This window comes from Pleurodeles waltl, chromosome 4_1, assembly GCF_031143425.1.
Source record: "Pleurodeles waltl isolate 20211129_DDA chromosome 4_1, aPleWal1.hap1.20221129, whole genome shotgun sequence".
NCBI classification, from domain to species: Eukaryota; Metazoa; Chordata; class Amphibia; order Caudata; family Salamandridae; genus Pleurodeles; species Pleurodeles waltl.
The window spans coordinates 1,312,466-1,456,644 of record NC_090442.1 but is presented as its reverse complement, the minus strand read 5'-3'; the positions used below and the strand labels follow the sequence as shown (position 1 = coordinate 1,456,644).

The window sequence follows — 144,179 nt, the reverse complement described above, 5'->3', positions numbered from 1 at the left end:
ATTCTCACAGTGTACTCACCTGTTTGTCTGGAGGACCTTACATTTGTGTGTACTGTGTACTAGGGAAGGACCCCATCCACTAGTTTCTCCAACTCCTCCCAAGTGAAGGCAGGGGCCCTTTCCCCAGACACATGAGCCATCGTCGCTTCCAGACTGAGGTCACAGCAGCACTTGTAGTGCAGGTCCTCTCCTATTGAAGGCCAGGTATCAAGTGAGTGAACAGACAGAAAATGGCAGTCACGTCCGTGGCGGTGCATACCGTCACCGTCGGCGTACATCGTCATTGGCTCCTCGGACCCATAGGGTCCAATGTTAACCAAAGCAGGATTGCGCCGCGGTCTTCGACCGCCTGCTGCAATGGTGTAGAACGCCAGTGTAGTTACCTCATATCCCCTTGTCCCACATTACAGGTCAGGCAGCTGCCATTTCTGGGGCCACATGGTATTAATTTAAACTGCATCACACCAATGTAGGCCTTACGTACACACAGTAACAGGCCCATTGCGGAATAATAAATGTGTGCAAATTAAATTTTGTGATACCTCAGTATTGGCTGACTCTCTGCTCGCTGTTCTCGTCCATAGGGCACGTCCGCTGGGGTAAGTGATGAGATGGCGTCATCCTCCGGTGTACAGACCGCTGATAGACCTGTCCACAATGAAAGAGAGACACGTAATAGTCACCTACAGATTGGATTGTGCAACAATCCATGAACTGCGTGTCCAGTTGGAGCCAGACCTGATGTCAGCTATCCACCATCCCACAGGAATCCCCCCTCTAGTGCAGGTCCTGTCAGTACTCCATTTCCTGGCAAGTGGTTCCTTTCAAACAACAGTGGCCATTGCATAGGCATCTCCCAGCCAATGTTCTCTAATGTGTTGTCCAGAGTGTTGTCTGCCCTGCTGCAACACATGCTCAGCTACATTGTGTTCCCTCAGGTGGAGGATTTGCCCACAGTGAAAGGTGACTTCTATGCCCTAGGACATATCCCCAACAGCATAGGTGCCATTGATGGGACACATGTGGCCTTGGTACCCCCCGCAGGAGTGAACAGGTGTACAGAAACCGGAAGAGCTACCATTCAATGAATGTGCAGATGGATTGCTTGGCCGACCAGTACATCTCCCATGTGAATGCCAAGTTTCCAGGCTAAGTGCATGACGCTTACATTTTGAGGAATAGCAGCATCCCTTATGTGATGGGGCAACCCCAGAGGCACCGTGTGTGGCTAATAGGTGACGACTCGGACCCTATACAGTGTGAATAGTTGTCTGGGTATGAGGTTGTCCCTATGGGTTAGTGTGTGTCTAACAGTTGTCCCTCCATATTTGCAGGTGACTCTGGTTACCCCAACCTGTCATGGCTACTGACCCCAGTGAGAAATCCCGGGACAAGGTCTTGTGGCAGCTGTGGAGCCTGCGGACAGTAAAGAAGAGGAGACAGAAGAAGAGGATATCGACAACAGAAACAACTTTATCCAGCAATACTTCCAGTGAGACACAGGTAAGAATATGTCACTGCCTCCCACATCTCATACTATTGTTTGGGCTAGCAAAAGTCTGGCATTTTCACTCAGTGTATGGACCCTGACTTGTCACTTTGACTTTCCATTTCACAGATGTGGGTCCCACTTTGTGCCCTCTGCTATATTTCCTCCAGGCCTACAGTTGTGTTACATCAGTATGTGAACAATTAAATTGACATTGCTATATTCCATGATTATTGCAATTACACATTTGTGAAACCACAGACTGATTCCAGATTGTTTTGTGATTGAAGTGTGTTTATTTCTGTGCAAATAAGTGGAGGGGGTTGTAAAATGGGCTGGGGGGATGGTGGAAGAATGTCCATGGCAGAGTCCATTCGTTTCACAGGTGCATTGTCCAAAGGAGCATAGGAAGTGGAGCAATGGCAGTTGAAGGATGAACAGGGTGACAAAGTGGGACAGAAGGGTGACCTTCAGGGGGGTCTCATTTCCTGGCGGGGGTCTTGGCAATGTTCTCTGTCTTGTTACTGGATCTCAGGGACCGTTTGTGGGGTGGTTCTCCATCTGCAGGGGGTGGGGTGCTGGTGTCTTCTTCCTGTGGCGGTGTCTCCTATCCACTAGAGCCGGCGGAGGTGGAGGGCTGTTCATCGTCCAGGCTAGTGTCAGGGGCCCCTTGTTGTGCCACAGTTTCCATCCTGGTGTTGACAAGGTCTTGCAGCACCCCTGCAATGGTGACCAGGGTGTTGTTAATGGACTTCAGATCCTCCCTGATCCCCAGATAGTGTTCCTCCTGCAGCTGCGGGTCTCCTGAAACTTGGCCAGTACCGTTGCTATCGTCTTCTGGGAATGATGGTAAGCTCACATGAAGTTGGAGAGGGTTCGTGGAGAGTGGGTTCCCTGGGCCTGTCCTCCCCCTGTCGCACAGCAGTCCTCCCAGTTTCCCTGTTTTCCTGAGCCTTTGCCCCCTGAACTGTGTGCCCACTGCCACAGCCCCCAGGTCCCTGATTTTCTTGGGTTGGTGGGTTTGCCTGGGTTCCCTGTAGTGGTGGACACACTGCTGATTGGCGTGTCCTGGGGACAGAGGGTTGGGTCTACTGGGTGTGTGCTGTGGTGGTGTTTACTGAGGGGGGAGGCTCTGTGGTGGCTTGTGACTGTCACGGGAACCGACTGTCTCGAGGTCCCCGATGGTCCGGGCTGGTCATCTTGATCCAGTTGTGCAGAGCTGCTGTCATCACTGTGGGTCTCTTCTGTGGGGGGACTGGATATGTCTGGTACCTCCTGTCTGGTGACGTTGGGTTGGGGTCCTGCAGGGATGTAAAGGCATGATTACTGCATCTGTGTGTGCCACTGTGTGCAATGGGTGAGTGACCCTGTACTCCAGTGCTTGCATTCTTGTCTAGGTCCTGGTGTGATATTTGGTTTGGAGTCTGAGTGGGCATCTGTAGTAGACATGCTTTAGTGATAGGTGTCCATGCTTTGGTGTTGCATGCAGGGCTTGGTGTTGGGATGGGTGGTTTGTGATAGTGGAGCATATGTGAGGTGTTAGAGTGATGGGGGTGAGGGTGAGGGTAGGAGTATTGATGGCATGCAGGTAGGGTGGGGGATATAGTAGTAAAGCTTTGATTTACCATAGTCCAGTCCGTCTGCTACTCCTGCAAGGCCGTCAGGATGCAGTATTGCCAAGACATGCTCCTCCCATGTTGTTAGTTGTGGGGGAGGAGGTGGGGGTCCACTCCCAGTCCTCTGTACAGCAATCTGGTGTCTGGAGACCACGGAATGTACCTTCCCCCGTAGGTCATTCCACCTCTTCCTGATGTCATCCCTTGTTCTTGGATGCTGTCCCACTGCGTTGACCCTGTTGACGATTCTGTGCCATAGCTCCATCTTCTTTCCAATGGAGGTGTACTGCACCTGTGATCCGAATAGCTGTGGCTCTACCCAGACGATTTCCTCCACCATAACCCTGAGCTCCTCCTCAGAGAACCTGGGGTGTCGTTGAGGTGCCATGATGTGGTGTGAGTGATGTGTGAGGTGGTGTGTGTTGTGATGTGTGAGGGGATGTGTTGATGTGTGTTATTTGGGGTGTGTGGATGTTGTGTAAATAATGATGTTGTGTGTCTGTGGATGCTGGTGTTGTTTATGGTGGTGTCTCTCTCTGGCATGGTATCAGAATTTTGGTATTAAGGGTTTGTGGGTGATGTGGGTGTGTGCTTTATATTGGATTGGGTGTGTGGGTGTGGTGGGTGTATGTGTATCAGGTGTGTGTATTTTGAATTGTCCAATGTGGTTGTGTTTTGTATATGTGTGTGTATTTTGAGCGCTGCGGTGTGTACCGCCAATAGAATACGCGGTTGAAAGACCGCCGCGTGGATTTGTGGGTCGTGATAGCGAGGGCGTATTCCTGTTGGCGTGACGGTAGAGGTTGGTTATCGCCAGTTTATCACTGACCTTTGGGTGTCTGGATTATGGCGGATTCCGATCTGTGGGTCGTAATAGCTGTAGGGGACTTCCGCGGCAGCAGTGGTATGTCGGCGGTCTTCTGCACAGCGGTATGAGGATTTACCACTAGGGTTCTAATGAGGGCCATACTCCCTTAGGAGGTAAGTAATATACACCAAATATATACACACACAAACCAAACTCAGGTAAGTAACAGTTAGAAAAGTAGTGCAAACAATGTAGAATCACAATAGAATGCAATAGGGAGAAATAGACCTAGGGGCAACACAAACCATATACTCTAAAAGTGGAATGCGAACCACGAATGGACCCCCGGCCTAGGGTAGTGTGTAGAGGGTCATTGGGAGTGTAAGAAAACACTAAGGGTGCCCAAGATACCCCACCCCAAGACCCTGAAAATTAGGAGTAAAGTTACCCTACTACCCCAGAAAGACAATAAAGTCGAGATAGGGGATTCTGCTAGGACAACAACTGACTGCAAAACACTGAAGACGGATTCCTGGACCTGAGGATGTGTAAAGGAAGGGGACCAAGTCCAAGAGTCACGCAAGTGTCTGGGGGGCAGGAGCCCACTAAACCCCGGATGAAGGTGCAAAAGGGCTGCCTCCTGGTGGAAGAAGCTGAAAATTCTGCAACAACAGAAGGTGCCAGGAACTTCTCCTTTGGTCAGAAGATGCCCCACAGTGTGCTGGAAGATGGAGAGTTGTTTCCATGAAGAAAGACTGCAAACAAGCCTTGCTAGCTGCAAGAGTCGTGGTTGAGGATTTTGGGTGCTGCTAGGGCCCAGGAAAGCCCCTTGGAGGAGGAGACAGAGGGAGCGCTCAGAAACACAGAGAGTCCCCGTAGAAGCAGGCAGGACCCACAGAAGCACCTGAACAGGCACTCAGAAGATCTGAGGACAATGGTTAACTCAGAGTCACAAAAGCGGGTCAAACGACATCGGAGTCCAACTCAGCGAGTTGGGCAATGCAGGACAGAGTGCTGGGGACCTGGGCTAGGCTGTGCACTAAGGAAGTCTTGCAAAAGTGCACAGAAGCACTAGTAGCTTCAGTTCACGCAGTGCACAGGATTACTGTCTGGGGTGGGGAGGCAAGGATTACCTCAACCAAATTTGGACAGAAGGGCCACTGGACTGTCGAAGACACTTGGGCCCAGCTCCTGTGTTCCAGGGACTACGCTCGTCAGGATGAGAGGGGACCCAGAGGACCGGTTATGCAGACGTTTGGTGCCTGCGTTAGCAGGGGGAAGATTCCGTCAACCCACGGCAGAATTCTTCTTGGCTTCCAGTTCAGGGTTCAAGGCAGACAGCCATCAGAGCATGCACCACCAGAAAACAGTTGAGAAAGCCGGCAGGATGAGGCGCTACAATGTTGTTGGTAGTCTTCCTGCTACTTTGTTGCGTTTATGCAGGCGTCCTGGAGCAGTCAGCGGTCGATCCTTGGCAGAAGTCGAAGAGGAAAGTGCAGAGGAACTCTGGTAAGCTCTTGCATTCGTTATCTGGTGAGATGCCCACAGGAGAGACCCTAAATAGCCCTCAGAGGAGGATTGGCTACAGAGAAAGGTAAGCACCTACCAGGAGGGGTCTCTGATGTCACCTGCTGGCACTGGCCACTCAGAGCTGTCCATTGTGCCATCACACTTCTGCATCCAAGATGGCAGAGGTCTGGGACACACTGGAGGAGCTCTGGAAACCTCCCCTGGGAGGTGCTGGTCAGGGGAGTGGTAACTCCCCTTTCCTTTGTCCAATTTCGCACCAGAGCAGGGCTCGGGGGATCCCTGAACCGGTATAGACTGGTTTATGCAAGGAGGGCACCATCTGTGCCCTTCAAAGCATTTCCAGAGGCCAGGAGAGGCTACTCCTCCCAGGCCCTTCACACCTATTTCCACACCTCTCTCTGAGGAAATCCTTTGTTCGGCCTTCCTGGGACCAGGCTGCCCAGGACCCAGGGGGGCAGAAACCTGTCTGAGGGGTTGGCAGCAGAGATAGCTGCAGTGGAGACCCAGGAAAGTTAGTTTGGCAGTACCCGGGGTCTATGCTGGAGACCCAGGGATGCATGGAATTGTCCCCCCAATACCAGAATGATATTGGGGGGACAATTCCATGATCCTAGACATGTTACATGGCCATGTTTAGAGTTACCATTGTGACGCTACATATAGGTATTGACCTATATGTAGTGAACATGTGTAATGGTGACCCCGCACTCACAAAGTCCGGGGAATTTGCCCTGAACAATGTGGAGGCACCTTGGCTAGTGCCAGGGTGCCCACACACTAAGTAACTTTGCACCTAACCTTCACCAAGTGAGGGTTAGACATATAGGTGACTTATGAGTTACTTAAGTGCAGTGTTAAATGGCTGTGAATTAACGTGGACGTTATTTCACTCAGGTTGCAGTAGCAGGCCTGTGTTAGGGTTTCTCTGAGCTCCTTATGGGTGGCAAAAGAAATGCTGCAGCCCATAGGGATCTCCTGGAACCCCAATACCCTGGGTACCCAGGTACCATATACTAGGGAATTATAAGGGTGTTCCAGTGTGCCAATGAGAATTGGTCAAATTAGTCACTAGCCTGTAGAGACAATTTTAAAAGCAGAGAGAGCATAAACACTGAGGTTCTGGTTAGCAAAGCCTCAGTGATACAATTAGGCACCACACAGGGAACACATACAGGGCATACTTTATGAGCACTGGGGTCCTGCCTGACAGGACCCCAGTGACACATAGGCAAAAACAAACATACATACAGTAAAAATGGGGATAACATGCCAGGTATAATGGTACTTTCCTACACACATGCTTTCATGTGCCCTGTGGGGTTTGCTATGCACTCTCTCCAGTGCCTGCAGATGTTCTCATGCACTGGCTTTCAGGTGCCCTGTGGGGTTTGTTATGCACACTTTCCATTGCCTGCGGATGTTCTCAAGCACAGGCTTTCAGGTGCCCTGTTGGGTTTGTTATGCACACTTTCCAGTGCCTGCAGATGTTCTCACGCACAGGCTTTCAGGTGCCCTGTGGGGTTTGCTATGCATACTCTCCACTGCCTGCAGATGTTCTCACGCACAGGCTTTCAGGTGCCCTGTGGGGTTTGCTATGCACACTCTCCAGTGCCTTCTGATGTTCTCATGCACAGGCTTTCAGGTGCCCTGTGGGGTTTGCTATGCACACTCTCGAGTTCCTGCATATTTTCTCATGCACAGGCTTTCAGGTGCCCTGTGGGGTTTGCTATAAACCAGTGTTTCTCAACCTTTTGACTCCTGAGGACCCCCAATGAATCATTACTGGAAGCCGGGGACCCCCAGCAATTTGTACAATTTAATTTTCAAACATTAAAACAGTAATTCGCAAAAAATATAACAAGTACACATCAAACAAGTACTCAAATTACTAAAGATACAATTCTTTTATATTGAAAAAATATGCAAAAATCTAACATTTTACTAGAAAGGTTGACGCTGCATCTCGGCAACTACCTTTTCAAAGTTTGGTTTTTATTTAGGAAAGGTGAATCCTCAGGTCAGATTCTACATTTCCGGAGCGATTTGTTTTTATTTTTTAGGTATGCAAGATCTGAGTAAGCTTTTTCACATAAACTAGTGAAGGGGAAAGGAAGTAAACCATAAGGGCCTCTCATCTCTCCCTAGCCTCTCTGTCACATGTATTTCATTTGTTTTATAGCACCTCTCATACCACTGTAGGGTGTCGGGGCACTGTACAGGGGACTTACAAGGTGTAGGATTCACATGTCATCCACACTGGTAGGCATTTTCTAAGAGTGCTTGGTCCCGAGAAGTACAAATTTAGGATTCAGAACACAGCACAGTGATTATCAATGACGTTGGCAAGAAGAACGTATTTCTACACAAGCAAACCTTTTTTAGCAGCATAAGGAAAATGAAAGACTAGGAAAAAAAAAATATTCTAATTTGTGTCATGCTGTTTGTCTTTAATGGCAGTTCGCAGCTCATTGTGCTAGATTAAGATTATGAACTGCACCATAACAAAAGAATCTCTGTGACAAAAGCAGTAACCCACTGTGCCATGCACATAAAATACTGTTTTTTCCAATATACACGTTCTTTGCAGCAGGCATATTAACCACCTGTGCTATCTTTGAGTCACAACTGCAACTAGACAGAGCTCCCATCTCTCTTCAGCAGATACATTAATCACTTGAGTTAGCTTGACATTTTAATTGTTGCTGTACAAGGAGCTTTGCAGTGGGTTTAAAACTGCTCAACAAATGAAGTAATAAAAATGAAAACACGCACGCAGAGAAGTGCCTTTCTGCTAGCCCAGGCCTGCGGACCCCCTGGGAATGTGTCACGGACCCCTTGGGGTCCGCAGACCACAGGTTGGGAACCACTGCTATAAACACTCTCCAGTGCCTGCAGATGTTCTCCTGCACAAGCTTTCAGGTGCCCTTTTGGGTTTGCTATGCAAACTTTCCAGTGCCTGCAGAGGTCCCCTAGCACAGACTTTCAGATACCCTGTGGTGTTTGTTATGCACACTCTCCAGTGCTTGCAAATGTTCTGCTGAACAGGCTTTCAGGTGCCCTGTGTGTTTTGCTATGCACAGCATTCAGTGCCTCCGGATGTTCTCGTGCAGAGGCTTCCAATTGCCCTGTGGAGTTTCTAATGCACACTTTCCAGTGCTTGCAGATTTTTTGATGCACAGGCTTTCAGGTGCCCTGTGGGGTTGTTATGCACACTCTCCAGTGCCTGCAAATGATTTCCTGAACAGGCTTTCAGGTGTCCTGTGAGGTTTGCTATGCACACTCGCCAGTGCCTCCAGGTGTTCTCATGCACAGGCTTCCAGGTGCCCTGTGGAGTTTGTTATGCACACTTTCCAGCGCTGCAGATTTTCTCATGCACAGGCTTTCAGGTGCCCTCTGGGGTTTATTATGCACACTATCCAGTCCCTGCAGATGTTCTCATGCACAGGCTTTTAGACTCCCTGTCGGCTTTGCTATGCACAAGCTTCAGTGCCTGCAGATTTTCTCAAGCACAGTCTTTCAGGTGTCCTGTGCCTGCATATGTTCTCATGCACAGGCGTTCAGGTGCCCTTTTGGGTTTGCTATGCAAACTCAACAGTGCCTGCTGATTTCCTCATGCACAGACTTTCAGATAACCTGTGGTGTTTGTAATGCACAATCCTGAGTGCCTGCATATTTTCTCATGCAAAGGCTTTCAGGTGCCCTGTGGGGTTTGCTATAAACACTCTCCAGTGCCTGCAGACGTTCTCCTGCACAAGCTTTCAGGTGCCCTTTTGGGTTTGCTATGCAAATTCTCCAGTGCCTGCAGTGGTCCCCTAGCACAGACTTTCAGATACCCTGTGGTGTTTGTTATGCACACTCTCCAGTGCCTGCAAATGTTCTGCGGGACAGGCTTTCAGGTGCCCTGTGTGTTTTGCTATGCACAGCATCCAGTGCCTCCAGAAGTTCTCATGCAGAGGCTTCCAATTGCCCTGTGGGGTTACTAATGCACACTTTCCAGTGCTTGCAGATGTTTTCATGCACAGGCTTTCAGGTGCACTGTGGGGTTGTTATGCACACACTCCAGTGCCTGCAAATGCTTTCCTGGACAGGCTTTCAGGTGTCCTGTGAGGTTTGCTATGCACACTCGCCAGTGCCTCCAGGTGTTCTCATGCACAGGCTTTCAGACTCCCTGTCGGCTTTGCTCTGCACAAGCTTCAGCGCCTGCAGATTTTCTCAAGCACAGTCTTTCAGGTGCCCTGTGCCGCTGATTTACTCATGCACAGACTTTCAGATAACCTGTGGTGTTTGTTATGCTCACTTTCCAATGCCTGCAAATGATCCGCTGAAAAGGCTTTCAGGTGCCCTGTGAGATTTGCTATGCACACCATCCAGTGCCTTCAGATGTTCCCATGCACAGGCTTCCGGGTGTCCTGTGGAGTTTGTTATGCACACTCTCCAGTGTCTGCAGATTTTCTCATGCACAGGCTTTCAGGTGCCCTGTGATGTTTGTTATGCACACTCCCCGGTGCTTGCAGATGTTCTCATGCACAGGCTTTCAGGTGCCCTGTGGGGTTAAATATGCACACTCTCCAGTGCCTACAGATGTTCTCATGTACAGGCTTTCAGGTGCCCTGTGGGGTTTGCTCTACAGTCTCCAGTGCCTGCATATTTTGTCAATCACAGGCTTTCAGGTGCTCTGTGGAGTTTGCTTTGCACACTCTCCAGTGACTGATGATTTTCTCATGCACAGGTTTTCAGGTGTCCTGTGGTGATTGCTCTGCACACTCCCAAGTGCCTGCTGATTTACTCATACACATGCTTTCAGGTGTCCTGTGGGGTTTGCTATGCACACTCTCCAGTGCCTGCGGAGGTTCCCAATCATAGGTTTTCAGGTGCCTTGTGGTGATTGCTCTGCACATTCTCCAGTGCCTGCAGATTTTCTAATGCACATGCTTTGAGGTGCCCTGCATACTCTCCAGTGCCTGCAGATGTTCTCCTCCTCACGCTTTCAGGTGCCCTGTGGGGTTTGTTATGCACACTCTCCAGTGTCTGCAGATTTTCTCATGCACAGGCTTTCAGGTGCCCTGTGGTGTTTGTTATGCACACTCCCCGGAGCATGCAGATGTTCTCATGCACAGGCTTTCAGGTGCCCTGTGGGGTTAACTATGCACACTCTCCAGTGCCTACAGATGTTCTCATGTACAGGCTTTCAGGTGCCCTGTGGGGTTTGCTCTACACTCTCCAGTGCCTGCATATTTTCTCATGCACAGGCTTTCAGGTGCCCTGTGGGCTTAGTTGTGCACACTCTCCAGTGCCTACAGATGTTCTCATGCACAGGCTTTCAGGTGCTCTGTGGAGTCTGCTTTGCACACTCTCCCGTGCATACAGATTTTCTCATGCACAGGTTTTCAGGTGCTGTGTGGGGGTATTTCTATACACACTCTCTAGTGCCTGAAGATTTTCTCATGCACAGGCTTTCAGGTATCCTGTGAGGTTTACTATGCACACTCGCCAGTGCCTCCAGGTGTTCTCATGCACAGGCTTCCAGGTGCCCTGTGGAGTTTGTTATGCACACTTTCCAGCGCTGCAGATTTTCTCATGCAAAGCCTTTCAGGTGCCCTCTGGGGTTTGTTATGCACACTATCCAGTGCCTGCAGATGCTCTCATGCACAGGCTTTCAGACTCCTTGTTGGCTTTGCTCTGCACAAGCTTCAGTGCCTGCAGATTGTCCCAAGCACAGGTTTTCAGGTGCTGTGTGGGGGGATTGCTATGCACACTCTCCAGTGCCTGCAGAGGTCCCCTAGCACAGACTTTCAGATACCCTGTGGTGTTTGTTAAATACACTCTCCAGTGCATGCAGATTTTCTCATACACAGGCTTTCAGGTGCCCTGTGCAGTTTGTTATGCACACTCTCCACTGCCTGCAGATGTTCTCCTCCTCACGCTTCCAGGTGCCCTGTGGGGTTCGCTATGCACACTCTTCAGTGCCTACAGATGTTCTCATGCACAGGCTTTCAGGTGCCCTGTGGTGTTTCTTATGCACACTCTTGAATGCCTGCAGATTTTCTCATGCACAGGCTTTCAGGTGCCCTGTGGGGTTTGTTATGCACATTCTCCGGTGCCTGCATATGTGCTCATGCACAGGCTTTCAGGTGCCATGTGGGGTTGTTATGCACACTCTCCTGTGCCTGCAAATGTTCTCATGCATAGGCTTGTAGGTGCCCTGTGGGGTTGTTATGCACACTCTCCCGTGCCTGCAGATTTTCTCATGAACAGGCTTCCAGGTGCCCTGTGGATTTTGTTATGCACACTGTCCAGTGCCTGTAGATTTCCTCATGCACAGGCTTTCAGGTGTCCTTTGGGGTTTTCTATGCACTCTCTCCAGTGACTGTAGATGTTCTCATGCACAGGCTTTCAGGTACCCTTTGGTGTTTGGTATGTGCACTCTCCAGTGCCTGATGATGTTCTCATGCACAGGCTTTCAGTGCCTGCAGAGTTTCTCATGCAGAGGCTTTCAGGTGCCCTGTGGGTTTGTTATGCACACTCTCCAGTGCCTGCAGAATTTCTCATGCATAGGCTTTCAGGTGCCCTGTGGAGTTTGCTATGCACACTCTTCAGTGCCTGGATATTTTCTCCTGCACTAGCTTTCAGGTGCCCTGTGGGGTTTGCTCTGCACATTCTCCAGTGCACTGAAGATTTTTCTCATACACAGGCTTTCAGGTGCCCTGTGCCTGCTGATTTACTCATGCACAGACTTTCAGATAACCTGTGGTGTTTGTTATGCTCACTTTCCAATGCCTGCAAATGATCCGCTGAAAAGGCTTTCAGGTGCCCTGTGAGATTTGCTATGCACACCATCCAGTGCCTTCAGATGTTCCCATGCACAGGCTTCCGGGTGTCCTGTGGAGTTTGTTATGCACACTCTCCAGTGTCTGCAGATTTTCCCATGCACAGGCTTTCAGGTGCCCTGTGATGTTTGTTATGCACACTCCCCGGTGCTTGCAGATGTTCTCATGCACAGGCTTTCAGGTGCCCTGTGGGGTTAAATATGCACACTCTCCAGTGCCTACAGATGTTCTCATGTACAGGCTTTCAGGTGCCCTGTGGGGTTTGCTCTACAGTCTCCAGTGCCTGCATATTTTGTCAATCACAGGCTTTCAGGTGCTCTGTGGAGTTTGCTTTGCACACTCTCCAGTGACTGATGATTTTCTCATGCACAGGTTTTCAGGTGCCCTGTGGTGTTTTCTCTGCACACTCCCAAGTGCCTGCTGATTTACTCATACACATGCTTTCAGGTGTCCTGTGGGGTTTGCTATGCACACTCTCCAGTGCCTGCGGAGGTTCCCAATCATAGGTTTTCAGGTGCCTTGTGGTGATTGCTCTGCACATTCTCCAGTGCCTGCAGATTTTCTAATGCACATGCTTTGAGGTGCCCTGCATACTCTCCAGTGCCTGCAGATGTTCTCCTCCTCACGCTTTCAGGTGCCCTGTGGGGTTTGTTATGCACACTCTCCAGTGTCTGCAGATTTTCTCATGCACAGGCTTTCAGGTGCCCTGTGGTGTTTGTTATGCACACTCCCCGGAGCATGCAGATGTTCTCATGCACAGGCTTTCAGGTGCCCTGTGGGGTTAACTATGCACACTCTCCAGTGCCTACAGATGTTCTCATGTACAGGCTTTCAGGTGCCCTGTGGGGTTTGCTCTACACTCTCCAGTGCCTGCATATTTTCTCATGCACAGGCTTTCAGGTGCCCTGTGGGCTTAGTTGTGCACACTCTCCAGTGCCTACAGATGTTCTCATGTACAGGCTTTCAGGTGCCCTGTGGGGTTTGCTCTACACTCTCCAGTGCCTGCATATTTTCTCATGCACAGGCTTTCAGGTGCCCTGTGGGCTTAGTTGTGCACACTCTCCAGTGCCTACAGATGTTCTCATGCACAGGCTTTCAGGTGCTCTGTGGAGTCTGCTTTGCACACTCTCCCGTGCATACAGATTTTCTCATGCACAGGTTTTCAGGTGCTGTGTGGGGGTATTGCTATACACACTCTCTAGTGCCTGAAGATTTTCTCATGCACAGGCTTTCAGGTATCCTGTGAGGTTTACTATGCACACTCGCCAGTGCCTCCAGGTGTTCTCATGCACAGGCTTCCAGGTGCCCTGTGGAGTTTGTTATGCACACTTTCCAGCGCTGCAGATTTTCTCATGCAAAGCCTTTCAGGTGCCCTCTGGGGTTTGTTATGCACACTATCCAGTGCCTGCAGATGCTCTCATGCACAGGCTTTCAGACTCCTTGTTGGCTTTGCTCTGCACAAGCGTCAGTGCCTGCAGATTGTCCCAAGCACAGGTTTTCAGGTGCTGTGTGGGGGGATTGCTATGCACACTCTCCAGTGCCTGCAGAGGTCCCCTAGCACAGACTTTCAGATACCCTGTGGTGTTTGTTAAATACACTCTCCAGTGCCTGCAGATTTTCTCATACACAGGCTTTCAGGTGCCCTGTGCAGTTTGTTATGCACACTCTCCACTGCCTGTAGATGTTCTCCTCCTCACGCTTCCAGGTGCCCTGTGGGGTTCGCTATGCACACTCTTCAGTGCCTACAGATGTTCTCATGCACAGGCTTTCAGGTGCCCTGTGGTGTTTCTTATGCACACTCTTGAATGCCTGCAGATTTTCTCATGCACAGGCTTTCAGGTGCCCTGTGGGGTTTGTTATGCACATTCTCCGGTGCCTGCATATGTGCTCATGTACAGGCTTTCAGGTGCCATGTGGGGTTGTTATGCACACTCTCCTGTGCCTGCAAATGTTCTCATGCATAGGCTTGTAGGTGCCCTGTGGGGTTGTTATGCACACTCTCCCGTGCCTGCAGATTTTCTCATGAACAGGCTTCCAGGTGCCCTGTGGATTTTGTTATGCACACTGTCCAGTGCCTGTAGATTTCCTCATGCACAGGCTTTCAGGTGTCCTTTGGGGTTTTCTATGCACTCTCTCCAGTGACTGTAGATGTTCTCATGCACAGGCTTTCAGGTACCCTTTGGTGTTTGGTATGCGCACTCTCCAGTGCCTGATGATGTTCTCATGCACAGGCTTTCAGTGCCTGCAGAGTTTCTCATGCAGAGGCTTTCAGGTGCCCTGTGGGTTTGTTATGCACACTCTCCAGTGCCTGCAGAATTTCTCATGCATAGGCTTTCAGGTGCCCTGTGGAGTTTGCTATGCACACTCTTCAGTGCCTGGATATTTTCTCCTGCACTAGCTTTCAGGTGCCCTGTGGGGTTTGCTCTGCACATTCTCCAGTGCACTGAAGATTTTTCTCATACACAGGTTTTCAGGTGCCCTGTGGGGTTTGTTGTGCACACTTTGTCGTGTTATTTGTGGGTGCTCTGTAGATTTTGTAATGACCAGTTCATATGTGTACTGTTGTTTTGTCTTACACATGCTTTGATGTGCATTTCCTGTGCACCTCTCAGGCTTGCAGGTTCCCTGATGGTTTTGTCACAAACACTCTCAGGTGCTCTGTGGGTTTTATCTTGAACATTCTCTCGGGTGCATTGTGAGTTTTGTCATACACATACTGCCACCTGAACTGTGAAGTTTTTCATACACATACTCTAAGGTGCGCTGTGGAGTTTGTCATACACATACTGCCACCTGCACTGTGGAGTTTGTCATGCACTCTCTCCGGTGCACTCTGGAGTTTGCCATGCACCCACTCCTAGGTACACTGTGGAGTTTGTCTTGTGCACACCCTCAGGTGCACTGTGGAGTTTGTCATGCACATATTCTCAAGTGCACTGTGGAGTTTGTGATGCACTCACACAGATGCATTGTGGAGTTTGTCATACACACACTACCACCTGCACTGTGGAGTTTGTCATGTGCACACTTTCATGTGCACTGTGGAGTTTGTCATACACACACTGCCACCTGCACTGTGGAGTTTGTCATGTGCACACTTTCATGTGCACTGTGGAGTTTGTCATACACACACTGCCACCTGCACTGTGGAGTTTGTTTAGTGCACACCCTCAAGTGCAGTATTGAGTTGGTCATGCACTCACTCCCAGGTGCACTGTGGAATTTGTCATACACATATTCTCTTGAGCACTGTGGAGTTTGTCATGCACACACCTAGGTGCACTGTGGGTTTTGTCATGCACATATTCTCAGGTGCACTGTGGAGTTTGTCATGCACAAACTCAGGTGCACTTTGGAGTTTGTCATGCACACGCTCTCAGCTGCTCTGTGCAGTTTGGCATGCCCACGATCTCAGGTGTATTGTAGAGTTTGTTATTCACACACTCCCAGGTGCACTGCGGAGTTTGTCATCCACACGGTCTCAGCTGCTCTGTGCAGTTTATCATGCATACACACTCAGGTGCACTACTGTGAAGTTTGTCATGCACATGCTTTCAGGTGAACTGTGGAGTTTGCAATGCACATGCTCCAAGGTGAACTGTGGAATTTGTGATGCACACACTCTCATGTGCAGTGTGGCGTTTGTCTTTCACATTCTCTCAGGTGCAGTCTGGGCTTCTCTTTGTAGTCAAGTTTTTGTCAGAAATAAAGAAGTGACACAATTCTAATAATAATTGAGTATATTTATAAGTAAAATAAAATATGGCTGGGCGTACAGCACAGTTCTGTAACTGAAGCCACACTCAACTCATCTCTTATAAACAGTGATTTTTATAGTCTTGGTGGATAACTAAGTTCCACCTCTTTTATAACATTTACAAATAACAAAGACCGGAATTCTTTAAGAGCTACGTGACAGCATGTTACATAAATACATATATGACAGATAAAAAAGACACATCTAACATACACAGGGCCTGATTCTAACTTTGGAGGACGGTGTTAAACCGTCCCAAAAGTGGCGGATATACCACCTACCGTATTACGAGTTCCATAGGATATAATGGACTCGTAATACGGTAGGTGGTATATCCGCCACTTTTGGGACGGTTTAACACCGTCCTCCAAAGTTAGAATCAGGCCCACAATGTCCTTCGATCCTACCCTTTGAACTCTATCAATATGTCCTCCCTCCACATCTACCAACTTTTAAGTTTTACGGTCTGCCTCCCACTCCCTGCCAGCCTTGAAACACAAACATCTAGTGCCGTCTCTCCGTTTCAGCCTGTCATGATTTACCCCTTCCCCTAACCCTGGTATCAGAAAGTGGCTCAGACTCTCCTCTGTGTATGCGTCTTTCTAAATTATCTGTGGTATGTGAGGTCGGGCTGTGACTGCTTTTACCCTGCACCTGGCCTCTCTCCTCATTCTCCTTTCTGTCCCTGCGTTCCCACTTGACCTTTGTATCCAAACCGGGGCCTGTACTTTTTTCGTATAATATACACATCTGCACATTTGTTTTCCTGTAGTTTTCTTGAAGCCTATTACATTCCCCCCTCTAGTTGAATTTTCAACTACCTTCTCACATTTCCTACCCTCTGTACCTATCTCAGTGTATGCGTCTGCTTCTCCTTCCACACTTTACTAACTAATCTTTTAGTAAACAACCCTTCCAGCTTCTGACCACCGAATTTGCAACACCCTACAATAACCTGAACAAGACAATACATCAACAGGATCATCACATGAATTGGAAGAAGTCCTTTCAACAATTCGGGTAACCAGGACGGCATCCACGAAAACAACCCTGGAAACCACTTGATGGACATACCCCTCTCTTCTACCATCTTCTTCTGTAGATTGTGCAAAGCCTGTATAGCCTCTGTTATTGTCCCATCGTCCGCATCGTTAGCCGGCATGTATGTACAGCACACCGTACTGATCTTGGCACAGACCCCACCCTCCATTGCCGTAATCAAGTCTAACACATATCTATGTTGCATAAGCATCACTTGCACTGCCCGTAGCTCTTCTTTGATTGCATTGAAACCATCTTCCATTGCATTGATGGCTTTCATCAGTTCCCAACATGTTATTTGCAACCACCGAGCAGTGGCTTTAGCCTGAATGAATGGGAAGATGCTTCTGAAAAACGACTGGCCATCATTGAACAATCGATAATCTTGTGGAACATCTGCTCGTGTTGCAGTGTCAATTATTCAGCAGCTTTTCTCCTTCGATAATGGTGTAACAAAGTCATTGGAAGGCTCATAGGATGCTCGTGTAACTTTGAAAAACATCCCCTCCTGGAATCACTAAGGAGGGGGTATGCACAGTGACTAAGAAACAGAGACCATTCTATTCTGCAGTAAGTCGCGTATGTAGCCATTCTCCACACTGCCAATAATAGTCCATTAAACTGCTGGCGCCCCATTGCATTTCACCATTATATCTTGTGGTGATACAATTGACCTGTGTCCCTACTGAATCTGTTCCATTTCCCTAAAAACATAAGGAGAAAACAGTAGGTGTTCGACCCACTCGAAGAGTTGAAGGTGTTTCTACCCAGGTTAAACTTTGTATATTCTCATCCCATATAGCCTGACAGTCCTGTTGTATGTTTGTGTTGTTTCCTCTCCCCCATAAGGAGAGAGGTCTACATCCAAATACGGCTCCATTGTGCCATTGACCATGGACATATACTGAACCATTTACCCTGAGATAAGGTCTCTCCTGACAGTCATAGGGCTTAGGGGTTGCTGTGTAAACCTTACATAGAAGAGTAGATTGTGATACCCCTAGGAATCCCTGTCCTAGTATTCTAGCCTTCCACCTATCCTACGTTAGAGCTCCTGTCCTCGTCATTGCTTCTATTTTTGTTTCTATATCCTTACGGTCAGCCAGAATATTCGTTATGTCAGCTATCCCTTTCTCGTATTATTATATGATGTTCACTAAAAATGTTCCCTGCTGTACTTGTGAAGGATGTATCCGTGCCCTCATTCCACATAGGAAAAGAATGAGAAGACGCTGTGTAACATTAAGAGATACTTCTTTAGATGAATGTAATCTATCTGAATCACTAACATGTGGAATTAGAGAACATACTAAACAGGATTCATTAGTACTTTGCATACCTACGTCTGTCATATGCTGATACCACATGTTTTCTGACAGTCTGTGATGTATCACATGAGATATATTCTTATATTCACATGTCTCTCTTTTCAAACGTACAATATTTAAACATGATACTATACATGAGTTAGAATACCATTTCAAACCCACAGTAAATGTGAAAAAACATAAACAAACAAATAATAAAACGATCCAAAAAAGTCTATTGGCTGAGCTAATATTGTGCTCCGCTCGCTCTTTAAAAAAGAACAATGTTATTTCTCCTTTGGTTCACTCTCCTCCAAAAGTTCCTGTACTAATGACAATGTTTGACACAAGGCAGGGGCCGGTCGAATGTCTGACAAATATATCCATGGTTTCCTGCAGTGGGGGTGCTCTGGGTGACCGGATAGGGCCCCTCGAACTTGCTGTCTTTCCATTGCCTCACAAAGTTCGTACATACACTTGTTGACCCACAGGAATTAGACTGATCTGCTGGGCTGCGGCGGTGCTCTTCTGCTGCTGCGTCACCTGTTTAGAGAAGACTTCAGCAAATGAGATAAATACCCACTCATTTCCTCCCCCAAAAATTCAGCAGTTTTATGAGCATCTGTCTTTTACCCTGCTATCGTTAAGGGGGTCGGCATAGGGCGTCCTGTCACTATCTGGTGCGGGTCAGGTGATGACCACTTCCTGGTTGATTTCTGAGGGCATACAAGGCTTACGGGAGGCAGTGGAGCCAGTTCTTATGCAATGCAGCACAGTCTACTTATTTTGTTTTTTAAAAGGCCGTTAAGGCGTTCCACTATACCATTACTTTGGGGATGATGGACAGATGACAATTTATGCTTTATCCCCAGAGAAGTGCAAATGTGTTGAAAAAGGGCGTTAACAAAATGTCTGCCATTTTCTGAATGGATTTTTCTGCAATTCCCCATCTCGGTATTACTTCTCGTATCAAAATATTAGCTGCTGCTTTAGCATCATTATGTACACATGGTCCTGCCTCGATCCACCTTGAAAAAGGACAGACCACCACTATTAGATACCTGTAATTGTTACATCTATCAATCATTTCAACAAAATCTAAATGTAGATTTTTAAATGGACCTGTTGGCCATGGAATTTTTGATGTAGTAACTTTTAATGTAGGTCTTGGGCTGTATTGTTAGCATGCTGCACATTCAGCAATATACATTGTAATCATTTCAGAGAATTGTGGGATAAGCTATTCTGCCTGCAGAGTAGCTAGAAGATATTCTTTAGCTGTATGCGCAGGGAGATGCAGTTGCTCCAGCGCTATGCACAACAAAACTTGTGGTATTACAGGTTTCCCAACACTTTCCTTTCTATAGATGAAATATGTTGGTGATTGTATATATCCTCGTTGTTCCCACAGTTCCCTTTCACATAGTAGTGCCTGTTCCTGCAACTCACATAAATGTAATTGTGCTGTCTCGGTGTACGGGGGTGATAATTCAATATAATTCTGTTGTCTGCTTATCATTTTCAATGTGTTCTCTTCTGAATCAATATAATTTAGAGATGTCTTAGCTGCCTCCTTGGCTGCCCAGTCTGCCAGATCATTACCCCTGGAGACAAGGTCTTTCTTATGTGTATGGGCTGCACATTTTATTACTGCCTCATTAGATGGTAATGTTAAAGCATGTATCAGTTTTGCTGTTGGAAAATGGGTTATTGGTAAGGGTGGGTAGGTACCTACACTTAGCAATAGGCCACTAACCTCCACTAAGGTCCAGTTAGGTCTCAGTAAATTAAACCCAGCTCAACCCTTGGTAGCTTGGCAACGAGCGTCAAGGCTTAATTAGGAAACAGAGTATAAAGCATTCAAATATCACAAAACAGTAATCAAATGAAACACAGGAAACAGTTGAAAAATCCAAAACCAATTTATAAAAATAGATTATATTTTTATTTTTAAAATGACACAAAAACGAATAAAATCGGATAAGGGGAACCAGAGATATGAATTTTTTAAGAATTATTGTTTTTTAGTGCCTAGAAACAAAAAGCGCCAATCGGGTCATCTGGTTGCACCTCGACCGGGGCAATGTCAACGTTTAAGGCCGACCACGAAGGAGCCCTGCTTGGCCACGGGCCGCGAGAGGCCTCGGTTAAAAGTTTACCTTCACACTTAGGGGGTCATTACAACCCTGGTAGATGGTGTAAAGCTGCGGTAATACCGCAAACAGGCCGGCGGAAAAAAAAGGGAATTATGACCGTGGCCGAAACCACCAACATAGACAGCCACTTTAACACTCCGACCGCCACGGCGGTACAGACAAGCATCGCAGCGGTCACCGCCAACAGACATGCTGAAGACAATGTACCGCCCACAGTATCAGAACCCGCCAATCCGCCACCTTTTACGGGGCGGATTCACCGTGGATAAAAACATGACGGAAACAGCTTTTGCAATGGGAAAACGCTCACCTTAACACACTCCACGAGGAAGGAGGCCACCATGGAGCCCGAACTACAAATATTCCCTGCGCTTGTCTTTCTGCTCCTCTACGATCACCATCTACCTATGACATAGGGGAGGGGGGAGGCAAAAGTCAGGGACACACACACGCAAAAACCCCAACCCCAACACGACCCTCACCCACTACAACACACACACCAATGCATGCCCAAAATGCATAGGCAAGGCCCACACTAGATACCTGTCCACAAACGGAGAGAACACTGCAGGGGCATCAGATAGAAATACAACAGGCACCTCAGGGGGAAGGGAAGGGGGGGGCACCTCAGCCGGATTACAGCACCACGCCAGATCCACGACGGGGCTCCATGCCCATTGATGTATCCTGGGGAGTTCAAAGCCACAGTCTCTCAAGTCTCTATAGTGGGTGTATTGCCCACTGTACCATCCTGGGGAGTTCAAAGCCACAGTCTCTCAAGTCTCCACAGTGGGTGGGTTGCCCACTGTACCATCCTGGGGAGTGCAAAGCCACAGTCTCTCAAGTCTCTACAGAGGGTGGGTTGCCCACTGTACCATCCTGGGGAGTGCAAAGCCACAGTCTCTCAAGTCTCTACAGTGGGTGGGTTGCCCACTGTACCATCCTGGGGAGTGCAAAGCCACAGTCTCTCAAGTCTCTACAGTGGGTGGGTTGCCCACTGCACCATCCTGGGGAGTGCAAAGCCACAGTCTCTCAAGTCGATAACAGTCTCCACTGGTTCTGGAGGGGGACTGGTGCCCAGACTGCATCAGGCTCCCCGTGACTGTTCCTGTTCCGTCACTGTCCCAGCTGCACATGGGCTAACAATGCTTGATTTGGCGGTCTTTTCCCTGTCGAGCGGTGCTTTGCCATGTTGGTCTTTGCCCTGTTCAGCTGTGTTTTACCCTGTTCAACGATCTTCACCATTGCGGTCTTTTCCCTGTTCAGCAGTGCTTTGCCATGGCGGTCTGTGCCCTGTTCAGCGGTTCTTGACTTTGCAGTTTCTGACCTGTTGACCTGTTCAGCGGTCTTCACCATGGAGGTCTTTTCCCTGTTCAGCGGTGCATTGCCTTGGCGGTCTGTGCCCTGTTCAGCGGTGCTTTACTTTGCAGTTTCTGACCTGTTCAGCGGTGCTTTGCCCTGTTCAGCGGTCTTCACCATGGCGGTCTTTTCCCTGTTCAGCGGTGCATTGCCATGGCGGTCTGTGCCCTGTTCAGCAGTGCTTAACTTTGCAGTTTCTGACCTGTTCAGCGCTGCTTGACTTTGTTGTCTGACCTGTGCATTGGTGTGTGGCATGACGGTCCCTCATTGCCCTGGCGGTGGTCTCCGGACCAGTGACGATTGTGCTGCCCTCCTGGGCAATTACTCTGGCTGTGGTCTCCGGACCTGTGACGATAGTGCTAGAGGTGGCGTCCCGGCCACCGGGGAGGATGGCGCCCTTCTCCGCCGTGCTGCTCTTCCCAGACTTTGCAGACTTCTTCTGGCCCTTCACCACCTTTGGAGGAGTCACAGCTGACTCAGCACTCCCCCTGGGACCCTTGTGAGCAGTTTTGCCGCCAGGAGTCTTCACCCTGTCCCGTCGGCCACTTTCCAACTTAAGGTGCTTTACAGGGGGTGGACTGGCAGTGCTTTGGCTCCGTGTCACACTGGCTGCCCTGGAGGCCGGTGCACTCCACACACCTTTAACACGCACCACTGGTACTGGACTTTTTTTGGCTGAGGTGCTACTACGGGACCTATGAATCGGAGGGGTGCGGGTGGTGGCAAAGAGGTCAAGGTTGCTGAGGAAGAGTTGCTGACGAAGACTGGGATGGGTAGCTGGAGGGGGTCTGGGAGTGGAGGAGGTGGTTGTAGGAGGTGTAACTTTAGGTTATTTGGGTGCAGGTACTGGAGGCTGTCGTGAGGTGGATGGATGTTGGGTGTGTGGGTGCCCGCGTTTGTGTACTTTGGGAGGGGGCATCACAGACACACTGGGAGTGGACACAGGGGACGTGTAAATGGTAGTGGGGGTGGTGAGTGCAGGTGAGCGGGGTGTGGTGCTGGGTGTTCTGGTGCGAGTCCTGGTGCATGTAGATGTAGTGCATGCAGGTGAGAGTGTAGCCGACACTAGGAGGGAGGAGGGAGACGACGAGAAGGGGGACACAGTGGCGGCAGAGGATGTTGTTGTGTCTGTATGTGGGTGATGCTTGTTTGAGTGCCTGTGGGTTGTGTGGTGCTTATGTTTGACTGAGCTAATTTTTTGTGTTGAGGTGTATGCATGCTTGTCTGATGGTGTGCTTGGGAAAGGCTGGGGTACAGGGGACTGGGTCTGGGTGGAGGAAGTTGGAGGGGGGAGGCTAGACACAGGGACAATGGTTGCCATCAGTGCTGGGGCCAGAGATTGCAGGGTTCGATGAAGAGCAGCCTGACCAGAATGAATGCCCTCCAGGAATGCATTACTGTGTTGCAACTCCCTTTCTACACCCTGGATGGGCAGGGGCTGAGGTGCCTGGGGCGAAGGTGATGCCCACCCTCCTGGGTGAGCGGACATGGGGCGAAGGCTGAGGGGCTGCTGGGAGCATGGTGCTGGTAGGGGAGGTGGCGGCTGTACCTGTAGAAGTGGGGGACACAGATGGTGCCGCCACCACAAGGGAGCTCCCATCGGTGGACGATTCCGTGTCGCTGTTTGGTGATCCTGTGACCGGCGTGAAGCTCCCCTCCGTCCCACTGGTGTATTCAGAGTCTGTGGTGTGGACCTCCATGGCCATGTGGGATGCAGCTCCCTCGTGCCACTGTACCTCCGCCTGATGATGCTGATGCACACAAGAACAGGGAGAGCACAAAAAGGGGGGGATGACAGAAGAAAGACAGGTTAAGTGCATGGCTTACCGCTACCGTTGGCGGACAATACAGACACAGCAGCCCTCTGCACTATACAGTGCTCTTGGCCTCTACAGATGCAATCCTTGGGATCTGCCCTACATGGCTATGGTGGTCATCTGCACACATAGATGACACAGGGGCATGTATACCTGTACTTGGCACTCTACAGAGGTGGGGTGGAGTGGCACATGGCCTGCATTACAGAGGGGCCTAGCCTACGGAACTCGCCCTGACCTAGGGAAACCCACAGCCCTCCTCCCCTATCCAGACCCCTCCACTGCGCGCAAAGTCCGCAGAATGAGAGTGTACTCACCCCCTTGTGTCTGCTGTGATGCCCTCAAGCGCGCATCCAACTCAGGGTAGGTCACCGCCAGGATTCGGAACATCAGGGGGGTCATGGTTCGACGGGCACCCCTCCCATGTTGGGAGGCCATGCCCAGCTGAGCCTCCGCCGTCTTCTTGCTCCAGCGGCGAATGTTCTCCCATCTTTTCCAGCAGTGGGTGCCCCGTCTCTGGTGGACCCCCAGGGTCCGGACGTCCTTGGCGATGGCACACCAAATGTCCTTCTTCTGGTGGGCGCTGACCTACATGACATGTACAGGGGAAGAAGAGAAGTCATTAACAACAGCACCGTCGAAGTGGGTGGCCCCCATCCCTACCCTTGCCATGTGGCACAAGCATTCACAGTCCTTCATGTTCCCTGAACTCTGCCCCCTTCCTACTGACATCCAGCCCTCTCCACCCAATCATAGCCCATACAACATGCTCCCTGTGTACTTACCTGTTGGTCTGGAGGACCGTAGAGTAGCATGTACTGGGGGAGGACCCCGTCCACGAGCTTCTCCAACTCCTGAGCAGTGAAGGCAGGGGCCCTTTCTCCAGACGCAGCAGCCATTGTCTCTCCCAGACCGAGGTCACAGCAGCACTTGCAGTATAGGTCCTCTTCTGTCAAAGATCAGGTATCGAGTGATTGAACAGATAGAAAATGGCGTTCACGTCCGCGGCGGTGCGTATCATCACCGCCGGCGCACTTCATCATTGGCTCCTGGGACCCATAGTGTCCAATGTTAACCAATGCAGCATTGCGCCGCGGTCTACGACCGCCTACCGCGACGGTGTACAACGCCAGCGCAGATACCGCAGATCCCATTGTCCCACTTTAGAAGTCAGGCAGCCGCCATTTCAGGGGCCCACATGGCTTCATTTACTACTGCTTCACACATACCTAGGCCTACACTCAACACACATACAGGAAGAGTTTTGTATTTGGTGTCGTGTTCTGTTTAGCTGTGGGTACATACCTGGGAATTTGTTGACTCTGTGGTCGCTGTTGTCCTTCCTAGGCACCGTCAGCTGGGACATGTGAGGAGATGGTGGAATCCTCCAGTGTACCGACTGCTGGTGGACCTGTTGACAATGGAGGAGCGACATTTAATCATCACCTACAGGTTTGACCGTGCCACAATCTAGGAACTGTGTACCCAGTTGGAGCCAGACCTGATCTCACCAATCCACCATCCCACAGGAATCCCCCCTGACGTGCAGGTGCTATCAGTGCTCCATTTCCTTGCAAGTGGGTCTTTTCAGACAACAGTGGCCATGGCATCAGGGATGTCCCAGCCTATGTTTTCCAACTTGTTGTCCAGAGTGTTGGCTGCCCTGCTGAAACACGTAAGGAGCTACATCGTTTTCCCTCAGGTGGAGGATTTGGCTACAGTGAAAGGTGACTTCTATGCCCTTGAACATATCCCCAACATCATAGGTGCTATTGTTGTGACCCATGTAGCTCTGGTCCCCCCCCCCACAGGAGTGAACAGGTGTACAGGAACCGGAAGAGTTATCATTCCATGAATTTACAGATTATATGTTTGGCAGACCAGTACATCTCCCAGGTAAATGCTATGTTCCCTGGATCTGTGCATGACGCCTACATCCTGCGGAATAGCAGTATCCCGTATGTGATGGGTCAACTCCAGAGGCACCGTGTGTGGCTATTAGGGGACTCTGGTTACCCCAACCTGTCATGGCTATTGACCCCAGTGAGGAATCCCAGGACCAGGGCAGAGGAATGCTACAATGAGGCCCATGGGCGGACTAGGAGGGTGATCAAACGCACCTTCGGCCTCCTGAAGGCCAGGTTCAGGTACCTCCATATGACAGGTGGTTCCCTATTCTACTCACCAAAGAAGGTGTGCCAGATCATCATCGCCTGCTCGATGCTTCACAATCTTCCTTTGCGACGCAAGGTGCCTTTTCTGCAGGAGGATGGTCCAGATGGCGGTGTTGTGGCAGCTGTGGAGCCTGTGGACAGTGATGAGGAGGAAGCTGAGGAAGAAGACATAGACAACAGGGAGTCAGTCATACAGCAATATTTCCAGTGACACACAGGTGAGAACATTTTTTTTTACTATTACATTCACTTTCACACTTCTACCTCTATCCTGTCTGTCATTTAGTAACAGTATTTGGTAACTGAGTTGTACCTTTCCATTACGGTTTCACAGGTGTGGTTAGCAACGTGTGTCATCTGCTTGGATCCTTCATGGACTTGTGATGTTTGACATAGGTATGTTGGCTTTACAATTGAAAACACATTTTGACACTGTCATTGATAATACAAATTTACCAAATCACAGACTGACTCCAGATTGTTTTGTACTTCAAGGGTGTTTATTTAAGTGCTCAAAAATGGAGTGGGGTTGTAAAATGGTGATGGGTGATGGTGGAGGAATGTTCATGGCAGAGTCCAGTCCATTGGTCACACAGGTGCATTGCCCATATGGGCATAGGAAGTGGAGCTGGGGCAGTTCCAATCTGGACAGGGTAACAAAGTGGGACAGTGGGAGGACAATCAGGGTGGTCTCATTTCCTGACGGGGGTCTTGCCATCTTGCTCTGTCCTGTTCCTGGATCTCAGGGACTGCTTGCGGGGTGGTTCTCCGTCTGCAGGGGGTGGGGTGCTGGTGTGGTGGTCCTGTGGCGGGGCGTCCTGTCCACTAGCGCCGGCAGAGGTAGTGGGCAGTTCATCGTCCAGGCTAGTGTCAGGGGCCCCTTGGAGTGCCACGGTTTCCATCATGGTCTTTTGTATGTCCTTCAGCACCCCTACGATGGTGCCCAGGGCGGAGCTGATGGTTCTGAGCTCCTCCCTGAACCCCAAATACTGCTCCTCCTGCAGGCGCTGGGTCTCCTGAAGCTTGGGCACGACCGTCGCCATTGTCTCCTGGGAGTGGTGGTATGCTCCCATGATGGAGGAGAGGGCCTCGTGGAGAGTGGGTTCCCTTGGCCTGTCCGTCCCCTGTCGCACAGCAGCCCTCCCAGTTCCCCTGTGTTCCTGTGCCTCCGTCCCCTGGACCGTGTGCCCACTACCACTGCCCCCAGGTCCCTGTTGTTGTTGGGGTGGTGGGTTATCCTGGGTTCCCTGTAGTGGTGGACACACCGCTGATTGACGTGTCCTGGGTACGGGGGTATGGGCCCGCTGGGTGGGTGCTGTGCTGGTGTTACCAGAGGGTGGAAGGTCAGTGTTGGGCTGTGCCTGTGCGAGGGGAACTGACTGTCCCGAGGCCCACGATGGTCCGGGCTAATCATCTGGATCCAGTTGGCCAGAGCTGCTGTCATCACTGTGGGCCTCTTCTGTGGGTGGAGTGGAGATATCTGAACCCTCCTGTGTGGTGACGTTCCGTAGTGGTCCTGCAGGGGTATAAGAGCATGATTATTGCATGTGTGTGTGTCATGGTGTGCAATGGGTGGGTGTGCGTGTACCCCAGTGCAAGCATTCCTGTGTGGGGGTTTGTGTGATGATGGTTAGGGGGTTGTTATGGGTATGTACAGTGGGCATGCTTTAGTAAGGGGTGACCATGCTTAGTTGTGTCATGCAGGGCTTGGTGTTAGGATGGGTGGTTTGTGTTATTAGTACATTACTGAGGAGTTGGAGTGATAGGGGAGGGGGTGAGGGTGGGGATGTGTGATAGCATATAGGTAGGGTGGGGGATATGATAGTTAAGATTTGACTTACCAGTGTCCATTCCTCTACTGACTCCTCCGAGGCCCTCTGGATGCATGATGGTCAAGACTTGCTCCTCCCATGTTGTTAGTTGTGGGGCAGGAGGTGGGGGTCTGCCGCCAGTCCGCTGTACCGCGATGTTGTGCCTGGAGACCACAGAACGCACCTTCCCCCGTAGGTCGTTCCACCTCTTCTTGATGTCCTCCCGATTTCTTGGATGCTGTCCCACAGCGTTGACCCTGTCGACGATTCTTCGCCATAGCTCCATCTTCCTGGCTATGGAGGTGTGCTGCACCTGTGAGCCAAATAGCTGTGGCTCTACCCGGAGGATTTCCTCCACCATGACCCTGAGCTCCTCCTCGGAAAACCTGGGGTGTCTTTGGCGTGACATGGGGTGGTGTGGGTGATGTGTGGGGTGGTGTATGTGTTGATGTGTGTGATGATGTGTAGTGGTGTGTGGTGTTTTGTGCGTGGAATGTTGTATGGGTGATGGTGTTGTGTGCCTCTGTGTGATGGGGTTCTCAATTGCTGTGCTCTCTGTCTCTCGGCTTCCTCAAGATTTCTGTTCGTAGGGGTTTGTGGGTGATGTGGGTGTGTGTTTTATATTGTGTTGGGTGTGTGGGAGTGGTGTTTGTATGTGTATCAGGTGTGAGTATTTCGAATTGTCCAATGTGGCAGTAATTTGGAGATGTGTGTGTATTTTGAGCGTGGCAGTGTGTATCACCAATGGAATACCCCGGTTGAAAGACCGCCGCGTGGATTCGTGGGTCGTGATAGCATGGGCGTGTTTCTGTTGGCGTGACGGTGGAGGAATTGTTTTCGCCAGTTTAACACTGACCTTTGGTGTGGCGGACTTGTGTGGGTGTCTGAATTTCGGCAGATTCCGAGATGTGTGTCATAATAGCTGTGGCGGAATTCCGCGGCCGCTGCGGTGTATTGGCGGTCTTCTGCACGGCGGTAAGCGGCTTTTACCGCCAATGTTGTAATGACCCCCTTAGTCTCTTTTTTGAAGATTTTCTTCAGCGGGATGAACCTGCCAGTCCAATCCGACCTCCTGGAGCCCTTCTCCGTATACGCGATGCGGGAATCCTCGGTAAAGATTTTTACCTTCGGACTTAGTCTCTTTTTTGGAGATTTTCTCTACTGGGTCGAACCAGCAAATCAGGCCCAGAAGTTCTGAGATGGTCCTTGGGGGGGTGCAGACTACAACTCCCAGAATGCACCTGGCACAAACTCCTTTTTGGCCACTGGACAGTGGTCAGCTGGTCGCTTTCTTCAGGAGTTGGTGCAGGGGACTCTGGTTAGCAATTTTTCACCTGTAGCAAACAGGGGGTCTCTCCTTGAACCAGTTGCAGCCAGGCAAAGTCCTTCTTGTGGTGAAGCCCAGGTGTGCAGCTGGTGCAGTCCTTCTCAGTGCAGGTTCCAGGTGCAAGCCAGGGGTCCAGCAGGGCAGTTCTTCTTCTTCTGTAGTTCTTCCTTGTTGGATGTGGTAGGGAACTGAGGTGTGGGTGCAGGTCTGCCAGTTTTATCCTTGCTCCTGGGTGAAAAGCAGGGGGGTCCTGGTTCTCCAATCAGGTGCAGGGTCCTTCCCCCTGTGATGACCACTTCCTGGGAAGTGTGGCAAAAATCAATCCCAGGAGGCAACATTCTCCAAAACTCCATCATGGTTGAAACTGATTTTTGGAGGTCACATCTGGCTGAGCCCACCCACTGGTGTGGCTAAAAATCAAAAACACACCCCTCTCCTGGCCTCTCCTAATCTAATCAAGGGGGCACCTAGTTGTCTGGGGTTGCAGGATGTGGGGGTGTTGCTGGTTGCTCCAAATGTCCTTCTCTGCCTTTGAAGACCAGTTTGGCAGCCCTCTCCCTTCCTGCCTCACCATCTGCTGAGGGGAGATTCCCTCCCACAGGCACATTCCTTTGTGTGAAGCCAGGCCACTTCACACCTCATCAAGGCAGCCTGGCCAGGCTGCTAGAGGCTGGCCAATCAGAGCACCGCAGCAAAAACAATGCAGGGCTGAAATTGGCAACTTTTCAGGTAAAGTTTAAAACTCTTTAGCTGAACAAGTTATATTAAATCCCACAACTGGAAGTTGTGGGATTTATTACAAAATGTATTTGATACCAAACTCTTGGTATCCATCATTTAAGGAGATTTAAAAAATTTAAATAAAGTCTCCCCATTCGAGCTTATGAAGGCCATTTACTACAATGAGGGAAAAACAAATTTGGCTGTTTTTACCTCACCAGGGCTTATACATCTATTTTTATAAGGTCCCTGCTTATAGTTACATGGCACCCAGCCCTAGGGGCACATAGGGCACACCTTAGGGGTGACATATATGTAACAATAAGGTAGTTTAAGACTTTGGAACTACTTTTAATTCCAAAGTCGAATTTGCATATAACTTTAATTTAAAAGCAGCCAGCAAGCAGGCCTGCCTTTAAAATGACACTTGGCACCTCAGCAATGCACCTATGGGTGCACTACCTATGCTGTGGTCCCTAAACCTACATGCCCTACCATATACTGGGGACTTATAGGTAGGTTAACATAGCCAATTATAATTAGCCTAATTTGCATATCCATTTTACACAGAGCACAGGCCCTGGGACTGGTTAGCAGTACCCAGGGCACCATCAGAATCAGAAAAACACTAGCAAAAAGTGGGAAATGGGGGCAAAAAGTGAGGGGGCCTCTGCAATCAGCACTGATTTCTCACATTTGCCACTAAATCTTTGTGCATCACTGGAGACCCTTCAGATTTAAAAAATCCTCTCCTTTCCCACCTATGGATGCTCGAATGCACAGTAGTAGTAACTTATGCTGAATCTGAATATATTGTAACTTCTAACCCACTAGCATGCCGCAACACTTCAATAACAGCCACTAATTCCGCAGCTTGCGCTGAAAAATGAGAGGGTAGTGGTACTTGACTCACTACCTGCAATGTGTGAGATGACCCCTGCTGTTCGGCTCTTACAACTGCTGCTCCTGAATGTCTAATCCCTGTTTCCTGGTCTATGAAAGACAATCCATCCACAAAGAGCAACATGCTCCCCGGGATGGGATCTTCCCCCACCTTACTCTCTTCTTCTGGTGCATAATTAGCACAGTTATGTACTTGTTCATCGTCAGTAACTGGGTGTGCAAAGAATGTTGCTGGATTAACTGTATGACATCTAACCACCTGCAAGGATGGTAATAAAAGCATTACTTCGTACCCAGATACTCTCTGAGTCATGAGAGTGTTTTTACCTCTTTGCAAAATAGTGAATACTGCATGGTCTGCATACAGTGTTAAGGGTAATCCCATCACGATCGTAGTGCTCTTCAGAACTGCAAATGCTGCTGTAGCCAGGGCTTTCTCACATGGATAGTGACCTTTCATGATAGGATCTAGCAGCCCACTGCAGTAGGCAATTGGCTTATGTCCCATAGATGTTTTCTAAGTCAGTACTGCAGTCATAGTCATTCCATTACAATGACAAAAGAGGTAGAATTGTTTCTTATAGTCGGGTGTACCTAACACTGGAACATTCATGATCGCTTTCTTTAGCTCCAGGAATGCTGTCTCTCCATCATCTGTCCAACGTATTTTGTTTGCAGTCGCATGGGACTCCTTTAATGCAGTGAGAAGCAGTGCTGTCAATGTAGTATAATAAAATACCCACTGCCTCACATAATTACAGAGTACTAAACACTGCTGCATCTGTTTGGCAGTGGTGGGCTTGGGCATATTCTTTATCCTTTCTATTCTGTCAGGTGTGACCTTTCTCTCATTTTTAGATATCAATTGTCCCAAATAGTGAACCTCTTTCTGCACGTACTGCAACTTATTTTTATCCACCATTGTATCCTTTGTCTGCAAGTGTGCAGAGGAGGCCAATGGTATTGTTGTTTCTACATGTTTCTTTAGTGGCACTACAAACCAAAACATCACCCACATATTGTAAAAGCGTACTTTCACATTGAATGTTCGCTAAATCCTTTTTAACTGTCCAATTAAAAATACTTGGGGACTCGCAAAAACCTTGAGGAAGCCTACTATGGCAATATTGTGTATCTCTAAATATAAATCCAGTCAAATATTGGCTATTGATCTGCAATGGAATACTGAAAAATGCATTTTTCAAATCAATTACAGAAAAAAAGAGGCATCTTTAGAAATATTTGTCAATATAACCGAAGGATCGGGCACTACAGGGAACTCCGGAATGACAATATCGTTCAGAGAGCGTAAATCCTAAATGATTCTCAAAGTTCCCCCTTTGGCCTTTCTTATCAGGAAAATCGGCGTATTACATGGTGTCGATCTTTCAGATATCACTCCTTGCTCAAGTAGCGCCTGAATTGTAGGTAGAATACCTTCCTCTGCTTCTTTGGACAGAGGGTACTGACGTATCCTGGCCAATAGAGCTCCAGGTTTCAATGTAATCTGAACAGGCTCAGCTCCTTTAATCAATTCAAAATTATGGGGTCCTTGTGTCAATAACACTTCCGGCACCCTATCCAAGTCTCTTTCTTTTATTGTTGCCTCTGGTACATGTTTTGACTCTGTTCTATACTACAGCTGCATTATGAGAGAAATGTCCACTTCAAACACAATTGTTCCAATTAAGGATTGTTCACTGAACAATTCCTCATCAAAAATATCTCTTAATTTGACCCCAGTATCTCTGACCACTATTGATGCCCACATTCCCTGTCCTTTGTCAAATGCGATGAGCACTGCCTATGTTGGCCTTAATTCACAAACTGATATGTCCAGTACCATTTCTCGTTCTGTCATTGGGTCTATGGGTTCACATGGTCGAAACGCTAAGGGCCATATTTATACTTTTTGACGCAAAACTGCACTGACGCAGTTTTGCGTAAAAAATTTGAACGCCATTTCTTAGCGCCACCCGGGTGTCAAATTTATAATTTGACGCACAGCAGCGCACACCACTGGTTAGAGTCATTCTTTTTTTTACTCACACCAATGCGCCACGTTGTAAAGAAAAACAACATTAACGTGGCGAAAATGACTTTAATCCGGTATACGACGTCGCAAACCGGGTGCATGACGTTTTTTGACGCAATAGCGCAATAGCGTCAAAAAGCGGCGCAAACACAACAAAATGTGGAAAGGAGCCCCAAAATGGATCCCAGAAGCTATGTGAGACCCCAGGAAGATGACAACTACCCAGGAACCAGCCAGGAGGACCCACACAAGACCCAGGAGAGGGAGAAGAAGAAAAGAAAGTGTTTGTTCAGTGCAGAGGAGCATGAAATACTGGTGAAAGAGGTGACGGAACAACAGCACCAACTTTTTGTCACCTCTAAATTGCCAATTTGTAGGAGAGAGGCAATTTGGCAACAAATTGTCGATAAGTTCAACAGTGTGGCTGAAGTACGGAGAACAGTCACAGCGTGCAAGAAACGCTGGCATGACTGCAAGCGCAGGACCAAGGAAAAGATGGCAAGGAACAGGAAGGCAGCACTGCAGACTGGAGGTGGGAGTCCAGCACCACAGGAGGCCCTGGACCACATGGAGGAGATGGTTGCAGCCATCATCCCTGAGGAGATCGTCACAGGGATGCAAGGATAGGACAGCACAGACTACAAGGAGACAACACTGATGCAAGGTAAGTGGCATGGGGAACTAAAATGCCTAATTGTTAACTGCAATCAAGGGGGGGGACATAGCTGTAGGAGGCTGGACTGGCTTGTAGTGAGTACCAAGGGGTACTTGCACCTTGCACCAGGCCCAGTTATCCCTTATTAGTGTATAGGGTGTCTAGCAGCTTAGGCTGATAGATAATGGTAGCTTAGCAGAGCAGCTTAGGCTGAACTAGGAGACGTGTGAAGCTACTACAGTACCACTTAGTGTCATATGCACAATATCATAAGAAAACACAATACACAGTTATACTAAAAATAAAGGTACTTTATTTTTATGACAATATGCCAAAGTATCTTAGAGTGTACCCTCAGTGAGAGGATAGGAAATATACACAAGATATATATACACAATAGCAAAAATATGCAGTATAGTCTTAGAAAACAGTGCAAACAATGTATAGTTACAATAGGATGCAATGGGGAAACATAGGGATAGGGGCAACACAACCCATATACTCCAAAAGTGGAATGCGAACCACGAATGGACCCCAAACCTATGTGACCTTGTAGAGGGTCGCTGGGACTATTAGAAAATAGTGAGAGTTAGAAAAATAACCCTCCCCAAGACCCTGAAAAGTGAGTGCAAAGTGCACTAAAGTTCCCCTAAGGACAAAGAAGACGTGTTAGAGGAATAATGCAGGAAAGACACAAACCAGCAATGCAACAACTGTGGATTTCCAATCTAGGGTACCTGTGGAACAAGGGGACCAAGTCCAAAAGTCACAAGCAAGTCGGAGATGGGCAAATGCCCAGGAAATGCCAGCTGCGGGTGCAAAGAAGCTTCTACTGGACAGAAGAAGCTGAGGTTTCTGCAAGAACAAAAAGGGCTAGAGACTTCCCCTTTGGTGGAATGATTCCACTCTCCGTAGAGAGTTGTGCAGAAGTATTTTCCCACCGAAAGAACGCCAACAAGTCTTGCTAGCTGCAAATCGTGCCTTTGGCGTTTTTGGAAGCTGCTGGGGCCCAGGAGGGACCAGGAGGTCGCAAATTGGACCTGAAGAGAGAGGGGACGTCGAGCAAGACAAAGAGCCCTCACAGAAGCAGGTAGCACCCAGAGAAGTGCCAGAAACAGGCACTACAAGGATGCGTGAAATGGTGCTCGCCGAAGTTGCACAAAGGAGTCCCACGTCGCCGGAGACCAACTTAGAAAGTCGTGCAATGCAGGTTAGAGTGCCGTGGACGCAGGCTTGGCAGTGCACAAAGGATTTCCGCCGGAAGTGCACAGGGGCCGGAGTAGCTGCAAAGTCGCGGTTCCCAACAATGCAGCCCAGCGAAGTGAGGCAAGGACTTACCTCCACCAAACTTGGACTGAAGAGTCACTGGACTGTGGGGGTCACTTGGACAGAGTCGCTGGATTCGAGGGACCTCGCTCGTCATGCTGAGAGGAGACCCAAGGGACCGGTAATGCAGCTTTTTGGTGCCTGCGGTTGCAGGGGGAAGATTCCGTCGACCCACTGGAGATTTCTTCGGAGCATCTGGTGCAGAGAGGAGGCAGACTACCCCCACAGCATGCACAAGCAGGAAAACAGTCGAGAAGGCGGCAGGATCAGCGTTACAGAGTTGCAGTAGTCGTCTTTGCTACTATGTTGCAGGTTTGCAGGCTTCCAGCGCGGTCAGCAGTCGATTCCTTATCAGAAGGTGAAGAGAGAGATGCAGAGGAACTCGGCTGAGCTCATGCATTCGTTATCTAAAGTTTCCCCAGAGACAGAGACCCTAAATAGCCAGAAAAGAGGGTTTGGCTACTTAGGAGAGAGGATAGGCTACTAACACCTGAAGGAGCCTATCAGCAGGAGTCTCTGACGTCACCTGGTGGCACTGGCCACTCAGAGCAGTCCAGTGTGCCAGCAGCACCTCTGTTTCCAAGATGGCATAGGTCTGGAGCACACTGGAGGAGCTCTGGACACCTCCCAGGGGAGGTGCAGGTCAGGGGAGTGGTCACTCCTCTTTCCTTTGTCCAGTTTCACGCCAGAGCAGGGGCTAAGGGGTCCCTGAACCGGTGTAGACTGGCTTATGCAGAATTGGGCACATCTGTGCCCAACAAAGCATTTCCAGAGGCTGGGGGAGGCTACTCCTCCCCTGCCTTCACACCATTTTCCAAAGGGAGAGGGTGTCACACCCTCTCTCAGAGGAAGTTCTTTGTTCTGCCATCCTGGGCCAGGCCTGGCTGGACCCCAGGAGGGCAGATGCCTGTCTGAGGGGTTGGCAGCAGCAGCAGCTGCAGTGAAACCCCAGGAAGGGCAGTTTGGCAGTACCAGGGTCTGTGCTACAGACCACTGGGATCATGGGATTGTGCCAACTATGCCAGGATGGCATAGAGGGGGCAATTCCATGATCATAGACATGTTACATGGCCATATTCGGAGATACCATTGTGAAGCTACATATAGGTAGTGACCTATATGTAGTGCACGCGTGTAATGGTGTCCCCGCACTCACAAAGTTCAGGGAATTGGCTCTGAACAATGTGGGGGCACCTTGGCTAGTGCCAGGGTGCCCTCACACTAAGTAACTTTGCACCTAACCTTTACCAGGTAAAGGTTAGACATATAGGTGACTTATAAGTTACTTAAGTGCAGTGTAAAATGGCTGTGAAATAACGTGGACGTTATTTCACTCAGGCTGCAGTGGCAGGCCTGTGTAAGAATTGTCAGAGCTCCCTATGGGTGGCAAAAGAAATGCTGCAGCCCATAGGGATCTCCTGGAACCCCAATACCCTGGGTACCTCAGTACCATATACTAGGGAATTATAAGGGTGTTCCAGTAAGCCAATGTAAATTGGTAAAAATGGTCACTAGCCTGTTAGTGACAATTTGGAAAGAAATGAGAGAGCATAACCACTGAGGTTCTGATTAGCAGAGCCTCAGTGAGACAGTTAGTCACTACACAGGTAACACATTCAGGCACACTTATGAGCACTGGGGCCCTGGGTTACCAGGGTCCCAGTGACACATACAACTAAAACAACATATATACCGTGAAAAATGGGGGTAACATGCCAGGCATGATGGTACTTTCCTACACCACCCCCCCCCAAACGAAGGACAATAAGACTAGCCATGACCTGATGAGTCTTCATTGTCTAAGTGGAAATATCTGGAGAGTCCATCTGCATTGGAGTGGCTACTCCCAGGTCTATGTTCCACTGTATAGTCCATTCCCTGTGGGGATATGGACCACCTCAACAATTTAGGATTTTCACCTTTCATTTGTTTTAGCCAAAGTAGAGGTTTGTGGTCTGTCTGAACAATGAAGTGAGTGCCAAACAGGTATGGCCTCAACTTCTTCAGAGCCCAGACCACAGCAAAGGCCTCCCTCTCAATGGCAGACCAACGCTTTTCTCTAGGGGTCAACCTCCTACTAATAAAAGCAACAGGTTGATCCTGGCCCTCAGAATTAAGTTGTGATAGGACTGCCCCTACTCCTAATTCAGATGCATCAGTTTGGACATAGAATTTTTTAGAGTAACAAGGGCTTTTCAGGACAGGTGCAGAGCACATGGCCTGCCTCAGCTCCTCAAAAGCTTTCTGACAGTTTGCTGTCCATAATACCTTTTTAGGCATTTTCTTGGATGTGAGGTCATTAAGAGGGGCTGCAATGGAGCCATAGTTCTTAATGAACCTCCTGTAATACCCAGTGAGGCCTAGGAAGGCTCTCACCTGAGTTTGAGTGGTAGGGGGAACCCAATCAATAATTGTTTGGATTTTCCCCTGAAGTGAAGGTGTCCCAGATAAACCACCTTACCCTGCCCTATCTGGCACTTTGAAGCCTTGATAGTGAGGCCTGCCTTTTGCAGGGCCTCCAAAACTTTCCATAGGTGGACCAGGTGATCATCCCAGCTGGAGCTAAAGACAGCTATATCGTCCAAATATGCTGCACTGAAAGCTTCCAGCCCTTGCAGGACTGTGTTCACCAACCTCTGAAAAGTGGCAGGTGCATTTTTCAAACCAAAAGGCATTACAGTAAACTGGTAATGTCCTCCAATGGTAGAAAATGCAGTCTTAGGTTTAGCATCTTCTGATAATTTGATCTGCCAATACACTGCAGTCAAAGCAAAAGTGCTTAGATACTTGGCAGATGCCAGTGTATCTATAAGCTCATCTGCCCTGGGTATAGGGTGAGCATCAGTTTTGGTTACCAAGTTGAGACCTCTATAGTCTACACAAAACCGCATTTCCTTCTTTCCATCTTTAGAATTGGGTTTTGGTACCAGTACCACAGGAGAAGCCCATGGACTGTCAGAGTGCTCAACCACTCCTAGTTCCAACATTTTCTGAACTTCTTGCTTTATGCAGTCCCTGACATGGTCAGGCTGCCTATAGATCTTACTTTTGACAGGTAAACTGTCTCCAGTATCTATAGTGTGCTCACACCAAGAAGTGGTGCCTGGCACAGTAGAGAAGAGTTCTGAAAATTGTCCTAGGAGATTTATGCAATGGTCTTTCTGCTCAGCAGTAAGACAATCTGCCAAAACTACACCTTCCACAAGAGCATCTTGTTCTGTGGAAGAGAAGAGATCAGGTAGAGGATCACTGTCTTCCTCCTGTCCCTCATCAGTTGCCATGAGCAGGGTGAGATCAGCCCTGTCATAGTAGGGTTTCAGGCGGTTGACATGGAGCACCCTAAGGGGACTCCTGGCAGTGCCTAAGTCAACCAAGTAGGTGACTTCACCCTTCTTTTCAACAATTGTGTGGGGTCCACTCCATTTATCTTGGAGTGCTCTTGGGGCCACAGGCTCCAAGACCCACACTTTCTGCCCTGGTTGGTACTGAACCAAAACAGCCTTCTGATCATGCCATTGCTTCTGGAGCTCTTGGCTGGCCTGAAGGTTTTTACTGGCCTTTTTCATGTACTCAGCCATCCTTGATCTGAGGCCAAGTACATAGTCCACAATATCCTGCTTAGGAGCTTTTAAAGGTTGTTCCCAACCCTCCTTTACAAGTGTGAGTGGACCCCTAACAGGGTGTCCAAAAAGAAGTTCAAAGGGGCTGAAGCCCACTCCTTTCTGGGGTACCTCCCTGTAGGCAAAAAGGAGGCATGGTAGAAGGATATCCCATCTCCTGCTGAGTTTTTCAGGGAGACCCATAATCATGCCTTTGAGAGTTTTATTAAATCTCTCCACCAGTCCATTTGTTTGTGGATGATAGGGTGTTGTGAACTTGTACGTTACACCACACTCCTTCCACATGGCCTTTAAGTATGCAGACATGAAATTGCTTCCCCTGTCTGATACTACTTCCTTTGGGAAGCCCACCCTGGAAAATATTCCCAGGAGGGCCTTTGCCACTGCAGGAGCTGTAGTGGTCCTTAAAGGAATAGCTTCAGGATATCTTGTGGCATGGTCCACTACCACCAAGATAAACCTATTGCCTGAAGCAGTAGGAGGGTCAAGGGGGCCAACTATGTCAACCCCTACCCTTTCAAAGGGAACCCCAACCACAGGCAGTGGAATAAGGGGTGCCTTTGGGGTGCCACCTGTCTTGCCACTGGCTTGACAGGTTTCACAGGACTTACAAAATTCCTTTGTGTCCTCAGACATCCTAGGCCAATGAAACAATGGAACCAGTCTGTCCCAAGTTTTCATTTGACCCAGGTGCCCAGCTAGGGGAATGTCATGTGCCAGTGTTAGGAGGAACTTTCTGTACTCCTGGGGAATCACTAATCTCCTGGCAGCTCCAGGTTTAGGATCCCTATGCTCAGTGTACAAGAGGTTGTCCTCCCAGTAAACTCTGTGAGAGTCACTGACATCCCCATTAGCCTGTTTGACAGCTTGCTGTCTGAGACCCTCTAATGTGGGACAGGTTTGCTGTGCCACACTCAGCTCCTCTTTGGCAGGCCCCCCTTCACCCAAAAGCTCAGCAGTGTCTGCTTCCAGCTCCTCTGGTGTAGGTTCTGCACAGGGAGGGAATTCTTCTTCCTCAGAAGTAGAATCCACTGTAGAGGGAGGGATAGTAGGAAGTGGTTTGCTTCTACTAGCCCTAGCTTTAGGGAGCACTTGGTCCATTGTTCCAGGATCCAAGCTTCCCTGTCCTTTTTGCTTTTTGGCCTGATCCCTTGTCAAAGCAAAAATATGCCCTGGGATGCCCAGCATTGCTGCATGGGCCTCCAACTCCACATCTGACCAAGCTGATGTCTCCAAATCATTCCATAATAGACAGTCTACAGGTAAATCTGAAGCTACCACAACTTTCTTTGGACCAGTTACCCCCCCCCCAGTTGAGATTTACAACAGCCATGGGGTGGCTTTGTGTTATGTTGTGAGCATCGGTTACTTGGTACTGGTGTCCAAGTATGTGTTGTTCAGGGTGCACCAGTTTCTCAATCACCATTGTGACACTGGCACCTGTGTCCCTGTAGGCCTGGACCTCAACACCATTTATTAGGGTTAGTTGCTTGTACTTCTCCAAGTTATGGGGGCAAGCAACCAAAGTGGCTAAATCAATAGCCCCTTCAGAGACTAAAGTAGCCTCTGTGGTCTCCCTAATCAGACCAACCCCAACTAAGTTACCAATAGTGAGCCCAGCTACTCCCTTGGATTGGCTATTAGTAGGTTTGCTCCCACCACCACTGCTATTAGTAGGGACACTAGGTGTAGCAGTAGGGGTTGTAGTGGTAGGAGCAGTGGTGCCTTTCTTTGGACAACTGGGATCTGTTGTCCAATGGCCTTTTATTTTACATAAATAGCACCATGGTTTCTTTTCCTTGTTCTGATTAAAGGAGGATTTGGACCCACCACCCCCACCAGAGTGTTTTTGTGGGCCTGATGAAGACTCATTTTTAGATTTGTCCCCACCCTTGTCTGAAGACTTACCATCCTTCTTTTTGTTGCCATCTTTGTCACCCCCTGTATGAACTTTTCTGTTCACTCTTGTTCTGACCCATTTGTCTGCCTTCTTTCCCAATTCTTGGGGAGAGGTCAGATCAGAGTCCACCAAGTACTGGTGCAACAAATCAGACAAACAATTATTAAGAATATGCTCTCTCAGGATTAAGTTATACAGGCTGTCATAATCAGTAACTTTACTGCCATGTAACCACTCCTCCAAGGCCTTCACTGAATGGTCAATGAAATCAACCCAGTCTTGTGAAGACTCCTTTTTGGTCTCTCTGAACTTTATCCTGTACTGTTCAGTGGTTAAGCCATAACCATCCAGGAGTGCATTCTTAAGAACTTGGAAATTATTAGCATCATTTTCTTTCACAGTAAGGAGCCTATCCCTACCTTTTCCACTAAATGATAGCCATAGGATAGCAGCCCACTGCCTTTGAGGGACATCCTGTACAACACAGGCCCTCTCAAGTGCAGCAAACCACTTGTTAATGTCATCCCCCTCCTTGTAAGGGGGAACTATCTTGTGCAGATTCCTGGAATCATGCTCTTTTGCAGGATGACTATGGGGAATACTGCTGCTGCCACCATGGGTATCTAAACCCAACTTCTGTCTTTCCTTCTCTAATTCAAAAGACTGTCTATCCAAATCCAGCTGTTGCTTTTTAAGCTTCAGTCTGGTTTGTTCCACCCTCAACTTATTGAGTTCCCTCTCTAACATTCTGTCATCAGGGTTGGTGGGAGGGACATTCCTAGAAACAGAGCTATGATGGGAATGAACAGAAGGAGACCTGTCCCTTACAGAAGCCACCCTAACAGCTTGGTTAACAGAAACATTACTACCAGTATGGTGAGAATAAATGCTTTTGTTCTGATGTGAGACAACACTATTTTTATGGTGTGGCTCATCATCATTCCCAACTATGCTAGACTGTCTAGTAATGGGCAGGCTAGGAAGTTTCTTTCCTGAATCTTTTCCTGGGGGAGTCCCTGAATCAGATTGAGAACTATTAGGTACTTTTTCAACAGATGAGGCACCTATGGCCTTATCCTGTTCTCTAAGCATGTTAAGTAACAGTTCCAAGGAAGGATTCTTCCCTACACTCAAACCTCTCTCTATACAGAGACTCCTTGCTCTTTTCCAGCTAAGGTTGTCATATGCAAGTTTGGACAGATCAACATTTTGGCCTGTGCCAGACAATTTTAGAGAGAGTTAAAGTGATAGAAAAAGAGAAAAAGTTTTCAGAACTTTTTGGAAAGACAGAAAAAAAAAACTTTTTAAACTTTTAAGAACTTTTTGAAAGTTTAGAAGTACTTTTCAGCACTTAGAAAAGAGTGAAAAGAGGAAATGCAAAACTTTTTGGCTATGTGTATATACACTGACCTTGTTTTGTATATTTTTCTCTTATGAAAAGTACAATGACAAGAGTGGTAAGTAGTCTCAAGCACTTATCCCACCACTGCACAACCAATGTAGGAGGCTGGACTGGCTTGTAGTGAGTACCAAGGGGTACTTGCACCTTGCACCAGGCCCAGTTATCCCTTATTAGTATATAGGGTGTCTAGCAGCTTAGGCTGATAGATAATGGTAGCTTAGCAGAGTAGCTTAGGCTGAACTAGGAGACGTGTGAAGCTACTACAGTACCACTTAGTGTCATATGCACAATATCATAAGAAAACACAATACACAGTTATACTAAAAATAAAGGTACTTTATTTTTATGACAATATGTCAAAGTATCTTAGAGTGTACCCTCAGTGAGAGGATAGGAAATATACACAAGATATATATACACAATAGCAAAAATATGCAGTATAGTCTTAGAAAACAGTGCAAACAATGTATAGTTACAATAGGATGCAATGGGGAAATATAGGGATAGGGGCAACACAAACCATATACTCCAAAAGTGGAATGCGAACCACGAATGGACCCCAAACCTATGTGACCTTGTAGAGGGTCACTGGGACTATTAGAAAATAGTGAGAGTTAGAACAATAACCCTCCCCAAGACCCTGAAAAGTGAGTGCAAAGTGCACTAAAGTTCCCCTAAGGACAAAGAAGTCGTGTTAGAGGAATAATGCAGGAAAGACACAAACCAGCAATGCAACAACTGTGGATTTCCAATCTAGGGTACCTGTGGAACAAGGGGACCAAGTCCAAAAGTCACAAGCAAGTCGGAGATGGGCAGATGCCCAGGAAATGCCAGCTGTGGGTGCAAAGAAGCTTCTACTGGACAGAAGAAGCTGAGGTTTCTGCAGGAACGAAAAGGGCTAAAGACTTCCCCTTTGGTGGGCGGATCCCACTTGCCGTGTAGAGTTGTACAGAAGTGTTTTCCCGCCGAAAGGACGCCAACAAGCCTTGCTAGTCGCAAATCGTGTGTTTGGAGTTTTTGGACGCTGCTGGGGCCCAGGAGGGACCAGGATATCGCAAATTGGACCTGAAGAGAGAGGGGACGTCGAGCAAGACAAACAGCCCTCACTGAAGCAGGTAGCACCCAAAGAAGTGCCAGAAAAAGGCACTACGAGGATGCGTGAAACGGTGCTCACCGAAGTTGCACAAAGGAGTCCCACGTCGCCGGAGACCAACTTAGAAAGTCGTGCAATGCAGGTTAGAGTGCCGTGGACCCAGGCTTGGCTGTGCACAAAGGATTTCCGCCGGAAGTGCACAGGGGCCGGAGTAGCTGCAAAGTCACGGTTCCCAGCAATGCAGCCCAGCGAGGTGAGGCAAGGACTTACCTCCACCAAACTTGGGCTGAAGAGTCACTGGACTGTGGGGGTCACTTGGACAGAGTCGCTGGATTCGAGGGACCTCGCTCGTCGTGCTGAGAGGAGACCCAAGGGACCGGTAATGCAGCTTTTTGGTGCCTGCGGTTGCAGGGGGAAGATTCCGTCGACCCACTGGAGATTTCTTCGGAGCTTCTGGTGCAGAGAGGAGGCAGGCTACCCCCACAGCATGCACAAGCAGGAAAACAGTCGAGAAGGCGGCAGGATCAGCGTTACAGAGTTGCAGTAGTCGTCTTTGCTACTATGTTGCAGGTTTGCAGGCTTCCAGCGCGGTCAGCAGTCGATTCCTTATCAGAAGGTGAAGAGAGAGATGCAGAGGAACTCGGATGAGCTCTTGCATTCGTTATCTAAAGTTTCCCCAGAGACAGAGACCCTAAATAGCCAGAAAAGAGGGTTTGGCTACTTAGGAGAGAGGATAGGCTACTAACACCTGAAGGAGCCTATCAGCAGGAGTCTCTGACGTCACCTGGTGGCACTGGCCACTCAGAGCAGTCCAGTGTGCCAGCAGCACCTCTGGTTCCAAGATGGCAGAGGTCTGGAGCACACTGGAGGAGCTCTGGACACCTCCCAGGGGAGGTGCAGGTCAGGGGAGTGGTCACTCCCCTTTCCTTTGTCCAGTTTCACGCCAGAGCAGGGGCTAAGGGGTCCCTGAACCAGTGTAGACTGGCTTATGCAGAATTGGGCACATCTGTGCCCAAGAAAGCATTTCCAGAGGCTGGGGGAGGCTACTCCTCCCCTGCATTCACACCATTTTCCAAAGGGAGAGGGTGTCACACCCTCTCTCAGAGGAAGTTCTTTGTTCTGCCATCCTGGGCCAGGCCTGGCTGGACCCCAGGAGGGCAGATGCCTGTCTGAGCGGTTGGCAGCAGCAGCAGCTGCAGTGAAACCCCAGGAAGGGCAGTTTGGCAGTACCAGGGTCTGTGCTACAGACCACTGGGATCATGGGATTGTGCCAACTATGCCAGGATGGCATAGAGGGGGCAATTCCATGATCATAGACATGTTACATGGCCATATTCGGAGTTACCATTGTGAAGCTACATATAGGTAGTGACCTATATGTAGTGCACGCGTGTAATGGTGTCCCCGCACTCACAAAGTTCAGGGAATTGGCTCTGAACACTGTGGGGGCACCTTGGCTAGTGCCAGGGTGCCCTCACACTAAGTAACTTTGCACCTAACCTTTACCAGGTAAAGGTTAGACATATAGGTGACTTATAAGTTACTTAAGTGCAGTGTAAAATGGCTGTGAAATAACGTGGACGTTATTTCACTCAGGCTGCAGTGGCAGGCCTGTGTAAGGATTGTCAGAGCTCCCTATGGGTGGCAAAAGAAATGCTGCAGCCCATAGGGATCTCCTGGAACCCCAATACCCTGGGTACCTCAGTACCATATACTAGGGAATTATAAGGGTGTTCCAGTAAGCCAATGTAAATTGGTAAAAATGGTCACTAGCCTGTTAGTGACAATTTGGAAAGAAATGAGAGAGCATAACCACTGAGGTTCTGATTAGCAGAGCCTCAGTGAGACAGTTAGTCACTACACAGGTAACACATTCAGGCACACTTATGAGCACTGGGGCCCTGGGTTACCAGGGTCCCAGTGACACATACAACTAAAACAACATATATACAGTGAAAAATGGGGGTAACATGCCAGGCAAGATGCTACTTTCCTACAGATGTCTTGTGAGCAATGCTAGTCATACCTGGGGCTCTCGTGCTATTCATTTTCAGCTTAGATGGACTTCTTGTCACTCATGCTCCTAGCAAAGATAGCTGATGTCACACTTACTGCTGTCAAGGGTGTGGTCGTACATTCCTGTTACCAATCCAATAGCACATCCACTGCCTCATGTATGAAACACCATTTAAACTTATGATTGATGGTGTCTTAGTTGTGTGTCATGTGCTGCAATGGCCCATGTTGGCAACATGGATGTGTGTCATAGCTGTTACATTACATTACATGTCATGCACATACTCCCTGATGCACCATGGAATTTGTCATGTACATACTCCCATGTGCACTGTGGTCTTCTCTTGCACATGCTCTAAGGTGAGCTGTGGTATTTGTCATGCACACATTCTAAAATGCACTCTCAAATGCAATGTGGAGTTTGTCATGCACACACTGCCAGGTGCACTGTGTCATACACACACTCTCAGGTGCATTGTGGAGTTTGTCATGCAAACACTCTCCGATGCACTGTGGACTTTGCCATACACACACTCTTAGCAGCATTGTGGAGTTTGTCATACACACACTCTCAGCTGCTCTGTGGTCCTCACAGGCACATGCTCTCAGGTGCACTGTGGTGTTTGCCACGCACACACTCTCAGCTGCTCTGTGTTCTTCACAGGCACATGCTCTCAGGTGCACTGTGGTGTTTGCCACGCACACACTCTCAGCTGCTCTGTGGTCTTCACAGGCACATGCTCTCAGGTGCACTGTGGTGTTTGCCACGCACACACTCTAAGCTGCTCTGTGGTCTTCACAGGCACATGCTCTCAGGTGCACTGTGGTGTTTGCCACGCACACACTCTCAGCTGCTCTGTGGTCTTCACAGGCACATGCTCTCAGGTGCACTGTGGTGTTTGCCACGCACACACTCTAAGCTGCTCTGTGGTCTTCACAGGCACATGCTCTCAGGTGCACTGTGGTGTTTGTCACGCAAACACTCTCAGCTGCTCTGTGGTCTTCACAGGCACATGCTCTCAGGTGCACTGTGGTGTTTGCCACGCACACACTCTCAGCTGCTCTGTGGTCTTCACAGGCACATGCTCTCAGGTGCACTGTGGTGTTTGCCACGCATACACTCTCAGCTGCTCTGTGGTCTTCACAGGCACATGCTCTCAGGTGCACTGTGGTGTTTGCCACACACACACTCTCAGCTGCTCTGTGGAGTTTCTCATGCACACTCTCAGATGCACAGTGGAGATTGTCATGCACACTCTCAGATGCACAGTGGAGATTGTCATGCACACACTTCCAGGTATATTATGGAGTTTGTCATGCACACACTCCCAGGTGCATTGTGGAGTTTGTCATACACACTTTCAGACACACTGTGAATTTTGCCATGCGCACTCTCAGATCCACTGTGGAGTTTGTCATGCATACACTGACAGGTGCACTCTGGGCTGCTCTTGCACATGTTCTCAGCTGCACACTAATGGTTGGTTGGCCAGCATTGACCATGAAGGTGGTCATTTACACACTCAGATGTACTTTGGAGTTTTTCATGCACACGCTCTCAGGTACACTGTGGAGTGTGTCATGCACATTCTCTCAGATGTGCTGTGGTCTTCTCTTGCACATGCTCTCAGGTGTACTGTACATTTTGCCATGTACATTCCCAGATGCAATGTACAGTTTGTCATGCACGCTCACAGATGCATTGTGGAGTTTGTCATACACCCACTCTCAGGTGCACTGTGGAGGTTGTGATGCACACGATCAGATGCACTGTGTTGTGGGGTGTGTCATACACATTTTCTCAGATGCGCTGTGGTCTTCTCTTGCACATGCTCTCAGGTGTACTGTGGATTTTATCAGGTACGTTCTCAGATGCACTGAGGAGTTTGTCATACACACTCTCAGATGCACTGTGGAGTTTGTCATGCACACTCTCAGACACATTGGGAGTTTGTCATACACACAATCTCAGATGCACTGTAACTTTTGTTGTACACACTCTCTCATGTGCACTGTGGAGTTTGTCATGCATACACTCTCAGGAGCACTGTGGAGTTTGTCATGCACACACTCTCAGATGCACTGTGGACTTTGTCATGCGCACACTCTCAGATGCACTGTGGACTTTGCCCTGCACTCACTCTCATGTGAACCCTTCAGATGTACTATGGAGTTTGTCATGCACACACTCAGGTGCAATGTGGACTTTGTCAGGCACACACTCAGGTGCACTGTGGAATTTGTCATGCACACACTCAGGTGCACTGTGGAGTTTGTCATGCACATGCTCCCAGCTGATGCAGTGAAGTTTTTCATTTTTTTCAAGATGAGCCCCAAAAGTAGGTCACACATGAAAACTGTACAAATGTCAACAAATACATGTTGGTTGCATCTCTTTCATCTTTTGTCGTGCCAGATGTTACAGTCCTCTCAAAGGTACAAGTGTGATGCGGTGTGCCCTCTTGTAGGCACATGAGTAATTGTGATAGAGGTAACCACTGTGTGAACACTGGGAGCAGGCAGATTCTCTTTGGTGGAGGTACCATGCTGAGAGTGCTGCCAGGTAGTGACCCGGCTTAGTCTGCTCGTCATTCAGTGGTAGCCCCAACGGGGGAGTTATGGGTATATTTACAAGCCCTGTGATGCATCGCAGACCAGCAAGTGACCCCTCTGCGCTGCCTGTGCCGCAAGGGCAGAAATGCACTGTATCTACAAGATATGGTGAATTTCTGTCATTTCACTCTGCGCTTACATTGCTGCCTAGGGCAACGCAGACACCCTTGCACCATGAACCTCTTTATCTCTCTCTCTGATATTCCCTGTCTCTCTCTGACTCTCTCTCTTTGATTCTACCTGTCTAACTTTCTGCCTCTGTCTCTCTCTTTCTCTAGCCTGTCTCTGTCTCTCTCTGACACACTCTCTCTGACTCCCTCTCTCTCTGATTCTCTGTGTCTCGCTCTCTCTGACTCTTGACTCTATCTGATACTCTATCTGTCTCTCTCTGTCTCTGTCTCTCTGACTCTCCCTGTCTTTCTCTGTCTCTCTGAATCTCCTTGGCACTCTCTGTCTGACTGCCTTTCTGATGGTCTGTGTTTCTGTCTCTCTCTGTATCTTTCTCTGACACTCTCTCTTTGACTCTGTGTGTCACTGACTTTCTCTGTCTTTCCCTGTCCTCCTCTCTCACACTCTCTCTGGCTCTCTCGGCATAACTCTCTCTCTCTCTATCTCTCTCTCTCTGTCTATCTTTCTCTGATTCTTCCTGTCTCTCTCACCAGCCCTCCCTCGCTCTCTCTTTCTAGCTCTCTCTGTCTCTCTCTCTCTCTCTGTGACTCTCCCTGTATCCCTGATTCTCCCTCTCTCTCTCTTGCTCTCTCTCTCTCTCTCATCGCGACACTCTCTGTATCTCTGCCTCTCCCTGTATATCACTTTGACTCTCTCTGACATTCTCTCTCTGACTCTCTCTGTCTCCCTTTCTCCCTTTCTGCACCTCGCTCTCCCTCTGTCCCTCGCTCTCCTCTCTCTGTCTCTCTCTCTCTCTGTCATTCACCTGATATCTCTCTCTGACTCTATCTCTCTGATTCTCTCTGTCTCGCTGCCTCTCCCTGTTTCTCTCACAGTCTCTCTGCCTCTCCCTATATCTCTCTGACTCTGTCTCTCTCCCTGTCACTCTATCTCCCCTCTCTCACCCTCTCTCTGTCTCCCCTCTCTTTCTTCCTCTCTTCCTCTGCCTCCCTCTCTATTTCCTCTCCCCTCTCTCTCTCTTCCCTCCTCTGTCTATCTCTCTCTCTGTCTCACTCCACACTCTCTCACTTATTTCCCTGTCTCCCCCTCTCTCTGTCTCTCTCCCTGTCTCTCTCTTCTCTCCCTGTCTCCTTTCTCTGTCTCTCGCTGTCTCTCTCCCTCTCTCTTCTCTCCCTCTCTCTCTATCTTTCGCACACTCACTCTTCTCTGCCTGTCTCTCTCTTTGTGATTCTCCTTGTCTCTCTCACCCTCTCACTCTTATCAGACACTCTTGAGGCTCCTTTCTCAGCAGACACACAGTAAGGAGGCCCCTTCTTGTAAAGATCGCTCACACTGTGTCAATACGGAGCCAACAAGATGATTTTTGGGGCAGGATCGGCGCTCACCGTCCGCCCAGGTAAGTGGATCACCCTGGATCTCAGTGGGTTTAAAGCCTCTGCTGTCTCTGGTGTGGGAAACTGGCACCCTGTTACAGTACCCCCAGTTTTTTGCTGGTTTCTGGATGCAACTTGGACTGGAGTGCACCGGGATCCTGCTAACCCGGTTCCCAGTGCCAGTGTTCTTTCCCTAAAATTGCAAATGTATTGATACAATTGGCAATGCCTTTAGCTGCCACTGTAAGCCCCTAGTAAATGGTACTTTTGTACCAAGGGCATGGGGTACTAAGGGTAGGCATCTTAGGATACCAGCACATATTGTGCCAACCTCAAGGGCCAATGCATCTAGATGCACTCACCACTGCCATTGCAGGGTAAGTGTCCTGGTGTAATCCCAAAATGCAGACTCAACATGGCACACAGCCTGTGTGCTCTGTCCACTGTACACTGCATCCAATATAGGTATGTCACCCATCTGGCAGGCTTTCTAGCCCTAAGTCAGGGTGCACTATACTGTATGTGAGATTATAGCTGCATGAGCAATATGCCCCCACTGTGTCCTTCCCAAACCTGGGACATAGTAAGTGAACAGAGCAGCCATTTTAAATGCATGTGCTGGACACTGATCAGTGCGAGTTACCCAGCTACATGATGGCCCCTCTGAACCCTGGGTTGTTTGTTATCAAACAACTCAGAATGATAAATCCAAACAGTATTGGATTCATTACAAAAGGTGCTCAGGGGCCACCTACAAAGCTTGCAAACCCAGACATTGTTGCTGGGCGGTCACAACCAGCTTGCCACCACCAGACAAGATTCTGGAACCCTGGGGTGAGAGCTCTTGCTCTTTTCGTCCCAGAACAAAGCCCTTCCTGGGTGGAGATGTAAACACCCCCTCCTCAGGAATGTGCACTGCCCTGCTAGCAAGCTTCAAAGGGCGTATGACCCTTGAAACATGAACCCAGGTCTCTCACCTCTTGCGCCCTCAACACTCCAAGGGGACCCACCAGACTTACCTTTAGGTCCACATGTAAAGCGCTTTTCCAAGCTGTTCCCTGCAGTGGCCTTGCACCAGCTCCAGAACCCTTTTCCTACAGCTCACATTGGAACTGGGAGCAGCTCAAACGTCTCCAGCTGGTCCATAGGTCCCATCGATGACCTCGACCTACCTGCAAAAAGAGACATTGGTAAACACATTGCCTGAATCTATATGCATTTTTAAAGTATTTTCTCCATTTACTCCTATGCTGCGTATTTACGCACACATTACAACATTTTCCAAACTTAAAAAATTCATAACTTAAAAAGTTACCCTATTTTATGATCTTGGTATGAAAATGTTTATAAAAATCTGAAGTATTTTTGTAAATTAGTCACAAGTTATTCTTTTGAGGGTGTGTCTTGCTTTATTGATACTGTACGTACAACAAATGCTTTGTACTTTTCAAAGATTAGCCTAACTGTTCAACTAAGCTACCATATATCAGATCATTAGGTGGTGTAGTTTTTACCCCTATAAATCAATGTGTGGTTGCCCGGAATCTCTACACAGTGTGCCTAGCTTTGCACACTACATAGAGGGCCATCCTCCTACATCTGGCTGTAGATTTTTCGATCCTTTTAAAAGACTTGCTGTCCCAGGAGGTGTTTGAGTCAGATTTGAAGAGCTGTTCACTGGACCCCGCTCTGCTCACTGGTCTGCATGCAGTGTTTTTGTAAAGCCTTCTTTTGGAGTGTACTTATAACAGCTACAAACTTATCTTCGGACGTGGGACGGAGCTCATAGTCACTCCCAGTGAGTGTTTTTTATTGTACAAAGTGAGTGACCTCCCCGAGGGCTGCATGTGAGAAACAACTTGGGGGCTGCATGTGAGAGACCAATCTGGGGGGGCGTCATGTGTGAGACCCTCCGGGGGCTGCATGAGAGAGACCCCTCTGGAGGGGGGCTGCATGTGAGAGACCCCTCTGGAGGCTGCATGTGAGTGACCCTCCCTGGGGGCTGCATGTGAGAGACCCCTCTGGGGGCTGCATGTGAGAGACCCCTCTGGGGTAGCTGCATGTGAGAGACCCCTCTGGGGAGGGCTGCATATGAGAGACCCCTCTGGGGGGGCATCATGTGTGAGACCCCCCTGGGGCTGCATGTGAGAGACCCTTCTGGAGGGCTGCATGTGAGAGACCCTCCCTGGGAACTGCATGTGAGAGACCCCTCTGGGGGGGGGCGTCATGTGTGAGACCCCCCTGGGGCTGCATGTGAAAGACCCCTCTGGAGGGCTGCATGTGAGAGACCCTCCCTGGGAACTGCATGTGAGAGACCCCTCTGGGGCCCTGGGGGGCTGCATATGAGAGACCCCGCGGAGGCTGCATGTGGGAGACCCCCCTGGGGTGGGCTGCATGTGTGCGCAGTGTTTACTGCAGTGAGTTCAGGAACACACATCACTGCTACTTCAAGTTATCAATGGGCATTGACATGCCGGATGTAATTTTACATGTTTGTAAGGTAGTGGTGCTTCCTCTAAGTTGAATAGTTCAACCTCATGAGATGTAAAATGTCATCCTTTTCTTCAGAAATACAGCTATGTCACGGCGCCGCCTCTTCACGGCGCTATGCCACAGAGGTGTTTGTGAGATAAACCAATATTTTATGCTGTGTCATCGGATAACAGCTGTGTACGTTCATCAGCTGTGATAATCCGACCCTCTGGACCTGGTGATGCTTTACTAGATGAGAATCAGCACCCTCCCTGTCTGGTGACACCAGCTGACCCTGTGCTAGGTCTGTGTGCCCCTGTCTGCCGACATCAGCTTAACATGTGCTGCCCCTGTCTACTGACACCAGCTCACCCTGTGCTGACCCTTTGTGGCTACAACTGCCCTCTCTGTGCTAGGGTCTGTCTCCCCTTGTCTACTGACACCAGCTCACTCTGTGCTGGTGAATGTCCGCTCCCCTGTCTACTGACACCAGCAGACCCTGTGCTGAGGTCTGTCTGACACCTGCTGGCCTGTGCTAGGGTCTGTCTGCCCCTGTCTGCAGAAACCAACTGACCCTGTGCTGGTGTCTGTCTTCCCTTGTCTGCTGACACCATCTGGCCTTGTGCTGGGGTCTGACTGTCCTCTGTTTACTGACACCAGCTCACCCTGTGCTGACCCTTTGTGTCTACAACTGCCCTCTCTGTGCTAGGGTACGTCTGACCTTGTCTGCTGACACCAGCTGACCCTGTAATGGGTCTGTCTGACACCTGCTGACCCTGTGCTGGGGACCGTCTGACCCTGTCTGCTGACACCAGCTGATCCTGCACTGGGGTCTGAAGCCCCTATCTACTGACACCATCTCACCCTGTGCTGACCCTTTGTGCTAGGGTCTCGAGACCCCTATGTGCCAGGAGCTGTCCTTCCTGTGGTGGAGTCACCAGGCCCTGTGTGCTTGCACCTGCCTTCCTTGTGTATTGGATTCCAGACCCCTGTGGGCCAGTACTGGGGGTCTCTAGGCCCTTGTGTGCCAGCACCTGGGGTCTTAGGATTTCTGTGTCAGGACAGGGGGTCTCCAGACCCCTGTGTGCCAGGCCCTGCACTCCCTGTGTGTGGTCTCCAGACCCCTGTGTGCCAGGCCCTGCGCTTCCTGTGTGTGGCCGTCAGACCCCTGTGTGCCATGCCCCTCGCTCCCTGTGTGGTCTCAACACCCCTGTGTCCCAGGACCAGGGGTCTCCAGACCCATGGACCTGCAGCAGTAGACACCTCTTTTTGTAAGGCCACGTGAGGCTGTGTGAATACTGGGGGCTTCCAGAAGCTTGTGTTCGGAGCAGGCACTAGGCTCTCAGTTCAACCAGGTAAGTTGGAAACAACCCAAAGGGAGATAAATAAATAGTTTTATAAGGAGAAAACAAATGTTTTTGCCATCTGATCTGTAAGTGAATGTGAAACCTTGTGAAAATAGTAATGAGCATTGGCAAAGACAATAGGCCTCACCTATACAAGAGCTGTTGGCTTTGCTAATATGTTTTAGCCATGTTGTACACCAGCATGGCTGCTGTTCAGCATGGCTAAACATTAGTGGGGGTAAAGGAAAGTGGCGTGGAGTATTGTAAAGTGGAGTAGAGTGGAGTGTTGTGGATTATTGTAAAGTGTAGGAGAGTGGAGTGTTATGGAGTATTGTAAAGAGAGGTAGAGTGGAGTGTTATGGAGTATTGTAAAGTGAAGTAGAGTGGAGTGTTACGGAGTGTTGTAAAGTGGAGTAGAGTGCAGTGTTATGGAGTGGTGTGAAGTGGAGTACAGTGGAGTGTTATGGAGTATTGTAAAGTGCAGTAGAGTGGAGTGTTAAGGAGTATTGTAAAGAGAGGTAGAGTGGAGTGTTATGGAGCATTGTAAAGAGAGTTAGAGTGGAGTGTTATGGAGCATTGTAAAGTGTAGGAGAGTGGAGTGTTATCGAGTATTGTAAAGAGAGGTAGAGTGGAGTGTTATGGAGTGTTGTAAAGTGGAGTAGAGTGGAGTGTTACGGAGTGGTGTAAAGTGGAGTAGAGTGCAGTGTTATGGAGTGGTGTGAAGTGGAGTACAGTGGAGTGTTATGGAGTATTGTAAAGTGGAGTAGAGTGGAGTGTTAAGGAGTATTGTAAAGAGAGGTAGAGTGGAGTGTTATGGAGCATTGTAAAGAGAGGTAGAGTGGAGTGTTATGGAGTGGTCTAAAGTAGAGTGGAGTGTTATGGAGTGGTGTGAAGCGGAGTAGAGTGGAGTGTTAAGGAGTATTGTGGAGTGGAGTGGTGTAGTATGTTGTAGAATACAGTGGAGTAGAGCGTCATGAGGTGGCATAGAGGGAGTTGCATAGATCGTCGTAGAGTTTAGTAGTGTTATACTGTGGCATAGAGTGGAGTAGAGTTTAATGGAGTGGAGCATCATAACATGGAGTGTAGTAGAGTGTAGTGTCATAGAGTGAAGTGGAGTGGCCTAAACTGAAGTGGTGTAAAGTGGAGCAGAGTAGAAGAGAGTTCCACAGATTGCTGGGCCTTAGATCACAATGGTGTAGAGTTGCGTAGCTTACAGTTGTGTAGAGTGCAGTCTTACAGAGTAGAGTGTCATAGAGTGCAGTGATGTAGAGTGGTACAGAGTAGAGTGGCTCAGAGTAGAGTAGCTCAGAGTAGAGTGGTGCAGAGAGCAGTGGTGTAGAGTAAAGTGGTGCAGAGTAGACTAGAGTTCCATAGATTGGAGGGATGTAGAGCACAATGGTGTACAGTGGTGTAGTGTGCGATGGCATAGAGTGCAGTCTTAAAGGGAAGAGTGTCACAGAGTGCAGTGGGGTAGAGTGGAGTGGCTTAGAGTAGAGTGATGCAGAGTAGGGTGGTGCAGAGAGCAGTGCCATAGAGTACAGTGGTGGAAGGTAGAATATAGTGGCGTAGAGTGCAGTGACATTGACAGCAATGGTGTAGAGTTGTGTAGCATGCAGCAGCTCAGAATGCAGTGGTGCAGATTGGAGGGGCATTGAGTTCAGTGGTGGAGAGTGCAGTTTGCAGAGTAGGGTGTCATAGCATGCAGTGGGGTAGAATAGAGTGGCTCAGAGCAGAGTGATACAGAGTAGAATGGTGCAGAGCGCAGTGCCGTAGAGTACAGTGGTAGAGGGTAGAATAGAGTGGCATAGAGAGCAGTGACTTTGACCACAATGGTGTCCAGTTGTGTAGCATGCATTGGTGTAGCATGCAGCAACTTAGAATGCAGTGGTGCAGAGTAGAGGGGTATTGAGTTCAGTGGTGGAGAGTGCAGTTTGCAGAGTAGAGTGTCATAGAGTGCAGTGGCACAGAGTCCGGTGCCATAGAGTAGAGTGGTGAAGAATAGAATGGTGCAGAGTAGAGTGGTGCAGAGTAGAACAAAGTGGCATAGCGTGCAGTAGCACAGCATGCAGTGGTGTAGAGCCCAGTGGCATAGTGGGTTTCAGAGTAGAATAAAGTGGCATAGAGTGCAGTAGTGCAGAGTTGTCGTAGAGTGCAGTGCATAGAGTGCATTGTTTTTTAGTAAAATGGTGTTTAATGCATTGGTGTAGAGTTTAGGGGAGAGTTGCGTAGAATGGTGCAGGGTAGAGTAGAGCGGTGTATTGTCGTGCAATGTAGAGTACAGTGCCATAGAGTTCAGTGTTGTAGAGTAGACTGTCATAGTGTGCAGTGGTGCTTAGTAGAGTGGCTCAGAAAGCATTGATGTGGAATGCAGTGGCATAGAGTGGTGCAGAGTATAGTGGCGTAGAGAGCAGTGGTGTAAGGTACAGTGGTACAGAGTAGAATAGAGTGGTGTATAGTGCAATGACAAAGAGACAATGGCGTGAAGTGCAGTGGTGCATAGTACTTTAGCGTAGAGTTCAGTGGCATAGAGTGCATTGGTTTTGAGTAAAGTAATATAGAGTGCATTTGTGTACAGTGCAGTGATGCAGAGAAGAGTGGTGCTGAGTGCTATGGTGCCAAGGGCAGTGGCACTGAATGCAGTGGCATAGAGTAAATTATTTCAAGTAGAGTGAAGTGGTGCACGGTAGAGTACAGTGGCATGCAGTAGAGTGGAATAGTGTGGAGTGCAGTGGTGAAGAGTGCAGTGGTGCATAGTAGAACAGTGTGAGGTGTAGTGCTTTGACATTGAATAGAGTGGTGTAGAGTAGAGAGGTGTAAAGTGAAGTGGTGTAGAGTGGAGTAGAGCAGAGTAGAATAGAGTGACAAAGTGTGGAGTGGCATGGAGTGGAGTGGCGGGGAGTAAAGTGCAGTGGAGCAGAGTAGAGTGGCGTAGTGTGCAGTGGTGTGGAGTAGATTGGTGTTCTGTTCAGTGGTAAAGTCTAGAAGGCAGTGGCATAGAGTACAGTGATGCAGAGTAGAGTAGAGTGGTGTAGAGTGGTTCATTGTAGAGTGCAGGATCATAGAGTTCAGTGGCCGAGAGTGAAGTGTTGCAGAGTTGTCTGTCATAGAGTGCAGTGGTGGTTAATAGAGTGGCATACAGTGCGTTGGCATAGAGTGGTGTGGAGTGGAGTGCCATAGTGTGGAGTGATGCAGAGTAGAGTGCAGTGGAGTGGAATGGGGCAGAGTAGAGTGGAATGACGTAGAGTGGAATATGAACACTGCCCTTACAGACAACACATCTTCAATTGAAATGATCATTACATTTACATAAAGAGTTTTACTAATAAAAGTATTCAGCGCACAAACGCTAATGTGAGGAAATGTCTTCTCCTAGTGTATTGGTGATCGTCTTAAAACATTTGTTTCCACCACACTTCAGAATTTCCAAAATGTGCTTCATTTGTACTTTTCTAATTCTGACATATTCTGAAATATCTGTGCAGTTCATTTACAGACATTTGGATTTTGTTGAGTGCACACCCAGTAGCCAGCATGATTGTCATATACATTCTCTCACTTTGAACTCAGGGAAAGGAAAGAAAATTAAACATTAGGTTCCCTCAGAAGCCAGAGCTTGACATTTGACCTCTATCGTTGAAAGCACAGCAAATGTGACAGGATAAGAACAAGAGTTAAATACCCGTTTACAGAAGTCCAGTACTGGTGGAAGACTACAGTAAATAGAGTTTAGACAAGAGAAGGGATGAACACAAGCTGGGCAGCCTTAAACATATAGAGCCAGCAAACAGAAAGCAAGCAAATGTGACAGGATAAGAGCAAGAGTTAAATACCCGTTTACAGAAATCCAGTACTGGTGGAAGACTACAGTAATAGAGTTTAGACAAGAGAAGGGATGAACTCAAGCTGGGCAGCCTTAAACATATAGAGCCAGCAAACAGAAAGCAAGCAAATGTGACAGGATAAGAACAAGAGTTAAATACCCGTTTACAGAAATCCAGTACTGGTGGAAGACTACAGTAAATAGAGTTTAGACAAGAGAAGGGATGAACTCAAGCTGGGCAGCGTTAAACATATAGAGCCAGCAAACAGAAAGCAAGCAAATGTGACTTACAAACCACAAAGCCAATGGTAAGCAATGGGTGAAATATATTCCAGGGAAGCTTCCTGAATGTCCCCAAAATATAGTTAGCAAACCGGATAGCTGCTCTGTCTGTTAGAGTTCGACCTAAGATGTACTTTCAAATTAGAGCTTCCAGCAGAGAGGTCATCCGCAGGCAGCAAGGACTGCGCCAAAATGAGTGACAGGCCTGGTGGGGGCTGGAGCAGAGTCGGTCACTTGTCTGGTGGGGCTGGAGCAGAGTCAGTCGCATGTCTGGTGGGGACAGAACCAGTGACATGTCTGGTGGGGGCGGGGACAGAGTCCGTCACATGTCTGGTGGGGTTGGGGACAGAACCAGTGACATGTCTGGTGGGGCGGGGACAGAGTCATTTACTCACCTGGCAGCAGGGGCTGGGACAGTCAGTCACAGGTGTGTCTGCGGATAGAACATTGTAGAATGACCAGTTTACTTTCACTTTAATCAAGAAGAAATTGTGTGACATGTTTTTCATAGCCCCCGCCCCCATTGAACCCTGACCCTAGTTAGAGGTGACCAGGTCTCCAGGTGGTGTAAATGGGGGTCTTGCCACAGCTCCCCAACCTTCCTGGCCCCTCACCTCCTCCTCCGGCTCAGCCCTCCTGGCCTCAGTGAGGGGTCAGCAGGGCTCTGGATGGTAAAGGTGGGGTTCTGACCTCACCCCCCAGCTCTCCTGGCAACAGTGAGGGATGACAGGTCTCCAGATGGTTTAAACAGGGTTTAGACCACTGCATCCCCAGCCCTCCTTGCCCCGGTGTCAGTAAGGGTATTTGTCTCACCCTGCATCAATGTGTGACTACCACAGGCTACGGTAGACAGATGTTTGGAGCTGGGATGGCCCTCTCTGTGCAGCCCGGTAAGTCAGGTGCTGTGAGTGTCTTACTGCATTTGCCCCTTCTCCTCCTGCCCCGATGTTACTCCAATGACAAACCCCAGTGACTCAGAGGGTGAGTTGTGTGACCTGTAATGAGCTTCACTTTCTAGGTCATGTTTGGGTCCAGGACCAAACTCAGTGTCCGTTCAGGAAGTGGTCAGAAAGGTGTGGAAACATCTTTGTGTCCCCCACCACCAGACTCCTCCTATTCATCACACATGTGACCCTCCACCGGTCTCCAGCTCTCCTACCCCCATGAGTGAGACTCAGAGGACACGTGGCCTCCCTTGAAAGGAGTTGCCTCTGGTCTCCAGCTCTCCTACCCTCATGAGTGAGGGTCAGAGGGCATATGTCCTCACTTCCAAGGAGCCTCCACTGGCCTCCAGCTCTCCTACCCTCATGAGTGAGGCTCAGAGGACACGTGACCTCACTTGGAAGGAGTTGCCTCTGGTCTCCAGCTCTCCTACCCTCATGAGTGAGGCTCAGAGGTGTCTCAGGGTGTTCTTGTAAAGCCTTCCCCCACAGTGGAATAATAACTTCAAGTTCATGTTTGGGAGTGGAACGAGGCTCGAGGTGCAGCCCAGTAAGTGTGTTATAACAAAAAGTGTTGAAACGGTTGCTGCATGTGGAATATTTAGTTGTCTAGAGAATATTTTGGTACTTACAGTTTAATGGGCCATGGAATATCAGGACAATGACCCGGGTGCATTACGTATCACACTCACTTTCAGGATAACTTGTGTTCTATATCCTCCTCAGACCCACAAGGCGTAAAAAAACACAGAGTGTTAGACTTGGTTTCCTTGGTTTGCTTACGTCTGGCACTTTGAAAAGCCATGATACTCATCACCATCACCTAGAGTTACTGTAAGTTACTGTGCGTTACTCTGTGTTACTGTGAGGTAGCATGTGTTACCATGAGTTACTATTACTTACAGTGAGTTACTATTAGCTACTGTGAGTTAGCATGAGTTTCTATGAGTTACTGTGTGTTACTTTGCGGTAACATGAGTTACCAGGAGTTACTGTGCCTTACTGTGTGTTAATATGAGGTAACATGAGTGACCATGAGTTACTATGAGTTGTTGTGCGTTACTTTATGTGACTATGAGGTAGCATGAGTTACTATGAGTTGCTGTGCGTTACTGTGAGTTACTATGAGTTACTGTGAGTTAGCATGAGTTACTATGAGTTACTGTGTGTTACTATGAGGTAACATGAGTTACCATGAGTTATTATGAGTTACTGTGCATTACTGTGAGTTACTATGAGTTATTGTGAGTTAGTAAGAGTTACTGTGAGTTGCTATGAGATTCTGCATGTGACTGTGTTACTATGACTTAGCACCAGTTACGCTTGGAGTACCATTCAATGCAGGCCAGGATTTGTATTGGATTGTAACCCAAAGTAACACAAAGTAACACTATGCGTGGCTTTGCGTTACTTTACGTCAAGGGGGTGTTCGAAGGTCAGTTCATGGGCGTTCCCAGGCAACCACCATTAGGTGTTGATGCAGATCCCTTTCTGCAAACATTCGTGGACAGTGAATTATGGCAAAAATGTATACCTCCTCGAGACAGGAGTAATGGGGAGAAATGTAATTCCTTTTTTTTCCTACTTTGAATGGATGCGTCATTGTACAGCCGACATAGGGGCTTATTTACAAGAAAGTGGTGCGGTGCTGCGCTACAATTGGCAGCACTGCGCTACGTCACTTCAAAAACGCAGATATGGCGCACCCCTGTGTTTCCCTTAGTGCTGGTACTAAATCTAGCTGCCAGCGCTAACGCCGGCATCCTTTCACCATATTGTACCATAGTGCAAGAGTGCCTGCGATGCAGAGAAGGATTGTTTATGTGCAGGAAGGTGTCCCTTCCTGCGCATAAACAATCTTCAAGGGTGATTTGTTACAAATCGTCATTCATTAATGATTGTTTATGTGCAGGAAGGTGTTTATGTGAAGGAAGGTGTTCCTTCCTGCACATAAACAATCTACAAGGGATATTTGTTACAAATTGTCATTCATTGATGATTGTTGATGTGCAGGAAGGTGTCCCTTCCTGCACATAAACACTCTACAAGGGTGAGTTGTTACAAGTCGTCATTAATTAATGATTGTTTATGTGCAGGAAGTGACAGCTTCCTGCATATAATCAATCATTCATGGCCTTTTGCTCTTTGTATGTGTGCATGGAAAAAGCATAAACGTATTCCTCCTCGTTGTGCCATGCCAACGCCACCTCCGTGGTGGCCTTAGTCTTTGGCGCTGCCACAGATTTACAATTTCTTGTAAATCTGGGGCAGCGTCAAAAGCAATGGGTAGTTGCAGTGGAACGCCCACTGCAACATCCATTCATGCCTCTCTGACGCAGAAAACTTCATCGGGGGCCCATATTTACAAGGGGGCGTTAAGCCGCCATCTTTAATTATGGCGCAAGGGGCTTGTAAATATGCCCCATAGAGTGCAGAAAAGTGTTAACGGATAGTTTTGTCCTGAAAAGAATCTGTTCTGGTGCAAAAAGGAGTCCTTGTGAAATACACACCCTTGCACTATGGCACAATGTTGTGTGCGTTGGCGCATGGCAGTTTACTGTGCACCCACGCAGGGAGTGTGGAAAGCAGCACCGCATCTCAGTAGTTATGGGGCTGTTCTGCTCTCTGTCTTCCACACAGAGCAGCGCTCTGTGTGGAGTTTGCGTTAATCTGGACCTTGTTTTTGTTGAAACAGTGAACATATAGCTCCCACTTTAGCTAAATAAGTTCAGATGAGAAGAGGTTTACTTCAAAGACTGAAGCAATCTCAGTAAGAAATGATGGCAAAGCCAATAGGTCTGGCTCTGAGCTGCTACCAAATGCAACACAGAAGGGCACAAATACCCACAGACTATGTGTGCCATGTCACGCTGCCTGACAGCTGTGGCCCAGACACCAAGAGATGATGGGTGTGAATAGTAAAACCATGCCTGCCTTGTACTCTGTACCTAACCCCCAGTAATCTGAATTTACCTTGCATCGGGAAGGCAATCCATGGGTGGAGTATGGACGTTCCCACGCAGCCACGCATGGATTTTGTAAACCTGGAATTGTATAGAAAAAGCTACGCATCCCTTAAGCAGGCAAAATGAGGACAGATATCTTTATTTCTCCTCATTACTTCCTCGTTATGTGTGATGCTCTCTGAAGAACACATAGAAAGAATAAATTACCTTTCAGTGTTGTTTTGTGCAAGAAGGAGTCCCTTCTGGCACAGAAACACTCCTGCCTGTAACACAGGCACCCTTGCACTAACATGCAAAAATGCCCGCGTTGCAGCTGGGCAGCCACAAATGTGTCTGGGCAGGGTGAGAGCTGAAGAGCGTCATACCTTGGTAATTATGGCACTTTTTGGCAGTCTCCCTGTCATGAAACACAGCGCAGGAACTTGTCTTCCTGCACTGAATTGCGTGAACTCAAAGCAAATCTGCCCTGCGGCGTTTAGAGTTAAATACACCAGGCTTGCTTATCACAAGTCTGTGGAAGGCCCAGTAAATGCAAGGACACTACAGATGATACCCCAGCTCCTGCAGTGAGCAGGGCAGTGTAATTTCAGATAGTAAGTAATGGAGTAAATCCACACCCATAAAAATATGTCCATGTCTTAAAAATGTTGAAAAGAGTTCACAAGATTTGCTTGGTTCTCCGGAATGAGCCAATGCAAAAATTATTTGTTTTTTTCATCTGGGGCATATTAAGAAAGAGTTGTGTGGGTCTTGCACTACACACCAGTGGTACACTCTCATATCTACCATTAGTGGTAGACCTGTAAATGCCCAAGGGGAAGCGTAACAAGCATAAATATCTTTGCTTCTCCTCCTTTAACCTCTTTCCCTGTGTGCATCATTCTGCAGCACACATAGAAAGAGGAAAAGGCAACAGAGGATTGTTTTTGTGCAGGAAGGTCTCCTTTGCACAATGGCGCCAGCGCAGGGGACAAGGGAGAAATGCACCGCATTACGTTAAATACTGCGCATTCCTGCCCTTTCCCTGTCACGCAGCACAGCACAGCAAGGTGATAAGGATACCTCTTGATGTGGAAGAATATTTTGTGTTACAGATTAGATGCGCCTAGAGGTTGCGGCAGGCGCTGTCACATAGTGAGCAGAGAGAGCTTCTTGTAAAGGGCGCTCACAGTGTGTGAACACGGCAGGCAACAGGCTGATCTTTGGGACAGGGACTAGACTCACTGTCCGTCCCCGTAAGTAGTGGAATCGCTGTGACTCAAGTGGGGCAGCGCTATGCAGCCAGTGCTTTATATTGTATGCATTGCAACATTTACATAGTGCTTCCTACCCCATGTGGGGCACTAGCCTATGTGGGCAGCAGGAACACTGTGTGGAGTGTGTGCTTGGAAGGAGTTTGTTTTTGTTTTGTTCCCATGTGAGAAGCTCTACCATGTTGTGCAGGTATCTTGTTATGGGATGCAGCGCTTAGAAGTCCGATGGATTGAGAGGTGTGAGAAAGACTCTTGGCTTCTCCTACAGCCTTCTTGCAAACTGGTTTTAAAAGTTGGTTTCCATTGTGGGCAGACTTTTGTGCGTCTCTTGAGGGGAAATTTGAATACACATGAAAGATTTGTCGCCTCCTTTTCTAAGGTGGTCTTAGACATCTCCACACCTCCTTGGGATACCTCCTGCCACTGGTGTGAGGGAGCTCCAGGCTGTTTGTTGTGGGATGGAATTCATTCACTCATTCAGGGCAGTTTATATGAGGTGCTCAATTGATTCAGACATTCAGGGCTGTCAAAAAGTTGGCATGGAATTAATTCACTCATTCAGGCATGTTTATAGGCGGGATATGAATTACCCCATTCAAGTATATTTCTAGGCAGGATTGAATTAATTCACTCATTCAGGGATGCTTATAAGCGGCACGGAATTCATTCACACATTCAGGGATGCTTGTAGGCCTTTTGATGGATATAAAACCCTGTATCTGAAGCGACCCCTAAAGCTCCTCCTGTGCTGCGGTCCCTCCCTCTCAGCCACACAGATGCCCCTGTCACTATGAGCGTACATGTGTTTGTGTGTGTGCGCATCTGTGCATGTGTGTGTGTGTGTGTAGTATGTGTGTGTGTGTCTGTTTCTGTGTGCATGCATGTGTTTGTCTGTGTGGGTGTGTGTAGTGTGGGTGTGCGTGTGTTTGTGTGTGTGCATGTGTCTTTTATGGTATGTGCATGTGTGTGCAGGTGTGTGTAGTGTCTGTGGTCATACGCGTGGGTACGTGTGTGAACAGTGTGTGTTTCTTTGTGTGTGTGTATCTATGTGGGTTGCTGTGTCTGTGCATGTGTTTAGTGTGCGTGTCCATCTGTATGGGTGCATGTGTGTAGTGTGTGTGTCTGTATGTTTGCGGGTGTGTGTCTGTGTGTGTACATGTGTGCAGTGTGTGTTGTGTCTGTTATTGTGTGTGTGTGTAGTGTGTGTTTGGAGGGAGGGGTTACCCTTGACTTTCCTCTTGCAGTGTTCAGGAGGCTCAGAGAGCTCAGGGGAGCAGAGGTGTAACGCAGGCCCCTACAGTGGCCCACCCGAGTTCCACACCCTCCTCAGCTCCCCTATGATCCCCGCCGCAATTCAAGTCCAAAGTCTCTGAATGTCTGCGAGTTATCAGAGTCCCGGGACCCCCCACAGCATCTCCAGGGGTGTGTGATGCTGTGGTACACACTGCACAGAGTGTTTTTGTAAAGCCTTTTCCTAGAGTGAAAGTATACGACAAACTCACCTTTGGACGTGGGACAAGCCTCGCAGTCCAGCTCAGTAAGTAGCTCCCAGAGGCACGTGCTAGACTCCAGATAGCGCCTCATGGTGTCACTTCAGTGATGGTCAGGCACACTTTTAATATTTGTCTACAAAAGCTGTGCAGGAGGCTCCTGGGGGTCCCCTTTATCCCACAGGCACAGGGTCGGTGGCACATTAACCCACTGCAGGCAGCTGCCTTGAGCCTCTGCCACGGGCGGCCACAAGAGGGGGTCAGATGCCACAAATTACACCAAAAACAGAGCTGTCGATAGATTAGAGGGAGCGCCCAGTTACAAAATGGTAATTTCCGTCTGGGCTCTGATCATCCTTTGCCATAAGATGGGCGGGAGCCTTGTCTGATAGCAAAGGTGAAAGTCTTGGCTCCTGGACACAGAGCTCATTGTGTGATCTTGCATAAACTCTTCTGTTTCTGTCTGAGGCGCAGAAAAAAGCAGAGTGCACTTAATGCAGTATTTAAAAATTGGATTTTACATCTTGTTGGTGCCGGCTCTGGCTCGGCAGCTTAGCTTCAGCTTCAGATACGATTATTGATGATACCTGAACAATGTCCTTGTTGGGGGCCCAGCCTTAGCTGGTGCCTCCTGGTTAAAACTAAACACTATGATGCCACCTACACCAAGATCAGCTCTTGTTAGATGTCCTGAGTGGGCCCCAGGGCCCTCAACAGTCTCCAGGACACTCATTTCAAACTTCTAACAGGGAAAAACCTCTGGTTCTTGCAGCACTTGAAGCGTGCAACACCACTGTATAGTTACAGTGTGTGTGATGTGTCCTTTCATACTTACAGTGTGTGCCTGTAAACAGTGTGTGTGTTGTGTCGTTTTATACTCAGGGTGTGCCTGTAACCCCATTCTGTACCTAAAGTGTGTGTGCCACGCCATGTTCTACCTAAAGGGTGTATGGTGTGTCAACTTCATTCTGTACTCTGTGTTTGTGCCACATCATGTTGTACCTAGAGTGTGTGTGATGTGTCTTTTTATATGCACAATGTGTGTGTCACACCATCTTGTACCTAAAGTGTGTGTGTTTTTGTTTAATATGTAAAGTGTGTGTGTGCGTCATACTATGCTATAGCTAGAGTGTGTGCGTTGTGTGGTTTTATACCCAGGGTGTGCGTGCAACAGCATTCCATACCCAAAGTGTGTGTGCCACACAATGTTGTACCTAGAGAGTGTGCCCTATGTCCTTTTATACCCATGATATGCATGCAATACCACATGTACCCAAAGTGTGTGTGCCACACCATGTTGTATATTGAGTATGTCTGTGCTATTGTTTAATAACGATAGTGTGTGTGTCATGCCATGTTGTACCTAGAGTGTGTGTGGTATTGTTTATTATGTATAGTGTGTGTGCCACACCATGTTGTACCTAGAGTGTGTGTGGTATTTTTTATTATGTATAGTGTGTGTGCTACGCCATGTTGTACCTATAGTGTGTGCGCTGTGTCCTTTCATAAGTACAGTGTGTGTGTCATGGCATGCTGTACATAGAGTGCGTGTGTTGTGTCGTTTTATACCCATGATATGCGTGCAATACCATTATGCACCCAAAGTGTGTATGCCACACCACATTGTATATCGAGTATGTGTATGCTATTGTTTAGTAACAATAGTGTGTGTATCATGCCATGTTGTAGCTAGAGTGTGTGTGGTATTGTTTATTATGTATAGTGTGTGTGCCACACCATGTTGTAGCTAGAGTGTGTGCGCTGTGTCCTTTCATAAGTACAGTGTGTGTGTCATGGTATGCTGTACATAGAGTGCGTGTGTTGTGTTGTTTTATACCCAGGATATGCGTGCAATACCATTATGCCACACCATGTTGTATATCGAGTATGTGTGTGCTATTGTTTAGTAACGATAGTGTGTGTGTGTCATGCCATGATTTACTTAGATTGTGTGTGCTGTGTTGTTTTTTCACCTCAGCACCATACACTGTGCACGGGTGGCAGGCCCCTCACTCGGTCCAGGGGAGGGGGCCACCTACATGTACTTTGCAGGGGCCCCCTTAAGTTGTGTTATGAGACTGTGGGTGTGCAGTGCCATTTTATATCCAGAATATGTAGTAAATGGTGGGAAGTGGGAGTCTGCTTGTGAGTTGTACACCCTGCAGGGTTGTGTGTCTGTCCCCCACGTCCAAGGGAGGGGACCTTTGCTTGAGGAAGTGATGCTTTTTGTAAGTCTGTTGGTCACTGTGTGAATCATGGATCCGGCTCGAAGATGCTTTTTGGAGGCGGAAGTCGATTAACAGTAAAGCCAAGTATGATCTAAAGCTTTTTACAGGTTTAAAATTCTGTTTTGATGTTAATTAATGGCAGACATGCAGACTGATCTTTAGAGAAAGACATCGGATTTTTGTCTTAGAAAGTCTGTTTTCAATGGAAAAAGTCCAGTGACAGGATATGGAGTGTATTTCAGCAAGAACTGGTAGACAATTTATACAATAAAGTATTCTAAGAGAACCACATTTTACAGAAAGACACAGGTGGCACCACAGAGAGTGCGGGGGCGACTTCTGATATTTAGGGCCTGACTTAGAGTTTGGCGGAGGAGTTACCCTGTCAAAAAGCGACGGATATCCCACCCTTCATATCACAATGTCCATAAGATGTATTAGGATTGTAATACTGTGGACGGGGAATCCCTCATGTTTGTGACGGATTACCCTGTCCACCAAACTCTAAATTAGGCTCTAATCCTAAAGCTGATATTTTCTGATCAACCTATTACAAAGATGAAATTAAATCTGTTTTAAGTTGTGTTTACCTGCAAGATGGTGAGACTTGAACAGAAAAAGCGATGGAGCAGGGCCTGAGTGAGTGTCTTATACCAGAGATGGTCAGACGGTGTGAGACCCTCACTTAAAACTGACCATGTCAGAGACGACCCCTGTACGGGAACTTTATCAGACTGAGGTGGAGGCCGAGCACTGTGGCATCTTCAGGGACAAAATTATAAGTAGAAGTACATTGATCGCAATCTCCACTCTGTTGATTTATCAATCAGAAAAACAAAAGAATCATGGCCTGATCTCTGGTGTTAGAAGATGCTACGTGTTATTCTCACTGCCTCCTCCGATCTTAAGGTAGGGGTGTTAGGAGGCTGCGTGTTATTCCACAGTCTCCTCTGATCTTAAGGTAGAGGTGTTACAAGGCTGCGTGTTATTCTCACTGCCTCCTCTGATCTCAAGGTAGAGGAGTTTGGAGGGTGCATGTTATTCTCACTGCCTCCTCTGATCTCAAGGTAGAGGTGTAGGCAGCTGTGTGTTATTCCTCAGTCTCCTCTGATCTTAAGGCAGTGGTATGAGGCTGTGTGTTATTCTGACTACTTCTCCGATCTTAAGGTAGGGGTGTTAGGAGGCTGCGTGTTATTCTCACTGCCTCCTCTGATCTCAAGGTAGAGGTGTAGGCAGCTGTGTGTTATTCCTCAGTCTCCTCTGATCTTAAGGCAGTGGTATGAGGCTGTGTGTTATTCTGACTACTTCTCCGATCTTAAGGTAGAGGTGTTACAAGGCTGCTTGTTATTTTCACTGCCTCCTCTGATCTTAAGGTAGAGGAGGTAGGAGGGTGCATTCTATTCCACAGTCTCCTCTGATATTAAGGTAGAGGTGTTAGGAGGCTGCGTGTTAATCTCCCTGCCTCCTCTGATATTACGGTAGAGGTGTTAGGAGGCTGTGTGTTATTTCTCAGTCTCCTCTGATCTTAAGGTAGAGGTGTAGGCGGCTGTATGTTATTCCTCAGTCTCCTCTGATTTTAAGGCAGTGGCAGGAGGCTGTGTGTTATTCTCACTACTTCTCAGATCTTAAGGTAGAGGTGTTACAAGGCTGCGTGTTATTTTCACTGTCTTCTCTGATCTTAAGGTAGTGGTAGGAGGCTGTATGTTAATCTCACTGCCTCCTCTGATCTTAAGGTAGAGGAGTTAGGAGGGTGCATTCTATTCCACAGTCTCCTCTGATATTAAGGTAGAGGTGTTAGGAGGGTGCATGCTATTCCACAGCCTCCTCTGATCTCAAGGTAGTGGTAGGAGGCTGTGTGTTATTCTCACTGCTCCTCTGATCTTAAGGTAGAGGTGTTAGGAGTCTGCGGGTTACTCCACAGTCTCCTCTGATCTTAATGTAGAGGTGATAATTAAGAGAGACTGAATGTCACTGCTTCTCTCTCTCTTCTCAGCCCAGGGTTAGGATAGTGAAGAGAGGCTGCTTTCCTGACATTGACCCCTCTGATTTCAGGGCAAAGGTCTTATGGAACAAAGGCAGAGTACCAGCACTGTTACTAGAGGTTCCATACCTTTAAAGGCAGAGTACCAGCACTGTTACTAGAGGTTCCATACCTTTCATGGTGGAATACCAGCACTGTTACTAGAGGTTCCATACCTTTCATGGTGGAGTACCAGCGCAGTTACTAGAGGTTCCATACCTTTCATGGCGGAGTACCAGCACTGTTACTAGAGGTTCCATACCTTTCATGGCGGAGTACCAGCACTGTTACTAGAGGTTCCATACCTTTAAAGGCAGAGTACCAGCACTGTTACTAGAGGTTCCATACCTTTAAAGGCAGAGTACCAGCACTGTTACTAGAGGTTCCATACCATTCATGGTGGAGTACCAGCGCAGTTACTAGAGGTTCCATTCCTTTCATGGCGGAGTACCAGCACTGTTACTAGAGGTTCCATACCTTTCATGGCAGAGTACCAGCACTGTTACTAGAGGTTCCATACCTTTAAAGGCAGAGTACCAGCACTGTTACTAGAGGTTCCATACCTTTCATGGTGGAGTATCAGCACTGTTACTAGAGGTTCCTTTCATGGTGGAGTACCAGTGCTGTTACTAGAGGTTCCATACCTTTAATGACAGAGTACCAGCACGGATACAAGAGGTACCTTACCTTTCATGGCGGAGTGCCAGCGTTGTTACTAGAAATCCCTTACCTTAAATGGCACAGTACCTGCACTCATCAGAAGAGATGCAGTTCTTTTAAAGGCACAGTACCAGAACCTATCCAGCACCTTTAGTGCATTTAATGTCAGAGTGCCAGCACATCTTAGAAGATGTTAAGTATGTTTAATGTCAGAGTACCAGCACATCTCAGTAACTAATAGGTACCTTATGCTAGTGCCAGCACATCTCAGTAACTAATAGGTACACTATGTTAGTACCAGCACATCTCAGTAACTAATAGGTACTTTATGCTAGTGCCAGCACATCTCAGTAACTAATAGGTACTTTATGCTAGTGCCAGCACGTCTCAGTAACTAATAGGTACCTTATGCTAGTGCCAGCACATCTCAGTAACTAATAGGTACACTATGTTAGTACCAGCACATCTCAGTAACTAATAGGTACTTTATGCTAGTGCCAGCACATCTCAGTAACTAATAGGTACTTTATGCTAGTGCCAGCACGTCTCAGTAACTAATAGGTACCTTATGCTTGTACCAGGACATCTCAGTAACTCACAGGTACTTTATGCTAGTACCAGCACATCTCAGTAACTAATAGGTACCTTATGCTAGTACCGGCACATCTCAGTAACTAATAGGTACTTTATGCTTGTACCAGGACATCTCAATAACTCAAAGGGACTTTATGCTAGTACCAGCACATCTCAGTAACTAATAGGTACACGATGCCTGTGCCAGCACATCTCAGTAACTAATAGGTACCTTATGCTAGTGAGTTCCTACACTCCTGTCCTTCCTCTATAAACACTGGTGATGAGTGTACACAGGATACTTCTGGGTGAGAGGGTTTTTGATGCACACAGTGTCACTGTGTGCAAGGTATAGGGAGCTGGAAACTTATATTCGGAGCAGGAACAAAGCTCTCAGTGGAACCTGGTGAGTACTGAGCGCTGGAGCATTTCCCAACCAGACCCGGGGGGACACTGCTGTGAGGGTGGGTTGGAGGTGGTCGGGTCATTAAAGGCTCAGGCTAGGTGCCTGGTGTTGGATTTACCTAATGGTTTGTTGCACAATTCACATGTCAAACGTTTTCAAGGCTCGGCACGTGCACGGTCTCTTAGAGTCAGAACTGACCCTCGGCTCCGGCTCGGCTCTCCCTGCTAATCGGTGGGCTCGCACACTCACGGGTGGGCAGCCCTGGACCCGAGCTTAGGGGTCAGGTACTCGAGTGACACCTGTAAGTCTGTGTCCACCCCAGTGCCTCACCTGCACCAAGCAGGGCCAGGAGGAGCAGTGACCCCCTGGAGAGATAGAAGTATTCATTCTACTCTTCAGGCAAAGAGCTGCTTTCAAATAGCCAAAGCCCCCCAAGAGGAATCATGCTTATTCTGTTAGCTCACAAACCGCTTGAAAGACTCTTAGGAGGAGACTTACTAAAGCTTTGCATCAGGGTTACGTTACTTTTATGGCACAGACTGGACGCCAAATTCTTTTTAGTTTTTGGTAAGCAACAAAAATCAAAAAATGTTGACTTCCTAAAATGGGACTCCAATGCCTTTCATACATAGTGAAAGTCTATTTTACATTTGCAAACGGTGGAATTTACCGATTCGCACCGTTTATGAATGCAAAGTCCTTTGATACATGTGGCCGTAAATGTTTTGCAGTAACTGTGTAGCACTTTCTATCCATACGTGAGATGCTGAGGCCCTTGCCCACATCAGCAGCATGTTCGACAGTGTACGGTGTGTGGTTGGAAGGATGATGTCTTTGTTTTGATCCTGTGTCAGAAGTGATTCCGTATTGTATTTGGTGACCACCGCGATGTGGTTATGGTGTTATGGGACACAGGGTTAGCAGTGTGGTGGGTGAAGAAGTGTGTGAGAGAGGACTGTAGTTTATGGTGTTCGGCAGTGTATGGTGTGTGGTTGGAAGGATGATGTCTTTGTTTTGATCCTGTGTCAGAAGTGATTCCGTATTGTGTTTGGTGACCACCACGATGTGGTTATGGTGTTATGGGACACAGGGTTAGCAGTGTGGTGGGTGAAGAAGTGTGTGAGAGAGGACTGTAGTTTATGGTGTTCGGCAGTGTATGGTGTGTGGTTGGAAGGATGATGTCTTTGTTTTGATCCTGTGTCAGAAGTGATTCCGTATTGTGCGTGGTGACCACCGCGATGTGGTTATGGTGTTATGGGACACAGGGTTAGCAGTGTGGTGGGTGAAGAAGTGTGAGAGAGAGGACTGTAGTTTATGGTGTTCTGCAGGCCGGTGGCATTGAGCAGCTCTGCAGGTACCTGTAAGGAATTTCTTAAGATTGTAGTCCACGTAGCTGGTTACTGCACTGGGATGTCCATTCTGGGAATATTTGTTTAAGGTTTATGGTCCTGAGCAGGCATGGGTTGGAGGGGGACATGCTGGGGTGACCTGCTGGGATGGACTTTGGTAGTATCATCCCACATCTGATTGTCATTGTGAGATGTCAGAGAGTGATCGAAGAATGTATCTTGTGGGGACCTGCAGTGGTGGCCTGAGTTCATGCCCTCCATTGGCCAGCAGCAAGGGCAGATCTCTTCAGTTATTCCATGACTCTTCGGTGGACGATGGGTGGTTTATTGCTGTGGACTGGGGCAGCACAGGGTGATGCACACGGCCTGTACCAGTTTTGTTTTATGTCAGTGTAAGAGTGCCAAGCAGTATAAGGGGAGGTAACTCCTCTGTGTTTTTTCTTTACGCCCATCTGCATGTGGCCTGAGCCCATACCTATTATACTGTATTTCTGAATACAGACACCACAGAGTGTACTATGTGCCATGTGAATAACATTGTTACAATCTAAATAAGCACTTTGATTGACATTAGCACCTCTGGTTCTGTATTTTCTGCATTGACAGCTTCATGGTGACAACATCACAACATATTTACTGTTTTTTAGTTATGAAATGTACTTGTTGAAGAAAAGCAGTGTAGATTTGGTCTTTGTAAGTGTCGTGCATGGTCCATATTACCAGAAATTCAGCTTTGTTCCTCCTCTCGAAGCGGGGCCAACATTATCACCTCCACTTTTAGGACAATGAACATTTGGAGGCAGAGGGTGCTGTCCTTAAAGGTCGCCTAAAAATGTTCTTGCCAAGTGTAATGTCTAGTGGTATCTAGTGGCTGTCTAGCAGTATCTAGCAGCATCTAGCGGTATCTAGTGATGTCTAGTGTTATCTTTTGGTAGCTAGTGGGTTCTAGTGGTATTTTGCAGCTGTCTAGACATATCTAGTGAGTTCTAGTGGTATCTAGTGGTATCTAGCATTATCTACAAGTATTTAGCAGTATCTAGTGGTATCTAGTGACTATCTAGAGGTCTAGCAGTATCTAGCAGCATCTAGTGGAATCTAGCAGTATCTATGTGTATTTAGTGGTATCTAGCGGTATCTCGTGCTAGAGGCATCTTGTGGCTATCTAGCAGTATCAACATGTATCTAGCAGTATCTAGTGGTATCTAGCGAGTTCTAGCGGTATCTAGCTGTATCTTGGGACTGTCTAGAGGCATCTAGTGGCTATCTAGCAGTATCGAGCTACTGTTTAGCGGTATCTAGTGGCTGCCTGGAGGTATATAGAGGTTGTCTAGCAGCATCTAGTGGTATCTAGTGGTATCTAGCAGGTTCTAGCAGTATCTAGCAGTATCTAGTTGTATCTCGCAACTGTCTAGCGGTATCTAGTGGCTATATAGCAGTATCTACATGTATCTAGCAGTATTTAGAGGTACCTAGTGGTATGTTGCAGCTGTCTGGCAGTATCTAGTGACTGTCTAGCGGTATCTAGTGGTTGTCTAGAGGCTGTCTAGCTGTATCTAGAAAATGTCTACAGGTATCTACCAGTATCTAGAGACCATCTAGCGGCATCTAGTGGTATCTAGTGCTATCTAGAGGCTGTCTACTGGTGTCTAGTGGTATCCAGCAGTATTTAGTGTTATCCAGTGCTATCTAGTGGTATCAAGCGGGTTCTAGCGGTATCTATCTGTATTTCGCGCCTGTGCAGAGGAATCTAGTGGCTATCTAGCAGTATCTACATGTATCTAGCAGTATCTAGCGGTATCTGGTGGTATCTTGCGGTTGTCTAGCAGTATCTAGTGACTGTCTAGCGGTATCTATTGGTTGTCTAGTGGTATCTAGAGGCTATCTATCTGTATCTAGAGATTGTCTACAGGTATCTAGAGACCATCTAGAGCTCATCTAGCGGCACCTAGTGGTATCTAGTGCAATCTAGAGCCTGTCTACTGGTATCTAGTGGGTTCTAGTGGAATCTATCTGTATCTTGCCCCAGTGTTGAGGTATCTAGTGGCTATCTAGCAGTATCTACATGAATCTAGCAGTATATAGCGGTATCTAGTGGTATCAAGCGGCTGTCTAGCAGTATCTAGTGACTTTCTAGCGGTATCTAGTGGTTGTCTAGAGGTATCTAGAGACTAGCTAGCTGTATCTAGAAGTATCTAGAGACTGTCTACAGGTATCTATCAGTATCTAGAGAATATCTTGCGGCAACTAGTGGCATCTAGTGCTATCTAGAGGCTGTCTACTGGTATCTAGTGGTAGCTAGTGGTTTCTAGTGGTATCTAGAGGTATCTAGTGCTATCTAGTGGTATCTAGTGGTATTTAGAGGTATCTAGTGGTATCTAGTGGGCTCTAGCAGTATCTAGTTGTATCTTGCAACTGTCTAGAGGAATCTAGTGGCTATGTAGCAGCGTCTAGCAGCATCTAGTTGTATCTAGAGGTATCTAGCAGGTTCTAGCAGTATCTAGCGATATCTAGCTGTATGTTGCGACTGTCTAGAGGTATCTAGTGGCTACCTAGCAGTAACTATGTGTATCTAGCAGTATCTAGTGATATCTAGTGGTATCTAGCAATATCTAGTAGTATCTAGTGTTATCTAGTGGGTTCTAGCGGTATCTAGCTGTATCTCACGACTGTCTAGAGGTATCTAGTGGCTATCTAGCAGTACCTAAATAAATCTAGCAGCATCTAGCGGTATTTAGTGGTAACTTGCGGCTGTCTAGCAGTATCTAGTGACCATCTAACGGTATCTAGTGGTTGTCTAGAGTTATCTAGAGACTGCCTAGCTGTATCTAGCAGTATCTAGAGAATATCTTGCGGCATCTAGTGGCATCTAGTGCTATCTAGAGGCTGTCTACCGGTATCTAGTGGTAGCTAGAGGTATCTAGCAGTATCTAGTGGTATCTAGTGGGAACTAGAGGTATCTAGTTGTATCTCGCGACTGTCTAGAGGTATGTAGTGACTATGTAGCAGGTGTGTCTAGCAGTATCTAACGGTATCTAATGGCTGTCTATCTGTATCTAGTGACTGTCTAGTGGTATCTAGCGGTTGTCTAGAGGTATTTAGAGGCTGTCTAGCTGTAGCTAGCGGTATCTAGCAACTGTCTACAGGTATCTAGCAGTATCTAGCGACTATGTAGCGGTATCAAGTGTTATATAGTGCTATCTAGCAGCTGTCTACCGGTATTTAGTGGCTGTCTACCGGTATCTAGTGGCTGTCTAGCAGTATGTAGGTGTATGTAGTGGTATTTAACTGCTGTCTAACAGTATCTAGTGGCTGTCTAGTGGTATCTAGAGCTGTCTCACAGTATTTAGGTGGATATAGCAGTATCTAGCTTCTGTCTAGTGGTGAATAGCAGTATCTAGTGTTATCTAGCAGTTGTCCAGTGGTATCTAGTGCTATGTACCGGTATTTAGTGGCTGTCTACCGGTATCTAGTGGCTTCCTAGCAGTATGTAGGTGTATGTAGTGGTATTTAGCTGCTGTCTAACAGTTTTGAGTGGCTGTCTAGTGGTATCTTGAGCTGTCTCACAGTATTTAGGTGTATACAGCAGTATCTAGCTGCTGTCTAGTGGTATATAGCAGTATCGAGTGGTATCTAGCAGCTGTCCAGTGGTATCTAGTGCTATGTAGCGGTATCTAGTGGCTGTACAGCGGTACCTAGCAGCTATCTAGCGCTATCAAGCGGCTGCCTAGTGCTATCTAGTGGCATCTAGTGCTATCTAGAAGTAGCTAGCTGCTGTCTAGCAATATCAAGCGGCTGTCAAGCGGTATCAAGCGGCTGCCTAGTGCTATTTAGCATTATCTAGTGTTACCTAGCATCAGTCTAGTGGTATGTAGGGGTATCTTGTGGTATCTACCAGCTGTCTAGTGGTATCTAGCTGCTGTCTAGCAGTATCTAGTTGCTGTCTAGCCATATCTAGCGGCTGTCTAGCGGTATCTAGCCGCTGCCTACCGGTATTTAGCCACTGTCTAGTGATATCTACAGTACCTAACGGCTGTCTAGGGGTATCTAGCGGCTGACTAGCAGTATCTAGCAGTATACAGCAGCGATATAGCAGTATCTGACGGTATCTAACTGTATCTACCGGTGTCTAGTGGTATCTAGAGGTATGTAGCGGTACCTAGCTGCTGTCTAGTGGTACCTTACTCCATGAGTGTGTCACGTTATCACGAGCAGGGATTTCTGTGTACCAGAGGATAAATTAAGAACGGATGGAGGGAGCATTGAGGTTTTTGTTAAGGCCTAGACCACTGTGCCAATGCGGGCCAGAAAATCCTCTTTGGTGCTGGGACCCGGCTGACAGTGTTACCGGGTGAGTGCAATGACTCAGAAATGCACAGCCGGCATGAGGGCCAGGAGGTTCTCTGTTACTGAGAGTTCACGTTCACAATGGTATTTGTTGAGTAATTCTGTTACATCTAATGTCCCAGGACCTCTCAGCTGCACCTCTGTCTGCACGGAGTGTGTAACCTATGTATGAGTCAATGAATACCATGGACTTACACATGTGTTGTTGGATCTGTTTATAGGGGGCATTGATTGAATTCAGGGGTCTTGCTCTTCTCCTGAGTAACACTCACCTAGAGAGTTTGCAGAGCTTTCAGCAATAACCCTACACCTCTCTCCTACAGCAGAGTGTGTAATTTATATATGGCCGATGGACACAATAGACTTACAGGTGATTTATTGGGTCTCCTTGTAGAGGACACTGATTGAATTCAGGAGAGTGGTTGTTGTCACTTGATTGATTTCAGGAGAGTGGTTATAGTCACTTGATTGAGTTCAGGAGAGTGGCTGTTGTCACTTGATTGAATTCAGGAGAACGGTTGTTGTCACTTGATTGAGTTCAGGAGAGTGGTTGTTGTCACTCTATTGAATTCGGAATAGCGGTTGGTGTCACTTGATTAAATTCAGGAGAGTGGTTGTTGTCACTTGATTGAATTGAGGAGAGTGGTTGTTGTCACTTGATTGAATTGAGGAGAGTGGTTGTTGTCACTTGATTGAATTGAGGAGAGTGGTTGTTGTCACTTGATTGAGTTCAGGAGAGTGGTTGTTGTCACTTGATTGAATTAAGGTAAGTGGTTGTTGTCACTTGATTGAATTGAGGAGAGTGGTTGTTGTCACTTGATTGAATTGAGGAGAGTGGTTGTTGTCACTTGATTGAATTCAGGAGAGCGGTTGTTGTCACTTGATTGAATTAAGGTAAGTGGTTGTTGTTACCTGATGGAATTCAGGAGGGTGGTTGTTGTTCCGAGTTGAATGCCCCGGAGTGTATGCAGACCTTTAAACCTTCACCACCTCTGCAACTCTGATCTATAGCGAAGGGTTTAACCCATATATGGTCGATAATCATGACAGACTTACAAATCTATTGGAGGGTCTTGCACAGTTTCATAGTTGTTGAGTATTTTTACCTAGGATCAAAATCTGGTTGTATAACAGAACACTGATTGTTGTGTAAAAATACTGTCACCAGATGATTGACTACTATAATAATGAGAAGGTAAGTATATGTAGGTCTGTATACATATGCTACTCTTACCTCACTTCCACATACCTTGACTATATATATCATCAAGGTACATATATGTGGGACTGACTACCCTAGACCTAAATCAAATTACATATACTTTCATTCAACATTTCATGGTAAAATGATTTATATGATTGATATTCTGGTAGTAAAACGCATAATCCAGGACGCAAACCTGCATTGCTTACTTTGCATATATGGCAAGGCTGCACAACTATAAAACCTGATGCAGCAAGCTTGCGCAGCATTCAAATCAAATGCAGCAAGCTAACACAGCTTTAAAGCCTGATGCAGCAAGCTAACACAGCTTTAAAGCCTGATGCAGCAAGCTAATGCAGCTTTAATGCCAGATGCAGCAAGATAACACAGCTTTAAAGCCCGATGCAGCAAGATAACACAGCTTTAAAGACAGATGCAGCAAGCTAACACAGCTTTAAAGGCAGATGCAGCAAGACAACACAGCTTTAAAGTTAGATGTAACAATCTAACACAGCTTTAAAGAGAGATGCAACAAGCTAACACAGCTTTAAAGCCAGATGCAGCAAGCTAACACAGCTTTAATGCCAGATGCAGCAAGCTAACACAGCTTTAAAGACTGATGCAGCAAGCTAATGCAGCTTTAAAGCCAGATGCAGCAAGATAACACAGCTTTAAAGCCCGATGCAGCAAGATAACACAGCTTTAAAGACAGATGCAGCAAGCTAACACAGCTTTAAAGCCAGATGTAACAAGCCTACACAGTTTTAAAGTTAGAAGTAACAAGCTAACACAGCTTTAAAGAGAGATGCAGCAAGCTAACACAGCTTTAAAGCCAGATGCAGCAAGCTAACACAGCTTTAAAGCCTGATGTAGCAAGCTAACACAGCTTTAAAGCCTGATGCAGCAAGCTAACACAGCTTTAAAGACAGATGCAGCAAGCTAACACAGCTTTAAAGCCTGGTGCAGCAAGATAACACAGCTTTAAAGACAGATGCAACAAGCTAGCACAGCTTCAAAGCCCGATGTAGCAAGATAACACAGCTTCAAAGAGAGATGCAACAAGCTAACACAGCTTTAAAGCCAGATGCAGCAAGCTAACACAGCTTTAATGCCAGATGCAGCAAGCTAACACAGCTTTAAAGACTGATGCAGCAAGCTAATGCAGCTTTAAAGCCAGATGCAGCAAGATAACACAGCTTTAAAGCCCGATGCAGCAAGATAACACAGCTTTAAAGACAGATGCAGCAAGCTAACATAGCTTTAAAGCCAGATGTAACAAGCTAACACAGCTTTAAAGTTAGATGTAACAAGCTAACACAGCTTTAAAGAGAGATGCAGCAAGCTAACACAGCTTTAAAGCCAGATGCAGCAAGCTAACACAGCTTTAAAGCCTGATGTAGCAAGCTAACACAGCTTTAAAGCCTGATGCAGCAAGCTAACACAGCTTTAAAGACAGATGCAGCAAGCTAACACAGCTTTAAAGCCTGGTGCAGCAAGATAACACAGCTTTAAAGACAGATGCAACAAGCTAGCACAGCTTCAAAGCCCGATGTAGCAAGATAACACAGCTTCAAAGCCTGATGCAGCAACATAACACAACTCTAAAGCCCGATGCAGCAAGCTAACACAGCTTTAAAGCCAGATGCAGCAAGCTAACACATCTTTAAAGCTTGATGCAGCAAGATAACACAGCTTTCAAGACGGATGCAGCAAGCTAACACAGCTTTAAAGCCTGATGCAGCAAGACAACACAGCGTTGAAACCAGATGTAGCAAGTTTACACAGATTTTAAAGCCAGACGCAGTCCCCTAACACACTTTGAAATCAGACGCAGCAAGCTTCCACAGCCTTAGAATCAGATGCAGCAAGCTTACACAGCCTTAGGATCAGAAGCAGCAAGCTTACAGAGCCTTAGAATCAGATACAGCAATCTTACAGAGCCTTAGAATCAGATACAGCAAGCTTATACTGCTTTAGAGTCAGATGCAGCAAGTTTACACAACCTTAGAATCAGATGCAGCAAGGTTACACAGCCTTAGGAACAGACGCAGCAAGCTTACACAGCCTTAGGATCAGACGCAGTAGGCTTACACAGCCTTAGAATCAGATACAGCAAGCTTGCACTGCTTTAGAGTCAGATGCAGCAAGCTTACACAACCTTAGAATCAGATGCAGCAAGCTTACACTGCTTTAGAGTCAGATGCAGCAAGCTTGCACAGCCTTAGAATCAGATGCAGCAAGCTTGCACAGCCTTAGATTCAGATGCAACAACCTAACACACTTCGGAATCAGACACAGCAAGCTTCCACAGCCTTAGAATCAGATGCAACAACCTAACACACTTCGGAATCAGACACAGCAAGCTTCCACAGCCTTAGAATCAGATGTAGCAAGCTTACACACTTCGGAATCAGACTCAGCAAGCTTACACAGCCTTAGAATCAGATGCAGCAAGCTTACACACTTTGGAATCAGATGCAGCAAGCTTGCTCAGCCTTAGATTCAGATGCAACAACCTAACACACTTTGGAATCAGATGAAGCAAGCTAACACTGCTTTAGAGTCAGATGCAGCAAGCTTACACAGCCTTAGGATTAGGCGCAGCAAGTTTATATAACCTTAGAATAAGACGCAGCAAGCTAACACAGCCTTAGAATCAGATGCAGCAAGCTTGTATAACCTTAGAATAAGATGAAGCAAGCTTACACTGATTTAGAGTCAGATGCAGGAAGCTTACACAGCCTTAGAATCAGATGCAGCAAGCTTACACAGCCTTAGAATCAGATGCAGCAAGCTTACACACAGCCTTAGAATCAGATGCAGCAAGTTTACACAGCCTTAGAATCAGATGCAGCAAGCTTGCACAGCCTTAGAATCAGATGCAACACGCTTACACAGCCTTAGAATCAGATGCAGCAAACTTGCACAGCCTTAGAATCAGATGCAGCAAGCTTACACAGCTTTAGAATCAGATACAGCAAGCTTGCACAGCCTTAGAATCAGATGCAGCAAGTTTACACAGCTTTAGAATCAGATGCAGCAAGCTTACACATCCTTAGAATCAGATGCAACAAGCTTACACAGCCTTAGAATCAGATGCAACAAGCTTGCACAGCCTTAGAATCAGATGCAGCAAGTTGGCACAGCCTTAGAATCAGATGCAGAAAGCTTACACAGCCTTAGAATCAGATGCAGCAAGCTTGCACAGCCTTAGAATCAGATGCAGCACGCTTACACAGCCTTAGGATCAGACGCAGCAAGCTTTCACAGCCTTAGGATCAGATGCAGCATGCTTACACAGCCTTAGGATCAAACGCAGCAAGCTTTCACAGCCTTAGGATCAGATGCAGCAAGCTTACACATACTTAGAATCAGATGCAGCAAGCTTACACATCCTTAGGATCAGACGCAGCAAGCTTACACAGCCTTAGGATCGGACGCAGCAAGCTTACACAGCCTTAGAATCAGATGCAGCAAGCTTCCACAGCCTTAGGATCGGACGCAGCAAGCTTAATCTGCTTTAGGTTTAGATGCAGCAAGTTTACACAGTTTTAAAACCAGATTATAAAAGCTTTCTCAGTTGTTTGTCCGGCTACTGGAAGTTTGCACAGCTTTATAGTTAGCTGCACCAAAGGTTCTGCAAATGAAGATATTTTGCAATAACTGTACTTGTCTAACAGAGCTTGATGGCATTCTGATATATGAGAGCCGGGAAGAGGTCATGCCCATCCTAAGACCACAGGTCTTTGGTAGTTCATCAGGTTCTGGGAAGTTTGCCAGCTCAGTTCCGTGGAGTGAAAACCCCAGAGGGTCCCTGCTGCCTCCTCTGGCCTCCATAGTCATCACAGATGTCCTTTGACACTTCAGCTGGACCTGTGACCACCTGTTCAACATGAGACATGTGTGCACAGAAAGACAGTGCGCACAGCTTCTGCCTGGGTATACACCGAGCCGTAAGCAGTGGTGTGACGAGAGAGGCTCCTGAGAAGACGTTCACTATGATTGATACCATAAGTGCACAGGATGCAGGAGAAAAGAGGGCTCCGGGCAAGAGAGAGGTTTTTGATGAAGACCCTGTTACTGTGTGAATACTGGGGGGAGCTGGAAGCTGGTGTTTGGGGAAGGAACAAAGCTCTCTGTGAAGCCAGGTAAGTCCAGAGCTCAAGATGATTGCATAACTCACCCTCAGGTACCACCTAATACCCTCAGGTACCATCTTTAACCATCAGAAACCACTGTTCACCCTCAGGTACCAATGTTAATCCTCAGGCACTGCTGCTCACCCTCAGGTGCCCCCTCTTACACTCAGGAGCTACAGCTCACCGTTAGGTACTGCAGCTCACCCTTCAAGTACCACCTATTACCCTCAAGTACCACCTTTCACCCTCAGGTAACACTGCCCACCCTCAGCTACCACGGTCACCCTCAACTACCACCTTACACCCTCAGGTAACACTGCTCACCCTCAGGTACCACTGCTCACCCTCAGGTACTGCTGCTCACCCTCAACTACCACCTCTCACCCTAAGGTGCCACCTTCAACCCTCAGGTACCACTGTTCATCTGTAGGTACCACTGCTCACCCTCAGGCACTGCTGCTCACCCTCAGGTACCCCTTCTTACCCTCAGGTGCTACAGCTCACCCTAAGGTACTGCAGCTCACCCTTAGGTACCACCATTGCTCTCAGGTACCACCTTTCATCCTCAGGTAACACCTCTCACCCTCAGCTATTACTGGTCACCCTTAACTACCACATCTCACCCTCAGGTACCACTGCTCACCCTCAGGTATCACTGTTCCCCAGCAGGCACTGCTGCTCACCCTCAACTACCACCTCTTATCCTCAGGTGCCACCTTCAACCCTCAGGTATCATTGTTCACTAGCAGGTACTACTTCTCACCCGCAGGCAGTGCTGCTCACCCTCATGTACGCCTTCTTACCATAAGGTGCTACAGCTCACCCTCAGTGTCACAGACAAGCCCCCCACACACACCTCAGTGTCACAGACAAGCCCCCCACACACACCTCAGTGTCACAGACAAGCCCCCCACACACACCTCAGTGTCACAGACAAGCCACCCCACACACACCTCAGTGTCACAGACACGTTCCCCAACACACACACGCACACCGCCCACACACACACACACACAGACACACATGCACACACAAACACACACTCACCTCAGTGTCACAGACAAGCCCACAACACAGTGGCACAGACAACCCCCCACACACTCACCTCAGTGTCACAGACAAACCCCCCCCACACTGAGACAGAGATGCTTTTTGTGGTCCTTGTGTCACAGTGTGAATTATGGAACAGGGCGGAAGGCGCGATTTGGAGGCAGAACACAATTAAGTGTAAACCCAGGTAGGTACTCGCCACTGCCCATGTAGGTACTCATCACTGCGCTTCACTCTTGATGTTATATTTAAGGTCCACCTTGGAACGTAATATTTATAAAAAGCTGGATGTTGTCAGTGATAATTCGGAATTATCAAAGACCATTTTCACTCTTCGCTGAGTTTTAAGGTCCCCGTGACAAGTGGAGTTGAATCTCCTTTCAAGAGCAAACCCCAACTTACTCATGAAAATAGATCGCAAGTCAGGAGGAAATTTCACAATCTGACGGTTTTGCAGATAGTGGTTTTACGAAGCAAAACCTCAAGATAATTTGACTGCCAAGGAACTTCTTCTTATCTCAGGGTCAGGAGTGATAGTTAAGGTAAGGCTGTGGGTTGTTCCTGTTGCCTCCTCCGATCTCAGGGTCAGGGGCAATAGTTAAGAGTGGTCTCAGGTCTCCTACTCTCTGTGGTCTCAGGTTTCCTTCTCCATGTGGTCTCATGTCTCCTCTTTCTCCATGCTCTCAGGACAGCTACTTCCTGTGGTCTCAGGTCTCCATAAGGAATCCTTGTTGCTGCTGTCCTAGGCTTCCTTCACTCTATGGTTTCAGGTCTCTTTCTTCTGGTTATCTTGCGTCTCCTTTCCCCTGTGGTCTCAGGTCCTCTTCTCCCCTGTGGTCTCCAGCCTCCTCTCTGTGGCTGTTAATGTTCTTCTATCTATCATCTCATGTCCCATCATGTCTTCCTCTACCTGTGGTCTCAGGGTATCCTCCTTCATAAGGTCTTAGGTTCACTTCTTCCTGTTGTCTCGGGTGCCCCTGTGAACTAGTGTCTCCTGATCCAATTGGTCCTGGTTCTCCTAATCTCGGTAGCCATGGAGTTCATTCTCCATGTAGTCCCATATTCTCCCTGCAGTGTTGTTTCATCGCCCCCCATGCCCCTACACACCTCCACTCTAGACATCTTAGCCAGAGAGAGTGATGTTTTTGTAAGTGTGTTTGTCAAAGTGAGACAGAGCTCAGGCTGGAAGATGTTCTTCGGAGACGGAACTAGATTAGCAGTAAAGCCAGGTATGTCATCACCATACATAGGAGAAGGCTACAGGCTTTTCTCACTGTCTCCTCTGATCTCAAGGTCAGGAGTGCTAGTTAAGAGAAGGCTGTGGGTTATTCTCACTTCCTCCTTTGATCGCAGGCTCAGGAGTGCTAGTTAAGAGAAGGCTGTGGGTTATTCTCTCTTCCTCCTCTGATCTCAGGCTCAGGAGTGCTAGTTAAGAGAAGGCTGTGGGTAATTCTCACTTCCTCCTCTGCTCAATGTTTTAAAGTACTGAGACTTTTGAGAAAGGTCCTCTTTATGCTTCCTTTCTTAGGAAGGAGAATTATCAGCCAGGCCCTCAATCTTTCACAACTTGATTATGGCAATGCACTATATCTTGGTTTGCCTGGTTACGTCATCAATAGGTTACAGGTGGTGCAAAATGCAGCTGCCAGATTGCTGATGGGTGTGCCAAGACAACACTCCATGAAGAGAGCCCTTAAGGACCTACACTGGCTGCCAGTCCAACAGCGGATCCAATCTAAAGTTTTGTGTATGCTGCACAAAGCGTTTTATAGGATAGTCCACGTCCTAGTGAGTTCTTTCCTCTCCTTATAATCCATCTAGACTGCTCAGATCATCTTCGCTCACTTCCTTCAGATTCCTACAGTCATGAAGGCCTGCTGGGGAGGCTGGTGCTTCCGTTACTTAGCCCCCAGACTCTGGAATTCTCTTCCTCTTAAAACGTGGCAAGTCACTAATTAACTTTCATTCTGCATGGCCATAACGACCTGGTTATTCAACATGTAATGCCACCTGTCGGTCGTGCTACTTTGCACCAGTGCTAGGAGGCCTCCAGGTAGCCATGCACTTTACAAATCCTCCAGACTAGACTAGACTAGGGAGGGTCCTTTCTGACAACGGTGGCAAGGACAGGCGAGGGGCTGGCTAAGGGTACAAGAGGGTTGAGGGTCCTCTCTGGTGGTGCCATGGAAGCCCCCAAGTCTACCCTTTGTCCTAGGGCACCTCACACCAGGGAGATGGTTTCTGCCCCACCAAGGCTTATCTCAGTTTTATCAAATTTGTGAGAGTTGCACTCCACAAATATTTCACACCTGAATAATACATATTGCTGAAGTTACAAATCATCCACACTATGGTGTTGAGATGTGGCAGATGTAGTTGTTACACTTTTATATGAATGTCATTTTGAAATGGTCTGCTGACTTTATTTAGGTGATAAATGTATATTTTGTTTCCATAATATGTCCCACCCGTTCCTTCTGTAGAGTTAGTCTAGTATTTGTTGAATGCGGCTGAATCCAGGTCATTGTTATAATATTATCAGATAACAGATAATAGAGTGTGGGCCATCTGTCTGAACAATAAAACTCATTATTAAAATCCAAGTGCGAGCTATGATAGAGATTTACTTCATCGATCGATCTGAGATGAAATATTGCTGTAGACACCACAGGGGGTTGTCCTGATAGACCCTGCTCTAAAAGGACAGGTACTCTCCTGTACTGGGTACCAGCACTCCTATATTTCTATTTAAAGCCCTGCTGATAACTTTGCCTGTGGTAAACCCCACCCTGGCTCTGCTGTGAATGGTCCTGGGGAAGCAGGTGTCCTTTGGCTGTGTCTCTTTGTGGGTGTTTCACCTGCTCCCAGGACCAACTTTCCACATTTTGTCCCATTTAAGCTCTGCTAAATGGCATCACCAAGGTGTGAATGGCTTAAGTGGTCTATGAGAGGTAGGGGTGGGGAGGTGGGGATCTGTGAGAGGTAGGGGTGTGAAGGTGGTGGTCTGTGAGAGGTGGGATGAGAAGACCGGGGGTCTGTGGAAGGTGGGGAAGGTTGGGGGTCTGTGAGAGGTGGGGGTAGGAAGGCTGAGGGTATCTGAGGTCCACAGACCACTGCCTGGTCACCTCCCAAGGGTCTTTCACAAGGGTGAACATCTGGACTCGAGAGGATAAAGTTCACGCACCCCTAGTGAGGCGATTCCTGAGGTTTGTGTAAAGGTGTGTGGCACTGTGTGAGCTTTGGCAACAGACTCTTCTTTGGAGCTGGGACCTGGCTGGCAGTGACACCAGGTGAGTCCTTCAGAGGGATGCAAGTGACAGATGCACTATTGTGCACTAGTGAAACTTCAGTGAGTCAATGCACCATTGTGTTTATGTCAAATCAGACGCCTCAGCCAATTGTTGGGCCCATAGGCAGAAGGGCCCAATGAAGAATGAGCTGTTAGTTCAGGGGCGTTAGTTCAGGAGTGCTGTCCGAACGGTGAGCTTTAAGGAAACACTTTTAGGCCAGTTTGTGGCAAGGAGGGTGGAATACATCTTACAGATCAACTGTTCTTAATATTTATCAATTAATACAGATTTTCATTTCTATAAAAAGGTAATAAAAGGACACCAAATGCTAATTATCTGCACCAATTAACTTTAAAATATTTAAACTGTTAAAATTCACATCAACAAAAGTGAGAGATGTGCCAGCTGCTTGGTCACTGTAACAGGTTGATCAAAGAAGCTCTTTGTAAGGGGAGCTACATTTACCTCAAACTTTTCTGAACTCCTTCAGAGTTGTCCACCTGCCCCTCCTACATGACTGCGGATGGTCATCATGGGTGGCAATAGGTTCATTAGGAAATGTGAAGAAATCTAGTTTCATCTCTGTGAATCTGATTCATGATGGCTATTTGCCACAGGTCAAGTCCACAGCTTGCTTCCCACATTGCATTTAAGGTACAGTCTGTAAGGGCTGCGGAAGATGTAGTTGCCTCTGATATCGCTTCACGAGATAAGATTCCAATGACTGCCCTTGTGTGAGCACTCACCCCTCTGCAGCATTCAAGCACATGTGCAGCTACCAGCAGGGTGTATAGCCAGTCACCTTTGCAGTACTACTGCAATATACTCCCTCTCTAATTTGATGGATTTAGGAGGTTTGAGAGGGTATTTCATGACTTCTCAGCACAGGTACTGGGCCTTACAGTGCGGTTTAGGAGGAAGCTTCATCCCTTATTGGCTCAGACACTGGACCTTGCAATGGGGTTTGAAAAGAACCATCATGCCTCATCAGCTCAGTTACTGACCCTTGTAACGTGGTTTAAGAGGGGACTTCATACCACATCAGCGTATGTATTGGCCCTTACTAATGGGTTAAAGAGGAAAATTCATGCCTCATTGGCTCTGGTAGTGGCCCCTGCGATGGAGTTCAAGAGGGGCTTCATGCCTCATAGACACAAGTACCTCATAAATAAGGTACCAACCCTTCTAAGGGGTTTAAGAGGTGACTTCATGCCCCATAAACACAGGTACTGGTCCTTACAATGAGGTTTAAGGGAGGACTCCAAGCCTCATAGACACAGGTACCTCATAGATAAGGTGCTGACCCTTCTATGGGGGTTAAGAGGTGACTTCATGCCTCATACACACAGGTACCTCATAGACACAGTTACCAGCCCTTACAAAAAGGCTTAGTAGGCGGTTTTGCTGAAACATTTAGAACATGGTAAAACCTGCGTTCCTTATAATGATGAACCCCACACCCTGGTGGAACCCCCTCTCCACGATAGAAAGTCCAATCACTTCTTATGCAAATAATGTAGCTCAAGGTGTGAGAGCTGCAGTCCTGTCTGATCCTGTGAATATTTTTGTGAGTTTTCAAATCCCCATCCAGATAGAAAGAGATATGAAAGAACCTCTGGGGTTTGATATGGATTGAGATCGACTCCGCAGCTAAGATTATAGGATATATTATTTTTTATACATGAGCATTTGTTTGTGATTGTTTTATTGTTCCTAAAGGTAGGCTTAAAAAGAAAGAATTCAGGATCACATGTATGAACATTTGGAACTGCAATGTCCTATCTGCGATTCAATGCGAATCGCAATGAGGAAATTGCCATTCCAAATGTACTCCATTGAGTTTCTTTTGCAATTACTAGTGGACGCAAATAGACCTACCTCATCAATATTCATGAGGTTGATCGCAACTTGTGACCCACTGTGAATAGCTACAATCATAGGGATGGTGGCCTGCTAGGGACAGCAGACCACTGTCTTTGCTTGCTTTTGAATAAAACTATTTTTTTTTTTAATGCAGCCGATTTTCCTTGAAAGAAAACGGGATGCGTTCAAAGGCAAAAAAATGAATGTTTCTGTTTAATTTTTTGAGTAGGAAGTGGTCCCTGGGGCCACTGCCTGCTCTTAAAAAAACATGTTCGCATGCATTCACCAAGGGGAAGGGGTCCCTTGGGGATCCATCACCTTTTCAGAATGGGTTACCACCAATTTAAAATTGGTGATAACTGTGATTGTTTTGTGACTGCTTTCACGGCCACAAAACAATCATGCATACCACTGCGAGTTGCTATTAGAAAGGGACGCACTTAGCACACCCCTTCCTAATAGTGAGTCGCAAACCCATTTTGCAATTCAGCAAATAGGATAACGAAACGCAAATCTGGATTTGTACTTAAGGAAATGCTTTTTCTTAGTCGCAAGTGGCCCGTTTGCAACCAAGAAAAAGCTACGTACATCTGGCCCTCAGTCCTTTACTCTTACTGGTTCTAGTGAAGTAGAAGAAATGTACACATATGGAGGGAGCAGAGGTTCCCCACTCAACAACACAGAGAAAAAACTACAGCAATGTTTGTAGACTGCTATCGGGTGACTGGATGACTCTTATGTACTCAAGAATCCCACTGCTAGTCAGCATGGGGGGGTCACACAAATTAGGGGTAGTGCGTGTCACATTGCGCACCATGTCTGACAGTGGATAGCACGTGTAACATTTGGTAGCGTATGTGACACTGGCTAGCATGTGTAGTATTGTGTATGAAATTTGTCATCCTTACCCCTCCCTTTACCCATCCTTACCTCTCTCTCCTTCACTGTCTCTCTCTCTCTCTCTCTTTGCACCCATCCTTACCCCTCTCTGTACCCATCCTTACCCCTCTCTGTACCCATCCTTACCCCTCTCTGTACCCATCCTCACCTCTCTCTGTATCCATCCCTACCCCTCTCTGTACCCATCCTTACCTCTCTCTCCTTCACTGTCTCTCTCTCTCTCTCTCTCTCTCTCTCTCTCTCTTTGTACCCATCCTTACCCCTCTCTGTACCCATCCTTACCCCTCTCTGTACCCATCCTTACCTCTCTCTCCTTCACTGTCTCTCTCTCTCTCTCTCTCTCTTTGTACCCATCCTTACCCCTCTCTGTACCCATCCTTACCTCTCTCTGTATCCATGCCTACCCCTCTCTGTACCCATCCTTACCTCTCTCTCCTTCACCTCTCTCTCCCTCACTGTCTCTCTCTCTCTCTCTTTGTACCCATCCTTACCCCTCTCTGTACCCATCCTCACCTCCATCTCCTTCACCTCTCTCTCCTTCACTGTCTCTCTCTCTCACTCTTTGTACCCATCCTTACCTGTCTGTACCCATTCTTACCTCTCTCTGTACCCATCCTTACCCGTCTCTGTACCCATCCTTACCTGTCTTTGTACTATCCTTATCCCTCTCTGTACCCATTCCTACCTCTCTCTGTACCCATCCTTAGCTCTCTCTGTACCTATCCCTACCCATCTCTGTACCCATCCTTACCTCTCTCTGTACCCACCCTTACCTCTCTCTGTACCCACCCTTACCTCTCTCTTCTTCACTATCTCTCTCTCTGTACCCATCCTTACCTCTCTCTGTATCCATCCTTACCTCTCTCTGTATCCTTCCTTACCTCTCTCTGTACCATCCTTACCTCTCTCTTTCACTAACTCTCTCTCTCTGTACCCATCCTTACCTCTCTCTCTTTCACTGTCTCTCTCTCTGTCTGTACCCATCCATAGCTCTCTCTGAACCCATCCTTACCTCTCTCTGCACTCATTCTTACCTCTTTCTGTCTGTACCCATCCTTACCTCTCTCTCCTTCACTGTCTCTCTCTCTCTCTCTCTTTGTACCCATCCTTACCTCGCTCTGTACCATCCTTACCCTTCTCTGTACCATCCTCACCTCCCTCTGTACCCATCCCTACCCCTCTCTGTACCCATCCTTACCTCTCTCTCCTTCACTGTCTCTCTCTCTCTTTGTACCCATCCTTACCTCGCTCTGTACCATCCTTACCCTTCTCTGTACCATCCTCACCTATCTCTGTACCCATCCCTACCCCTCTCTTTACCCATCCTTACCTCTCTCTCCTTCACTGTCTCTCTCTCTCTTTGTATCCATCCTTACCTCTCTCTGTATACATCCTTACCTCTCTCTGTACCCATCCTTACCTCTCTCAGTACCCACCCCTGCCCCTCTCTCTGCATATCTTTACCTCTCTCTCCTTCACTGTCTCTCTCTCTCTCTCTCTCTGTCTGTACCCATCATTACCTCTCTCTGTATACATCCTTACCTCTCTCTCTTTCACTGTCTTTCTCTCTCTCTCTCTGTACCCATCCTTACCCCTCTGTGTACCCACCCTTACCTCTTTCTGTGCCTATCCTTACCCCTCTCTGTACCCATCCTTACGTCTCTCTGATTTACTGTCTCTCTCTCTCTCCCTCTCTCTCTCTCTCTCTCTCTGTACCCATCCTTACACCTCTCTGTATACATCCTTAACTCTCTCTCCTTCACTGTCTTTCTCTCTCCCTCTCTGTATCCATCCTTACCCCTCTGTGTACCCATCCTTACGTCTTTCTATGCCCAACCTTACCCCTCTCTGTACCCATCCTTAACCCTTTCTGTACCATCCTTACCTCTCTCTCCTTCACTGTCTCTCTCTCTCTCTGAACCATCGTTACCCCTCTCTGTACCCACCCTCACTCCTCTCTGTATCCATCCTTACCTCTCTCTGTACCATCCTTACCTCTCTCTGTACCCATCCTTACCTCTCTCTATGCCCATCCTTACCCCTCTCTGTACCCTTCCTTAACCCTTTCTGTTCCATCCTTACCTCTCTCTCCTTCACTGTCTCTCTCTCTCTCTGAACCATCCTTACCCCTCTCTGTACCCACCCTCACCCCTCTCTGTATCCATCCTTACCTCTTTCTGTACCATCCTTACCTCTGCCTGTACCCATCCTTACCTCTCTCTCCTTCACTGTCTCTCTCTCTGTACCCATTCGTACCCCTCGCTGTACCATCCTTACCTCACTATGTACCATCATTACCCCCTTCTGTACCATCCTTACCCCTCTATGTGCCATCCTTAGCTCTCTCTGTACCATCCTTACCCCTCTCTGTGTCATTCTTATCTCTCTCTGTTCCCATCTCTACCCCTCTCTGTACACCACCTTTACCTCCTCTGTCCAGAGTGCTCCTGGGGGAGACATGTTTTGGTTGGACCTTCACACACTGTGTGAATTCTGGTTACAACAAACTCTCCTTTGGAAAAGGCACAACACTGACAGTGAAACCAAGTGAGTTCACTAGAAATATTCCAGAAAGAAGTAAAAAGCAATACATATTTTGTTTACAATATTGTCTCAGTGCAGAAACTCATCTGAAAGTCTCAGAAATTACAAGAGACATTAATGACTGTCGCAGCTTCAGTTCATTGGAAAAAATGTGTTTTTAGCTGTAAAGCAGTGCACCTGGTACATAGGTATAATTTACCATAAACATGTCAAGGTTGTAGTTACTTCCACATCGGCTAATTAGCACTGAGTGCCATGTCTGGACAGGATGCAGTGGCATGAGCTGAAAGGGCAGAGGTTTTAAACAGAGCCCTAGAGATGTATGCAGTGTTAAGTGCCTCACACATTGTGAACAAACATAAACATCATATTAGGGGTGGGCGTAACTGGCGTACTTCTCTCTCGCATAATTACTCGTAATTACTGCAAAATCACTCGAAATCATACATAATTGAATGAGAAATGTAATTAAGAATTTAGTGCTATTTTCTTAGTTTCAAAATGGGCCAGAGGATGCATTTTGTGCTACAAAAGAGCACTAAATGCTGCAGGACTTGAACAGACGTAGCCCACAGATGTTTGCTCTTTCTTAGTTTGCTGCTCCTGTGGTATGATTTTTGTCCCAATTCACACTTAATTACACAAACTGGTGTAATCCCATGAGATATAATCTGATGAGATATAATCTGATGAGATATAATCTGATGAGATATAATCCAGTGAGATAGTTACTGGCAAATCAGCCGTACGTAGAGATGTGTGTGCAGCTAGATCATCTCATTTCCAATCCAACAGGGCCATCTCTGAGATTCATCCTTTTAAGGTTAATACTTCAGGACCACTGTTTTATTAACACAGCCATGTGTCATTAGCCAGAAGAGAGATGTTGTTTACTGGACAAGTCTTTTGTTAACTGTGACTTAAGGCTTGGGAGAAATTTTAATTACGCTGGAGAAATGGGACCAATCTCAGTAATTAATGTGATTATATTTTATTGGAATATATCTCACTTTATTATATCTCACCGGATTATAGTTTAATTGATTATAGTGATAGAGCATTGATGAAAACTTTGGTGCAGATTTATAAAAGTTTTGCATCTAGATTACATCACTTTTATGGTGGTGCAGCACGTCTAAAAAATTATTTTGGGCATTTACTAAGCCACCCAAAGTTTTTTTGTGTAATTTTTAAATACAAAGTAACATTAGGCAGTTTCAGGGAGGCGTTCCATGAGTGGAGCAACGTACGTCTCCCTCAAGCAGGCGTAACGAGGAGAAATCTCTTTGTGTCCTTTCCACACGTGCTGCGTTCTGCTGACACATAGAAAGAGGATGAAGACTTTCAGGATTGCTTTTGTACTGAAAGGTGCTCCTTCTTACCCAAAATATAATCCTTGCACCATGGTGCAAAGGTGTCTGTGCTGGTGCTAAGCAGCCAAAGTGCGCCAGCGGAAGGAGAGAGCTGAAACGCATCATATCTTAGTAGCTATAGTGCTGTTCAGCTCTCTCCCATTCATTCGGCACATTGCTGCCCTGCATTTCTTGAATTGAAAGTAAATCTGCCCTCAGTACTTAATTACTCATGCCATCGAGTTCGCATATATTGCGCTTGCTGAATTATGCAGGAGAAAAGTCTCTTGTGATGTGTTCATTATAATTGCTCTAGATGTAAAATGAGACGTGAGTTTAGCAGCATTGAGTACCACTGAGATGAATCATGGCAGTAGATGGTATGTATAGTGCTGCGTGACAGTGCAGGCTGTAGAAGGCGCTATATGAATCCTTGCTTCATCTGAGCTCACAGCGCCCAGTGCACGCAGGAGAGCAGCTCCTGTGCACACTGAGGTTTCTGCTCTGCTTTGCACCAGGGTGTGACTACTGGAGCTGGTTACAAACTGATCTTTGGACGAGGCACCCAAGTGAGAGTTACACCAGGTAAATGCCACTTTTGGGTATTATTGCAGATTTAAAACCTCTGTTACCACCTAACGCTCCTCCCCGACAGTGCTCTGTGTCTTTCCTAAATTTTAAGTTAGTGAGCTGACGTATGTTTTAATTTTAAGTTCATCTTCGTTAGCTAAAATTATTTCATATCAAATACTAAGCTTAAACATATGTATTTTGTTTTGGAAACACGGAATTTGAGAGTGCTGTTCAGACATAATGTAGAAGGAGGTTTAATGGTAAAATAGCTTTAAAATCTATTCAGTGCTGCGCTCCCGCCCCTTGTGTGACTATCTGCTCTCAATAGACTCCTCAGTGCTGTGCTCCTGCCCCTTGTGTGACTATCTGCCCTTCTATAGATGCTGTAGTGCTGCGCTCCCACCCCTTGTGCGACTATCTGCCCCCTCTATAGATGCTGCAGTGCTGTGCTCCCGCCCCTCGTGTGACTATCTGCTCCCCATAGACGCCTCAGTGCTGTGCTTCCACCCCTCGAGTGACTATCCGCCCCCTATAGATGCCTCAGTACTGTGTTCCTGCCCCTCATGTAACTATCTGCCCCCTCTATAGAGGCCACAGTGCAGTGCTCCTGGTGTGACTATCTACCCCCTCTACAGACACCTCAGTGCTGTGCTCCTGCCCCTTTTGTGGCTATCTGCCCCCCCCATAGATGCCCCCATGCTGTGCTCCCGCCCCTGATGTGACTATCTGCCCCTCTATACACTCAGTGCTCTGCTCCTGCCCTTTTTGTCCCTATTTACCCCGCTTAGATGCCGCCATGCTGTGCTCCTGCCCTCTATAGATGCCTCAGTGCTGTGCTCTCACCTCTCATGTGACTATCTATCCCCTCTATGAATGCCTAAGTGCTGTGCTCCCGCCCCTGGTGTGACTATCTGCCCCTATAGACACATCAGTGCTGTGCTCCTGCCCCTCTCATGACTATCTGCCCCCTATAGATGCCCCAGTACTGTGCTCCTGCTCCTCATGTGACTATCTGCCCCCTCTATAGATGCCTCAGTGCGGTGCTCCTGCCCCTTGTGTGACTATCTGCCCCCTCTATAGATGCTGCAGTGCTGTGCTCCTGCCCCTTGTGTGACTATCTGCCCCTATACATGCCTCAGTATTGTGCTCCTTCCTCTAATTTGACTATCTGCCCCCTCTATAAATGCTGCAGTGCTGTGCTTCTGCCCCTCCTGTGACTGAGGCTCACATCTGCCCTCTCTATAGAGGCCTCAGTACTGTGCTCCTGCCACTTTTGTGGCTATCTGACCCCCCCATAGATGCCCTTTTTGGCACTATTTGCCCCCCTTAGATGCCGTTGTGCTGTGCTCCTGCCCTCTATAGATGCCTCAGTGCTGTGCTCCTGGCCCAGGTGTTACTATCTGCCCCCATAGATGCCTCAGTGCTGTCCTCTTGCTCCTCACAAGGGTGACCCGCAGTCATTTCACGCTCAGTGTTTTTAGGGGCGTTTCTCATGCAGACTCACAGTGGCTCATCGACTGACGTACGACCCTCACAGGTCAGATTAATTAAATGTAGCCCCTGAACCAGGTCTTGTTATTAATCTATGAGCGAAGCCTCATTCTCCTTCGTTGTAAAACTAAAGACAGGAGTCAATCACTTCATGTGTGCCAAACGCAGACTATGGTTGCAGACTCTCTTAAGTCCCAGTTGCCTCACTTACAAAGCGTGTGCTCCTGGGCAGCACCCCTTCCAGATCATTGCCTTACGTAGCTTAGCCGAGAAACCTCAGAGCACAGTAATGTGTTTTGATTCACATTGTGCTCTGGAAGCTCTGATTACTGCAAGATTTAAAAGACTCTAGTGCAGCTATAACAATGTCCAGTAATGTATCTGATGATTCTTCCTGTGTTTCACCTCATGCTGCGGCTCTTAGGGCCAGGCCGGACCCCGGCTCAGCTCATGTCCACATTCTGCAGCACACATACCAAGAGGAAACAGCCTCAAAGGATAGATGTTTGCAGGGAGGTGGCCCTTCCTGCACAAAAACTACACAGAGCACAGACCAGGCACCCTGGTGCCATGATGCAAGGGTGCCTTAGTTGGCGCTAGGCAGCGACTGGTGCGCCAAAGCTAGGAGGGGGCAGAACTGTAGCTTCACTGGGTGGCATGACATGTTAGCAGTTATTCAGTTTATTTAATTAACTGACTCTGTGGCTGGTGGGATCCTTTGGGTATACAATGAAAAGTATTGAAAAGTAAATGTGGAGCAAAGTATGAAAGTAAAGTACAAAGGTAAAGTACAAAAGTAAAGTACGAAAGTGAATTACAAAAGTAAAGTATGAAGATAAAGTACGAAAGTAAAGGACGAAAGCAAAGTATGAGCGTAAAATAAAGTAAAAAGTAAAGTACAAAAGTAAAGTATGAAATTAAAGTATGAAAGTAAAGTCTGAAAGTAAAGTATGAAGATAAAATACTTAAGTAAAGGATGAAAGTGAAGTATGAAAGTAAAGTGTGAAAATAAAGTAAAAAGTACAGTACAAAACTAAAGTATGAAATTAAAGTATGAAAATAAAGTACAAAATTAAGGTAAGAAAGAAATATATAAAAGTAAAGTGCAATAGTGAAGTATGAAAGTAAGGTATGAAAGTAGTTTGAAAGTAAATTTTGAAAGTAAGGTATGAAAGTAAAGTATGAACTTAAAGTTCAAATTTAAAGTATGAAATTAAAGTATGAAAGTAAAGTACGAAAGCAAAGCATAAAAAGACGGTATGAAAGCAAAGCAAGAAAATAAGGTATGAAAGTAAGGTATGAAATATGAAAGTAAAGTATGAAATTAAGGTATGAAAGTAAAGTATGAAAGTAAAGTATGACTGTAAGGCATGAAAGTAAAGTATGAAACTAAAGTATGAAATTAGGTATGAGAGTAAAGTATGAAAGTAAAGTACAAAAGTAAAGTATGAAAGTAAAGTTAAAAAATAAAGTAAGAAAGTAAAGTAAGGTAGGAAATAAAGTACAAAAGTAAATTATGAAAGTAAACTATGAAAGTAAACTACAGAAGTAAAGTATGAAAGTACATTTTGAAAGTAAAGTATGAAAGTAAAGTACAAAAGTAATGTATGAAAGTAATGTACAAAAGTAAAGCTTGAAAATAAAGTATGAAAGTAATGTATAAAAGTAAATTTTGAAAGTAAAGAAGGAAAATAAGGTATGAAAGTAAAGTATAAAAGTGAAGAAAAAAAGTAAAGTGAGAAAGTAAAGTATGAAAGTAAGGTACGAAGGAGAAGTATGAAAGTAAATTATGAAAGTAAAGTACAAAAGTAAAGTATGAACGTAAGGTATGAAAGTAAAGTATGAAACTAAAATACAAAAGTTAGGTACAGAAATAAAGTATGAAAGTAAGGTATGAAAGTGAAGTATGAAAGTAAAGTAAGAAAGTAAACTATGAAAGTAAGGTAGGAAATAAAGTACAAAAGTAAAGTATGAAAGTAAACTACGAAAGTAAAGTGCAGAAGTAAAGTATGAAAGTAAAGTTCAAAAGTAAAGTATGAAAGTAAAGTATGAAAGTAAAGTACAAAACTAAAGTATGAAAGTAATGTGCAAAAGTAAAGCTTGAAAATAAAGAATGAAAGTAAGGTATGAAAGTAAAGTTTGAAAGTAATGTATAAAAGTAAAGTTTGAAAGTAAAGAAGGAAAATAAGGTATGAAAGTAAAGTATAAAAGTAAAGAAAAAAAGTAAAGTAAGAAAGTAAAGTAAGAAAGTAAAGTATGAAAGTAAAGTACAAAAGTAAAGTTTGAACGTAAGGTATGAAAGTAAAGTATGAAACTAAAATACTAAAGTTAAGTATAGAAATAAAGTATGAAAGTAAGGTATGAAAGGAAAGTACAAAAGTAAAGTATGACAGTAAGCCACCCACAGACTTTCTTGCATTTTCTAGCCTTGTCACAGTTCTTTGGGGTTCCTATGTCCACAGCATGGGGGCTTCTTGTTATGGGAGGGAACACTGTGCAGCTCAGCACCTATGCGCTGGTGTTTGGTGTGGGGACAGAGCTGTCTGTGAAACCAAGTAAGTTTCATTTTGTTGACTCTGGTACAGAACATGGGTACATGCACAATTTCTATAAATGAGCAGCCATGCCCGGTGACGTAGGGACCCTGTCCCTTGGCAGATCACTGGAGGGATCACAGAGCGGGTCACTGGAGGGATCACAGAGCGGGTCACTGGAGGGATCTCAGGTCAGATCTCTGAAGGGATCTCAGAGAAAGTCATTGGAGACATCCCATGGCAGGTCACGGGAGGGATCTCAGAGCAGGTTACTAGAGATATCTCAGGGTGGGTCTGTGGAGGGATCTCAGGGTGGATCACAGGAGGGATCACAGGTAGGTCACTGGAGGCATCTCTGTGCCAGTCACTGGAGGAATCTTAGGGCAGGTCACTGGAGGCATCTTAGGATGAGTCTCTGGAGGGATCTCAGGACGGGTCAGTGGAGGGATCTCAGGGTGGGTCACTGGAGGAATTTTAGGGCAGGTCACTGGAGGCATCTGGAGAGATCTTAGGACGGGTCAGAGGAGGAATCTCAGGCTGGGTCTGTGGAGAGATCTCAGTGTGGGTCACTGGAGGGATCTCAGGACAGGTCACTGGAGGGATTTCAGGGCAGGTCCCTGGAGGGCTCCCAGGGCAGGTCACTGGTGGGATAGCAGGGCAGGTAGTGAGGGATCTCGGGGAAGGTCACTGGAGGGATCTCAGGGCAAGTTACTGGAGGGATCTCAAGGCAGGTCACTGCAGGGATCTCAGTGAAGGTCACTGGAGGGATCTCAGGGCAAGTTACTGGAGGGATCTCAAGGCAGGTCACTGCAGGGATCTCAGTGAAGGTCACTGGAGGGATCTCAGAGCAGGTCACTGGAGGGATCTCAAGGCAGGTCACCACAGGGATCTCAGGGCAGATCATTGGGTGCATCTCAGGGCAGGCCACTGGAGAGATCTGATGGCAATTCACTGGAGGGATCTCAGGCAGGTCATGGAAGGGATCTCAGCGCAGGTCACTAGGGTATCTCAGGGCAGGTCACTGGAGGGATCTCAGGGCAGGTCACTGGATGGATCTCAGGGCAGGTCACCAGAGGCATCTTAGGGCAGATCACTGAATGGATCTCAGGATAGGTCACTGTAGGGATCTCAAGAAAGGTCACTAGAGGGATCTCAGTGGAGTTCACTGTAGGGATCTCAAGGTAGGTCACTGGAGGGATCTCAGTTCAGGTCACTGAAGGCATCACAGGGCATTTAACTGGAGGGATCTCAAGGCAGGTCACTGAAGGCATCTCACTGCGGTTAACTGGAGGGATTTCAAGGCAGGTCACTGGAGTGAGATCAAGGTAGGTTATTGGAGGGATCTCAGGGCAGGTTATTGGCGGGATCTCAGGAGAGGTCACTGGATGCATCCCATGGCAGGTCACGTCAAGGATCTCAGCACAGGTCATTGTGGGTATCTCAGGGAAGGTCACTGTATGGATCTCGGGCGGGTCACTGAAGGCATCTCTGGGCAGTTCACTGGAGAGATTTCAGGGTAGGTAATTGGAGGGATCTCAAGGCAGGTAACTGGAGGGATCTCATGGCAGGTCACTGGAGGGCTCACAGGGCAGATCATTGGGGGCATCTCAGGGCAGGTCACTCGATTTATCTTAGGGCAGGTCACTGCAGGGATCTCAGGGTAGGTCACTGGAGGGATCTCAAAACAGGTCATTGGAGGGATCTCAGGGCAGGTAACCAGAGGCATCCTAGGGCAAGTCACTGAATGAATCACAGGACATCTCAGGGAAATTCACCGGGGGAATCTCAGGGCAGTTCATTGGAGGGATCTCAGGGTAGTTCACTGGAGGGATCTCAGGGTGGTTCACTGGAGTAATCTCTGGGCAGGTCACTGATGAGATCTCATGGCAAGTCACTGGAGGGATCTCAGGGCAGGTCACTGAAGGCGTCTCACGGAAGTTCATTGGGTGAATCTCAGGGCAGTTCATTGGAGGGATCTCAGGGCAGGTCACCAGAGGCATTTTAGGGCAGATTAGTGAAGGCATCTTAGTACAATTAACTGGAGGGATCTCAAGGCAGGTCACTGGAGGGATCTGATGGTAGGTTATTGGAGGGATCTCAGGGGAGGTCACTGGAGGCATCCCATGGCAGGTCACTGCAGGGATCTCAGGGCAGGTCATTGTGGGCATCTCAGGGAAGGTCACTGGATAGCTCTCATGTCGGGTCATTGAAAGCATCTCTGGACTGTTCACTGGAGGGATCTTAGGGCTGGTAACTGAATGGTTTTCAGGGTGCGTCACTGGTGGCATCGTAGGGCAGGTCACTGGAGGGATCTCAGGGCAGGACACTGAACACATCTCTGGAAAGTTCATTGGGGGAATGTCAGGGCAGTTCACTGGTGGGATCTCAAGGCAGGTCACTGGTGGGATCTCAAGGCAGGTCACTGGAGGGATCTCGAGGCAGGGCACTGGAGGGATCTCAAGGCAGGGCACTGGAGGGATCTCCCAGCAGGTCACTAGAGGCATCTCAGGTCACGTCACTGGAGGGATCTTAAGGCAGGTCACTTGGGGGATCCCAGGGTGGATCACTGGAGGTATCTTAGGGCAGGTCACTGGAGGGATCTTAGGGCAGGTCACTGGAGGGATCTGAGGGCAGGTCACTGGAGATATTTCAGGGAAGTTCATTGGGGAATCTAAAGGCAGTTCACTGGAGGGATCTCAAGACAGGTCACTGGAGGGATCTCAAGGCAGGTCACTGGAGGAATCTTCGGGCAGGTCACTGGAGGCATCTCAAGGCAGGTTACTGGAGGAATCTCAGGGTGGGTCACTGGAGGCATTTCAGGGCAGGTCACTAGAAGGATCTCAGGGCAGGTCACTGGAGGTATCTCAGGGTGGGTCACTGGAGGCATATCATGGAAGGTCACTGGAAGGATCTCAAGGCAGGTCACTGGAAGGATCTCAGGGGAGGTCACTGGAGGTTTCTCAGGGCAGGTCCCTGGGCTGTAGCTAGTAGGTGAGCAATGGATTTAGAGAACGTGACCTTGGAAGTCACTTTGGACTTGGTGCAGCACTACTTGTAAAACCTCCTCATCAGCCTGACTCACAAGGACTCCTGCCCATCCTCTGGGTGTTGGGGCAGATGCATCTAGGTTCCTCTTCCTCCCTCTGCATCTTCACAACACACTGTGGAGCAGTCGTCAGTGACACTGCCTCACCAAAGAGAGGCCAGCAGCACTCTGCACAGAGCGTAAGGGCGCAGCACTGCACAGTGTGAGGCCAGCAATGCACTGCACAGAGGCAATCAGGCAGCTCTGGACAGTGTCCTGTAAGTGAGAGGCCACCATTGCACAGCACAGAAGTGAAGGATGGATACCTGGGCAATGCCACTGTCCGAACAGTGAGGGGTCAGCATTATACTGCACAGAATTCAAGGGTGTAGCACTGGACAGTGGTACTGTCCTAACAGTGAGAGGACAGGGTTACATGTCACAGAGATGAAGGGTGTCGTGTAGCACAGTGGTGTTCCATGGATGAGAGGCCAGTGTTACACTGCAGAGAATTTAAGGGTGTATCCCTGGGCAGAGTTACTGTCCTAGCAGTGAGAGGCCAGTGTTACATGAACAGAGATGAAGGACGCAGTGTAGGAGAGTGGTGTCCCATCACTGAGAGGCCAATGTTACACTGCACAGAGCTGAAGGAGGGTGCCACCAGCCCCAGGTTTTTGTTGCAGGTCGCAGTACTGTGGCACTGATGGCTTCCGTGTCTTCTTCGGATTAGGCACCACGATCACTGTCAGGCCAAGTAAGTATCTTTACACACCTTGAAAGTGAGTTTGTGGTTCTGTGTCTGTGTGACCATCAACTAGGCCCAGATTTACAATCACTTTGTGTTGAGTTTGTTCCTTTTATAAAGAATTCCTAACGAAAACTGTTGTGGTGGGATTTACAACCCAATGTGAATCAGGATTTGTATTAGACGGTGCTTGGAAGAAGCCCAAAACTGCAATATTTGCTGTGTTACTTTACTTTGCTTCAAAAGGGTGGGATGTATGGGGTTCCCGGGAAACCACCCAGGAGTTTTTTGTGGCACAATTTACTACCTTCAAAAAATTGTTGACAAAAATGAGCATCAAAATCCCTCGCCTCCTTGAGGTAGGTGTGATGAGGATAAATGATTTCATTTTTCCTGGTTATTCCCACATTGCATGAGTGCTGCAATGTACAGCAGACATACAATGTGGGAAATGCCTTAAAGCACAGATTGTGTACAGGAAGGGAACTCTTCTGGCATAAAACCTCTGCTTCCCACAACGCAGACAACCTTACACTATGACCCAAGGGAGCTTGCATTAGTTCATGGCAGCTCTGAGGAACTGGGCTGTTGGTTCCCTGAGTTATGAAGCCTGGCCACCAACAGCCACAATCCTGTGCAGAGTGAACCACAAAAAGTCAATAAATTAGCCTGTGCTAAACCCTGGGTATCGTGGCACAAAAAACAGTCAGGTTTAACTTAGATGCAATCTGTAAAGTATTAGAAGAAAAATCCCAAACCAAATTAGAAAAGTAGAGTAAATCTTAATATACATTCTGACACCAAAATGACAAACGTGCAATCAGAGGAACCAAAGTTATTAATTTGTAAAAATGTCATAAGAACTAGTACCTACAAGATCAACGCATCATCACGGACATCTAGTCACACGAGACACCTGAAAGTCAAAACATTTTGCTGACAGTGATGGAGTGTAGTTTGGATTCAGGAAGTGGATTAGGTCCAGTCAGCCCTTACCTTCTGACTTGGAAAAAGTTCTGGGAAAAATATTCTGCGATGATAAAGTTCAGCAGGGCAAGGCCACAGGGGTGTCTGTGGAGGGAGCATCATCATCAGATTGCCTTGGCTCAAAGCCACAGAGAAGATTTCTACGGTTAGACTTGGCTGCTATTTAATACTCAGGGCCATATTTATACTTTTTGATGCACAACTGCGCCAACTCAGTTGTGCGTCAAAAATTTTAACGTCGGCTAACGCCATTTCAAAGCGCCATGCGGGCGCCTTATTTATTGAATGACGTTAGCCGGCGCAGCTGACTGGTGTGTGTCAAAAAAAATGATTTACACCAGGCAGCGCCGGCGTAGGGGAAAATGGAGCTTGGGCGTCAAAAAATGGGGCAAGTCAGGTCTGAGGCAAAATTTTGGCCTCAACCCGATTTGCGCCATTTTTTTTTACACCCAACCCCCATTGAAATGATTAGCAAAGACAGGAGTCATGCCCCCTTGCCCAATGGCCATGCCCAGGGGACTTATGTCCCCTTGGGCATAGTGGCATGTAGGGGGGCACAAATCAGGCCCCCCTATTCCACAAAAAAATTACGAAAAAAATACTTACCTGAACTTACCTTAAGTTCCCTGGGATGGGTCCCTCCATCCTTGGGCGTCCTCCTGGAGTGGGCAAGGGTGGCAGGGGGTGTCCCTGGGGGCATGGGAGGGCACCTCTGGGCTCCTTCCGAGCCCACAGGTCCCTTAATGCCTGCCCTGACCAGGTGTTAAAAAATGACGCAAAAGCGGCTGGACGACATTTTTTAAGGCCCGCCCACTCCCGTGCGTCATTTTTGCACGGGAGTTTAAATAAGGCGCACATGCCTTAGAGTCATTTTTTAGAAGGGAACGCCCACCTTGCATATAATTAACGCAAGGTAGGTGTCCACGCTAAAAAATGACGCAAACTCCAAGATCTTTGGCGCTAGACGGGTCTAACACCAAAGTATAAATATGGAGTTAGCTTTGCGTCGGATTTGCGTAAAAAAAACCGATGCAAATCCGGCGCAAACAGAGTATAAATATGCCCCTCAGTCTCAGGTTCGAAAATGATTTAATGGCATAACCTGAAAGAGGCGAGGTCTTAAAAAAAATCCCTAGAGAAAGATACACATATTAAATAACATGTTTTACTCTAAGTGCGCTCACACATTGTGATAAACTGTGAACTGCAAAATGAGCGCAATCACTGATGAAGCAAACATGCACATCACATTAGTGGTGAGCGTAACTGACGTATTTCTCTCTAGTGTAATTACTTGAAATTACTGCAAAATTACTCATAATTAAATGTGTAATTCAGAATTTAGCACTATTTTTTTAGTGAAGAACACACCTTTGTGTTCAAAATGGGCCCCAGGACACCAACAAAATAGCACTAAATGCTGGAGGACAGAGACCTACTCCATATCACAAGAAGCAAAACCATTGTCCACTAAACTGTTACAACTCAATGGTCTCTTCATGCTAATGACACATGGCTGTGTTAATAATACAATGACCCTAAACTACTGACCTTTAAAAGGATCTATCTCAGAAATGGCCCTGCTGGATTATAAATGAGATCTTCTAGCCCCACACGAAATCTCTAAATACAGCTCGTTTGCCAGCAAACTATGTCACCAGATTTTATCACATCAGGTTATATCTCATCAGATTACATATCACTGGATTATATCTCACCAGAATATATTTTAATGGATTATATCTCACTGAATTATATCTCATTGGATTATATCTCATCAGATTATGGGGGTCATTACGACCCTGGCGGAACAAGTCCGCCAGGGCCGTGGGACGCGGTGGCACCGCCGACAGGCCGGCGGTGCCCCGCGGGGCATTCTGACCGCGGCGGCTCAGCCGCGGTCAGAGAAGGGAAACCGGCGGTCTCCCGCCGGTTTCCCGCTGCCCCAAAGGAATCCTCCAAGCCGGCGCAGCATGCTGCGCCGGCATGGGGATTCCGACTCCCCCTCCCGCCATCCAGTTCCTGGCGGTTCTCCCGCCGGGAACCGGATGGCGGGAGGGGGAGTCGCGGTGCCCCTGGGGGCCCCTGCCGTGCCCATGCCTATGGCATGGGCACGGCAGGGGCCCCCGTAAGAGGGCCCCTAAAAGTATTTCAGTGTCTGCAAAGCAGACACTGAAATACGCGACGGGTGCAACTGCACCCGTCGCACCTTCCCACTCCGCCGGCTCTATTACGAGCCGGCGTCATCGTGGGAAGGGAGTTTTCCCCTGGGCTGGCGGGCGGTCTTGTGAAGACCGCCCGCCAGCCCAGGGGAAAACTCGGAATACCCTCCGCGGTCTTACGACCGCGGAGCGGTATTTCGGAGGGGGGAAGCCTGGCGGGCGGCCTCCGCCGCCCGCCAGGCTCGGAATGAGGGCCTATATCTCTTCAGGTTTTATCTCGTTGGATTATATCTCACCTGATTATATCTCATCGGATTATATCTCACTGGATTATATCTCGTTGGATTATGTCTCACCCTATTATAGTGAGAGCAAGTTGATGGAAACTTTGGTGCAGATTTGCAAAGGTTTTGCCTCAGGATTGCATTACTTTTACAGTGCAGTCCAACACAAAATCTTTTCAGACATTTATTAAGCATGCAAAACCAATTTAGGTTGTTTTGTAAATATAAAGAAACACAAGGAAGCATCAGGGAGGCGTTCCATGTGTGGAGCATGGGTGTTCCCACGCATCCACCCAGGGCTTCAGGCGCATTCTCAGACTTACATAGTGTTGTACAGCTGGGAATGTGTCTAAAGCTACACTTGCAGGCGTAACAAGGAGAAATCTCTTTATGTCTCTTTGTTACTCTGCCTTTCTACACGTGCTTCATTCTGCTGACACATGGAAAGAGGAAAAAGCCTTTAAGGATTGCTTTTGTACTGAAAGGTGCTCTTTCTTACACAAAATATAATTCTTGCATCATGGTGCAAAGGTGTCTGTGCTGGCGCTAAGCAGCCAAAGTGCGCCAATGGAACGAGAGAGCTGAAACGTCTCATAGCTTAGTAGATATAGCGCTGTTCAGCTCTCTCCCATTCACTCGGCACCAAGCTGCCCGGCATTGCATGAATTGAAAGCAAATCTGCCCTCAGTACTTAATTACTCATGCCATCGAGTTCGCATATATTGCGCTTGCTGAATTATGCAGGAGAAAAGTGTCTTGTGATGTGTTCATTATAATTGCTCTGGATGTAAAATGAGACGTGAGTTTAGCAGCATTGAGTACCACTGAGATGAATCATGGCAGTAGATGGTATGTATAGTGCTGCGTGACAGTGCAGGCTGTAGAAGGCGCTATATGAATCCTTGCTTCATCTGAGCTCACAGCGCCCAGTGCACGCAGGAGAGCAGCTCCTGTGCACACTGAGGTTTCTGCTCTGCTTTGCACCAGGGTGTGACTACTGGAGCTGGTTACAAACTGATCGTTGGACGAGGCACCCAAGTGAGAGTTACACCAGGTAAATGCCACTTTTGGGTATTATTGCAGATTTAAAACCTCTGTTACCACCTAACGCTCCTCCCCGACAGTGCTCTGTGTCTTTCCTAAATTTTAAGTTAGTGAGCTGACGTATGTTTTAATTTTAAGTTCTTCTTCATTAGCTAAAATGATTTCATTTGAAATACTAAGTTTAAAACTTCTGTATTTTACTTTGGAAACACTGAACTTGAGATTGCTGTTCAGACATAATTTGGAAGAGGGATTAATGGTGAACTATTTTTAAAAAAATATAAAGAATTAATCAGAAAAAGGAAACAATAAAAATTAAAATAACAAGAAATGAAGCTAATTGTGTATCTTTTCAGGCACAAGATGAATTGTTTATACCTAGAGAAGCCAGATAAAAAGACACAGAAGTAGAGTGAAGAAAGGACGTTCTAGTGATGAGAGGACATGGCACAGTTGTGTATCTAGTTAGAGAGTATTACGGGCTGTAGATGGAAAGGGCAGCAGCAAACATTCAATGAGACAGGAGTGAAAGATGCAAGAGTGCACTACTGAATAAAGATAGTGAGGTGAACGTGGGAGGAATTATGAGGCAAGGGGACTCATTTATTGAGTGAGAAACTATTTAAAGGAGCAGAGAAGCTGAACATAACAGTGAAGTTTGTTGCACCATGTGAGGGTCCGGCTGGGGAGCTTCATGAACCGTGGTGGTCGTGGCCGGGCAGGCCATTCACTCCACTGGGCATTTCCCCAGTCGGCTGGAGCCCTTGAAGGCATCATTGAAAGTCTAGGGCTTCTCCTGGTGCCTCTGTACACAGCTTGAGAGTATGGTAGGGTAGCTTCATAAACCAAGGTGGTCTGGGCCGGACGGGCCTTTGACTCTAACAGGCATTTCCCAGTTGGGCCAGACCCCTCAGAGGCGGCTTTGAAAGTCTAGGTCTCCTCCTGGTGCCTCTGTACACACCCCTATATAGAAGCCTCAGTGCTGTGCTCCAACCCCTTGTGTGACTATCTGCCCGATCTATAGATGCCTCAGTGTTGTGCCCCCACAACTCGCATGAGTGACCTGCATTACTGTTACCCACAGTGATTGTAGGGGGGTTTCTCATGCAGCATCACAGTGGCTCATCACGTGACGTACGCCCCTCACAGGTCAGATTAATTAAATGTTGCTCCTGATTCAGGTCTTGTCATTAAACAATGAGTGAAGCCTCATTCTCCTTCGTTGTAAAACTAAAGACAGTAGTAAATCACTTCATGTGTGCCATCATCAGACTATGGGCTTGGACTCTCTTGCTCAAGTCCCAGCTGCCTCACTTACAAAACATGTGCTCCTAGGCTCATGCTGCGGCTCTTAGGGCCGAGCCAGAACTCGGCTCAGCTCATTTCCACATTCTGCAGCACACATACCAAGAGGAAACAGCCTCAAAGGATAGATCCTTGCAGGGAGATGCCCTTACCTGCACAAAAACTACACTGAGCACAGCCCAGGCACCCTGGTGCGATGATGAAAGAGTGCCTTCGTTGACGCTAGGCAGTGACTGGTGCACCAGAGGTAGGAGAGTGCAGAACTGTAGCTTTGCTACCGTTGCATCACTGGGTGCCATGAAATGGTAGCAGTTATTCAGATTATATATTTAAATTGCTAAGGTGGGATCATTTGGGTATGCAATGAAAAGTATTGAAAAGTAAATCTGAAGCAAATTATGAAAGTAAAGTACGAAAGTAAAGTACAAAAGTAAAGTATGAAAGTAAAGTATGAAAGTAAAGTATGAAAGTAAAGTATGAAATTAAAGTATGAAAGTAAAGTACAAAAATAAACTATAAAACTAAAGTACGAAAGTTAAGTATGAAGATAAAGTATGAAAGTAAAGTACGAAAGTAAAGTACAAAAGTAAAGTATGAAGGTAAAGTACGAAAGTAAGGTACAAATGTAAAGTATGAAATTAAACTATGAAGGTAAAGCATGAAAACAAAGTATGAAATTAAAGTATGAAAGAGATGTATGAAAGTAAGGTACAAAAGTGAAGTATGAAAGTAAAGTATGAAAGTAAAGTCCGAAAGTAAATTACGAAAGTAAGGTATGAAAGTAAAGTATGAAAGTAAAGTATGAAATTAAAGTATGAAAGTAAGGTACAAAAGTAAAATCCAATAGTAAATTATGAAATTAAAGTATCACAGTAAGGTACAAAAGTAAAGTATGAAAGTAAAGTACGGAAATAAAGTAAGAAAGTAAAGTATGAAAGTAAGGTATGAAATAAATTAGAAAAGTAAAGTATGAAAGTAAAATACGAAAGTAAAGTACAGAACTAAAGTATGAAAGTAATCTTCGATAGTAAAGTATGAAAGTAAAGTATGAAAGTAAAGTACAAAAGTAAAGTATGAAAGTAATGCACGAAAGTAAAGCATGAAAATAAAGTGTGAAAGTAAGGTATGAATGTAAAGTATGAAAGTAATGTACGAAAGTAAAGTTTGAAAGTAAATAAGTAAAATAAGGTATGAAATTAAAGGATGAAAGTAAAGAATAAAAGTTGAGTAAGAAAGTAAAGTATGAAAGTAAGGTACGAAAGAGAAGTATGAAAGTAAAGTATGAAAGTAAACTATGAAAGTAAAGTACAAAAGTAAAGTATGAAAATAAAGTATGAAAGCAAAGTAGGAAAGAAAGGTTTAAACGTAAGGTATGAAAGTGAAGTATGAAAGTAAAGTATAAAAGTAAAGTAGGATAGTAAAGTATGAAATTAAAGTATTACAGTAAAGAAAAAAGTAAAGTATGAAAGTAAAGTATTAAAGTAAGGTAGGAAAGAATGTACAAAATTAAGGTATGAAAGTAAAATATGAAAGTCAAGTAAGGAAGTAAAATATGAAAGTAAACTTCAAAAGTAAAGTATGAAAGTACAGTACAAAAGTAAAGTATGAAAGTAATAGATGAAAATAAAGTATGATAGTAAGGTATGAAAGTAACGAATAAAAGTAAAGTAAGAAAGTAAAGTATGAAAGTAAAGTATAAACGTAAGGTATGAAAGTGAAGTATGAAAGTAAAGTAGGAAAGTGAAGTATGAAAGTAAGGTATGAGAGTAAAGGATGATAGCCAATTATGAAAGTAAAATACAAAAATAAAGTATGAAAGAAAGCCACCTACAGACTTTCTTGCATTTTCTAGCCTTGTCACCGTTCCTTGGGGTTCCTATGTCCACAGCATGGGGTATTTTTGTTATGGGAGTATACACTGTGCGTCTCAGCACAGATGTGCTGGTGTTTGGTGTGGGGACAGAGCTCTCTGTGAAACCAAGTAAGTTTCATTTTGTTGACTCTGGTACAGAACATGGGTACATGCACAATTTCCATGTATGAGCAGCTATGCCCGGTGGCGTAGTGGCCCTGTCCCTGGGCAGGTCACTGGAGGGATCACAGTGCAGGTCACTGGATATATCCCATGCCAGGTCACTGGAAGGATCTCAGAGTAGGTCACTAGAGGTATCTCAAGGCAGGTCACTGGAGGGATCTTAGAGTGGGTCACGGGAGGGATCTTGGGTGGGTCACTGGAGGGATCTTAGGGTGTGTTAGTGGAGGGATCTGAGGGTGGGATCTCAGGCAGGTCACTGGAGGCATTTCTTGGCCGATCACTGGAGGAATAATAGGGCAGGTCACTGGAGACATCTCATGGCAGGTCAATGAATGGATCTCAGGCAGGTCAGTGAAGGGATCTCAGGCAGGTCACCAGAGGCCTCTTAGGGCAGGTCACTGAATCAATCTCAGGACAAGGCACTGGAAGCATCTCAGGGTTTGTCACTGGAGGGATCTCAGGGTGGTTCACTGGGGGAATCTCAGAGCGGGTCACTGGAGGTATCTCAAGGCAGGTCACTGGAGGGATCTCAGGGCAAATCAATGGAGGGATCTCAAGGTAGGTCACTGGAGGGATCTCAGGTCAGGTCACTGAAGGCATCGCAGGGTGGTTAACTGGAGGGACTTTAATGCAGGTCACTGGAGGGATCTCAAGGTAGGTTATTGGAGGGATCTCACTGTCGGTTATTAGCAGGATCTCAGGGGAGGGCACTGGAGGCATCCCATGGCAGCGCACTGCAGGGATCTCAGGTCAGATCACTGTGGGCATCTCAGGGAAGGTCACTGTATGGGTCTCAGGTTGGGTCACTGAAGGCATCTCTGGGCAGTTCACTGGAGAGATTTCATGGTGGGTAACTGCATGGATCTCAGGGTGTGTCATTGGAGGCATCTTAGGGCGGTCACCGGGGGATCATAGGGGAGGTCACTGGAGACATCTCAGTGAAGTTCGTTGGGGGAATCTCAGGGAAGTTCACTGGAGGGATCTCAAGGCAGGTCACTGGAGGGATCTCAGGGCAGGTCACTGGAGGCATCACAGGGCAGATCAGGGGGGCATCTCAGGGTAGGTCACTCGATGGATATCAGGGCAGGTTATTGGGTGAAACATAGGGTAGATCACTGGAGGGATCACAGAGTAGGTCACTGGAACTATCTTAAGGCAGGTCACTGGATTTTTCTTAGGACAGGTCACTGGAGGGATCTCAGGGCAGGTCACCAGAGACATCTTAGGGCGATTCACTGAATGGATCTCAGGACAGGTCACTGGAAGCATCATAGGGCAGATCACAGGAGGGATCTCAGGGTCCTGAACTACAGTGATCTCAGAGCAGGTCACTGGAGGGATCTCAAGGCAGGTCACTGAAGGGATCTCAGGGCAGGTCACTGGAGGGATCTCAGGACAGGTCACTGGTGGCATCTCAGGGAAGTTCATTGGGGTAATTTCAGGGCAGTTCACTGGAGGGATCTCAAAACAAGCCACTGGAGAGATCTCAGGCCATGTCACTGAAGGCATCTCAGGGCTGTTAACTGGAGGGAACTCAAGGCAGGTCACTGGAGGGATCACAAGGCAGGTTGTTGGAGGGATCTCAGGGCAGGCTATTGGAGGAATCTCAGGGGAGGTCACTGGAGGCATCCCATTGCAGGTTACTGGAGGGATTCCAGGGCAGGTCATTGATTGTGGGCATCTCAGGGAAGGTCACTGGATGGCTCTCAGGGCAGGTCACTGATGACATCTCTGGAAGGTTCACTGGAGGGATCTCAGGGTGGGTAACTGGATGGATCTCAGGGTGTGTTACTGGAGGCATCTTAGGGCAGGTCACTGGAGACATCTCAGGGAAGTTCATTGGGGTAATCTCAGGGCAGTTCACTGGAGGGATCTTAGGGCAGGTCACTGGAGGGATCTCAAGGCAGGTCACTAGAAGGATCTCAGGGCAGGTCACTGGAGGTATCTCAGGGCAGGTCCCTGGGCTGCAGCTAGTAGGTGAGCAATAGATTCAGAGAACATGACCTTGAAAGTCACTTTGGACTTGGTGCTCCAGCACTTGTGAAACCCCTCATTAGCCTGACTTACAAGGACTCCTGCCAATCCTCTCGGTGTTGGGGCACGTGCATCCGGGCTCCCCATCCTCCCTCTGCATCTTCACAACACACTTTGGAGCAGTCGTCAGTGGCACTGCCCACAAAGGAGAGGCCAGCAGCACTCTGCACAGAGCATAAGGGTGCAGCACTGCACAGTGTGAGGCCAGCAATGCACTGAACACAGGCAATCAGGCAGCTCTGGACAGTGTCCTGTAAGTGAGAGGCCACCATTGCACAGCACAGAAGTGAAGGGTGTATACCTGGTTAATGCCACTGCCCTAACAGTGAGGGGTCAGCATTATACTGCACAGCTTTCAAGGGTGTAGCACTGGACAGTGGCACTGTCCTAACAGTGAGAGGCCAATGTTACATGTCACAGAGATGAAGGGTGTTGTGTAGCACAGTGGTGTCCCATGGCTGATAGGCAAGTGCTACACTGCAGAGAATTGAAGGGTGTAGCCCTGGGCAGAGTTACTGTCCTAACAGTGAGAGGCCAGTGTTACATGTCACAGAGATAAAGGACGCAGTGTAGGAGAGTGGTGTCCATTTGCTGAGAGGCCAATGTTACACTGCACAGACCTTAAGAAGGATGCAAACAGGCCCAGGTTTTTGTTGCAGGACGCAGTACTGTGGCACTAATGGCTTGCGTGTCTTCTTCGGATCAAGCACCACGATCACTGTCAGGCCAAGTAAGTACCTTTACACACCTTGAAAGTGAGTTTGTGGTTCTATATCTGTGTGACCATCAACTAGGTCCAGATTTACAATCACTTTGTGATGAGTTTGTTTCTGTTTTGTGAATAACCTAAAGAAACGTGCTGTGGTGGGATATACAACTCAATGCGAGTCAGGATGTGTATTAGATGGTACCTGTGTACTGCATTGTGTTACTTTGCTTCAAAAGGGCGTTCTGTGGAAAGTGCATGGGGGTTCCTACCTACAAAGAAATGTTGACAGGAATTAGCAATAAAATCCCTCGGCTCCTTGAGGTAGGCGTGATGAGTATAAATTATTTCATTTTTCCTTGTTATTCCCACATTGCATGAGTGCTGCATTGTACAGCGACACACAAGATGGGATATGCCTTAAAGCACAGATGTTGTTCTATAAGGGAACTCTTCCAGCAGGAAACCGCTGCTTCCCACAATGCAGACACCCTTACACTATGGCACAAGGGAGCTTGCATTGGCTCATGGCAGCTATGAGGAACTGGGTTGTTGGTTCACTGGGTTGTGAGTCCTTGTCAAGAGACAGATACAATCCTGTGCAAAGTGAACCACAAAAAGTCAGTGAATTAGCCTGTGCTTAACCCTGGGTAGCCTGGCACAAAAAACAGTCAGGATTAACTTAGAGGCAATGTGTAAAGTATTTATGCATCATGCAAACAGCAATAAAGCAAAAACACAACACAAGAAAAATCAAAAACCAAATTAGAAAAATAGAGTCAATTCTAATTTACCTTTTGACACCAAAATGTCAAAAATCCAATCCGTAGAACTAGAGTTAAGAATTTTTAACATTTAAGTAAAAACTAGTGCCTAAAAGATCAATGCGCCAACCACAGACACAGGGTCAAACTCGAAAAATATAGCTGACTGCAATGGAATACAGTTTGCATACAATAAGTGGATTGGGCCCGGTCAATGCTTACCTTTGGACTAAATAATTTCTGAGAAAAATATTCTGCAGATGTAAAGTTCAGTGGGGCAAGGCTGCTGGAGTGTCCGTGGAGGGAGCATCATCATCAGATAGCCTTGGGTCAAAGCCACGGTGAAGACTTTTAAGTTCGGACTTCGGCCCACATTTAGCGCCCCCTAATGCCACCATGTGTGCACCATATTAAACATACTGTTTCTAGAAAGGATCTTTGAAGTGTATGGAATTTTTGGACTCTACTGCCCTGGCTCCAAGCTGGCTGCAGAGACAATGGCCCCACTGCACCCTAATGATGAAGGTTTTTACTGCTCAGCATGGTGTAGGAGGGCATTTTCCATATGTGCATAAGGCCAGTGGCACCCTTGCTGCTCCACAGCTCGACAGGCAGGAATCCCACAGAACTTTGGGGTGCTCGTACAGACACTTGTGTTGTGTGAGGAGCTTTGGCCTTTACAACAACATTGCTAAAGGCCAGGTAGAGTTTAGGTCAGTGGAGATCTATATACTCATTTTCTGTGGGTTCCTGTGTATTACAGTTGTGTGTTCTGTTGCTTTTAGTATGAAGCTTCTTTAGGGTTTCAGTGGTCGGTATGTTTTGAAGTCTAAGAAGGGTTTTCTTGATTTCCTTTGTGCACAAATACTCAGCCCAGGAAGATGTTCTGTTTACACACAGTTGATTAACATAAATGTTTAACCTAATGCTAATAAGATGCCACTGATGTCAACAACCAGCTGTGAGTGGTCCTGTAGTTGGTGGGTGGGGGCTTAGGAGGGCATGTGGTGGCTACAGGCAGTGATGTAACATCAAATAATTTGAAAAGTTGGGGGCATCCTTGAAGGGTTAAGTGCCCCTTGGTGGGTTAGGGTACTTCCTTGAAGGGTTAAGGGCCCCATGAAGGGCTAGTGGTCCTTTTTGAAGGGCTAAGGTGCCTCCTTAAAGGGTTGAGGGCCCCTCAGATTATTAGGGTATCTCTTTGAAAGGTTAAGGGCCCCTTTGAGAGGTTATGGCCTCCTTGAAAGTTTAGGGAGCCTCCTTGAAGAGTTAAGGGCCCCTCAGAGTGCTAGGGTACCTCCTTGAAGGATTAAGAGCCCTTCGGAGGGCTAGGGTACTTCCTTGAAGGGTTAAGGGCCCCATGAAGGGCTAGTGGTCCTTTTTGAAGGGCTAAGGTGCCTCCTTAAAGGGTTGAGGGCCCCTCAGATTATTAGGGTATCTCTTTGAAAGGTTAAGGGCCCCTTTGAGAGGTAAGGGCCTCCTTGAAAGTTTAAGGAGCCTCCATGAAGAGTTAAGGGCCCCTCAGAGTGCTAGGGTACCTCCTTGAAGAATTAAGAGCCCTTCAGCGGGCTAGGGTACTTCCTTGAAGGGTTAAGGGCCCCTTGAAGGGTTAGTGTGCCTCCTTGAAGTGTTAAAGGTCACTAGAAGGTTTACCCCCCACACCACAGGGTGCAGCAGGGGCCTGTGTGACACCTCTGGATGCAGGTTTCTGTAAGACCGTGAACTGTAGTGCGAACACTGGATCCAGCTGGGGAAAGCAGATCTTTGGGACTGGAACTCAACTCATCGTAATCCCAAGTAAGCTTCTAGGTGATTCACACTGCAGGATAATCTCATAAACATCTGAAGACATCCTGGTCCTGATCTGGTGCTATCTGGTTCAGGAAAAGTTTAATCTTCCTTGAGACTAGTTTACATGAATCTTTCAGATTTCAGATGTCTAAAGTGACAGGAGAGCGATGGCGCTTGTAAAGTCTTCAAAAGCGCAATAAATGGAATGTCAATCAGGTCTGATGAGTAAAGTCTGGAAAGACAAGTCCAGCAGCTGTTCAAGAACTGACTGTAATAATCCAAATATGTATCTCTTCCTCTACTCTCCCTGCTACCCTTCTCCAAACCTCCACTCTCCCCACATCCATTCTCCCACCTCCATTCACCCTGCATCAATACTCCCACCTCCACTCTCTCCACCTCCACTCTCCCTACCTCTAGTCTCCTTGCATCCATTCTCCTTTCTCAATGCTCCCTGCTGCCACTCTCCCCACCCCCAGTCTCCCCACCTTGACTCGCCCCACCTCCATTCTTTCACCTCTACTACTCCTACATCCATTCTCCCACCTCCACTCTCCCTGCATCCATTCTCCCATCTCCACTCTCCCCACTTTCACACTCCCCACCTCCATTCTCCCACCTCCATTCTCCCACCTTCACTCGCCCTAGATCCACTCTCCTATCTCCACTCTCCCTGCATCCATTCTCCCTCCTCTACTCTCCCCACCTCAACTCTTCCCACCTCCACCCTCCCAACCTCCATTCTCCCACCCCCACTCTCCCCACGTCCAGTTTCCCCACCTCCACTCTCCCTGCATACATTCTCCTATCTCCACGCTCCCTGCTTCTACTCTCCCCACCCCTATTCTCCCCACCTCCAGTTTCCACAGCTCCAAAGTCCTACCTCCACTCTCCTCGCATCCATTCTCCCACCTCTACTCTCACTGCATCCATTCTCCCACCCCCACTCTCCCCGCATTCATTCTCACATCTCCACTCTCCCTATCTCCACTCTCCCTCCCGAATCTCCAACCCCCACTTCCTCACCCCCACTATCCCCACATCCATTATCCCATCTCCACTCGCTCTACCGCCACTCTTCCTCCCTCACTCTCCCCACCTCCACTCACCCCACCTCTATGCTCCCTGCACACATTTTCCTATCGCCATGCTCCCCGCTTCCAATCTCCCTCCCCACTCACCCTACCCTAATGTTTCCCACCTCCACTCCCCGCTTCCATTCTCCCACCTCCACTCTCCCCACATACATTCCCACACTTCCACTTTCCCAGCATCCATTCTCCCATCTCCATGCTTCCTGCTTCCACTCTCCCCACCCCTACGCTTCCTACCCTCAATTTCCCTACTTCCACGCTCTCTGCTTCCACTCTCCTTACTGTCACTACCTCTCCATCTCTCTAGGGTTGTTTCTCCTTGTTGTTTCCTCTTTGTGCTGCAGTCTGAGCAGATGCATTGGAATTCAAACATGTGACCTTGACGACAAACACAGACCCCTGGAGCCAACGCAGCACTCCGCGGTGGAGCAGGTGGGACCAGACTCGGAAAGTGTAGGAACATGGTGTGTCGAAGAGGGAGGTGTGGTTTGAAGAGTCCAGTGAAACGAGCCCTTGACTGATCGTGCAGGTGCTCGCAGGACTTTATCATTCGAAGGTGCGTGGGGACAGAGTGAAGCTGTTTGCAAAGCACATACACTTAACTCGCAATGTCTCCAAGTTAGTGCTGCCTTACCGTTTTTGAAAAGCTATGACTGTACAAGTGTCTGACCTGTGAGAGGGAGGAGTTGTCCCATGACAGGATCCCAAGTCACAAGGGATGTGCTGAGGTCAGGCAAGGCTCTTCTTGTTTCAACACAGATCACTGTGTGGAAACTGCTCAATATCGACTCATGTTTGGAAGAGGAACGGATCTGAGAGTAGGTCCAAGTAAGTCCACCATTTGTTTACAAATACACTAAAGGTAGACTACTGATAGGGGCACATTTACTAATCTTTCACGCAATGCAAGGCAGCAGGCAAAGTTGCTGCTCTGAGTTGTATGAAAGGGAGAGGGCGTAAATACTCCATATATACAAAAATATTGTGCATTCCTGCTTTCCCTCTGGGCTGGTGCACTTGTGCCTGTCAAGCGCCAATGTAGAGCAAGGGTGCCTGCATTATGGGACACCTTCCTGCACAAAAACAATCCTCAGAGGCACTTTCCTCTTGATAAACCTGCAGCAGAATGCAGCACAAGTGGAAAGAGGAAATAACAAGGACAAATAAAGGTATTTCTCCTCGTTACGCCTCACCTGGGAAGGCGTAGCATTTTGACGCATTCCTGGATTTACTACCTTGAGTAAATCTGGAATTGAGCCAGAGTCCATGGTTGAATGGATGAGACTGCCCACACTCCACCCACGGAAGGCATCCCAGCTTGAAATGTATTGTAACGAAGTGCAAGCAGCTGTGGTGTGTCACATTTACAAAGCCACACGAGGACACACACAGGAGGCATTGCACTCCTTTGTACATTCCAAATAAACCTCTGTGTTGCTCTGTGTCTACTTGCTCAGCACAACTGAGATGCAAATGCTTGTAAATGTAGGCCTCAGAACCTAGTCTGAATGTGGTGCATTCTGTGTGGAAGAATGAATATTGTATCTATTAAATAATCACAGAAATGAAATGTCTTGGGAGCCTTTAAATTATGATTTGGTATTTGGAGTACGTTGCATGTGATGTTGTGGTATGTTATGTTATGTTATGTTATGTATGTTATGTGATGCTATGTTATGTTATGTCATGTTATCTTTTGTTATGTTATGTTATGCTGTGGTATGTATGTTATGTTATGCTATGTTATGGTATGTTATGTCATGTTATGTTATTTTATGTATCTTATGTTATGGTAAGTTGTTGTATGTTATGTTATGTTATGTTATTTTATGTTATGTTATTTTATGTTATGTTATTTTATGTAATCTTATGTTATATTATTTTATGTTATGTTATGTTTTGTTATGTTATGTTATGTTTTGTTATGTTATGCTATGTTATGTTATGTTATGTTATGGTATGTTATTCTATGTTATGTTATGTTATGTTATTTTATGTTATTCTATATCTTATGTTATGTTATGTTATTTTATTTTATGTTATGTTATGTTATGTTATGTTTTGTTATGTTATGCTATGTTATGTATGTTATGTTATGCTTTGTTATGTTATGGCATGTTATTTTATGTTATGTTATGTTATGCTATGTTATGTTATGTTATGCTTTGTTATGTTATGTTTTGTTTTGTTATGTTATGTTATTTTATGTTATCCTATGGTATGGTATGGTATGTTATTTTATGTTATGTTATGCTTTGTTATGTTATGTTTTGTTATGTTATCTTATGCTATGTTATGGTATAGTATGATATGCTATGTTATGTTATGGTATGGTATGTTATTTTATGTGTGTTATGTTATGGTATTTCATGTCATGCTATGTTATGTTATGTTTTGTCGTGCAATATGTTTTGATGTGATGTTGTGTTATCTAATGTGATGTTATTTTATGTGATGTCATGTCATGTCATGTGATGTTATGTAATGCTATGCTATCTGTTATGATGTGTTGTGATGTTAGTTTCAAGTTTCATTGCACTATAATTTAATCACCATTAAAAAAATATCGAATTGCATTGACTTAAAATCAGCATGTTCCAAAAATTCAGCATAAAAAAAGCTAATTTACCAATAATATACTAAAAAATCTCAAACTGGTCTGGTATTAGAGTTTGCAATGTCACCATTTGTGCCTTGGTGTTTATTCCTTGTTTCATTCGCCGTGAGTTTATTTTCCACACTCCTAAGAAATGTTGCCAATGCATAATTTAATGCAAGGTTAAGGTTAACCTTAATGTAAGGTTAACAGGATTGAGGCTTGTGACTGCCACCTCTCTACAAGTCCTTAAGCCTCTCTTGATAAATTCTGGATGCATTTTGTGTTGTTGTTCTCTTAGGGCAGCTTTGCTCAGACTTAAGGCCTGATTACAAGTCTGGTGGCCTCAAGGCTGGCAGACTCGCGGCGGCGGTCAGACCACCGCAGCTGTGGTTCTCTGACCGCCATATTATGACCTTGACGGTCTGACTGCCAGGGGACCACCGTCTCTGCCAGAATCTCTGATCCTGACGGGATGACGGCGGTCTTGGTTGTGATGTGGTGAAAAAGTATAAAGATGGGGCTACATACTAAAAACAGAAGGAGTTAACACGGGTACGATCACACAACTACACACCTGTTGCTAACCATTTTAAACTTTCACTCAGAGTAGAATAGTGAATTACACACGTCACACTGAAAACAAGCTTTAAACACATTACTTTTAATGAGCACATTTATAGAGCCGCCAGGCATATCTGAGTTATGCCAGCAAGCATCTTAATCCAGATTCATTTAGATTGCACTTTAGTTTCTCCATTGAGCAGCCGAGGTCTTTCTAAAGTAATGAGACATCTGCACTGTCCATGAGGTGATTTCCGTACATAAAAAAGGTACTGTCTGCTCATTTTGATACTGATGAAGTTTTCGTAGTAGAAGGAGGTTTGGGATAAGTCAGAGAGTGGAGGCCGAGGCCAACCTCCAAGGTTGAACCGCCAGTCGGCTGCCTATGTGGCCGGAAACCCACCGCCCGCATCTCAACATCCCCGCCGGCCCAGCAGGGATTTCGGCCGTAACATTGCAGCCGGCTCCTAAGGGAGCTGGTGGCAATGTAGCGGTGCAGCGGGTGCAACAGCACCCGTTGCACTTTTCACTGTATGCCAGGCAGACAGTGAAAACCGTGACGGGGCTGTGGGCAGTGCAGGGGCCCCCAGGGGACCCTTACCGCCAGACTTTACATGGAGGTGTGTAGCGCCACGGACAGGCTGGCTGTGAGGGGAGTCGAAATCCCCAGGGCAGAGCTGCCCTGGCGGATTGTGACCGCCGGGACTGCCATTGCGGTAAACAGCAAGTCCCAGCAATAGGACTGTGCCGAAATAAGGCAGGGAATACCGCCAGGGTTGAAATGAGGGCCATAGTGCATTGAAGAGTGTCAAAGTATTATTTTTCTCCTACAGTAGGAGTAAAGTAATACACATATAAATACATAAGTACATAGATAGGGTGTACGTCGAAGGAAAATAACATATCAACAAGCTCAGGCTTTCAAGTGTTGCTGTACAGGAAGATAATTTATTTGTGCACTTTTATAAATAATTATTTTGGGTTTATTTTATTTTTTTATGTTCCTCAATATTTCAATAGTGAAACACTTGTAGATATAAGGGTTTGACCATATTTAGATATTGTGACAGTTGAAATAAAACAAGGAACCATAAGCATCCAATAAAATAATTTACATGGAAACTATGCAGTGGCATATACGTCTACACGTTAAGCATAAAACTATATATATATATATATAATGAGTAATATATAAATGTCTACATTTGTTAAGCAGATCTAAAGAATATCTACATATGTTTAACCATAGGTAGTTTATATATTTATACAAAGAAATACACACATCTAAATAAATACGTGTAATCAAATTGTAAATGTTTACATATACAGGGATATGTTGTACATTAGCGTCTGAGTAGGGTGGTAATGTAGGAAAGAGCCAACTCTAGAGTAGCCTTCTGAGGATGAGATACTTATCCTTGGATCTTATGTTTGCAGGTAACTATTTCCTTAGTTTGGCTGCTTGAGAAGAGAAACACATACTATTTGTGGCATTTGGTCACCTAAATTCTCAGATGTCCTGAAGTTGGAGAATGCACATTCACTGCCAGGGTATGATATCCTGAAACCCACAGGCTGGCTTCACTTTCTGAAAGTAGCTTCCGGTCAGCCGGATGCTCGTTTGGTGGCAAGCAGCATATTAGGGGCCAAATTTACTGTCACTTATTTGGCACAGCCCCCACGCAAAATCTATTTTGAGACTTACAAAGCCACGCAAAGCCTGATTTGCAGAGCATTGAGTGGCTTTATTAAGAACAAGCAATGCATCTTGCATCTGGGAAGTGCAGCACGGGCAGAGGGTGAAGCATGGGCACTCGATCCACTCATGTATTTCAGTAATCAGTAAATATGAGTTTGTGGAATAATGGTGCACCTACCCACGCCACAGCACGAGGAGGAAGATCTTTATTTCTGCTTGTCTTTTCCTCCTGCTGCACGTATGCCAAAAGGAAATAGGCCCAAATGATAGTTTCCGTACAATAAGGTATCCCTTCCTGCACAAGAACCATCAAGACTACAGACACAGGAGTGCCTGCAATGATGCTAGGAGCTACAATTGCGTCAGGGCCGGGAGAGTGCAGAACTGGGCCATACCTGTGTGAACATAGTGCAGTCCAGCTCTCTTCCTTTCATGGAACGCAGCAACTACCCTTGTGGTCCCGCATTGCATGAAAGTTTAGTAAATATGACCCTAGGGCTCTTCCTTGCTCACTTGCTGGCTGATTAAAAGTGAAACCACCCATCCCTTTGACTAGCCAGTCATATCCACCCATGAGCTGCTTCTCAGGGAGAGAATCTTTCTTATACTGGGTGCTTGGCTCCAACAACAGAAACCTTCTGTCTCACTCAGGGTGGGCAGGTGTCTCGCCTGCAGAGTTTCCCAAAACCAAGAGTACCAGAAGTGAACACATCATCCTGTCCCTGAGATATTGTGTCTACTCAAACATGTCTGCACTATTTCTTTTTTTGCCTGTACTTTGTTTCTCTGAAAAAGGAGATTTGGTTTCCACTACTGGGGCCACTGGGACAAAAAGGGGCGAAGCTGCTTACTTACGTCTTGTGTATCTCAGTTCGCTTGTGTGAGTACATGTCTGAGGGTGTTTTACAACTTTTCATGCTTTTCATGCCGTGTGTTAGTTCCCTTGTGGTGAGTACATGTCTGAGGACTTCATATATCTTTTCATGCCGTGTGCCTTGTATGTACTTTGCGGTGAGTATATGTCTGAGGGGTTCTTACATCTTTTCATGCTGAGCGTTAGTTCCCTTGTGGTGAGTACATGTCTGACGGCTTCTTACATCTTTTCACTCCATGTGTCTTATTTCCCTTGTGGCGAGCACATGTCTGAGGGTTTTTACATGTTTTCATGCCATGTGCCTTGTATGTGCTTTGCAGTGAGTACATGTCTCAGGGCTTCTTACATCTTTTCATGCTGTGTGTTAGTTCCCTTGTGGTGAGTACATGTCTGAGACCAGGGTACTTACATCTTTTCATGTTGTGTGTTAGTTCTCTTGTGGTGAGTACATGTCTCACGGCTTCTCACATCTTTTCATGCCATGTTCCTTGTATGTACTTTGCAGTGAGTACATGTCTGACGGCTTCTTACATCTTTTCATGCTGTGTGTTAGTTCCCTTGTGGTGAGTACTTGTCTGAGACCAGGGTAATTACATCTTTTCATGTTGTGCCTTAGTTCCCTTGTGGTGAGTACATGTCTGAGGACTTCTTACATCTTTTCATGCTGTGTGTTAGTTCCCTTGTGGTGAGTACTTGTTTGAGACCAGGGTAATTACATCTTTTCATGTCGTGTCTTAGTTCCCTTGAGGTGAGTACATGTCTCACGGCTTCTCACATCTTTTCATGCCATGTTCCTTGTATGTACTTTGCAGTGAGTACATGTCTGACGGCTTCTTACATCTTTTCATTCCATGTGTCTTATTTCCATTGTGGCGAGCACATGTCTGAGGGTTTTTACATGTTTCAATGCCATGTGCCTTGTATGTGCTTTGCAGTGAGTACGTGTCTGAGGGCTTCTTACCTCTTTTCATACTGTGTGTTAGTTCCCTTGTGGTGAGCACGTGTGAGGGCTTCTTACATCTTTTCATGCCGTGTTCCTTGTATGTACTTTGCAGTGAGTCACCGCCTTGAGCTCTCCCCAGTAATGACTACTTAGAAGGTGACTGCTCGGATGTCAGGAACACTGCAGAAGAATTCCATGTAGTACTGTTCCATACATCTATGGCATTTGTTGTACATTAAAATTGGGGAAGTACGTATATGTAGAGGGATCAAAATTACCATTCTAACTCCAGCCCCACACACATTGGAGAAAGTTCATATATAGTTTAGAGGTGAGATTTACTATTGGAACTTGAGCTGAGTATAAACTGAGGCAAGTGGACCTATCTGGAGGAATTAGTTAAATCTACCAATCAAACTTCCATCCCAGCAACACGAGGGAAAGTACACTTATGTGTGGGGGGAAGAGCATATTTACTATTCTTACTCCAGTCTCACAAACATTGAGGAACTGTACATATTTAGATTAGGGGATCATTTCCTATTGTAATTTCAGTCCTACTGCAGAGGGAAAACAGACTACATTTTGGGGGGCGGTAGATTTACTATTCTAACTCAAGTTCTAATTAGAAGAGGAAGAAATTGCAACTACACCAGTGAAACTGAAAAAAATTAATTCATTTTATATTACACAAAATTATGTTTCTTTTTTATCCACATGCACATCTTGAAATCAAAAATGTGTTGACAGATACTAGTGGTTCAATTAGAAAATGTTGTGTTGGGAGACATTTCTTACTTAAGCCACTCTCATGCTGGTATCTGGCAAGTATGTTTAACAAGACATGTTCACTTAGGTAGAGAAAGTGTCGCTAGATACCAGCAAAAGTTCTTGAATTTTGTAAAGACTTAGCCAGCCTTACTAACAATTTTGAAAATGCACTTTAGTAAAATTGCACAAAAGTGGGTGGAATGAGTCATTTCAGTTCCAGTTCTAGGAAAATTAGAGAAAGTGCATATATTTGCAGGGTCAACTTTACCATTCTAACTCGACTCCAAAAACATTGTAGAAACATTGGGGAAAGACACGGGGAAGTGCGTGTGTCGAGGGGGTTGATTTTAGTGTCCTTATAGCAATCCTTCACTTGCTCTTCCTTCAGCCCCACTCTTTTCAATCTGTAAATTTCTCTGTTGAGTGAACACATTCTTTCTACTCCTCATTCTGATCCCTGTAGGTGGGAGCCCTCCTCCCCGTGTGGATTCAATAGATTGTCCACCAGTATCCAGTACAGATAATTCACTCGCACCAACGGGTGGATCCGTGGAGACCACTATGGTCAGCCACCGTCATGCAATCCGAATGAGAGTCACAATGAATAGGGAGATATAAAAAGCATAAGCGCTTTCTCGCGCACCTCTGCCTCCCTTTATGTGGTCAGCACCAGACCCAGGACGCCATAAGAGCTCCATAGGGGTCACTCATGCAAGATGCTGAAAGACTTCTCCGTAGGTCCAAAGGATGTAAGATGCACTCACAGCCAAGCACTCCCAGAGGGCAGCGTGAAGTACATCTGCTAGTGAGCGTTGACACCTCACCAGGGCCCTGAAGTGTCAGTACATTATAAGAGAATATGAGAATGTGACTTACTCGAGTCATTACACCAGTGGGTGTGCTGAGAAGGAAGACACTGGCTTTCATGGCTAGTACTCTGTGGGTTAATTGATTAGAAGACAATGAGGCACTCACAAAGGTATGTTTGCATGTGTAGATCTGAACTTATGCCACAATTACATGTTTATATCCTAATGCATGGAATTACCATTTCCATGTGAAGTTCTTTGTCACATACTTATGCATTCCGCTAACTTAAATGTATGGCCAAAAAGTAACTATTAGTAACTTTCCAGCTGTTAGGAGAGATCTTTGCCACTGAGAGAGAGATCTTCCTAAAGCAATAGGGAATTGTCAGAGAATTAATTTTAAATTTTATGAAAATTATTGTTTATTTGATATTTAAAAAATGTAAAACACCTTTCTCTAACATCGATTCACCTAGGACCACCATAGCACAACTGCACAAAGCCCAACATTTTAACTGAATTGAACCTTTTATGTTAATTTAATTTTAAGGAAATTACATTTAATAAAATGTTATATTTACCTTCCTTTAGAAATCATTTGTGTTGAATGATGTGTTGTGTTGGATGCAGGTTTTGTACTATGACTGAATTTAGCAACAAAAAGTTACTATTTGAAACTTTCTGGCTTTTTGGAGAGATCTCTGCCACTGATACAGAGATCTCTCTATTGCAAATATTAGGGAAGTTTAAGAACACTGATTTTAAATTTAAAGAAATGATTATTTGTTTATTTAAAAAATAAAACATATATTCATCTAACTCCTATTCTCTTCGGATTACAACAGCATACCAGAGCTACAATGTCACATTTTTACTTATTTACACCTTGTATATGTTTATTTATTTTTAATTAAAATATATTAAATTAAATTAAATTAAATTAAATAGTAATTTCTTCTTCGTTTATAGTATCGTTTGTGTTGAGTGTGTCAAAATCTTGGATGCAAGTTTTTTTTTTTTTGTGAATTAAATTATTATCAAATTATAAGTTACAATTTGCAATCTATTTGATTGAAATGGGCTTTAGCTTATTACATAAATAACATTAAAATGTTTTATTGAAAAAATGATAATAAAGTAAAAAAAATAGCTAATACTTTATTTAAAACGTTGGTTAATTGTATTTAGTTTATGTACTTCAGCATGTTTTAAAGCTATTGGCTGCCTCCAGTGACTTCTATGGGAGTGTCTTCCAGTACCAGTGGTTGGCCATAGGTTGTGTTTGATTCAAGCCAAGGCTGGGTGGGGTATATTTAAGCATATTTTGCAGGCAGTACTACTGTAGCATATTTAAATATGTTTTCATCTTTCTTACTCATGTGTTTGTGTGCTTTGTATTAGCATACGCCTCCTTTAATGCCTCCTTCAATTTTCATATACCCACCCTTTAGGAGTGACTATTCCCCACATGCGAAGCACTCCCTTGTCGCTTCCGCTATTACTACTACAGGGTGTACCTGCGTGTGCAGCGGTGTCCTCCACCGGGGAAGAGACCGCTATAGAGTAAAAGATAAGAGAGGGGGAGGTGGAGATCTCCGACTAGAGTGTCGTGACTTGCGTGTTAGAGTATGTTCAGAGTATGTAAAGTGGCGCCGAGTTACATATTCCAAGTGGCTGAATGACTAGGCCCTGGTACGTCAAGTGATGGGCAGACAGCACCTGAGATGTTTAGTATGGAGGGCGTGGATTTTGTAAAAGGTTATTATTTAACTTCAATTCAAAGGAAATGAATTATGTTTTGCACATAAATCTAAATAGACATTGCATTTGGTTGAGCTCTAACACTTTCTTCTCAATCTTCCACATTACAGTATTACCAGACTCGCCACCTTCAGTCTACCTCCTAAAACCAGCATCCGTCAGCGAGGACCAAGCAGGGTCCGCCTGCCTCATCACAGACTTCTCCCCCAATGACCAAGTGAAGGTTTTCATCGACAACAAGGAAGGACAACGGCCACCAACACTGGTGCAAAGTGGGAAGAGGTGGAGCTATGGGGTGGTGGAATGGAGCAGCGAGCCAACTGACCAACCGGTCCAATGTACTGCAACATACAAGGATACGAAAAACTATACGTACGAAGGCAAAGGCAAGTGGGGTAACAATAAATGTTCACTCCAGGAGTGGGTGTGAGTGGACCAAATGATTGAATAACAAGGATGAAAGATGAGGGATATCTGCAGATATTTAGATCAGTCTTCAGTTAGAGAAGCCGAGAGTGAGATTCATCATCCCATATTGGTTGAAGTACCAAAAATTTAGGGCTTTGCATAATAGTGCCCTGAACTATTCTTACAGGCTTTAGACACATTCATATGATAGAATGTTCCTTTAAATACAAAGGGGGTATGTCTGAGGGTTCCCTCAAAGGCTTGTAAAGTTCTGTGTTACCAGAAACCTTTTCAAGGCACGGACAGAGTGGGCAGATGCCCAGGGCCTCTCACCTCCCAACGGGTCCCCTGTGAAATGAACTTTCTCTCTAGTTCACTTCTGCATATTTCTTTATCTTAACCTTAACGTATAATTGAATATTGTTAGGCAAGATAGAGCCAGAATTAGCAAAAAATAGGTAAACAAATTCAAAGTTACTCCCGATGGGACACTCAAAATATTTCTTGCCTGAGGCCCCCAAAATCCTCAGGATGACACTGGTACTGTACACGGATTGCTGTACACAATAGGAAACTGCCAATTACAGAAAGACAATATTCTTAGGACCTGGTTCAACCTACCTAAAGAGAGACTCAGACCTCTAAACTCTGGTGCGTCTGGCTTATGGCATGGCCTGTTTTGTAAAAGAACCAGGTTCTTGTGCCTAAACCACTCCCTATGCCAGCACCACGGCTACTCAGAAGTGGAGCCGCAGGGGCAGTGGGTGGCAGATTCTTCACGTTCGGTTCTATCTTTTTTGGGGGGATTAGGTCACACCATGGAAATGTTCTATCTTTTTGGGGGGGATTAGGTCACATCATGGAAACCTTCATACACTGAAAATAACAGATTGTTTCAAAAAATACTTTGCACCATCCTTTTGTAAGAGACACAGCTTTAAAAAAAAATAGAACAATGGTCTTCAAACTTTTAATGTTGTGCCCCACCTTTGTGTAACTAAAAATACCACCCCCCCCCCCCAACAAAACAAACATAGTTTCTCATGATTGTTCTGAAAGGGGCTGCTCTGAAAATATTTGCCAATTCATAGTTATGCTCCATTATCACTTTAAAAATCCAATCAAATACACACTTTCCAACGCTCTTGGGCAGCCTGGACTCCCTCAGTGTGTAAACGTATCCACAGTGTGAGCCTTTATCAGAGATGGTGGTAGGCGCTATAAGGGCTATTTGGAGCCCTCCATCCTCCCTCCTTCTGCCCCCCCAATACCTACATCCAACCAGGACACAAGGGAAAAATACATTATTGAAGGTTCTTTACAGATTAGCTCAATACCCCCTGTTTTCTTTCACTAAAAACACAGCAGAGTTTTAAGCATGGTCTCTCCTGCCCAGGACTATGATAAAAGCTCCTCTGGATCAGAGCCTGGTGCCCGACCCCCTGCTCCCAAAGACAAATATAGACCCATCCCTTGGGGGCCGACCCCCCAGTTTCAAGACCTCTGCTTTAGAGGACCACCTATATTTCTGGTAACTTATTTTTTTATTTAGAATTTTTATACAGGTTTACAAAAACAAGGATTATCAGCAGACTTTAAATAGAACAAGGCAACTGACTAAATCAGATGCAATGCTTTTAGATAGGAAAAGAGAAGGTTAAAACAAACCATGGAGTGAATCAATGTACAGGAGGTGGTGTGAAGGGAAGGAGGGAGGGAGTTCCAGGCTTTGACTTTGCATCTAGAGAAGTCGCAGGTGTGCTTATTGGGAAAAACTGTGAATAATACATTATAGTCCAGCTCTTTTCACAGCACTGTGTGAGTGCCACTAGAGTATTGCAAGGATCATTGAGAAACAGGCTTCTTTCCTTTTATGGAATAAGGGTAGCTTTTTCTTCTAAAGGTCCAGGGGGTGGGGTGTATGGTGAAAATGGTACTTATTTAGAGTTTGGCAGATGGCATCCTACACCACAAACATGCCAGATGTCCTGTCCACCATAGGGACCATGATAGCCTCTGGTGTTTATAAAATGGTGGATGGTATATCAACCACATTTTGACAGACTACCACACCCTTCAAAGTCAAACTGGACACTAAGAGCCTGATTACGACCTTGGCGGATGGGATACTCAGTCACAATGTGACGGATATCCCGCCCGCCGTATTACAAGTTCCATTATATTCTGTGGAGCTTGTAAAAGGGCATACAGGATGTCCGTCACGTTTGTGGCGGATTATCCCATACGTCAATGTCGTAATAAGGCCCTAAATTATTATTTTTCTAGTACATTTTGTCACACGGACCATTAATTCTAGGTATTTTCTCTTTTTCAGATGATGTTCAGAATTCATGCCCTGTGATGTCAGTTGATGAAAGTTTTGAAACAGGTATGAAAGTCTTTATTTGACTGTCGTAAACCTCATGTCCATCAGACTAAGGGCCTTGAAATGATTTTGGCAGATGGGGTTATTCCATCAAAAATGTGACGGATATCACGTCCGCCAAATTACAATCAAATGATATCCTATGGAACTCATAACACAGGTGACGGAATATCCGTCATGTGTGTGATGGAGTACTCCACCCGACGGACCGTAATGAGGCCACTGGTTTAATGTGCTTTGAGAGGCTGATGTTTCATTGATCTCTTAATACCTCCAGGCAGTAAGTAAAGACTGTACATAAACCAGTTTAGGTAGAGAACCAGAGCCTAATTAAAACAACTTTGTGGTCTGAGTTATCCATCCTTACTCACGATAACTCCAGAGTAAGTCACAGCTAAGTCAATAGTGAGCTATATTTACAGAACGATTTTATGAATGTTACTCACTAGATAAATACTTTAGGATATTGGCTAGTTAGTAACAGTTACTAACGGTTAGTAACAAGTAACAGAAGATATGTGACTCAGAGGATGCTCCAAGGCAGTGGAAGGTCAGATGAACTGACCAAAGAAGGCTTTAATCTGCGGTCGATCTCTTATTTTCAAACCACTCTAAAAGTTCTCCATCTGTTTATCACTTCCCTTTTAAACTGCTCTGAGTTCTCCATCTGCTTATCACCTTTCTGTCTCTCTCACCTACAGATGAGAAGCTAAACACCTTGTCGCTCACTGTGCTGGGCCTGAAAATCATCTTCATGAAGAGCATTGCGTTCAACATCCTCATGACGTTGAAACTGTGGATCCGCTGAAGAAGCGTCTCCCCAGGAGAATCCCCCTCTGCCAGAGGTACGGTGGGTGTCATTAACTTGCCTCCAATGAATGATTCTCAGGCAGCTGTAAAGATGCACCTTCTGAAGGGCTTCCACCAAACATAGGGGCATATTTATCACATTCTCACGCAACGCAGCAAGACAACTCAGGAGAGGGCAGGTATGCACCTATCTATCAAGATATGACGCATTCCTGCTCCTTCCCAGTGCGGGCGCGCAGTCTGCAGCCTGGGCCAATGCGGGCACCCTCACGCTAGGGAGCAGGGGTGCAGGAAGCGGCACCTTCCTGTACAAAAACAATCCTCTGAGGCTCTTTGGTCTTCCTATGGGTTCCACAGAATGTAGCACGCATAGAAAGAGGAACAAATGAAGAAAAACAAAGATATTTCTCCTCGTTGTGCCACTTATGGTAAATCTGGGAATGCGCCAAAATTGATTGGTGGATACGTCGGAAAACCTGCGCTCCATCCCTGGAATGCTTCTCTGGGGCAGAATAACACAAGGCAGATACTTGTGCTGCCTTACATTACTGTAGATTCACCAAGCCATGCAGGGCCACGCAGAGTGGCCTTCCGTAGCTTGGTAAATCCCATTCTAGGTTTTGCATCACCCTTCATCCCCTTACGTGGCAGTTGCCCCAAAGTCTCTTTTTCCCATGAACACCCTCTAACACATAGGCATCTTGAGTTCTCCTCTGTCTTTGTTACTTTCTCATATAAGACATCCCTCCCACACACAGAACTCATTGACAACCTCATCTCTCTCAGCAGAAGCCCACATTTGAAGTAGTTGTGTGCAGTAAGGAAAGGGCCCACTTGGGTTTCAGTAGCTGGACTTCAACACACATAAATCTTTTCTTTTTTATTTGTTTATACAGCAACATTAATCTTTCCAAACCAACCAAATATGAGGTGTTGTTCATCAGAATAGTCTCTGTTTATGACAAACATTTTTCCTCAAAAAGATGGGTCTACTGTTCATGTGTGAACCCTCTCTCATGCACATTTCCATGAAACAACATCCCGGGAATGCTGCACCGCCTGAGCCTCACTGAAGTGTTGGGATCACTTCCATTAATCCGTAACCTCTTCAAGAAGTGGGGAATGATGGGACTGGTGGTTCAGGGGCTGCCCTGTGTCCAACAGCAGAGCTTCAGGTGGCTGCAAAGCCAACCACCCCTGGTCTGTGGGGCTTCCATCAGTAATTCTGCCGGCCCTAGACAGTCATGGGAGGCCTGGTGGTCCCAGGCAGGAAACCTATAAAATGTCCCTGGCAAGTAAATAGTTCAGAAGGCTGGTCCAGGCTGAGTCTATCTAACCTAAACAAAGCATCACCCTACTGGCTGTGCTCAAGTCTCTGCCTGTGCCCTGCGCACCTCTTAAGGACCAAACTGCAAACATGTCATGCCCACTGCAGCAAACCTCTCTGGCTGGAGCCCAAAACCTGCATCATCTTCAAAACCTGAGGCATTACATACAAAGCAGAATGAATCAGTTCATTCGGGTACCTCGCTAGAGAGACAATGATACCATAATCCAGGGGGCCAAGACACCCCAAGTCTCCAGAGCAAAGAACACAAGAGAAAGAGGGACAGGGGACACACCATCTGCCTTCATTTATCAGTATGTGGACTAACGTCTGCGTAGACTTCAGGCTTCCACCTTAATCATCGTTATAGACCATGTCATCTGCTGCCCCACGTGTCCTGACAAAGGAATATCTCCCCTCTTTAGATTTGTAAATGATCTTGTAAAACCCTCCTCTTCTTGTCAACAAAGGCCTGAAATTCCCTGCACGGACCTGTGAAGCTACTCACTGCACCCCTCCTTGTCAGGCTTGCACTGGAGAAGTATTGACACCAGTTTCTGAATCTGCTGAATTACAGTTCAGTCCATAGCCGCATCCCTAGCCACATCTGCAGCCGCATCCCTAGCCGCGTCCCTAACTGCATCCCTAGCCACATCTGTAGCCGCATCTGTAGCCGCATCCCTAGCCACATCCCTAACTGCATCCCTAGCTGCATCCCTAACTGCATCCCTAACCGCATCCCTAGCCGCATCCCTAGCCGCATCCCTAGCCGCATCTGTAGCCGCATCCCTAGCCGCATCCCTAGCCACATCCCTAGCCGCATCCCTAAGCGCATCCCTAGCCACATCCCTAGCCGTATCCCTAAGCGCATCCCTAGCCGCATCCCTAACCGCATCCCTAGCTGCATCCCTAACCGCATCCCTAGCCGCATCCCTAGCCGCATCTGTAGCCGCATCCCTAGCCACATCCCTAGCCACATCCCTAGCCGCATCCCTAAGCACATCCCTAGCCACATCCCTAGCCGCATCCCTAAGCACATCCCTAGCCACATCCCTAGCCACATCCCTAGCCACATCCCTAGCCGCATCCCTAAGCACATCCCTAGCCACATCCCTAGCCGCATCCCTAACCGCATCCCTAGCCGCATCCCTAGCCGCATCCCTAAGCGCATCCCTAGCTGCATCCCTAGCTGCATCCCTAACCGCATCCCTAGCTCCATCCCTAACTGCATCACCTGTATGTGATCGCAGGTCCTTCTGAAGGGTCCTTTTGGTAGAGGGAGAGGAAGATATCTAGGAGTCCAGGCTGGTGTCTACATACAGGTGCCTTCACATGAGACCTACAGCCTCAGAATGCAGTGCTGGACACACACAACTCTCCATTCAGCCTGCCCAGTAATCTGAAAAACATAAACTTCATATCAGGGAGATGGACGAAGCACCAGAGGCACATCTGCAGCCCTCAACTAGAAAACCCACACAAAAGGAGACCCCAACCTCTGGACCAGGCCTCCTACTCCTCCCAACCTTCAAGAATTAGGAACTTCCTACTGGTAGGATTCACATGAATAGTGGTACCAGCCCCTCTGGAAGAACTTCAAGCCCCTTTCTTTCAGAAAGCGTCTAAAGAACTGAGGCTATTCAAGTTTGGGCTCCCACTGAACCTGACCGTGGTTTCTGTAATTCGTGCTGAACTTTGTTACTTGTCAAGCTCTCCGCTGACCCTCAGCGAAGTCAAACTATGAAAATATATGAATCTTAAAATCCATAAATAAAAATATACTGACTTTATTAAGTCAGCTTATTAAATGGATATGTCTGGAGGGAGCTGATCTTTTTTATTTACGGTGTTGACATTTTTCACTCAATTAATTTTGCATGAGTGTCATGCGAGGAGAACGTTTATCTTCCATTTTCTACACACACAAGAAGTCCACCAAGAAGTCTTGTTTCCTCTTTGTGTGATTTAATCTGAATTGGTCCAAGTTTTCCACTGAGTTCACCTACCGAGGCCCCTGAGTGCAGGCTAACCATTAGAGTGACCACCCATCTGTAATGTTCACGGACTGTCTGTAATTTAGCCCTAATGTCCATGTCATGGTGGATTGTTTAACAGAGGGCATCTGATTTCAGCAAAAGAAGAACAGTTAATTCTGACCATTGATATTCCTCAGCTGGAGGGGGGGAGTCTCCTGTGCTGTGATCCCGAGGGAGGGGCAGACATATGTGTGTGCAACTGGTAAATCTGAAAATGTGGAGGCTGCTCGAGAGCCGATATGGGCATTAATTGATGGAATCACTTGAAGTTTGATGATGATCAGATATATTCTTTTTGAGAGGTGCTGTGAGGGTGTCCCAAGCTGAGCTGTGGAGTGCGTGCATTTCATGGATACTTGTAAGAAATGTTTCCACTAGGTATAATCTGCAATTAAAATCTTACTTTAGAAGCACTTTTTATCTTTAACCTAATTTATATGTGCATTAGTGCTATCAGGGACTCCATAGCACTAAACATACACAAGTACTTTTCCCTGCTGCACCAAAGAGGATTCAGTTCTGTGGGCTCTGGTTGCAAGCACACACATGTGTTGTGATTGTATTAACCAATAGAGGTTTCATGACATAAAATAATTCATTTCCACTGAGTAGTTTAACTTTGATTTTTCATTTAAGGTGTGCATCCTCCTCTTTAATTCTATTTGATTGGTAGGTAGGGATCCCAGTTCTCAGATAAATATAGAGCCCCGGACGCACACACATGGGCTGTGAGACCACAGAGAAGGTGTGGGTGCCTCAAGTCCTGACAGTGGGTGTGAGACTGTCTTCCACCCCATCTGCTCTGCCTCACTGATTGTGTTTTAGATTTAAAGTGCACTGGATGCTGAAGTGAGCCAGATGTTTTTATTCAACTTGTCTACACCAGCAGAATGTCACCTACCTTAATGTTTCTCAGACTGTTTGCCACTGGTTTTAAAATGTTTAGAAACACAATCAAAATGTTGCTGTTGCTTTCTCTCCAAGAAAGGCTGGGTGAATGTGGGTAGAGGTGATGGCCCTGACACTGTGCTCAAGGGCTTTAGTTTACTATTGAACAAGTGTCACCTGAATGTTGCAGACCTAGAGGCAATCACAAAATGTCCATAGCACATAAATAGTGCTATGCAAAAGAACGTAACTAAATGCACAGATAAAGCAGTGGAATGTGGCCTCTCTTGGATGTGCCCATAACAACTGACCCTTTGTCCTGAATTTTGACTCATTGTCCTGAAATTTTGTCCTACATTTTTGACCCTTTGTCCTGAATTAGTGTCCTGCATTTTTACTGTTTATCCTGAATTTTTTACCCCCAGTCCAGAATTTGCCTCCATGTCAGGTGGTCACCTCACAAACCAGAAGTCACATGTGAAACAAATTTATCTGTAATTTACAAGCAAAATCTGATAATAAAGTGTGAATTTCAAAAGAGAAACTTCCTTACCAGGCTACCAAGGTTTCTTAGAGAGTTCAGCACTCATTACTGACATCTATTTAAACCTGTAGGTCACAGTTTTCAATGGTGACAGGGACTCCAGAGCCTCTCATCCTTCAAAGGTCAATGCCTTGATACCCCTACATTACCCTCTCCTTCACTCGCCAGCTCTCAACACCTACAGAGCACGGACAGAATCAGCTGTGGCTGTTTCAAAGCGCTGCAGTTTTAGCCAAAAGGCTTCCTATCGCTACACCAGGGAGGGGTTGGTGGGCGGGAACATGAAGGAGTTAATAACTTTAAATATTTATAAGTAATCTGTGGACGTGTTAACATGAAACAAAAGCCTTGTGTAACAACTTGTAACAACTTTAGGATCTCCTGCGGAGTACAGATGCCCCACGTGTCTAATTCATTCTCTTTGTTTCCATCCCTTAGGATTGAAAGTAAGGACGGACAGCCAGGCACACAGATCATGCATGTAACCGGTTCATTTTGCGTAGAGCTTGCCTAGCAGCACAGTAACCACAACTTTAACATGTCCCCGGCCAAGGAGCTTCGTGTCAATATTGGAGAATTTGAAGATATCTCTGTGTTTCATCCCCAGCTGCACCATCACTGGCCTGGTGTGGACAGCATCGTGCCCCATCTGTTGTGCTGAAGCCATATTAAAGACATTTAAATATTCAGTATTAAGTTTGCTAAAAGCACAAGACATCGATCCGAGGGGGGTGGACCTGTGCCCGTGAACTGCAAAGCAGCAGAATGTAACACACTCTTCACACAATGTATTTATGTGCAGCTCCTTTACTTCGTCTCTGTCCTTTTCTTGATGTTTCATATTACAACCAGCTCGACTCTTCCTGAAACGCATGGTGCATTCTGTGACAATAATGTCTCTAGCCTGCGTCTAAAGCTCCTCTTGGCTGTTCTTCTAGAGGACCGAGGGCCTGATTACAACTTTGGAGGAGGTGTTAATCCGTCCCAAATGTGACGGATATACCACCAGCCGTATTACGAGTTCCATAGGATATAATGGACTCGTAATACGGCTGATGGTATATCCATCACTTTACCATCACTTTCGGGACGGATTAACACCTCCTCCAAAGTTGTAATCAGGCCCGAGTCTCTTAGGCTGATCTGTTAGTGACAGGAGCCTTCTGGGCTTGTTTGATGGAGGAGTGGGTTGTTCTTTCTAGGATTATTATTTCACTATTTGACTTTCAGAGGATTGAGTACTGTGGGATTCTGATTTAGAGGAGGGAGGCTTTTGGGCTTGTACTCTAGAGGAGTGGGTTGCTTCTCTATGGGAAGGAGCCTCTTGAGTTGCTCGCGGAGAGGAGTGAGACGCTTGGGCCCGTATTTATACTTTTTGACGCTAAACTGCACTAACGCAGTTTAGCGTCAAAAATATTAGCGCCGGCTAACGCCATTCTGAAGCGCCATGCGGGCGCCGTATTTATTGAATGGCGTTAGCAGACCGGCGCTGCCTGGTGTGCGTGGAAAAAAAACACGTACACCAGGCAGCGCCGGCGTAGGGGAAAATGGCGTTAGGGCGTCTTAAAATGTGGCAAGTCAGGTTAAGGCAAAAAAATCGCCTCAACCCGATTTGCGCAATTTTTTTACGACGCCCATCCCCCATTAACATGACTCCTGTCTTAGTAAAGACAGGAGTCATGCCCCCTTGCCCAATGGCCATGCCCAGGGGACTTATGTCCCCTGGGCATGGTCATTGGGCATTGTGGCATGTAGGGGGGCACTAATCAGGCCCCCCTATGCCACAAAAAAAAAAAATATATATATATATATATATACTTACCTGAACTTACCTGAATGTCTCTGGGGTGGGTCCCTCCATCCTTGGGGGTCCTCCTGGGGTGGGCAAGGGTGGCAGCGGGGGTCCCTGGGGGCAGGGGAGGGCACCTCTGGGCTCATTCTGAGCCCACAGGTCCCTTAACACCTGCCCTGACCCAGGCGTTAAAAAGAGGCGCAAAAGCGTTTTTTTTAACCCGCCCACTCCCGGGCGTGATTTTTGCCCGGGAGTATAAATACGACGCATATGCGTCGGAGTCATTTTTTAAGATGGGAACGCCTACCTTGCATCTCATTAACGCAAGGAAGGCGTTCACGCCAAAAAATGACGCTAATTCCTCATACTTTGGCGCTAGATGCGTCTAACGCCAAAGTATAAATATGGCGTTAGTTTTGCGTCGAATTTGCGTCGAAAAAAACGACGCAATTTCGGCGCAAACGGAGTATAAATACGGGCCTTGGTCTCTAGGGTTGCTGTTTTAGAGAGGTGGCATCCTGAGTTTGTCTTGTAGAGGAAGCAGTCCTTGGGGTTTTTCTTCTAGTGAAGGTTGCCTCTTGGGATCCTATTCTATAGGAGGGGGTGCTTGGGTTTCTCTTCTAGGGATTGAGTCACTTGGGGTTCTCTTTTAGAGGTGGGAGCCTCTTGTGATTCGGTTCTAGAAATGTGGGCCTCTTGGGTTGCTCTTCTAGAGGAAAGGTCTTCTTGACTTATTGGTCTAGAGATGTGAGCTACTTTGGTTACTCTTCTAGAGGAGGAAGTCTCTTGGATTGCTGTTCTAGAAAAGGGAGGCTCTTGGGTTGCTCGTCTACAGATGTGAGTTTCATAGGTTGCTGTTCTAGAAGAGGAATCATCTTATGTCCATGACAGCAGCCACTGCCCACCACCAGCACCCAATGTCCACCACAGTACCCATCCCCTAGCACCCGCAACCAAAGCCCTCCACACCATCCAGTCTGCTCTGCCAGGCACCAACGCTCAACGACCCAAGAAGTGACATACACAATGTGTTTGAGTGTGTACGTCATTTCAGCAGTTTGTCCACGGTTATTACTGGTCTGCTTCTAAGTACATCTAGTGTTTGCAGGGAAGAAATTAGAGTGATTTGTTCCAGAATGACACACACAACAGTAAGGAGCCTTCTCTGTGGATCCACAGGCCCTGTTTATCTCCATCTGCGCCTGCAGCCAATATTGTGCCTAATTGTTTTAATCTCTATGAATGTATTTAATTCCTGTTTCCTTGCCTTCTGAAAAGTGTAAACTCAAATTGTGTATTTTAGTAAATATAAAGAAAAGAATTATGTTTTTATAGGTGGTGCACTTTTTCAGTTTGTATTTCTGAAACAGAGGCTGCACACTTTATCACTTTCCTGTATTGCAATAAATGCTGTGACAAAAAGCTGAGCATTACGTGTGTTAGTGACTTAAACTATGTGGAAAGAGTTCAAATATGTTTGTTTTTAGTAACCATTCTTTTTAACTCTCTGCAATGGGCTTTAGTGCTTCTGCTCATAGACTGAAAGGCTTCTTTGGATTCTTTGACAATTGGGGGGATTAAGAAGGCAGTACTTTAATTAATAGTAGAATTAGCAAAGGGGAAGACGTGTATTATACATTCATACATTAGGCTTATTGCACCTTCAAATCTGGATTTAGCTCTTGGCACTCTAGTCACATTAAGAGCTAGAGTTGGGGTAACAAGTTGTGACCTGGTTCTTCATCGGCTCTGCGCCTCTGGTCGTCGGCCAGCCCTCCAAGTAAGTAGCTATCTTAGGGAGGAGGTCTTGGACCTTCTAGTGTTTCATGTGTCTGCCACCATGGCACTTTATAAAGGGCAACAGCTGCACATGTACACAGCAAGCACGTGGGCGAACCTAAGGCATGACAAATGCGAGCCTGTCTGTGCCCATCAGCGTCCCAGAAGCACCATCAGTGTCCTGGAAGCACCGTCAATGACCTGGAAGCACCGTCAGTGACCTGGAAGCACCATCAGTGTCCTGGAAGCACCGTCAATGTCCTGGAAGCACCGTCAGTGTCCTGGAAGCACCCATCAGTGTCCTGGAAGCACCGTCAGTGTCCTGGAAGCACCGTCAATGTCCTGGAAGCACTGTCAGTGTCCTGGAAGCACCGTCAGTGTCCTGGAAGCACCACCAGTGTCCTGGAAGAACCGTCACTGTCCTGGAAGCACCACCAGTGTCCTGGAAGCACCGTCAGTGTCCTGGAAGCACCGTCAGTGTCCTGGAAGCCCCCATCAGTGACCTGGAAGCACCGTCAGTGACCTGGAAGCACCATCAGTGTACTGGAAGCACCGTCAGTGTCCTGGAAGCCCCCATCAGTATCCCACAATCACCGTCAGTGTCCTGGAAGCACCGTCAGTGTCCTGGAAGCACCGTCAATGTCCTGGAAGCACCGTCAGTGTCCTGGAAGCACCGTCAGTGTCCTGGAAGCACCGTCAGTGTCCTGGAAGCACCGTCAGTGTCCTGGAAGCCCCCATCAGTGACCTGGAAGCACCGTCAGTGACCTGGAAGCACCATCAGTGTACTGGAAGCACCGTCAGTGTCCTGGAAGCCCCCATCAGTGTCCCACAATCACCGTCAGTGTCCTGGAAGCACCGTCAGTGTCCTGGAAGCACCGTCAATGTCCTGGAAGCACTGTCAGTGTACTGGAAGCACCGTCAGTGTCCTGGAAGCACCCATCAGTGTCCTGGAAGCACCGTCAGTGTCCTGGAAGAACCGTCACTGTCCTGGAAGCACCACCAGTGTCCTGGAAACACCGTCAGTGACCTGGAAGCACCGTCAGTATCCTGGAAGCACCGTCACTGTCCTGGAAGCACCATCAGTGTCCTGGAAGCACCGTCAGTGTCCTGGGAGCACCGTCAGTGTCCTGGAAGCACCCATCAGTGTCCTGGGAGCACCGTCAGTGTCCTGGAAGCACCGTCAGTGACCTGGAAGTACCATCAGTGTCCTGGAAGCACCATCAGTGTCCCACAAGCATCATCAGTGTCCTGGGAGCACCGTCAGTGATCTGGAAGCACCCATTACTGTCCTGGGAGCACCGTCAGTGTCCTGGAAGCACCGTCACTATCCTGGAAGCACCCATCAGTGTCCTGGAAGCACTGTCAGTGTCCTGGGAGCACCGTCAGTGTCCTGGAAGCACCCATCAGTGTCCTGGGAGCACCGTCAGTGTCCTGGAAGCACCGTCAGTGACCTGGAAGTACCATCAGTGTCCTGGAAGCACCATCAGTGTCCCACAAGCATCATCAGTGTCCTGGGAGCACCGTCAGTGATCTGGAAGCACCCGTTACTGTCCTGGGAGCACTGTCAGTGTCCTGGAAGCACCGTCACTATCCTGGAAGCACCCATCAGTGTCCTGGAAGCACCGTCACCCAGAGCCCTTGTTGAACTTCATGTGATTAAATTGCTGCTCACTAAATACTCATGTAGAAGAAATGGTAGGTTACCCATCAGGTGGAGGGAGTCAGTGACTGGGCTAATAATGCACCAGAGTCAATGCATCAGAAGGAGAATTCCCTCAGGCCCTGGTGCTCTATGGATCTGGCAGAAGCTAACGACGGTGCAAAATGTATGAACAAAAAAGCAGAGAAACGTATTTAGTCAAAGATAAAATTCGGCACAAAAAGGATGTGAGACAGATTTAAGAGCCCCAGAGCCTCCTTGCGCCCCATTAGCGTTATTGTTTTTACACTAATGTGGCCCAAGGAGGCCAAAATCGCAGCGCCATATTTACAAAGTGCATTGCGCCACTTTGTAACCCTTTGTGTCACATTATGCCTGCGCCAGACATAATGTATGCAAAGGGGTCGTGCCTCTGTTAGGGGGGGCCGAAAAATTGGTGGAAAGAAATCTAAGCGATTTCATTGCGCCATTTCTTCCGGCACTTTTAACACCTGCTCAGAGTAGGCATTAAAAGAAGGCACACATTGTTTACAATGGGCCTCAATGGGCTTTGCAGGATTAATGTCATAATTTTTGGTGCTAATCCTGCAAAGCTCCGAACTAGCGTAAAAACCTTTGAGGCTAGTTCCCTAAGGACCGCCATGATGCACCAGATCTTAGATACGGTGCACACATGGTGGCGTTAGGGAGATGCTTAGGGGCGTAAGGAATGTGCACTGCACTGGGTGCAGCACCACTTTTCTTAAAACAGGCCCTAAATGTTTATAAAAACTTAAGCTCGAAAAAGTTAATTTACAGAGAAAAGTTTAGCTGCAGAAAACACTGACCAGGAAGTTTTTAAAACAGTAAAAAGTATGTGCTCTCTCTTTTACACAAACAGGACTTTCAGGTTTGCACAATTGATGTGAATCCTTCTCGTCCTTCTTCTATGAGAAAATAAAGTGAAATTAGAAATGTTTTAACTCCAGTGGAAGTGATGAAACAGGAGATCCCACCCCTCAGTTTCACCCAGTCTCCATGGTAACTGATTCTGAACCACTGCAGACTGTCTCGTTAGAAACGTCCATGATTTGTGTCAGATCTCGGTCTCCCTGGAACCCTGAGAAGCTTCCAGCCTTCCCTTGATGGAGGACATTCTTGCACCAGTAATGCCAGACGTGTCATCTGTCAACAACATCTCAGCATCCATGGAAGGCAGCACAAATACTTCTATTTAAAACTCCTTCGGCTGACCCTGACAAACTGTCCAACTGGAGACCAACCTCAGATGCTCCTCCCAGTGACAACACTGGAGAAAGAGCTGTCAAACAGCTACAAACATACATAGAAGCTTTCAGCCTTCCCTTGATGGAGGACATCCTTGCATAAGTAATACCAGGCATGCCATCTCTCAACAAACCCTGCAACATCTCCACAACCATGAAGGGAGCGCAACCATTTCTATTTAAAACTCCTTCGGCTGACCCTGACAAACTGTCCAACTGGAGACCAACCTCAGATGCTCCTCCCAGTGACAACAGTGGAGAAAGAACTGTGAAATATTTTCAAACATACATAGAAGCTTCCAGACTTCCCTTGATGGAGGACATCCTTGCACAAGTAGTACCATGCATGCCATCTCTCAACAAACCCTGCAACATCTCCACAACCATGAAGGCAGCACAACCATTTCTATTTAAAACTCCTTCAGCTGACCCTGACAAACTGTCTAACTGAAGACCAACCTCAGATGCTCCTCCCAGTGACAACACTGGAGAAAGAGCTGTCCAACAGCTACAAACACACATAGAGGCTGATGACTTGCCGGAGAGCACACAAATTGTGGTCAGGCCGCTGCGCTACACAGGAACGGAGCTGGTGGCAGTACTGGACTGTCCAGTACTAGGCAAGGGCCAGGGCGCAGACTATGATTATTAGATCTCAGTGCTGCGTGTGACACACGCCCACTCCCCAGTCTGGATTCACAGATTTAGAACATGGGGAGTAATGGGAGAGCGCTGGATTGACTCATTCATCTTAATTAGCTGTATCCAAACAGTCAGGGTTCCCTACTTTTGTGAGGAACAAAGGAGCCTCCAGGTTTACATTTTGAGCTCCACTTTGTGTAACTTGTACATCTTGCCGTTAGCAAAACGAATCCAGTGGTTTGGGTTCTCTCACGTCCTACGCAGATGACACCCACACCATGGTGTCCGTGGTAGATGAGCTGGTGGCCGCCGCTGATTCCCAGGACTGTGTGTGTCTCAGCTGATGTGTCCCGATGGACTAAGGGGCAGATGTACAAAAAGGTGGCGCATCAGTCCTGAAACGCCACTTTTCGTGCGTACCACTTTCCCCACCTAACGACACCATGGTTGCGCCATATTTACAATACTGCGTACCATGGCGGTCGTTACCACAACAGCATCGGAAATGTTGGCGCTGTTGTGGCATTTTGCTATACTAGCGTCAAAAATGTGGACGCAAGTGCAGCAAAGCACAGGGAGGCCCATTGAATAAAATGGGAGCGTCACTTTAACGCATGACTTCAGCTTCAAAAATGACAGAAAAAATGTCTCAGTAAAATGTTGTCAATTTGACTGCACCATTTTTTCAGGCCTCCGTGCCTGGGAATGACCCCCTTGCATACATTATGCCTGGCACAGGCATAATGTTGGGCAAGGGGTTGCAAAGTGGTGCAATGCATGCATTGCACCACTTAGTAGATCTGGTGCTGGGTAAAGTCCACGTTAGCAACGCCTTAGCATCAAAAAATGATGCTATGGTGGCGCTAAGGTGGCGGAAGGGCCTTGTAAATATGCCCCTAAATTTGAACACGAACAAAAGTGATTTTCCATATTTAGGCCACCCGATCCATTCCTTCTTCACCTAATTGCTGACCAGTAGGCCCAGGAGAACCCCTGTCCGGTGCTTGCTCTAAAAACAAAAATCACTTAGACAAGGAGCTAAGTTTGAATGAACCAATGCATATGGACTCATCCTCCTGTTTCTTGTATCTCAAAATGCTGTGCAAGGTGCTCCCCATGCTCCCTCGAGTAAACAAAAGTGATGGATGGAATGCTGGAATTAATCTCAGCCACTGGTAATCACTCGGGCAGCACTCAAGTGTATTGTTATTCTGCACACCATGCCGCCTCAGTTTGGACGCAGCTAGATCTAAGTCAGTCTTGACCTTGCTCCAATAGGGACAGAACAGCCGAAAGCACCAAACCATGTTATGAAGAGCCCACAACAGACCTGGCTTTACATTTCAGGCTGGACCTTACAACACAGACATCCACTGGGATGATGCAAATTGTGAATGACGATGTCAACAAAGCTAATGGCCGAGGGGGGCTGGCTATGACCCCACCCTTTGCATGCTCTGCTGTGTGAATGACAACTGAACAGTGGCAGAAGGGGGCCACCCACACCCTCTTTTTATATTTTCATTATTGCTATTAACATGTATCATTACTTGTACTAACTATCATTACTATTGTTACTCTAGTTAGTGAATCCATGAGGCTGTCTCAAGCCGAGGCCAAGCATCAGTCACCTGCTGGACAGGTTCATGTGATGCACTTCCATGGATTAATTATTCCAACGTGGAGTGTTCACAGCCACGGAACACACCTGAAGATCCCTGATCAATTAATAAATTCAAAAACCAGCAATCACTGAGGATCAACACTGTAGCTGTAATAATGTCCAAGTGTTGACTGTACTAACCCTTGTCTGGCACTAGTGAGCTACATTCTAATATCAAATGTGAACGACAGACCAGTGGCCACATGAACCACCTGCAGGCGAGTCCAGATACCTGTACTAATGCCCAGGTGTAGAATGTACTAACCCTGGTATATCCCTCCTGAGCCATATTCTAATATCAAATGTGAACGACAGACCAGTGGCCACATGAACCACCTGCAGGCGAGTCCAGATACCTGTACTAATGCCCAGGTGTAGACTGTAATAACCCTGGTATATCCCTCCTGAGCCATATTCTAATATCAAATGTGAACGACAGACCGGTGGACACATGAACCACCTGCAGGCGAGTCCAGATACCTGTACCAATGCCCAGCTGTTGACTGTACTAACCCTTGTATATCCCTCCTGAGCCATATTCTAATATCAAATGTGAACGACAGACCAGTGGCCACATGAACCACCTGCAGGGGAGTCCAGATACCTGTACTAATGCCCAGCTGTTGACTGTAATAACCCTTGTCCGGCACTACTGAGCTACATTCTAATATCAAATGTGAACGACAGACCAGTGGCCACATGAACCACCTGCAGGCGAGTCCAGATACCTGTACTAATGCCCAGGTGTAGACTGTAATAACCCTGGTATATCCCTCCTGAGCCATATTCTAATATCAAATGTGAACGACAGACCGGTGGACACATGAACCACCCGCAGGTGAGTCCAGATACCTGTACTAATGCCCAGGTGTAGAATGTACTAACCCTTGTATATCCCTCCTGAGCCATATTCTAATATCAAATGTGAACGACAGACCAGTGGCCACATGAACCACCTGCAGGCGAGTCCAGATACCTGAACTAATGCCCAGGTGTAGAATGTACTAACCCTTGTATATCCCTCCTGAGCCATATTCTAATATCAAATGTGAACGACAGACCGGTGGCCACATGAACCACCTGCAGGCGAGTCCAGATACCTGTACTAATGCCCAGCTGTTGACTGTAATAACCCTTGTCTGGCACTAATGATCTACATTCTAATATCAAATGTGAACGACAGACCAGTGGCCACATGAACCACCTGCAGGCGAGTACAGATACCTGTACTAATGCCCAGGTGTAGAATGTACCAACCCTTGAATATCCCTCCTGAGCCATATTCTAATATCAAATGTGAACAACAGACCGGTGGCCACATGAACCACCTGCAGGCGAGTCCATATACATGTACTAATGCCCAGCTGTTGACTGTACTAAGCCTTGTATATCCCTCCTGAGCCATATTCTAATATCAAATGTGAACGACAGACCCGTGGCCACATGAACCACCTGCAGGCGAGTCCAGATACCTGTACTAATGCCCAGGTGTAGAATGTACTAACCCTTGTATATCCCTCCTGAGCCATATTCTAATATCAAATGTGAACGACAGACCAGTGGCCACATGAACGACCTGCAGGCGAGTCCAGATACCTGTACTAATGCCCAGGTGTAGAATGTACTAACCCTTGTATATCCCTTCTGAGCCATATTCTAATATCAAATGTGAACGACAGACCAGTGGACACATGAACCACCTGCAGGCGAGTCCAGATACCTGTACTAATGCCCGGCTGTTGACTCTAATAACCCTTGTCCGGCCCATATACCATATACCATTCCCATTCCTCATTGCTTTTCAAAAAAACATTTGAACACCTAACAACATAAAAATATTAAAACATATTTAAAATAAAACAGTATATACATTAGAAATAAAAATTAAGTTTAATTAAAAATAGAATTTAGTTTTACAAAAATTAAACTTTTCCTCTCTACTACCCAAAAAACACCAACAAAAACTAACTTTAACCCCTTAACTGCTCCCCCCCATCCACCAAAGGAACCCAGGGTTCGTGAACTGTCATGGAGGGGACCAAGAAAATAGGCAAAATATAGCGAGATTTCGAGGCTTGTTTAGGAAAATTAGGGAATTAGTGCTCCAGATACAAATGTCTGTTTTTTTTCCTAACAATGACATCGATGAACGGGTTGCTGTCTAAACACATTTTTCAACTGAGAACAGATTCTTTTTTCCAGTGTGGGTAGCTATGGACTTTGGGTGCTAGCTCAGAAGGCTCCCAGAGAAACCTAGCAAACCTGAACATTTTTAAAAATTAGACACCTACGGGAATCTAATGTTGGGTGAATTGTGGGTCTTATCAAATTCCTTGCCCATAATCCCTTGCAAATCTCAAACTGTGACTAAAAACACATAGCCCTCAAATTTCAGTGATGGAAAGTTCTGGAATCTGCAGGGATCCAGACACTTCCTTCCACCTAACATTCCCCGAAGTGTCCTGATAAAAATGGTACCTAATTTGTGTTGGTTGGCCTGATGTCCGCAAGAGGAAACAGAACATGGACACATCATATTTTTTCACAGAACACTGACCCTTAGTTGGCAATGTGGGTAGCTGTGGATTTTGGGGCCAAGCTCAGCCAGTACCGAGGGAAATCTAACAAACCTGTACATTTTTTAAAGTGATACACTTAGAGGAATCCAGGGTGGGGTGGCTTACGTGGTTTCACCAGATTTATTTACCCAGAATTCCTTGCAACTCTTAAACCTTGACTAAAAAAACATTTTCTTTACATTTCTGTGATGAAAGGTTCTGGAAACTTTGGTGAGCACAAAATTCCCATCGCCTAAGCTTTCTGCCAAGTCTCCGGAGAAAAATCCTACCGGACTTGTGTGGGAAGCCAAGTGCTGTGACAGCAAATAAAACAAAATGCAACATGGACACCACAATTTTCTACAGGAAAATCACCCTTTTTTGCAATGTGGGTAGCTGTGGAATTTGGGGCCTAGCTCAACCAGCACCTAGGGAAAATGAGCAAACCAGGGGAGTGCAAATGTGTTTGAGGTGCGTGGCTTTCACCAGGTAGTTTACTCACATACCCTTACTTAATTCAAAGTACAAATAAAA

The 144,179-nt window shown here is 46.7% G+C and overlaps 1 gene segment (V, D, J or C); it reads left to right on the top strand.

The window, feature by feature from the left end:
• Positions 1-65,635: 65,635 nt before the first annotated feature.
• LOC138287218 (T-cell receptor alpha chain constant-like) lies at positions 65,636-133,994 on the top strand. The segment is given in 5 exon segments: positions 65,636-65,686; positions 123,998-124,273; positions 126,631-126,684; positions 127,383-127,526; positions 132,725-133,994. Coding segments are annotated over 4 exon segments (477 nt in total).
• Positions 133,995-144,179: the final 10,185 nt, after the last annotated feature.